The 143842-nt window shown below is 41.3% G+C and overlaps 8 protein-coding genes across 18 annotated transcripts; 7 read left to right on the top strand and 1 right to left on the bottom strand.

The window, feature by feature from the left end:
* Positions 1 to 47475: 47475 nt before the first annotated feature.
* LOC117473023 (protein shortage in chiasmata 1 ortholog) lies at positions 47476 to 66549 on the top strand. 3 transcript variants are annotated; one of them, XM_034118494.1, is made up of 28 exons: positions 47476 to 47511; positions 48812 to 48887; positions 48976 to 49105; positions 49424 to 49514; positions 49600 to 49784; positions 49870 to 50032; positions 50207 to 50312; positions 50390 to 50531; positions 50636 to 50728; positions 53236 to 53365; positions 54539 to 54633; positions 55777 to 55995; positions 56921 to 57364; positions 58136 to 58351; positions 58461 to 58655; positions 58788 to 58880; positions 59280 to 59461; positions 59542 to 59614; positions 59820 to 59889; positions 60211 to 60386; positions 61018 to 61126; positions 61800 to 61911; positions 62082 to 62203; positions 62309 to 62396; positions 63078 to 63209; positions 64087 to 64236; positions 64841 to 65603; positions 65961 to 66549. In XM_034118494.1, the coding sequence occupies exons 1-28, from the start codon at positions 47507 to 47509 to the stop codon at positions 66044 to 66046; spliced, it is 4446 nt and encodes a 1481-aa protein (XP_033974385.1). In that variant the 5' UTR covers positions 47476 to 47506; the 3' UTR covers positions 66047 to 66549. The 3 variants fall into 3 exon arrangements, with proteins under 3 accessions (XP_033974385.1, XP_033974383.1, XP_033974384.1); XM_034118492.1 differs by having other exon boundaries at positions 50624 to 50728; XM_034118493.1 differs by lacking the exon at positions 47476 to 47511 and adding an exon at positions 48154 to 48467 and having other exon boundaries at positions 50624 to 50728.
* Positions 66550 to 69825: 3276 nt separating this feature from the next.
* On the top strand, positions 69826 to 71289 carry tal2 (T-cell acute lymphocytic leukemia 2). Its single transcript, XM_034118608.1, has 2 exons — positions 69826 to 69852; positions 70860 to 71289. Exon 2 carries the CDS (start codon positions 70874 to 70876, stop codon positions 71210 to 71212), a length of 339 nt encoding a protein of 112 aa, XP_033974499.1. The 5' UTR covers positions 69826 to 69852; positions 70860 to 70873; the 3' UTR covers positions 71213 to 71289.
* Positions 71290 to 77970: 6681 nt separating this feature from the next.
* Positions 77971 to 96950, top strand: LOC117472436 (UDP-glucuronosyltransferase 2A1-like). The gene is made up of 6 exons (XM_034117610.1): positions 77971 to 78919; positions 79107 to 79255; positions 87896 to 88027; positions 94595 to 94682; positions 95508 to 95727; positions 96497 to 96950. Exons 1-6 carry the CDS (start codon positions 78196 to 78198, stop codon positions 96780 to 96782), a joined length of 1599 nt encoding a protein of 532 aa, XP_033973501.1. The 5' UTR covers positions 77971 to 78195; the 3' UTR covers positions 96783 to 96950.
* Positions 96951 to 97761: 811 nt separating this feature from the next.
* LOC117472438 (UDP-glucuronosyltransferase 2A2-like) lies at positions 97762 to 105740 on the top strand. The gene is given in 6 exon segments (XM_034117612.1): positions 97762 to 98524; positions 98697 to 98845; positions 98945 to 99076; positions 103820 to 103907; positions 104561 to 104780; positions 105113 to 105740. Coding segments are annotated over 6 exon segments (1638 nt in total). The 3' UTR covers positions 105399 to 105740.
* On the bottom strand, positions 100609 to 123702 carry zgc:152968 (uncharacterized protein LOC564848 homolog). Of its 8 annotated transcripts, none has more exons than XM_034117604.1 (17): positions 122926 to 123702; positions 121601 to 122572; positions 121113 to 121513; positions 120930 to 121025; positions 120314 to 120572; positions 119261 to 119595; positions 119006 to 119143; positions 118817 to 118931; positions 118652 to 118720; positions 118434 to 118574; positions 118180 to 118293; positions 118010 to 118083; positions 117798 to 117902; positions 117489 to 117604; positions 116989 to 117127; positions 116169 to 116289; positions 115505 to 115907 (listed from the first exon to the last, which is right to left on the bottom strand). In XM_034117604.1, the coding sequence occupies exons 1-17, from the start codon at positions 123083 to 123085 to the stop codon at positions 115819 to 115821; spliced, it is 3444 nt and encodes a 1147-aa protein (XP_033973495.1). In that variant the 5' UTR covers positions 123086 to 123702; the 3' UTR covers positions 115505 to 115818. The 8 variants fall into 8 exon arrangements, 6 of the variants coding, with proteins under 6 accessions (XP_033973495.1, XP_033973498.1, XP_033973493.1 ...); XM_034117607.1 differs by having other exon boundaries at positions 121113 to 121759; positions 122372 to 122572; positions 122926 to 123698; XR_004554930.1 differs by lacking the exons at positions 115505 to 115907; positions 116169 to 116289; positions 116989 to 117127 and adding exons at positions 100609 to 101144; positions 105254 to 105358; positions 114972 to 115076 and having other exon boundaries at positions 121113 to 122572; positions 122926 to 123085.
* On the top strand, positions 109660 to 115122 carry LOC117472437 (UDP-glucuronosyltransferase 2A2-like). The gene is made up of 6 exons (XM_034117611.1): positions 109660 to 110414; positions 110676 to 110824; positions 110924 to 111055; positions 111887 to 111974; positions 114292 to 114511; positions 114831 to 115122. Exons 1-6 carry the CDS (start codon positions 109691 to 109693, stop codon positions 115114 to 115116), a joined length of 1599 nt encoding a protein of 532 aa, XP_033973502.1. The 5' UTR covers positions 109660 to 109690; the 3' UTR covers positions 115117 to 115122.
* A 19-nt stretch (positions 123703 to 123721) lies between the features above and the next one.
* On the top strand, positions 123722 to 135036 carry poli (polymerase (DNA directed) iota). 2 transcript variants are annotated; one of them, XM_034117609.1, is made up of 11 exons: positions 123722 to 123815; positions 123958 to 124083; positions 124174 to 124338; positions 124639 to 124785; positions 125091 to 125327; positions 131908 to 132086; positions 132223 to 132314; positions 132392 to 132525; positions 133330 to 133553; positions 133704 to 133753; positions 133911 to 133999. In XM_034117609.1, exons 1-10 carry the CDS (start codon positions 123722 to 123724, stop codon positions 133740 to 133742), a joined length of 1437 nt encoding a protein of 478 aa, XP_033973500.1. In that variant the 3' UTR covers positions 133743 to 133753; positions 133911 to 133999. The 2 variants fall into 2 exon arrangements, with proteins under 2 accessions (XP_033973500.1, XP_033973499.1); XM_034117608.1 differs by lacking the exon at positions 133704 to 133753 and having other exon boundaries at positions 133911 to 135036.
* A 99-nt stretch (positions 135037 to 135135) lies between these two features.
* Positions 135136 to 143069, top strand: LOC117472439 (ras-related protein Rab-27B-like). The gene is made up of 6 exons (XM_034117613.1): positions 135136 to 135617; positions 136372 to 136544; positions 136640 to 136725; positions 137858 to 137961; positions 138140 to 138263; positions 139545 to 143069. The coding sequence occupies exons 2-6, from the start codon at positions 136392 to 136394 to the stop codon at positions 139732 to 139734; spliced, it is 657 nt and encodes a 218-aa protein (XP_033973504.1). The 5' UTR covers positions 135136 to 135617; positions 136372 to 136391; the 3' UTR covers positions 139735 to 143069.
* The last annotated feature ends 773 nt before the right edge of the window (positions 143070 to 143842 follow it).

Raw genomic sequence — 143842 nt, 5'->3', positions numbered from 1 at the left:
CTGAGAAGGCTGAAACTAAAATACCTACAAACAGTAGTTTCAAGTGACAGGCTTTGTGTGTTTGTGTGTGTGTGTGTGTGTGTGTGTGTGTGTGTGTGTGTGTGTGTGTGTGTGTGTGTGTGTGTGTGTGTGTGTGTGTGTGTGTGTTGCCTCTCACTGTGTACACCTGTACATACAACTTACAGGAGTTAAAGTTATATTGAAGCAAAAAGTCACTCATTTCTGAAAATGTATTTCAGATGTCAATAAAGTAGAACTACTAGACAACCAAACCAAATGCCTACAGTGCTGCAAGTGAAAACTACTGATGTATCCATCTTCCAATGAGGTGATTAAGTGTTACTGTGTGATTTGATCATTTTACCCCATGTTGAAGTTTTAGTTGACATGAGCAGATTGTCCTGCACATGTTGATCCTCTGAATCAACATTACAATGTCTATTGATAGTTTGATGAGCAGCGCCTCCCTGTGGAGAAAAGAAGTAAATGCCCTTTAAGAAATCCTTATAATTTACTTTTCAAGTTATCTTGTTATCTTGGCTTTTCAATATAGGCCTACATGGGGAAATGTGTGACATTACCTTTTATACAAACAAATCTGTCTTCTTGTCATGTATTCTCTTCTCTGAGGGTAAAATATTGACATCTGTTGACTGAAATTGAAATAACAAATAATGTCCTTGCAAAGCAATGTCAATCCAAAAACAGGTGCATACATGGGGTCTGTACAATAAATACGTGTTTTAAACGAGCAGAAAATGCTTTTTTTTTTTATAAATAAGTGGAAATATCAATAAAATATCAATACTTAAAGGTCCCATGTCATGGCCATTTCTACTGATCATAATTCCATTGTTGAGGTATACTACAGTAAAATAGATTTATACTGTGCAATTTTCCAAACCCACATTGGTTTCTCATACAGCATCTCTGTAAAGTATGTGTATTCACCGGTATTCACTCTCTGTCCTAAACGGCTTGTTGGAGCTCCTGCCCCCCCTCCCTGTGAGCCCAGTGTGCTCTGATTGGTCGGGACGTTGAGAGGCTCGTTGCTGCGATCTGCTGCGAGGAGCAGACAGGCTTCCGCGTCGGCGATACAGCGAGAACAAGCTAAACTCATCCTGAGCACACACAAACACTAACAGCCGAAGTAAAAACAATAAGTGTGGCTTGATATTGAGTAAGAAAAAGGTTTATAACGCTGTGAGAATGGGTCTGCGGAGAGCATTTCTCCACGATCCCAACTTAGTAGCCCGAAAAACGTTTACCCATTTAAACAGTCGTGGTAGATACCTTGTTTGTTTTAAACATCATAAATACACAAACAACAATGAATACTTACAGGTTGTGTACCCGAATATCCCGCTGGTCCAAACAAAGTATGAACAGCATCGTTCTTCAGTGCCCTACGCCAGTGGTTCTCAAATGGGGGTACACGGACCCCTAGGGGTACGTTGGAGTACTGCAGGGGGTACGTGAGATTTATTTTATGTTAATGAAAAAAACAAACATAATTAATGCATTTAAACAAACTACTAATAGTAGATTAACTACTTTATTCAAAAGTTTACAGTAATTCTGGATAATAAAATGGGAAAAATAAACGGGGTGCTCTCTTTTCCTCTCTCTCGTCTCCGGACAGCCGGTCAGTCTCGTGCAGCTCGCTGAACCTGTAATAAGTGGCCCAACAGTAAAGAATACACATATTTATAACTAGTTTAGCTAGTTCCAGAGTAGATAAACTAGCTAAGTGTGTTAGGTCGAACTCTTAGTGTATTTTGCTCCGCTAAACGGTCCGTCACATCGGGTGGTGCTGTGATCCGGAAGAGCTGCGTGTTCTCTGTCAGCAGCAGCTGATCTGATCTCTGATCTCTCTCTCGCGTCCGGTTATACTCATAGACTGTATATATAAATGGACCAGTGACGTGCGGTGAGGTTCATGGCTGGTGAGGCACTGACTCTTTCAGTCAGATTTACAAATATTATAGCCTATTTTGACCTTAATCGAAATATTCTGTTATTTTCAAAAGCTTTTTTAGTCTGATGCTATGATTAATTTTAAACAGACCGATCAACAAAAGGATACCCAAAATCTAAATATTGGATTGTTCTTTCTAAGTAAGATCCCATTTTAATTACAGTTGTGGTCTTACCTTGACTTGAAGATGAATATAAGTCCATGCTATCCTTCTGGACAACAATCTCTATTACTGTTTTGTAAAAGTCCTCCGTATCTTCCTGTAGTTTCAAAAGTTTTGTTTGTTGTTTGCGGTAGAATGGTAGCAACAAGAACCTGTGGGCTCATGTGCGCCCCCTTCAGTGCGGCAGAGGTTATGGCTGCCTCCCCATGTAATTGTTTCATTGCCGTTGTATGATAAGACCAGCGAGCCTAAATATGATATATACGTGAAATAAGTTATTTAGAGACTATGGATGGCGAGGATAAATGTAATAAAGGGATCTACAAACATCACATTGGTGACCTACAGTGAGATGGTAACAGGCATGCGCTTAGGGCCCGCTTTCCAGCCAGTTTCTGTGGGGTGACACATTCTGAATTGAGGCAGAGCTCATCTGTGCCTCCCATGGATGTATAATAAGAACTGGATACAGCGTGGGAGGCGGGGCCTCATTCATTCCTATGAGAGTTGCTCATTCGCGCATGATGATAAAATGGCCCAACTTTTGAGAGAGCGAAACGTCACAGATTACCCGGCATGCCTGAGAAGTACCCGTATGTGCGCTCATAGCGCATGCGCAACTTTAACCATGCCCCCCAAAATGCTCGTTCACATCAAGCACGTCAATTTGCGTACACGTAACAGCACCGCACGTTCATGACAGCATGGTAATGTTTGTTATGATAGATTTGATATTAACGAGGCTGCAGTTAGCAGCTAGCGGTTAGCTAGTAATTATGCTAATTTACACATCAATCGTTATGTACTTTTATATTACGCTGTAACAGGATCTAGTGATATCCAAGCAACAGAGCTTCATTTAGCATGAAATAATTATTGCACTGTATATATATATATATATATATATATATATATATATATATATATATATATACACACATACACACACAGTGCAATAAGCTTCTTAGTGCAATAAGAAGCTACAGGGACGTTAATCTACGTCGGTAATATTAACTTTATTTAATACAACATTTACGGTACAAGATTTAATCATACAGCCCATGTAGTATAATATTTTACAAATGATGAATTACAGCAAACATGTGCAATATATCCATTATTACAGCTCCGTGGGCTGGCAGTAAGGCGATATGGGTCCGTTCTTATTGTGCATCCATGGGTAAAGATAAACTCATGTAGTGCTGAACACGTAACATGAACGTGCCGGGCGGCGCGGTCCCGTGGGTTAGATGCGCGTTCATAATGCAGAGGGAAATAACTCTCAGAATAACGTTATTAGCACATTTTACAACTTGAGGAACGAATGTTTTTAATAAGGGCTATACAAGTGTTCATACTGGGTAGTTTATTTAGTTTAAAAAAAATTATCCAACGATTTACAGACCACTCTTTCCCCATGTAAGTCAATGGGAAAAAGTGTTTCCGGGCCTGGCAACCAAAAGGAAGTGTAGTACCGCCGTTTGGCCAGCACGAATATTTTCATCAGAGTCCGGCGCACTTCCTGGGGGCTTGGTGCCTCCCCTCAGAATGCGTCACCCCACAGTAAATGGCTTGAGCGCGCTCACAAAATAAGTGGCCCCGCTAAATTAGTGCCCGCGCTCCAGCAAGTTACTGTGGGCTTACGTGAGGCAGTGCTCGTGCTTGCCTCACTTCTCATCGCTCCCGTAGCGGAGCTCGGCAAATTTGCTGATTTTGACTATAAAATGCGATTGGAATCATACAGAAATCACATTTACACAAGATCAGTGGAGACATTTTATTATTATTATTATTTAGTTTTTCTTTAATTGTTTTTCCGTTACATTGGAGTATGACAAGTGAGGCTCTGCCTCCCCTGCCTCCCCTGCCTCCACTGACTGCACGTCGCTGAAATGGACGTAGGGTCCGTGACGTCACCCATAGGATTCTGCAGAGTTGCCGAGAAGCCCTTAGTACAATATGGTCTAGCTGCGGCCACGGACAGTACACGACACTACACGACACGCCCACTACACGACACGCCCACCTGACACGACACTACGGTGGCTGAGAGACATTACCGTACATGGCAGATTAAAAGCGAATTGACGACACTTATTATTGAGATCGTACATGGCAGATTAAAAACGAATTGCAAATGTTATTGTAGCATTTTAAGCAACTATTAGGCAAATAAATTAATAACCTAGTCTATCCGTTTGAGACACAACAGTATAACTTTCAACCCAAATCATTTTGTCAACAAACGGTGGTTTAGTCAACTTTTTTTTAATATATAAAATAGGTATTAATGAGATGATCTATTGATTATGTTTGTCTAACTGCTACACATGTATTTTATACATAAATGTAGATATTTGTGAACATCTAAATATAGTTGTTAAAGGTTTTAAGATATACATTATCACATCATGGGGTCATTAAGGAACAAATTAGGAGGGCCAGTCAGGCCACTAATGAGCTCAATCATTCACATGTATTATTATTACTTTATAAATTAAAAGTACTAGGGGTCTATTACAAAACCTTTGAAGGAATCGCATAAATTAAAATAAATGTATAACAAGTATGATCAAATTAACATAATGTCAAGATATAGCCAATAGACAATCAACATGCTTTGAATATAAAGGAAGAAGAACAATAAACAGATGAACATTTAGGTTTTATGTGTAAATTGTGAACAAACCATCTTAATACAACTGGCAGTCTAAGACAGCAAACTAAGCTTCTTTAACTGCTGCTAGAACACTGTTTTACCATGGGGTATTTCTAACAAGACCAAAAAGATATACAAGGCTTCCAAAACAGAAGAAACCAACTCAATACAGTATTTTAATTTCCTTCAAAACGACAAAAGCACTAATAAAAACCAAATAACAATAACATAAAGGAAAAGTAATTGAAGTGGTTGCCTGTTGTAAATACCTTGGTATCTGGCTTGATGATTGTCTCTTCTCTAATAAGTCAAAGATATGTTTACTGTATATTATAAAAATGCTTGTCATGTAGGCATACTGGAGATGGGAAGGCTTTAGTCAGTGTTGTAGCTGAGATTCTTACCGTTCCAATGATGTATTAATAATAACTTGGATTTATATAGCGCCTTTCATGAGACCCAAGGTCGCTTTAAAAAGAACAGGAGTAGAAACAAACATAACAAAAGGCAGTTAGACGAACAGTTAGACAGACAACACAAATAGATTTGGGGCCAAAGACCTTGGCAGACTTGAGGGCCCTTTTGAAGGCGTCAAGCGTGGGGATGTTGCAGATCTCCGCACGGAGAGCGTTCCAGAGAGTGGGGGCTGCCATACTGAAGGCTCTGTCCCCGAAGGATCGCAGGTTGGTGCGGGGGGCCAGAGTCTGAAGACCGCAGGTTCCGGGGTAGGGCATGTGGGAATTGTATTGATTTGATACAAGCAAGCCAGTGTTTCATTGTGTCCGAGTCCAATTTGTTGAGCTCTGGGCGTGCTCCATCACGGAGTGTTGTGTTGTTTGTCTATAGGTGAATAAAATAGAATACAATTTCAGTGACTTTAATATTGGAAATAGTTAACTCCTTAAACAAGCAGCAATGGACTGGCCTGTATAATCCTATGGGACAAAGCTGGTCATACTTCCTCACTTTCAGAAGGTAACCCTTTAACTGCCAGCGCCACCATTTGGTAGAGCACATTTTGTGTCTTGATATCTTGTTGAAAAAAAAAAAGTTTAACTCCATCTGATTCAGCCAGCTCTACCTTTTTGGTTGACATGTTATGCACAAAACAACCTCTAGATGTCACTGTGGTTCGAACAGAAAGCCCTTCAGCTAGTTTAAATCTTTATATATACGGTCTATGGTTTAAATGTCAGGCCTACAGCATGGCCACAAACCCCATCTAAAAACAGAGGCCTGATTGCATCCACCTGGGTTACTTGGCTCTACCCAATAACTATATATCATTTAACTTTAAACCACACTTAAAATAATAATATAATTATACATATGTGCATGTCAGTATAGCAGCTAATACATGTTTTTTTTTTAAAACATTCAAATGTGAAAGACACCTTCAATGAATATTTAAAATCAGATTCTTGTAAAAATGCGAGTACATGCATTGTTCCATCTGTCAAGCTAAAATATATACATATATCTTAGCTCTTAGCTTGACATGCTAACTGAACGAGCATGTTCAGTTAGCATATATGCTAACTGAACGTCGAGCATGTCAAGCTAAGAGCTAAGATATATATATATATTTATATGTATTCCATTCCTTTACATTTAATATTTAAAATACAAATTAGCTAAATAAACACAATTACACTGCGCTAAACAGCCACATCGACAAACAAACGAGAACCTAAATAGTATGTAATTATATCTAAAACCACAATACGTTAATTACCTGTACTCGGTGCGCCATATTGTTTGTCTGTTCTCTGAACCTCATGTCTCTTTAAATATCCTTGCATCAGCGTCAGTGTCGTCAATTCGCTTTTAATCTGCCATGTATGGTAATGTCTCTCAGCCACCGTAGTGTTGTGTCAGGTGGGCGTGTCGTGTAGTGGGCGTGTCGTGTAGTGTCGTGTACTGGCCGCGGCCGCAGCTAGACCCTTCTCCCTAAGTAGGCGGAGTCGGCCACTAACGGCTCGACAGTGACGTCTGAGTCTAAGGCCCCGGCTCCACGAGGACAAATACGGCAAAACGCATCGGAGTAACGCAAATGCAACCGCAAAAAACCTTCCGTCCCCACGCAATATACACCGGATTGTGTCAAGCTCCACGAGACGGCTCCGTTTACATCCAAACGCTGGAAAAGCTGCAGTACATATGCCGAACCTGTATGTGGCGCTGTAACTTCCTCCACAAAAGCAGCAACTTCCTCCACAAAAGCAGCGAAGAAGAATGGTTGTCATGGCTGCACTTCTGTGTATTCTCCGCGGTGGGGGCCGACAGAACCGGGCAGAGTTTTTCGCCGGTCAGCGTGTGTTAAAGTTTAAATCTTCCGGACAAAATTATAAAAGTGCCGGTGAAAGGTCTTCATTGTTATTTATTGAGCTTTAAAACAAATGAATAACGACGATATACTGATATATAATCATCAAATACACGGAGCCTGTCTCTTTTTCCTCTCTTCTGACAGCGTCAGTGTCTGTCTCATGCAGCAGCTGATCCTGTAATGAGTGACCCGACAGTAAAAATGAACATATTTATAACTAGTTTAGTTTGAGAGGTAATTAAAATAGCTAAGGGTGATGATCTGACTTGAAGTGTGTGTTTTGCTCCCGCTGCATCACAGCGGCAGGAGCTGCGTGTCTCCGTCCTGTCAGATTAGACTTCACTCGCGTTTATGTCCATATCGAGATAAAGATAAATAATCTGAATTCAAGGAGGAGCTCCTGTAGATGTTGCACAAAGAACTGTAGCATGGTCAGTAGCGACTGGAGCACGATAGCAACCCTGCGGGGGAGAGGCGGGGAGAGGCGGGGCTATGAAAACGAATGACCGTATAGGCGACTCCACGGCCCCGTTGGACCCCCCAGAGCGCTCCGTTCCCAGATCTATCCACCTTTGGACCCGTTGTCGTTTGCGGGGTCTGTTTCTACGTTTCCCTTACGGCGTCGTCGAGCTTAGAGGGCTATACGCATGAGAAATATGCGGATTCAACCCGTTTTCGTCCTCGTGGAGCCGGGGCCTAACTCCCGCCTGCTCCAAATAAGGGCAAAGAGGCGGAGCCGAGGCGGGACCTTCTGCCTCCAGCTAGGAAGTAACAGAGCTAGCTCAAGCTAAGAAGCTAAGCTAACATGCTTCCCCATCTGCACACTGCCGTCACATTTTACGTTTCTAAGGTAAGCGGACATGAAACTATTGAGCAAAACTATAAATAATAATCTAAGTTATTGAGTTTTTAGCATAATACTTCAGAATCTTAAAATCCCTTAACGTTTGTAAATGCAATGTGCTAAATGCAACACTGGAATCAAGCAAATATTAATATGTTTGCATGACATTAGTTATTTATATTTTGCTATCACTTAATTATACGTTTAATACATTTAAGTCAAACTAAGGTACAGTACATGTGATGGTAGCTAGTTAGTGCTCTTACCTGTGAGGCCTCCTCCAAACAGCATTATAACCAGACTGTATCATTAAAACTATAAGTACCAGTTCTAGATCCTTGACTTTAGACAAACAATTCAAAAGACAAAATGTATTTAAAGAACAATCTTTTTTTGAAGGTGCCTCTTAACCTGAGATATTAGTTATACAGTAATAGTATTGACAATCTAAAAAAACTGAGCAACTCAACAGTCAACTTTATATTTCTTATTGTCTAAAGCATTTATTATTTTCATTTTCCCCCACTCATATTCAGTGTGGACGGATTGAGACAGCGTGGTGTCCAGAGAGCTGCAGAGACTTCAGGGAGAAACCTCCGTGTGATGGACGTCCAGTCTGTTGGTTTGGAGAGGACTGAGGGTCTTTCCTCTGCGAGGAGGACCAGGCCTGATGGAAGAGCCCATGCTGGGCATAGCTGATACCAACTGCACAGGCCTTGTCTGTCACTTTATTTGACTAAATGTGTTTACTTATACATTTAATAGGTTTACACCTTCTGTCCATATGTGCTTTTTTATTTAAAACATGTTTGATTAACTTTTGGTTCAGATTTCAATGCATTGAATTTGTATTTGCACTCCTTTTGTCCATTATTCTTACTGAAAATGTTAGATTACACATTCACATCTGACTGAAGATTGGCCCCATTTATTTGTGACGTTGCAAACTCTGCGGTACAAGGTACAGGTTGTGAAGCTCATAAAGTGAGGCAAATAGAATTAATCAGCTGATGGAGTGTAGATGTGGAAATAGGTGCATTCGATCAGCTGACTTCACAATAAAAGTAGTTTCTTAGTGAATGTCCTGTACTGGTCTTAAAATCTCATAACATCAGCTTTTAATTTTCCTCTTGGATGTTCTTCTTGACCCTCAGAGAAGGAGAAAATGTTGAGTCGTGTCTTTCAGGCATGTCCTTTCCTAACAAAAATTACAGGAAACATAAAACATATTATTGCAGAACAAGTGTGTTATTTATGAAAGAGGTGTGCTTGTGTTTAGGGGCTGTAGATATAATTATTTTGTAATTGTAATGTTTTATTTTATTTCAACAGTGAGCTACAAAGACAATCAGATTATGAATGAACAGTATGACATTCATCAACATTGAAATATATTTTATTATCAAAATAATATTTAACTGTTATCAAAACTTAGTGCAACTGTAGAAGCTTGCTCTGTTCTCTCACTGAAATCATAACTTTTACCACGTTTTTTACAGACAATATTGAGAGATAAATAGCAGTTGTCACTAATAGCTTTGCCTTCAATACCTTAAATTAGAAAGCTGACAAAGTAATATTGCTTGTTAACATGAAACCCTTTGCATGGAAAAAACCCTCAACTTCACTGATGTGTAGGTGATCTAGTATTTAGTATTGTTTAATGGAATGTATAGCAGTGTATTAAAGTCAATACTTCATTTATTTAAACCAATATCTTTCTTGATTCTTTGTACAGTATGAAAAAAGAGTATTTGTACCTGTGCTGAAGTTCACTGCTGTGAGGAGTCCAGTTCTGTCTCTCACTCTCTGGTCCATCCTGTCTGCATCACCTGGAAACTTTAAACAAACAGATATATATGTAAAGAACCATGTGTACAAACAATATAACTTATTCTCTTCTGTTGAACATGTTGGATTGTGTATTGTCCGAGTCAGGGTCCTTTTTATTTTACTGTAACTTTGGAAGTTGTGTTACCAATGCTGTTGTGTTACTGTTTATTTGATACCAATTTGGTAATGCAATTAATAAAAACAACAACGTTTGGGTTCGTTCTTCAGATGACTGTGACGTTAACGTGTAAGCTCAATAATGAACTCCAGCTCAACCAACCATATTGTAATATCTAAGTAATCATCTTGAAATATGACATTAATAATTGTAATATACACACATCTTATTGTGAGGTTGATTTCACATACACTACTTCGACGTTAGCTTGTCTACATACTTGAGCATAGCCAATTTAAATTAACCTTAGCGATGCATACAGTTCCTACCTACATAATAAAATATCTCTCTAAGTTACAAGGATGACCTTATTTTATCAACCTCAAACAGAAGCCTTTTGTTCTACAGTACTATCTCGCTTAACACTTGTCTATTTCATTTGAACCTTTATATATACAGTCAGTGGCGGCTGGTGGAAAATATTTTAGGTGGGGCTGTGGAAATGGTGATCAAACAATACTAGAGGGGTCCGGGGGGATGCTCCCCCGGTAATTTTTTTTGAGAAAAGACCCCTTAAATCATGACTTCTGGTGATGTTAGAGGGGGGGAGAAGGACAATTTGAGGCTTAAAAATATGAGAAGACTGATCAATACCTCCATAACTTCAGTGTGGTTAGCTATGAATCTTCCAAAACTTCCAAACACCTTGTCCTGGACATAGTTTCTACAGCATAAACTGTGCAACAGTACAGTAGGCCCACACAAACTGCAGAACACCGGGGCTTTGGGAACACTGATTTAATTCCCATTTAACCTGTTAAGGGGCTTTTTTCCCCCGTTTTTTTTCTCACGAAACTGTGTCTCAGGGCTTCTTAAAATGTAATAAACTATTCATGTGTCCTACTCAGAGGAAACGCATCTAACTGATGATATGAACCATGTTTACCGAAACAAAACACAAGTCTCACAAGAAGCGTCTAAATGAGCCCTGAGCGAAAAAATGCTAACGCACTCTAGGTATAAATCAATCGATATACTTATCGGATATGCACAAACAAGCTTACAAACTGAGATTCCACATATTCTAGAAATATAAGTATCATCACTGAGCGATCAGAACTCGCGACAGCGGAAGCAAATACAGACATCACACACGTAGCTTTAGGTAGCAAAACATGGAGATATGCTCACCTTTTGCAGAATAACAATTCTGATCAAAAACGAGAAAAACGCAGCTGAAGGTTAATCCATAAATTAATCCAATGTGTCTGTCACTTTGAAAAATGATTGATGATCCATAATTCCATTTTTATGTCAAAAACGGAGTTTTCATTAGCTGCTAAATGGTAGCTTCCAGAGTGTATGACAGCTTCCTGTTTTGTCTCCTTGGATACGAGTCCAAACAACTCACAGACTGCACCGGGCGCTCATGTAGGAGCCCTGTGACCATCATATTTGACGACGCTGATTGGCTGAAATTATGTTTTCGCGGCATAGTTTACGTTACAGATAGCAACAGTCAGCTGCTAGTGGCTGCTGCTGCACTGGTTGAGGGCTCCGCCCAGACGAGAGAAGGTACACGGGCAAGGCCAGGCAGGAAACATGTGACTTATCAGTAACTTTAGACATCGTAACACAATTTTAAACGATATTTTATTGTAGATTATACATTTTACTGATACCAATTATATAATATTTACCTTGTTCATTAAAAATAAAAATAAAAATATATATGTTTTTTTAAATATATTTTTTATTTTTATTTTTATTTTTATTTTTATTTTTATTTTTTAATATGGGAAGAGGTGGGGCGGCGCCCCTAGCGCCCCTATGGACCGGCCGCCACTGTATACAGTCTATGGTTTTAAGTTAACTTGGAGGATACGATTAGCATCGTTAGCACCGATGTAGCTACCACTCGCTTACACGCTAACCCAAGCCTTAACATTCATTACGTAGCTGATTAAAATCATAAACACATAAATAAAGTACTCGAATTTCACTTACCGCAAAACGGCATTCATGCACCGTCTGTTTTAACCGCAGAGCGAGTCACAATAGTCCCATATATAAGCATGAAGAACAAACAAACACGGCCAGGGTCAAGTTGTGTTCCCTGGATGAACTGACCAGGCAGAGTCGCTGTAGCTTCACGGAGACGGAGCAGCTAGCAGAGAGACAAAAAGCTAACAGCAGCAGTCACTTGACAGAGCTGTCACTCAATGTGACCACGCCCTAATTTATGCAAAAACTTTAAGACCTAATATAAATAAAAGGGTCGTGTTAGAAAACAATTCACTCACAGATTCATAATCATGAAGGTGGAATCTAACTATATTCATAATAATATTTATTGGATCCATAGGTAGAAACATGTTTTTTTAGGCTGTGAAATTGGGCATTTTAACATTGGGGTCTATGGAAATTGCTCCTTTCTGCAGTCAGCGCCTATCGGCCAATATATGAACTGCAGTTTGTGGCACTTCCGCATTGGCGTCCCGGCTCTTCCCCAGAGTTTGCCGCTTGGTTATACTTCACTCGCGTTTATGTCCAAATCTATCAGATCTAGCTAGTTCTAGTTAATTATATGACTGCCTGCGTGTCAAAGGACCTAAACAATAAGCGTTGCTTGGCAACGGCTTGTGGCTGCAAAGTATAGTGCAGCATTATGCATTTGTTTATATGAGGGGTCAAAATCCCATGCTCATAAAATGCTCATATTTTTTTTTCTCTTCATTCCCCACGCCCCAAAATAAATAAATATACCAATTTTAGGAAAAGTTATGAAGTTTGAGCAGTGTAGGTTTTATATTAACAGAGTTACACATATTTCAAAACGTGAAGTGTAATAACTGCAGTTTGCCTCCCTGTCAGAATGACAAAGATCCTCAGTGAAGCACAAGCCCATGTTTCTCACTAAATTGTAAGTACAACTTATTAAAAAGATCAGTTCAATGCAACTAATGTCGTCTTAGTGTTATTGCATGATGTTAAAATTGGTTTGCCATGAATTTAATGATGGATTGTAAACATTTGAAATGTAGAATTTAAGTGTTTCTCAGTTACAATGTTGTTTTAATAAATCAGACACTGATGGTGCAAGGCTCAGGCTGTACTGTACCTCTTTATATAGGCATTTTTTCCCTAACAAATAGTTTTTGCGCTGATCAGGGGGTACTTGGCTGAATTTTTTTTTCAAAGGGGGTACATTATTGAAAAAAGTTTGAGAACCACTGCCCTACGCTGTATATCCGGCAAGAATCGCTGAAAGGTTTGTGAAGCTTTGTTTCGTGAAATGCTGGCAGAGGGTGTGGCCTCTGGGTATTCCCATGTCAGAGTACCCAGGAAGAAAATGAGAAATCTCCAACGAGGCGTGTAGCGGCGATCGCTCATCAAAAAAGGCCACTCATGGAGGTTAGCAGTCAGAGTTCCGAACGCGTGTTGTGGTGAAGGATGAGGTCCACCATGACGTCATTTGTAATGCTTTATTTAATTGTCCAAGGTTAAAATGTTCTTTTACGACTCACATATCTAAAATCTTGCTTCCTCTCTAACTTCTCATCCCAGCTGATCACCCGTGTCCACATATATAGGTTAATTACCTCCTGTGCTCCCAGGTGCGCAGATTGGATGATGACGCGTTCACACACACATAGACAAACCCCGTGCACAACCCAAAGCAAATTGGCTCCAACAAGGCGTTTTGGGGCAGCATAGACTGTGTTAGAGTTTTACTCGCTACAGGGTGTACTTTGAGGGTTTTTGACTGTGCAGACCGTTTACATGCATAAAAACCTTCATAACACACAAGGGGATGGGTAATAACCGGAAAAGCATGACATGGGACCTTTAAAATGTCGTTACTGTACGTTGAGGCTTGACGCAGGTTGCTAGGTGTTAAGGTCCTTACACACCGAGCCGATTTTTCGGCGTCAATAGATGTCGGGCCGTCGATGAGCGCCGCGTCGCCCTACTCAGATTGGTGTGTACTGCACGTGTCTTTTCGGCCGTGACGACACCTTCCGCCGCCGATTCGACATGTTGAATCGGTAGGCTGTCGCCAAAGAAATCACTCTGATTGGCTGTTCAGCTTAGCGAATCAGTGCATGAGAAGCGAAACGGAAGTGAGGGACCCAAACAAACTATTAAGAAGGCAAATCTGAGATTTCATTTAACTCCAGCTTTCGACACAGGTTCGGGAAAGCCCCATGAGCTTCTCGTTGTAGAGTGAAAATGGAACGCACACGCTATTTGTTGTTTGTTTATATCACGCAGTCTGTTCTTCTTCTCTCGGTGTATCACGCAGTCTGTCTTCCGGTTGTTGCCTCTTTTGAATGACGAATACACACTACCGACGCCTGCTGGTAAGGCTCCTTCAGCTTCATAAACGGACGCAAATAGCTTTCAACTGATTGCAATGTATTCCCATCGGCGGCGGTATTTGACGCTCATGGAAGCACGGCATTCGTTTGTGTCGGCGGCTGTTAAAGGCAATGTGAGCGTCCATTCCCATTGGATAACGGAGGATTTTACACCCGGAAGTAAGTATTCTCCTTACTGTCGATTGATTTGACAGTGATATCTCCACTACTCATCAACTCAAAAACACCATATTATATTTGTTAATTAAACGACATTGATAGGTTTAAATTGTGTGCAATGCTTTTGTGTTTTTCCCCTTCAATTCTGAGAAACAATTTTTTTTCTCTGAAATGTGGAGCGCCAAAGAGACTACACTACCCACAATCCCCAGCTATTGTTGTGACGAAGCCTGTCTGCTTTGCGACAAACCTCGTGATAAGTCAACAAGCTCTGTGATTGGATGAAACATAAATAGGTGATATCTGCACTACTCATTAACTAAAAAACACCAGATTATCCTTGTTAATTAAACGACATTTTAGTCAAGCGGCAAACTCTGGGAAGAGCCGGGACGCCAATACGGAAGTGCCACAAACTGCAGTTCATATATTGGCCGATAGGCGATGACTGCAGAAAGGAGCAATTTCCATAGACCCCCATGTTAAAATGCCCAATTTTACAGCAGGAATGTGTTTTTGCGGTAAGTGAAATTTGAGTACTTTATTTATGTGTTTATGATGTTAATCAGCTACGTAATGAATGTTAAGGCTTGGGTTAGCGTGTAAGCGAGTGGTAGCTACATCTGTCCTAACGATGCTAATCGTAGCCTGCAAGATTAAACCATAGAGGAATACACAATCCAACATGTTCAACAGAAGAGAATAAGTTATATTGTTTGTACACATGGTACTTTACATATATATCTGTTTGTTTAAAGTGTCCAGGTGATGCAGACAGGCTGGACCAGAGAGTGAGAGACAGAACTGGACTCCTCACAGCAGTAGTGATGTGTCGGTCGCGAACGAGCCGATTCTTTTGAACGGCTCTTTGGTGCGAACGAGGGGAACCGAGTCGTGAGAGCCGTTCTTGTTATCGTTCAATCAAAGTTGGTCCGCACTCACTGCCTGCCAAAATTCACTCGCCTTTTAAAAAGCTTGATTTTGTTCCCCAAACGTATTCTGTGAAGACCCGCCCCTACTCTGATTGGTAGGTTTCAGCCATAGACTGTATATATAAAGGTTTCAGCACGAGGAGTTAGGTGGGGTGGGTCTTAACGGAATACGCGCGAGAGAGAAGTCATAACAAGTGGTACGGGACAGATAGACGACGTGTTTTTCGGATGGAAAATGAGCCAAATGCGAAAACGCAGCAGCATTTGGATGCACTTCAACCAAAACCCAGGCAGTGATAAAGCGCACCATTTGTAAAGGCAAAATATCCTTTAAAGCAGGGTCAACAAATAATCTCCATCGCCACTTAAAAACACACTACTAATATTAAGAGTTGCGTGAATTTCATTCAAGGCAAGGCAACTTTATTTACTTAACACATGCAGAGGGTAAATTCAAAGTACATTCACTGACATGAATGACATGGATATGGCGCCACCTTGTGTCATGTTTACAATGCAGATTATTGACATTAGGTCTGGCAATACAGTCAATCATTATCCTGGTGATTATTTCGCAGATAAACCTAATAACCCCGCCCCCTTTTTAAAAAAACGGCTCTTTTGAACGGCTCTTTTGAACGGCTCTTTGAAAGGAACGGAGCCATAAGATCCGGCTCCCTTCAAATAGCCATAATTCCCATCACTACACAGCAGTGAACTTCAGCACAGGTATAAAGACTCTTTTTTCATACTGTACAAAGAATCAAGAAAGATATTGGTTTAAATAAATGAAGTATTGACTTTAATACACTGATATACATTCCATTAAACAATACTAAATACTAGATCACCTACACATCAGTGAAGTTGAGGGTTTTTTCCATGTAAAAAGGTTACATTTAGATGTTAACAAGTAATATGACTTTGTCAGCTTTCTAATTTAATGTATTGAAGGCAAAGCTATACACATAGTGAGAACTGCTACTATTTATCTCTCAATATTGTCTGTAAAAAACGTGGTAAAAGTTATTCTTTCAGTAAGACAACAGAGCAAGCTTCTACAGTTGCACTAAGTTTTGATAACAGTTCAATATTATTTTGATAATAAAATATATTTCAATGTTGATGAATTTCATACTGTTCATTCATAAATCTGAATCTGATTGTCTTTGTAGCTCACTGTTGAAAAAAAACAAAAACATTACAATTACAAAATAATTATATCAACAGCCCCTACACACAAACACACCTCTTTCATAAATAACACACTTGTTCTGCAATAATATGTTTTATGTTTCCTGTCATTTTTGTTTGGAAAGGCCATGCCTGAAAGACACGACTCATCTTTCTCTGAGTATATATATGAATATATTTTAAACAGGTGAAATGGAGTGGGGCATATCAAGAGGGGGCTGGACTAACCCTAGGGGAGGAGGTGGAATAGGTCACACCAAGTACTTTTCCCACAATAGTTCATGAGAACTTTAGTTCATGAGCTCTTTTAGTTCTGATGAACTAAAGCAGATCGCGTTCACACCAAAATGAGTTCCTGGGGGTGGATTAGGCAAATGAGCCGCTGACGTCACTTCTTCTTCTTCTGCTTTGGGTTTACTGGCAGGCCGCAAACAACTTCACGGCGAGTACAGTAGGTGGCGGTATGCACCTTAAAGTTGCAATTCGCCAAAAAACCGAGAGAAGAAGAAGAAAAAAAACTTCCGCTTCCGCTGTATGCTTCTGTTTACCTTCCGACCTCAGACACGGTATGGAGTTGACGTTTTGGTGCTCGTGTTATACAGCTTCGTAACTGAGTTATTTAAGCCAATAACTCAGCCACAAATACAAATACAGATCGACCATTCAAATGCAATAGAAATGCTGAGTCGGAGGCGAAGGCGAAGGCGGTTAAGAAGCCTTAACAAAAGGAGTGGACGACGAAAAGCACACGCTATGGACATGTTTCGCCGTAGGACAGCTGAGGATGATGACCGTTATCACGCCCAAAGAACAGCAATGGTACGTTCATTAAATCACATTAATACTATCTAATGTAGGATTTATGGAGTTATGTAGGGCTCATTTGTGTCTTTGTATGTGTTCCAGATATGCGAATACTACGGAACGCGTCGTGTCCCGCGCTCTCTCTGGGTGAACAATAGAACATCGGCCTGGTGGGAGAAGGTGGTGCCAACGTACACCAATGTGCAGTGGATCAAAGATTTCCGAATGTCCAAGGGCTCTTTTCAACTCCTCTGTATTCGCGGGGCAAGACACGCGCACAGCCCTTGAGGCATCTGAACAGCATGGAAATTGTAAATTGACAATAAAGCTGATCTTTTGTACAGTGCATTTGGTTCTCTTTTATTTACCACAGTCAACAGACAAAATTACAATAGTGCAGACACACCTTAGTGCAAAGATAAAATGTCAGTATCAAAACAGTACTCATACTGTATATTTGTATATTAATATGAGTATATTATTATGTTAAATGTGTGTTAAAGACAATGGGATGAGGTTGAAAGCTCTTTAAAAAGCTTTTGTATACCATCTTTACTGTGATAAATACATACATGTTAAGCATACACACCTGAAGAACTACGTTACACACACACAGGTTAGTCTGTGTACCGCTGCTGGTTTAAACAAAGACAGTCATGATGCTAGTGCTGTGCATGTAGGTTCTCTTTTATTTATCAGCAGCAGATCAATAAGTGTCAGTAGTATCAAAACAATATAATAACAGTGGCAATATATATATATATATATATATAATAACAATAGGTAGGCTCAGCAGCAGACACACCTTAGTGCAAAGTTAGGTGTCAGTATTATATATATAATCACAATAATACAAAATTAACCCAGGTGTAGGCAATTTGGGGTGAAGTGTCTTGCCCAGGAACACAATGACATCCTGACTGCAGTGGGGTTTGAACCTGTGCTCCCCTGATCCGAACCCCAACGCACCAGACCACTGCACCACACGCCTCCCAACAAGTCATTGTACAGTTTATCAACGACGACAAGTTTTTCTTCATTTTTGTATTGAAGGCCTGTTGGATGTAATCAGCTCGCTTAGCACTGCCAGAAGCCCAGCCTGAAAGGTATTTTGTTGCTCCACCTGGCACCATGAGCAGCTGGTCGTCCGATTCCTGGGCCTTGTGTGAATGCAGCAGCCGTTCGTCGTGTCAAGGAAGCTGTCATCCCATGCCTGCTTTCCTAAGGTGAAATAAGCAAGATACAAGATCAGTTTAATCGCAACAACGAGACAACATTGGACATGGTGCAGGCAGGGACAGTGTACAAAATGCAGGTGTAAAGTAGAAGATAAGCAGTGGCGGCTCCAGAGTATTTTTGTTGGGTAATCTATGGTAGGGCTAACCCATACAGTGGTGGGGCTCAAGTCAGTATTTGCAATGTAATTACATACACGCTATATCGCCTCCTTGACAGTGAAACGCCACGCGTGAGGTTTAGATTATTTCCCTGTCTCAATCCAAATTGAACTGTATGAAATAAAAAGGCACATTTGTCTTGTAGTAAATAAAAAGGGCGACCTGGAGCCAATCCTGCAATTTCCCCACAGGTGAAAGAGTTGACATGCTGAAAACCCGACCCCCAGGAGATTTTTTGAAATACTAACATCAAATACACATTCTGGTACTCTCTTGAGAAGAAAAAAAAAAAATCTATTACTACACATTTAAAAAAATGAATGCCATTTTTGTTTTTTGTTACTTTGTTCTGAAAGCTGAACCTGCTGCTGAGAAGAGGGAAGAGGCTGTGTGAATTACTTTACATTGTGGATAAGGGTGGATAGCCCCCATTGTTCTGTGTGTCAAAATGAAAGACAGCCCACACACCTATCAATCATCAAACCGTGGGGTCTTATTTCATTACGTGTTGATTTCTATCAACACGTAATGTTGTATCGATGTATACAGAGATGTACTACAGCAAAAGTATTCTCCGTCGGGACTTCCTGCAACAACACCACGCCGTTATCGTGATTCTGATTGGCCAGAAGACATTATCAAAGATGTTTTATTGGGAAGACGATCACTACGTGACAAAAGTTTTCAAAACCGTTTCTAGTCTTCGGTATTTCCAGACAAGTGGCTACTGAAATCAATCTTGCTAACTGCTGTCTGTGCAATTTACTCCGCGCGAGTTGGCGGACTTTATTTTGCTTACTTTAACATCATTTTTCATGGTGGGGCTAAGGTGGGGCTAAGCCATTTCTTGGTATGGCTGTAGCCTACCCCATGACACGAAGGGCTCTTTAAGAACTCAGATGCTCGATTCCGTTGCTTTGTATTATTCTTTATTATAAAGATCACAAAGCTTTTCAAAGTCTTCTAGGATCTACTAGGACATTCCAAAGAATCCTTAGGTTCGACTAGGTATTTACAACAGGTCTCTGGTAACAGGCATGGATCTCATGAAGAGACAAGACGAACCAACACAAGACAAAGGGAGAGAAGGACTATATATACACACACACACATTAGGTAATGAGGCACAGGTGGACACAATCAGGGGCGGGAACAACAATCAGTCTGACCGGTGACACACAAAGACAGGAAGTGCAGACACCTGGAAAGATAGAGCAGAGTCATGTCAAAATAAGACAGATAGACAAACACTAAAACCTTACAGTACCCCCCCTTTTACGGACGACTCCAGACGTCCCTGAAACCTGAGACCGTAGTCTGTCAAAATCCGTGATCAGAGTTTTGTCGACAATGAAGCTGCCCGGGATCCAGCATCTTTCCTCTAGTCCATACCCTACCCAGTCGACCAGGAACTGTCTCCCTCTACCCCGCTTTCTTTCTGACAGTATCTTTTCCACTGTATAGACGATACCTCCGTCGATGACCCGAGGAGGTGGAGGTGGTGTGGAGGAGGGAACCAGTCTACTCTCTAAAACTGGTTTCAGCTTGCTGACATGGAACGTGGGGTGGACCTTGAGAGACTTTGGGAGACATAGGCGAACAGCAACAGGATTAATAACCTTTGAAATGGGAAATGGACCAACGAACCGGGGGGCCAGTTTCCTGGAGGCGACATGAAGAGGAAGGTCCTTGGTGGACAACCACACTCGTTGTCCGACCTTGTATCTAGGAGATGGACGTCGTTTTCGGTCGGCCAAACTCTTCATGCGGGTCGCACTTCTCTGCAGCATCTGGCGAACACCCTTCCATACCCGGCGACAGCGGCGAACCAGAGCATGTGCTGATGGTACGGTAACTTCTTGCTCGAGCTCCGGGAACAATGGAGGCTGGTATCCATGGACACATTGGAAAGGAGAGATTCCGGTGGCTGATGTGGGTAAGGTATTGTGTGCATACTCAACCCAGATCAGATGTTTGCTCCAGGTGGTAGGCTTCTGGGACACCAGGCATCTCAGACATGTCTCCATTTCCTGATTCATCCTCTCCACTTGGCCGTTTGACTGGGGATGGTATCCGGATGTCAAGCTCACAGTGGCTTGGATCAGGCGACAAAACTCCTTCCAGAAACGTGAAACGAATTGTGGGCCTCGGTCTGAAACGACATCACTTGGGAAACCATGTATACGAAAAACATGGGACAACATGGCCTGTGCAGTTTCTTTGGCAGTAGGTAATTTGGACATGGGGATGAGATGTACCATCTTGGAAAAACGATCAATGACTGTGAGTACTGTGGTATTACCTGCCGAAGGTGGAAATCCTGTCACAAAGTCCAACGCAATGTGCGACCATGGTCTGTGGGGAATGGGCAGAGGTTGAAGAAGACCTGCCGCAGCTTGACGAGATGTCTTGTTTCTAGCACACACAGGACAAGCTGCCACATATTCTGCAACATCCTTCCACATAGCAGGCCACCAGAATCTGTGTTTCACCATAAAAAGGGTCCTCTTGGTTCCAGGATGACAGGAAAGGACAGATGTATGGGCCCAATGAATCACCTGAGAACGAAGTGTCCTAGGAACAAACAGGCGATTCTGAGGACAACCTCTATGGACAGGATTCTCTCCATTAGCCTGTTTTACTTTAGCTTCAATGGGCCAGGTCACACTCCCGATCACCCGGTCTGACCGCAGAATGGGTTCTGGAGTCTTGGGAACTGGCTCAGGATCAAAAACTCTGGAGAGAGCGTCCGGTTTCCCGTTCTTAGAACCAGGTCGATAAGACAGAGTGAAGCTAAATCTGTTAAAGAATAAAGCCCACCTGGCTTGTCTGGAGTTCAAGCGCTTTACCCTCCTGATGTACTGCAAGTTTTTATGATCTGTCCATACCAGGAAATCCTGCTCCGCTCCCTCCAACCAGTGCCGCCACTCCTCCAAAGCAATCTTCACAGCCAAGAGTTCCCGATTTCCCACGTCGTAATTCCTCTCAGCAGAAGATAGCTTACGGGAGAGATAGGCACACGGATGAAGTTTATTGTCCCCCGCTGACATCTGAGACAGTATAGCTCCAACGCCATCGTTAGAGGCGTCTACTTCCACCACAAACTGTCGGTTGCGATCAGGTACAGTCAGGATAGGAGCTGTGGTGAACCTCCTCTTCAGATCCATGAAGGATTTCTCTGCCTGTGGATTCCACACAAACTGAACATGGGGAGAGGTAAGGGAATGGAGAGGAGAGGCAATAGCACTGAAATTGCGTATGAAACGTCTGTAAAAGTTAGCAAACCCCAAGAATTGCTGAACTTTCTTTCTGGAGTTTGGCGTAGGCCAATTTGCCACATCACTGACCTTTGCTGGGTCCATTTCCATCTTGTTAGGGGAAATCACAAAGCCCAAAAATGATACTGAGTTGACATGAAACTCACATTTTTCGGCTTTCACAAACAAATGATTAGCCAGGAGTCTTTGAAGAACAAGATGAACATGGTTAACATGAGTATTCTCATCTGGAGAAAAGATGAGAATATCATCGAGATACACAAAACAGAAAACATTCAGGAAATCTCTTAACACATCGTTAATGAGAGCTTGGAAAACAGCAGGTGCATTACAAAGTCCAAAAGGCATCACCAAATATTCGTAATGTCCCGTAGGTGTATTGAAACCTGTTTTCCACTCATCCCCCTCCCGGATGCGCACAAGGTGATAAGCATTCCTTAGGTCAAGCTTGGTAAATATCTTAGCTCCTTGTAACAGTTCAAATGCCGTAGAGATGAGTGGAAGGGGATATCTGTTCTTGACCGTGATCTGATTTAGCGGACTATAATCAATACAGGGCCTCAATGTCCCGTCCTTTTTTCCCACAAAAAAGAAACCTGCCGCTGCTGGGGATGAAGATGTCCGAATCAACCCAGTCTTGAGTGAAGAATCGATATATGCCTTCATGGCCTCCCTTTCTGGCCCAGAAAGAGAGTACAGCCGTCCCTTGGGAATAGTAGAGCCCGACAGAAGTTCTATGGGACAATCGTACGGTCTATGGGGAGGCAATGAAGTAGCTCGTGTTTTGTTAAACACCTCCTTAATGTCTGAATAGCAACCAGGAACTTTAGACAAGTCAGGAAAGTCAGAAGGTTTAGAAAAAGTGTCACTGTTATTACCTGACCCCTGCTTAAAGTTACTAGATCTGTTACTCAACCCTGTTTCACTGGTTAAACATGAACGAGAGCACTCAACCCCCCACCCTTTCACCTTTCCTGTCTGCCAGTCAACGTGAGGGTTGTGTTTAACAAGCCAAGGGTACCCCAAAATGAGAGGATGTTGAGCAGAGTTAAATAAATGAAAACTAATTTGCTCTCGATGTTCCTGATCTACGACTAATACCATGGGCTCAGTGCGATGAGTAACTGTACATAAAAGGCGGCCGTCCAAAGTACTAGCCTCTAAGGGCTGATCTAAAAGTACAACCTTTAAATTCAAACTTTTTGCCAGCTCCCAGTCTAACAAACTCTCATCAGCCCCAGAATCGACTAATGCATCCTGAGTCATAGTCTTATCCCCAAGCTTGATTCGTACCTGCATTAATTTTCTGACTGGAGAGTCGAAGGAAGTCACTCGGCTCACCAGCGTCTTCCTTCCTGCTGATGAGCCTGATCTTTTGCCGAACAGGCTGCCGAAACATGACCCTGCTGGCCGCAGTAGAAGCACCGCAGCTCCCGTAGACGGCGCTGACGCTCCTCCGGTGTGAGTCTGGCTCTTCCGAGCTGCATCTGTTCCTCCGCGGCGATAGGAGGCGCTGGTCGCTCTGGAGATGAAGTCTGGGAATTCCTCTGCCAAGTGTAGTATTCCCTCGGTAACTCCCGTCTGAAAGGTGGAGTGGATACTGCATTCCTTCCCTTTTCCCGCTGTCTATCAGCTAGACGTTGATCAACCCGGATAGCCATGGCGATGAGCGAGTCCAAATCTTCAGGCAGCTGTAATGGAGCTAACTGATCCTTTATGGGATCCGCTAACCCATGCAGGAAAGCATCAAAGAGAGCCGCCGAGTTCCACCCACTCTCCGCTGCCAGAGTACGGAAATCAATTGCGTAATCCGCCACTCTCCTCTGCCGCTGCTTAATGTTCACCAGGGCTCTCGCTGACTCTCTCCCGGGTGATATCTGATCAAAGATCTTGCTCATGGTATCCAAGAACAGTCTTAATGACTGACAAACAGGCGAGTACCGGGACCACTCCGCTGTTGCCCAGGCTTCCGCTCTACCCGTCAGATGAGAGACAATAAAAGCTACTTTAGCTTGATCGGTGGGAAATGCTGCGGGCTGGTGTTTGAAGTGGAGATCGCACTGTACCAGGAAGGGACGACAGTTTCCAGAGTCTCCGGAGAATTTCTCCGGTGAAGCGAGACGGATCGTAGGCGACTGCATGGGTACTTGAACGGGGATATCAGCAGACCCGACCCCCGCTGAACCGGAAAACTCTGCCGCAGGAACACCAGGGTTTGCCACGAGGTGAGTCAGTATGTCCCGCATCTTTTCAGCCAGTAGATTTATTTCTGTCGTCACCGTAGCTTGAAAGTTGTCTTGACGAGCATGTAAATCCTGGACCCCTTGGTTGATTGCTGACAGCTGTCCCTCATGTTGATGAAGGCGTGTACCCTGCGCCTGCAGGGCCGTTCTTACTGTAGTAGAATCGGCTGAGTCCATCTTGTTTGGTTGGTTCGTTCTGACACGAAGGGCTCTTTAAGAACTCAGATGCTCGATTCCGTTGCTTTGTATTATTCTTTATTATAAAGATCACAAAGCTTTTCAAAGTCTTCTAGGATCTACTAGGACATTCCAAAGAATCCTTAGGTTCGACTAGGTATTTACAACAGGTCTCTGGTAACAGGCATGGATCTCATGAAGAGACAAGACGAACCAACACAAGACAAAGGGAGAGAAGGACTATATATACACACACACACACATTAGGTAATGAGGCACAGGTGGACACAATCAGGGGCGGGAACAACAATCAGTCTGACCGGTGACACACAAAGACAGGAAGTGCAGACACCTGGAAAGATAGAGCAGAGTCATGTCAAAATAAGACAGATAGACAAACACTAAAACCTTACACCCCAGCCATACCCTGGCGCCGCCACTGAAGATAAGATAGGATCAAATAATATCAAATAAAAAATAAATATCAAAGTGCCCTTATTTATTGTTTTGTGCTTAATGTATGCTTGAACTTTGTTTTATAGGGATTAGTGGACATCAGTTAGATGTGTACCCTTCTTTCAAGGCCAGAGTAGTTACAGTGTAAGTGGATTGACATCTAACATAACATGGCTGAGTACAATTATAACAATCAATAAAAAAAGGAAAAATAAATAGAATTTCAATTACATTTCTACTTAAATGTGCAAAAATGTTAGAACATCAGTCTTTGTGGCATGCAGGTAATCAACTGTTTAAGCTTTTACCATTAACATGTAGAATGAATGTTGCAAATGACTTGAAATTATAGCAACTACAATGTATTGTTAGAGGTAGCATTATGTCCAGCTAGCATGCTAATTGCTAACGTTATATTATCGTTTTATCTCGGAGGGGAAAACTAGTTTCTAATCCTGAGAGAAACACCTCGCCTGAAACACACGATTAGTGCCATGAGTTAGTGAAGCAAATTACAGAACATTGCACACTTATTCACAAGTCAAAACGTGTTCATAGCGGGCACGGCTGAGAATAGCTAGCTAGCTAGCTGTTGTTAGCCAGCTTGGACCTATGATAGCAAGTTCTAGCATGGCTAGCTCGATCTACTGAGCAAATAAAAGTACATCTAAGACCAGTATTGTGCAGATTAAAACAGTGCAGTGCATGTATTTTATTTTATCTTCGTAGTCGTCCCGACATGACTTTGCCAGGTCTGCTAACTTTGCTGAGCCACGGAAACTGCATTCAGTAGAAGCTTCTGAATGCGGCGCTTCGCGTCCTCCGAGTAAATCGCCAGAAGCGCCGACACATCCTCATCACTCCACCGCTCCGATGATTTATTTTGTGTTGCTATAATAACTGCTTTCACAAAAGTAATCTCTTCGGGTGCGCTGCCTGAAGCGAGCAAATACAATGGCCGCTTACAAAAAAAAACGTATGAACTATTTTCTCCCACAACAGTCCCTGGGACTGAAAAGCGGGTCAGATGAACTAATTTGAACTACTTTAGTTCCTGGGGCTTTTTGGTGTGAACGCAAATATATCGTAGTTCTGATGAACTATTGTGGGAAAAGTACTCCAAAGTACTCCGGTGTGAACGCGCCTTCCTCTCTCGGATAGCAGTGACCACAAAACACATGTCAAAAGCAGGTGAGTTACGATAGAACCTTTACTGTCAGTTTTCAAAAAAATGTCAGAAAGGCACAGATTACACTAACAAATTACACCAACAACACAAACTCATAAAAGCTCATTGACGGTTATGACCATAGAACACAATTTAGGATGGCAATATAGTATAAACCCCAGTTACAGTATAAGAAGTAAGAGGAATAGTAATAACGTGATATTCTCTTTTGCAGGACGTACAGACATGGTGACACTGATGGCCATGCACTGGAATCAGCAAAAAGTCAGCAACTTGGCCACCTCACTGTCCCGCAGATATCTGAAGGTAATAACATAGTTTTAGAACAGGGGTCTCAAACTCAAGGCCCGGGGGCCAAATCCGGCCCGCGACTTCATTTTATGTGGCCCAGCAAGAGCTTGCAAAGAATATAATACGTTTATTATACGGTTACATGCCACTTTACAGAAGCAGGTTGCCCATAAACTACATGTCCCACAATGCATCTCGTTTTGTGACATGCGCACTGAAGAGACTTGCAATTATTTGCCCTGGACTTCTGCTTTCAGACGTAGTTAATTACTAAGTTATTGTCCCATCCGATAATAATCCAATTCAGAGGCAATAATGTAATATAATTAGGGCTGTCAGTCGATTAAAATATTTAATCGCGATTAATCGCATGATTGTCCATAGTTAATCGCGATTAATCGCAAATTAATCGCACATTTTTTATCTGTTCTAAATGTACCTTAGAGGGATATTTTTCAAGTTTGTAATACTCTTATCAACATATGAGTGGACAACTATGCTTTATATGTTTGTTTATTATCATTTGAACAATGACAAATATTCTCATGAATATTAAACACAACAACCTCTGAACATTACAAATATTCGCCTCAATTCAACCTAGAACCTCTCTCATACAATAGTGTGTGTGTGTGTGTGTGTGTGTGTGTGTGTGTGTGTGTGTGTGTGTGGTGTGTGTGTGTGTGTGTGTGTGTGTGTGTGTGTGTGTGTGTGTGTGTGTGTGTGTGTGTGTGTGTGAGAGAGAGAGAATGTGGAGACACTGTGATGGATCGTTGGAGCTATGTGCAGCTCAAGGCATATATGCCTGTGTGTATGAGCTGTGTTGCGCGCACTATCCGTGCTGAGTGTGCTGTCTGGCTACCTGCATAAAGTCAAGTGCTCGGCGCAGTTGTCGGCGAAATGTCGCTCCTCTGTTTTCATTGAAACAGCTCCTTATATCCGTTAGCTCAGCTAGCTAGCACCAGATGCTAACAACAACACGTAAGGTGTGCTTCGCTCGCGCCACACATACACATACCCTCCCGGTCCTCCCGATGGCCAGTCCGGGCCTGCCGGTGAGCGTGGAAGTGTGGTCTGCCACAAGCGGGCAGCAGGAGCGGGGCTGTCAGCATCAGCTTGTAGATGGTGTTTTACACTCGATGCGCTCTGAAACTACGGCGGCCGAGGACAAAAAATACACATGCGTTAATCGCGTTAAAATAATTAGTGGCGTTAATTTTTTTTTGCGTTAACGCGTTATTAACGCGTTAACTTGACAGCCCTAAATATAATACATTATTTTATATATATATATTATATATTTATATAGTTACAACCGGCCCTTTGAGTGCAACCTTTATGCGAATGTGGCCCGCGATGAAATTGAGTTTGACACCCCTGTTTTAGAAGAATGACATATTCTTTGTTAGAATTATTTGTGGCTGCAGCCTAAATGTAGATTTCTGTATTTACTTGTATTTAATTGTTTGACGTTTGTAGACCACAAAAGCTCTGTGAAAGCAATTGCAGAACCTGGAGTCCATGAAGGCTGAGTTGGCAGTGACTGAAAAGCAGCTGGAAGACTGGATCAGGGATGTGAATGAGTGGGCAGAAAGTGAGGACAATCTTAATGACGTTTTTCAACTTTTTTTGTAGTCATGATTTATCAATTTATTTTAAATTTTCAGAATTAGTGATAACCCTCTATTGACATTTGCATTACTTATTTTTCATGAAGCATTAATGATGATCCAGATACTTATTATGAAATATGTAATAAAATAATATTAAAACATTTAATCAAATGTCACTGTTATTGTGAATTACTGTGCTTAATACACCTATTTCCTCTAAAAAGCAACAACAAACAACCCAAGGGATGCTGCTGCCTTGGCCAGCAAGATGAAAATGCTGACAGTAAGTGTCAAGAGACTTTTGCAGCGTCTCTACAAAGACACAGACAGCAACAAAGGTCGTGCCCGGATCCACCGCAAGATCAGGGATGAGAAAGGGGTCCTGACAGCCACAGTTGAGAAATACAACTCAATGGTTCCAAGCACAGAAGCGCTGTGCCTCGAAGCCATTCTGTCTGTGGAGAAAGCTTGGCCATGGCAGCTACCAAACAGTGGTAAGTACACCAGTCTGCTGAATGCTCACAGCAAATGTGGGTATGTAAGACTTCATAGATTCTTTGAATGTTGATTTTTCATACTCATGTTTTGTCATAAATGCTTTCCAGACTCTTTCGACCTCAGTACAAAGAGAAGAGCATTCGACCTTGTCATGGCAGTGAAGAGACTACAGGAGGAGAAGAAGATTCTCATCACAGAAATTAACCACCACTGGAAGGTCCTTTCAACCCGCAGTGATTCCCTGAAAGAGATGTCCTGCCTGCAAAGTGCAGTATATATTACATTTTTACTTCGCATTACTTTACACATCAGTGATAGGTGATGAAGTAACTAATATTGTCTTTATCTTATACATTTAAGATTCACCATTGGGCCTGAGCGAAGACGGGACGAAAGGTCTCCACAGTCTGGGAGCTGCAACACTGAAAGCCCTGTCACCTCTGTTTTTTTTCCTGCACCGAGGAACCACCAACATATTTTGCTGAGCTGAGCGCAATGCTCTAGCTGGAGCATGGCGGTGCAACAACTCAGACAGGTAATGTGGTGCCAGTCCATGCAATGATTTTAAAACAACAAGTAAGTACTTGAACTGGATCCTGTAACTGGCAGGAAGCCAATGAAGGTCTGCCAAAACGGGTGTGATGTGGTCATAACGTCTCTTCCCAGTAAGAAGGCGTGCAGCCGCATTTTGGACCAGCTGCAGGCGACGGATCAAACACTTATCAACACCAATATACAGGGAGTTACAATAGTCTAAACGAAACGTTATAAATAGGTGGATTAGCTGTTCAAATTCCTTACTAGGAAGATAGGCCTTTACCTTCCCCAGAAGCTGCAGCTGGAAGAAGCTTGTCTTGACAACTGAGCTTATTTGTTTGTCGAATTTAAAACAGTTGTCAAAGATGACTCCAAGATTTCTGACAGAGGGACGGCTGTAGGAGGCTAAGGGGCCGAGTACACTATTAAAGCCATCCAGGAGTTCAGACTGTCCAAATATTATAATCTCTGTCTTGTTTTCGTTGAGAGTCAAGAAGTTGATTTCCATCCATGATTTTATGTCTTTCAGACAGCTAAGCAAGGCAATCCTAGATTCCTTATTTGCTTTTATAGGCAGGTATACCTGCAAATCATCTGCAAAGCAATGGTACGAAATGTTATGCTTTTTAAAAATGTACCCCAGAGGTAGTAAATACAGACTGAACAAAATGGGGCCTAGGATAGAACCTTGAGGGACCCCATATGCTAGTGGGGCTGCAGCTGAAGAATACTGGCCAAGATGCACAGAAAAGGTCCTTTCTGACAGATAGGATTGAAACCATTTTAGGACATTACCTTTAATTCCAACACACAGTTCAAGGCGTGATAAAAGAATTTGGTGGTCAATGGTGTCAAAAGCAGCAGACAAATCTAAAAGCACAAGCACAGCAGAATTCCCAGAATCAGCAGTTAAAAGAAGATCATTCAAAACTCTTAGGAGAGCAGTTTCTGTACTGTGGCGTGATTTAAAACCAGACTGAAACTTTTGTGATATGCAGTTTAAAACAAGGTGCGACTGCAGTTGCGCTAACACCACTTTCTCTAGGACTTTAGACAGGAAGGGCAGCTTAGAAATAGGTCTAAAGTTGGAGAGAACAGAATGATCAAGATTCTGTTTTTTGATAAGAGGCTGCACTACAGCGTGTTTAAAAAAGGTTGGAACGCAGCCTGAGGTGAGAGAGATATTTATCAAAGTTAAAATATATGACCCAATTGTCATCCAGTACAGACTCCTCCTGCTAACCTACACATCTCTCCACTCCCTAGCCCCTGCATACATCTCTGACCTCCTTCAGCCCTACACCCCCTCTCGTCAGCTGCGGTCCTCCGACAAAAGAAAAAGTCACATTTCTTAATGTCTTAATATATATGTCCAGTAAGTTATTCTTCAGGTTGTTGATACAGTATGTTGTTGAAGGCATTTTCTATCATTTCATTTTATTCAGATGTTATTACATGTCTACTCTGAAACACTATGTAAACAAGGTCCCATAACAATAAAGTTGATTAAAATTGTTTTGACTGTTCACTCATGTTCTGTTTGTATCTCTGTTTAGCAAACACACATACTGATTAGCACCATGAGGGGGCGGATAAACATTTTTGTCTGATGTTTTACAAATCAGATATTCATGTGTAGAACTCAAATATGTGCAATAATATAGCTATATCCTGTACAATTATGTGATAACATGAATAAAACATCTTCAGGTGTTATACATACATATCTGTCCTACACTAATAATAAAACAGATAAAATGGCATTGTATTCTGTGTACCTCATTTGTTTCATCCTCATAAATTACCTTTCAAACACCATCAGTTGCCTGTTTTTGACTTAGGCTACACCTGGTACAATGCATAAGCCTCATATAGTCCATATTTACTGTAGCTTGGTAATGATAGTTAGATATGTAAATTAACAATGTATTTTTGATAGCATTGTATACCATGTGTACTTTATACGTCTGTATTATTCACCTAGTGGTTAAAGCACGTTATTACACGTTTAGAGTCATTGCAATGCAGGTAAGGTTGTGTTGCTAATCTCTGCTGCATGTTTTGTTGAATGGGTTACATTTGATGAAAACATTTACATATTAAGAGTACATACAAAATAGGGGGAAAGTAGAAGGTCAATGATAGAAATATAGAATAGAAAATATCAAGAAGATAGGCTACTGTAAGTGATCTCTACAATAAAAGTTTAGTGCCGGATGTACAAAGATATTAATAGGAGGATGTGCAAATCAGACAAACTAATTAGGCTTTATTAAAAGATTAAATAATACTTTAAGTTAAGGTCTTCTTTTAAATACATGTAAGCAAAAAGCTTTGTTAAATCTACAGATAAATATTAAGCCTGACAAAGTACTTAAAGTCTAATATATTGCATAATTTGTTGACAAAGACTTGACAATCAACTCTCCTGCAATGTTAACTACGTTTAAGCACTTATTTTAACTGATATTACATATTAATTATACTCTTATAAGATGTATGTAGATAGTATAAGAAATGTGCAGAATATGACTGTTTAATGGTGGAGGCACACAGATATTGATACATGTCTTGTAATGCACTGTTGACGAACCTGCAAAGTTTTTCATTCATTGTATAACTACACCGTAGTTGTGTATATGATATGTCAATAAACCTTAGAACATCTTGAAAGGGATGTGCCAAATAGCCATTTCATACAGTCTTTAGATAGATAGATAGATAGATAGATAGATAGATCGTACTTTATTGATCCCAAATTGGGAAATTGTTGTTGTTACAGCAGCATAAAAGGCATTTTACAATAAAACAAAACTACAAAATATACAAGAATAGAAAGAAAAATAAAATAAAATATAAAATATAAAATATACATGTCGAAATAGAAAATATACATGCAGATATTATATATATATATATACAAATATATATATATATTCAAAATATATGGAATATGGAGTATTAAATATGAAACAGATTATGTATGAGTAAAATGTACAACGTGGTTTTATTTCAAGAGAAACTATGGAGCAGAGAGTTCTCTTCCAGCCAGAGGTGATTTATTGTACAGTATTATTGCAGTGGGCAGGAATGTTTTCCTGTATCTGTCCTTGTGACAACGATTAGAGAATAACGAGTAATGAATATATTTATAAGGATCTGGAGATAAATGTTTAGTCTTTTCAAACACCAACTATCAAATATCTCTCCTGATTGTTTGCACTTGACAATCACCTTTCCCTGAATTTTACTCAGGTGTAACTAAAATCTGATTTAAGGGTTGTTTATATTTCACATCATTAATCAGAATCTGCAAAGTAACCAAAATAAATGTGGTGGAGTAAAAATACCAGGTTAACCTCTGAATTGTGGTGGAGTAGAATTACAAAGTAACAATAAATTGCATGTTTTACATGTTGCTGTGTATTATAGCTGAGGGTTATGGGTAGTGTAGTTTCTTCGGCCATCCTAAACTCAGAAAAAACTATCTCTGAATCTAAGGGGAAAAAACACAAAATCATTGTACACAATTTAAACCAATCAATGTTGTGTAATCTTGTGTTTTTGAGTTGATGAGTAATGCAAATATCACTGTAAAATCAATCGACATTAGAGAGAATACTTATTCACTTTTTTTCCTATCTTCTAAATATGACAGAAATGTACTTGCTGACAGTTAATGTATCAACGTCCCCATTACTAGTTTCAAAAACTAAACCTTTCTTATTTACACTATTGTCTTTGATTTATTTCCGAAATTATGTTTGTGGATTTAATGATTGTCAAATACAGTTCAACTGGGGAGTAGAACTGTTATAGCGAACCAGATAAGTCACATGTTGACTTGACAAATCTACATTTTCAAATAGTGCTTTTAAGAGGAGCCAAATTGTGCTACATTTCAGGTGAATACTTTGATAGTAGGTTTAGATTAAGTTGCTAGGTTTTAATGCTACAAAACATAATGTTTCTTATGGTCCGTTGCTGCAGGACTGTCACATATCGTCTTTTCGAGATGCTCCTGATATTCCGGTCGCTGGCATTTAGAAAATCTGGTCTGCTCTCATTTCCGTATTTTTGGGCAAATTCAAACTGTACCAGTATTATTCATATGACATATACAGAAGACCATAACAAAAATTGATATCTATCTTGTGTTTTAAGACTGAGGCAGCCCACAAATAATGATTGTCACATTTGCATTAACATACCAAACATTTTAAAAGGCTTTACCCTATTGACAAATAATTGGACAAAAAAAATACACAACAGAAACAACAATTGAATGAAACAATTTATTTAAACAACTTATTGTGTGTGTGTATGTGTATGTGTGTGTGTGTGTGTGTGTGTGTGTGTGTGTGTGTGTGTGTGTGTGTGTGTGTGTGTGTGTGTGTGTGTGTGTGTGTGTGTGTGTGTGTGATCATTGTTTGTAGCCTTTATTTAACCAGGTGAATCATTTTGAGCTGCTATAGTGTTGGGCAGGCTCCCACGTGTCCTTCCAGTCCTTGCCACTGCAAAACACACATAAAGAACAGTTGAATAATTATGAATATGTCATGCTATATATATATTTCTGATGCTTAATCAGGCATGCAAGTCAATTTAAAATAGGATTTGAAACACTAGGTTCATCTCTATGTCCCTCCTCGACTCCTCTCTCCCCCTCCTCCGGGACTTGACCCGGAAATCAATCAAGACACGCCATGTTGAAGGACGTCACAATCGCTTAAATGCACACGGAGGAGTCGAGGAGGGGTGAGGGAGGAGGCTGCCAGAGGAGACGAAAGGTAGGATACACGAGAGCACACTACTCGCGCATCAGAGCTCCGCCCCCAGCTGCACAGCCTCTGCTCACTGCAGCTGTTCTTACCGTTAAAGGAGGATCAGAGTCATTACATTTTTAAAGTGCTTCATTAAGAGTAAAATATATTAAATCTCTTAAACGAATGAGGAGATCGAACTCTATAAAAACATTAAAGTGTGTGAAATATACTTACAAATTCAATAATAATGTTTTGATTATAAAATAATAACGTACAGTTCTTACTTGTGGTTTGTGATGCATGTGTGGTAGACCCACAGCACGTCAAACATTTAGGATATATACAAATACGGGTAGCATAACTAATACATATGTTAGTGATTTGTGTCTCTCTTCTGTAGGACAAATTACATAACAACCCAATACAAAAGTTGATCTGAAACAAGCTCAAATACCATAATGAAATTAATCCATCAATTATTATTATGATTATATTTATAACTGAAATGAAATGTTATAGCTGGAAAAACCAATACAGGACCGAAAATAATGCATAGAAAACGATAATAAAAGAAATGAATGGAAGAGATGGACAAAATCATTTCAATGTGAAACTAAATCCTAGGTTTGAAGGGATTGATGTGAAGTCCAGTGACAGGTGATAGAACTGCACGCACCAGAAGTAAAGGGCATTGTTTATGGTGACGCTGGAGTGAACGAGGACATCCCAACTCATACCTGAGGACTCCTCTCTCCTCGCGTCTCTCACTCGCGTCTTACGAAGGCGGCGCTAAGACGCGAGGAAGGGACGCAAGTGAGGGAAAGGAGGAGGTGAAATATTCAATTGAGATGAGCCTACTGTATCAGTGTATAAACCCTTTGCTTCCAGAACAACACATACATGTATGGTCATTAAGGAAAAACGTACCACTCGGAGCATGGTGTCCAGCAAATTTTTACTTCTTAATTCTGCTGCTGCTGCTGCTGCTGCTGCTTCCACTTTCTGTAACTTACAAAGCAAATCATCAGCACTCCGTAGGACATCCCTGAACTCTTTCTGCTCAATCAGCTCATCTGCGCTTCTCAGGAGATCCTCGAGATCAGAATCACTCATTATAGTGAAGAGACACAGACAGAGACACAGAAGAAAGACTGACAACAGAGTTAGACAGAGAAAGAAAAAGAGAGATAGGAAGAGACTATCAAGTACAACACAGCAAGGACAGTTTAACAAGACAGACTTGGCTCTTAAAAGTGCCTTTGGGTTGTTTGGAAAAACCAAGGTTTGTTTTTTGGAGAACAAATTGCAGGATCTGTTGAGAGAAAACAACATAATTTAGAAACTCAAAACTAAACAAACAATGCCAGTGTAATTGTTGTTGTTTACAACTTTTCTACTTGGCTAATAACCAATTAAGGCTTACTACTGTTGTCATTAAAGGTATTTTCACACCATCGCACAGCAAAATCACTGCCACCAGTCATTTAAATAAGTAATTTGTACAAAAATTATAAAAGCATTATTACTATTAATAATAAAAACACATGTATACAAAGTGTTATTAATAATTATTAATAATGTATAACCACCAGTATTTGTTAATATAAGTAATTGTTAATACAAATATATATACTTGAACTTTAAATTGTGCAAGCAATAGAGTGGCGAAGTCACGCCCATCTACTTCCGCTCCATGGGACCTTATTTCGGAAAAATAATGTATTGAAGTCAATGGAGAGAGAAAACTTATCTTTCGATCCTGTTTGAATTGTGCCATGAATTACACATTATGATGTTTGTCAATCTTAAAAAATCATTTCCATGTCAAAAAAGTCACAGTTTGTCGTAAAACTGTTGAAATATAAGACTATGAAAAATACGCAACTAGAAAGACTACAAATCCCAGAGTCGCCTAAGTGATGTCACAATTGTTTTCCTCCACTAAGAGATAGCTAAGATCAGCGCCATATAGATAGAATCTATCTATATGGCGCTGGCTAAGATAAGATAACTTTAACAAGATGCCTGTGTGCTTAGTACCAGGTTGTTATCATACCAGCAATGGGTCTTGTTCGTTCTTTCGCTTCCCGTCTGATGAAAGGACTAGGAGTGTCTGGATCAAGCTAGCTAGTAGCTAGCATGTTAGTTAGCATTACAGCCTTGTCATTTGTATTAGCCTTAACATGAAGTAACATTAAGTAACCCAAAATGTTAAACAGTAAGAGTAGTAGTCATATTTCGTGAACCCTTTGAAGAGTACTGTCACACCGGTGTGATCATTCTATAATACACAATTTAAGCCCGGGGGAGAAATGCTAACGCTAACGCTAGCGATCTTCTCTACTTCATGCTATCTGCACAAATGGTTGACATTAAACATTAAAAAGACCAGGCAGTTCAGAGAGAATCAAAGGAAGGCAGGCAGGCAGCTTTGCATGACATTCTTCTGGACGTGTTTCATTGTGGTGATAGTGAGGGTAGTCAATTGTTTTGTTGACAAGACAGTAGTGACGGCCATCTTGGTGACGTGTGTTGTTCTGTGAGACCAGAGATGTAGTTCATTGAGCGTTTCACACAAACAAATGTGTTACTTCACAGTTTTATGACACATTTTTTTTTTTTGACTTGCAAAATTATCTTTTAAATTGACAAACATCATATGTGTAATTCGTGGCACAATTCAAACGGGATCGAAAGATAATCTTTCTCTCTCCATTGACTTCAATACATACTTTTTCCTAAATAAGGTCCCATGGAGGTCCACCTGAAGGGGAGGGACTTCGCCACTCTATAGAGAACCGCAGTGACGCGTCCTAAAACCCGGAAGTAAGTTAGCATTTTTACCACGTCCGGTTCCTTCGACAAAAAGCAATGCAATTTCTCCATAGGATTTTGGAAAATAGCTCCAAATAAGGTCTGTGTTTGACACAAATTGAAGAGACAGATCACGTTTTGTTCTACGACATTAAATACATCAGCAGTGACCCCGCTGGTGATTTTTGAAGAGTTTACGTGTCTGAAAAACGATGGTTGTTAACAAGTGGCTGAATAGGACTACAGAAGTTGTGGAGGACGTTGTATGTCATTACACCGCACACGTAAACACTCCTCTAAGTTTGTTTGCCCTGTTCCGCTTGAAAGCAAGTACCTGCCTCCTGCAAACTGTTCAAACAAACGCTTCAACTTGTACCATTTAGAATCTGTATGTTTGAATATGGATCTTAAAGGGCCCATGTCATGGCCATTTCCACTGATCATAATTACATTGTTGAGGTATACTAAAATAGATTTATACTGTGCAATTTTCCAAACTCACATTGGTTTCGCATACAGCATCTCTGTCAAGCATGTGTATTCAGCAGTATTCACTTTCTCCACTAAACGACTCGTTGGAGCTCTTGCCCCCCCCCTCCCTGTGAGCCTAGTGTGCTCCGATTGGTCAGCTCGGCCACTCTGTTCTGATTAGTCAACCACCAGAGAGGCTGCGCCCATGTCTAAACGGCTGCTCTCAGCCGAACATCAGTCTTATCATGGCGTATATTTTATATACATATATATATTTTTAACTGTTGTTATAGAAGAGTGTGACGGCCCCAGGGCCTTTGTCTTACGATGGGGTGGAGCTGAAGAGGCTAATCAGCGCGATCACGGACACCTGGCCGGAGCCGAGGTGCTAGCCAGCTGCCGGGAGTCACACAGCAGCCTCTCTCCCTCCAAGCAGCACAGCAATCCTCTTCCCTGACCACGTATCTCTGCATTTACCACAATAAATGTGCCGTGGTTTTGTAAACTCGTGTATGTCTCCTTGTCTTTCCGTTGTGGCCTTCCGAGTGTGGATCTATCTAATCAATCTAATGAACAGCTTGTCAGCTAATATGCTAACCTAGCTTTGTTTACCTTGGTAGCTAACGTTAGCTCGGAGGAACGGCAACTATAATGTAGAGTAATAAAACTACTATGAACAAAAGCTAGTGGTTCATATTAGGCTAGCAATAACGTGTTTATAATTGCAATGTTATACGGGTAGTCTGCTACGTTCGGTCATACATTGTAACGGTCATGAATACATTGATTTGCGCTAGCATACAGCTAGCCTCGTAGCTATACATGCAGTATATGTCCTGTCACAATGTACGTAAATCACCCGGAGTATACTGTATGAGTATTCCGTGTGTGTGACTGCAGACATTCTCCTGCCATGACAAACATGTAAGGCCATCTGCTGACATTGTAGTTGATATATTTAAACGCTAGCAACGTAGCATCACAAAAATGTTTTTCCGACCAAAGCTAGCTCTAGCTCTAGCTCTAGCTCCGTGTTAGATCGGTTGCATACACGCTACGCCAGCTATAATGTAATTACGTTTCGCGACTGACCGCACGGCAAATCACCCGGAGTATACTGTCAATAGGTATTTTGTATGTGAATGCAGACATTCTCCTGCTATGAGATACATGTATGCAAGGCCATCTGCTGATATTAGAGTTGATATATGGAAACTCTAGCAACTTAGTTAGCACAGTTAGCACTGTGTCAATGGCTTAGCAGTCCAACACAGTTTACACCAGGGTTGCCAACTTTGGGTACCTGGCTGGAGTGAGATTTTGATATCATGGGTTTAATTCGGTTTAATTACACATATGCGCACGAACTGACTGCTATCGTGTCAGCAGCGGGACCTGAGCATATATATAGGATATATATACAATATATACAAATACACAATAATGGACACAGACTATAAAGGGCACACAGTTTCATTCACTAATGAAAGTCAAACATGTTTGTTTCCACTGTTTTATTGTATGCCTGTCGCGATAAGCAATTTAATTGACTTATCGTACGATAAATAAAAATGAACTCGATAACTTTTCTGACCTCGATAAATTGCCATTTACATGAGGATGTGACTAGCAGTTTGAAAGGATGTACTTTAATTATTATTATATATTATCATTATGTCAGTGGTCTAAAATGGTCATACAACAGTGCCGACAATATTATCGTTCATCGCAATAATTTCCGGGAAAATGTATCCAACAAAATTAATTATCGTGAGAGGCCTATACATGAAACACACACACACAAACAAATCTACAGACTTACTCCAAACTGCCAAATATATTAATTAACACACTCTCACTCTCATATACTCTTTGACTCTATTTTGGCCTAGTAGAACAATAAGCAGCAGACTTTTACTTTTTTATCATTTCTACTGGATCTTAGATCTGCGCATGCGCTCTAGAGTATTTTTGTTGGGTAATCTATGGTAGGGCTAACCCATACAGTGGTGGGGCTCAAGTCAGTATTTGCAATGTAATTACATACACGCTCCCCCCGACAGTGAAACGCCACGCGTGAGGTTTAGATTATTTCCCTGTCTCAATCCAAATTGAACTGTATGAAATAAAAAGGCACATTTGTCTTGTAGTAAATAAAAAGGGCGACCTGGAGCCAATCCTGCAATTTCCCCACAGGTGAAAGAGTTGACCTGCTGAAAACCCAACCCCTGCAGGGGGGTCTGGGGGATTTTTCCCCAGGAGATTTTTTGAAATACTAACATGAAATACACATTCTGGTACTCTCTTGAGAAGAAAAATAAATAAATCTATTACTACACATTTAAAAAAATGAATGCCATATTAGTTTTTTGTTACTTTGTTCTGAAAGCTGAACCTGCTGCAGCAGTGCTGCTCCTTTCACACCAACGCAACTCCGGTTCAAGCTCCGTGCTAGAGCTTTTCAGGTTCGGAACCGGTACTTCGGTTTAACTCCGGCTCTTTTCACACCGCTCAGACCGACTGGTGCTGCCGCTGCTGCATCATGACGTCACAGTTTACGTCGCTGATTTTCTCCCCAACGGAGCTCACCTCACAACAACAACGGGCCGGGGACTGCGTTGCTTTTAATCATACGAAGCCAGATTAAATTAAATAACGACTTCTCCAACCTTATACTTTTCTCCAGAGTGCCGTGGTTCATTGTTTATTAATGTGTTTCAGCGGCATTTACCGACCGCTGCAGTGCTGGCCGGCTGCTCTTCCACGAGTGTATTCTCCCGTTAGCTCCGGGTTAGCTCACACGGCTCTAAAGTATTCACTGTCTGACTGTCACACAAGCAGCTGATACATATCCCCAGTTCCCCTTAAGTGAATGTTTGTCAGTCTGAATTGACGCTGTTTGGTGTCAGTCTGAATTGACGCTGTTTGGCATCACAACGCTGTTATGAAAGTTTCTCTGGTATAACATGGGTGATGTTAGCATAGCAACCGAAGCTAAACTGACTACTTGCTAAGCCGTTTAAACAGGCACTTTTTACCGGCGTATTTTTCATTATGATTCTACTTGTGATAGTCGGACATGACAACCTGTGCAGCCCATGTATTGATTCCATCCGATAGCTGCTATAATAACAAACAAAACGTCTGCCTGCTCTCCACAATGATCAATAACAGCGAACGGATGGTCAAAGTAAGGTACAAATAAACAGAATCACACGAAGCCTGGTTAGTGTTGCCTGACTTTATAAAGCGTGTTTTTTTTTTACAAGTGTGTGGTTGCGTTCTAGTCACTTTGCTCAGCACTACTGCTGGTTACAACTTTTATTTGCCGTACTCGCCTTAACTGTTATCTCAGGTTAATCTCGCCCCCCTCCGACGTAAGCGGTTCTTGCTTCTACACGGACAACTTTTTGGTGCTCGAAACGAACCGGATTCCGGAGCTTAGAGGCTGCTCCGCTGCGGTGTGAACAGGAAAACCCGGTGCTTTTCAAGCACCAGCACCGAACCGGCCCCGAAACACCGTTGGTGTGAATGGGGTAGAAGAGGGAAGAGGCTGTGTGAATTACTTTACATTGTGGATAAGGGTGGATAGCCCCCATTGTTCTGTGTGTCAAAATGAAAGACAGCCCACACACCTATCAATCATCAAACCGTGGGGTCTTATTTCATTACGTGTTGATTTCTATCAACACGTAATGTTGTATCGATGTATAGAGATGTACTACCGCAAAAGTATTCTCCGTCGGGACTTCCTGCAACAACACCACGCCGTTATCGTGATTCTGATTGGCCAGAAGACATTATCAAAGATGTTCTATTGAGAAGACGATCACTACGTGACAAAAGTTTTCAAAACTGTTTCTAGTCTTCGTATTCTTGTTTTTGGCGTGAGAATAGTTTGGGCAGTGTGAGAGTGTGAGATTGAGAGTGAAAGCGTGTGTCACACGCCAGATGCGTGAGAGTTGGCAACCCTGGTTTACACATTTAAACAGTCTTGTTTGATAAATACACAAATAACAATGCAAACTTACAGGTTGTGTACCCGGATCTTCCCCTGCTCCAAACGGTCCAAACAAGCTGTGCATATCCGGCCTCAAACTGGGCAATGTTTTGGAAGCTTTTGTCTGTGAAATGCCGGTTCTTCGAACCTCTGGAGGAACACGCCGCTGCTGGTGTGGCCATAGCTCTTCGGGATTGGTCCATTTCGTTCCGGGTACCGCATGACATCAGGCGGTACCCGGAAGAATCAAATGGGCAGTGACGTATCTCCAACGAGGCGTTTTGGGGAGGTATTTTCTGTGTTAGAGTTTTACTCGCTACAGGGTGTACTTTCAGGGTTTTGACTCTGCACACCGTTTACATGCATAAAAACCTTCATAACACACAAGGGGACGGGTAATAACCGGAAAAGCATGACATGGGAGCTTTAAGTTGGCGTGACGTTGAAGCAGCGACCCTGGTGTGGTTCGTTTATAGCATAACGTTAGCATTTAGCTTCTGGCGACTAGATTTATGATTCGAAAATGATAAAAGTAGGGTAGATATGTGGATATTATCCGGCTGAACAAAATGTGATCTGTAGATAGAAGTGTGTCAACCACAGACCTTATTTCGAGCTATTTTCCAAAATCCTATGGAGAAATTGCAGTGCCTAGCTGGCTAGCTAGCAAGCTAGCTCACGGCGAGTTCATTTGTTATATTTGGGTAATACCCTATATTATTTAGTTACTATACCCCTCAGAAAGGTGCCAGAAACAACATTGGCGTCGATTAGATTATTATTATTATTATTCGTGGCTAAGTGTTACCCATGCTCTTACCTTGATTCTGAAGAACTGCGACTCTCTCATCCAGGTTTGGTCACGTAAAGTGCAAAGGTATGCCGTCGTCACAACAATAGCTGAGGATTGTGGGTAGTGTAGTGTCTTCGGCCATCCAAAACTCATAGAAAACTACTTGTTTCTCAGAATTGAAGGGGAAAACGTGACAAAAGCATTGTACACTAAAACCTATCAATGTCGTTTAATGAACAAGGATAATCTGGTGTTTTTGAGTTGATGAGTAGTGCAGATATCACTGTAAAATCCATAAACAATAAGGAGAATACTCACTTCCGGGTGGAACATTATCCCTTATCCAATGGGAATGGACGCTCACATTGCCTTTAACAGCCGCCGACACAAACGAATGCCGTGCTTCCATGAGCGTCAAATACCGCCGCCGATGGGAATACATTGCAATAGGGCTGTGCGATTATGGCAAAAATCATAATCACGATTATTTTGGTCAATAATTGATATCACGATTATTAAATACGATTATTCATTGACTTTGAAAACATCCATTTATTGAACTTTAAAACAAATACAAATAATAATTTGAACAGTATCTTTTTAACTCTTGATTACCCTGAACGTATAATTCAACTGAAAAACCAATACAAAAATAAATTAAATAAATGATACATTTATATTTACATTTAAATAAATAATATCAAAAATAATAAATACCAATAAACAAGATCAACAAATATTTTGGAGCGCACTTCAACAAGCTACTAAACATATGTAAATATGATAAATACAAATAAATTAGACTAAAATAAATTAGATCAAATATGTTGCAGTGCACTGTCACAACCAAGCAAAGCAAAATAATCGTTTTTTTCAATTATGTTGTTTTCGTAATTGTGGCAGGCCAAAATCGTAATTGCGATTCAAATACGATTAATTGCACAGCCCTACATTGCAATCAGTTGAAAGCTATTTGCGTCCGTTTATGAAGCTGAAGGAGCCTAGGCGCGTCCCAACTGCACGCCACGGGACCCTGACCAAGCGTCGCTCCTGGACGTTTATGGAGTGAGAGTGTGTTGACCTCTCAACACCCATATGAAACAGAACTGTAAACCGATTTTCTATTTCTTTATGGATATTTTACAAATCACTCCCCTTTTAAACTGTATTCTTGTTTTACTGTCATATAGTATTTCATACCTGTTTTTCATTAATGCTCTTATTTTTTTATACCTATAATGATCATATAAACGTGTGGCTCAGAAATACTTATTAACATTAATCGTGACCAAACCGTTAAGTTAAATATCTAAACACTGTCCTTCACCTGAGCTGAGGTTATCTGAGCCTCTCAGTCTGAGAGGAGAGAGTTCTCCCTCCACCTTGTTGTTTAAAAAGCTCCTTATATCCGTTAGCGTAGCTAGCTAGCACCAGATGCTAACCACAACGATCTCCGGTAGCGGTGCGCGCTCGCTCTCTCTCTCTCGCTCGCGCACGCACACAAAATGGCTCGTGCCACACACACACAGATCAGAGCTTGAATGAAACACAGAGACCCAGAAGTAGGCTACTTGTACTGTACTGTAGCATATTATTTTCGAATCAATCCTTTTTCAAATTATGAATTTCACACATAAAAATAAAAAAAGACATACATTTCTTGGGGGTGCTTAGGGGGTAAGCACCCCCTAGCGCCCCCCTGGCGCCGCCACTGAGGGTAGATTCTTTTAATTACATTTCCTTTTTTTTTGTGAGTATTTTTTACATTTTGGATTTGCTTGGCGAGCTACTTATTGAGGGCTTGCGAGCAACCGGTAGCTTGCGAGCTACCGGTAGCTCGCGATCGACGTGTTGGAGACCCCTGACATATAGCAATGCCTCGAACTCCCATCCTACTAAATGAGCCTCAGCTGATCTGAAAGTATGAAGCCCCCCCTCCCTGCTGGGGACATGGGGGGAGGCAGATTATGTCCCATCCTGGGAGAACCCCAAGGCCTACAGCTCCTGACAGGATGTACAAAAATCCTGTGAAATCTCTGTGGAAGTGTGGACACCTCGGTCAGCACAGATATCAACCTGTTTAACCTCCTCCTCTCATGCCTGAAACTCCTCCTATTGGCCTGTGTCCCCCACCCCCCCTGGAAGGAGCCCTGTTTCTCTGGCTGTTTGTTCTACAGGAAGCTGACCCACTGATGTTTGTGCTCCAGCAGGTCTTCACACGCCGCCTGGATGAAGACGTAGCGTTCGGTGCGTTTTGGTTCCACCTCGGTACGTGATAAGTGAACAGTAAATGTGTGTGGCTGCGAGCTGAGAGAGCGGTGCGATTGGTTGTGTGAAGAGAAGTGTGGAGTCCATGTTTGAGTTAATACAATTATATTGTATTTTAAACAGTGTGTACAATAATTACATCTAAAGTGCATGCATCAGCAGAGCATTTCTTACACTAAAAGAGAAACTTGCACTTTCTGCCATTTTGGATGAAATGGAACTATTCATTCAGTTCCTCTGGAGACAGAGAGAAGGCACTCAGTGGTGGAAAAAGTACTAATTTCTTAAAAGTAGAAATATCCAATTGTAAATGTCCTGCTTTCAAAATATTACTTAAGTAAAAGTAAATGACTGGATTGTGATGCAGTAGTGTGTCTATCACAGCTAGTTAAGTTGAAGCTGCTTATTTCCTTTGTATGCTGCAGTTGGATATTTTAACCTATAGTTATATGTCAATGTTTATAATCAGTTCATTTATATTTCGTATCAGCTAATAATTGGAATCTGTAAAGTATTTAAAGATAAATGAAGTGGAATAAATAGTTCAATACTGGCTTCTAAAATGTACTGGAGTAGAAGTATAAAGTAGCATAACATGAAAATACAAAGTACAAGAACTTCAAAATTATACTTAAGTATACAGTACTTGAGTAAATGTACTTTCCTACATTCCACCACTGAGGGCAGTGATATTTAGTCTGAGAGGACGATGAGTGACCTTGTCTGACCTTCTCCTTCACTTCTCCCTCTGTTCCTCTCTAACAGGCTGCCAGGGGGAGGAAGAGGAAGGGGAGGCAGAGCAGAGGCCCTGAGGAGCCCCCACACAGATGATTCCGTCAGAGTAGCCCCAGCCCATAGCCCCCCACCTCCACCTCCACCCCCCCACAGGCCATGCTGGAGGAGGTCCGGCTGGATGTGAGTCCTCCTGATGTTTAGTTTAAAACCTGCTTCATGTTTTTGTGTCGGTGCAGCTGTCGGACCCTAAGCCTCTCTCTGTGTCCTAAAGGTTCATCCACGACCCCTCCAGGAGCCTGTGGAGGGCCCCCAGCCTGACGGTGCCACGGCCCTGCCCCTCCTGCCCGAGCCCCCTGGTCTCTCCCCCGCTGCTTTTGATGTAGTGTCGGAGATGATCATGGCCTGGATGTCTCACACTCCCTACAGCAGGGAGAGGTGAGCGTCCTGCAGGAGACAGGGCCACTGCTGAGAGTGAGACAGTACCTCACACACACATTTTTAATTCCTTAGTAGTTTAAGTAGTTTTTAAATAAGTTTAAAGCACTTTTGATAGTTTGTAGTTAAGTTTTATTTATTTCATTTCTTCTTAGTTAAGAGATACGTTTTAAGTTTAAGTTTCACTTTTTACTATGTGATACATTTTCCATTTTAATTCCTTATTAATCTATGGATAAGTTCTAACTCTTTTATTCCTTCTTAGTTTTTTAGATAAGCGTTAAGTATTTCACTTTTTAGTATGTTGATAAGTTTTAAATGTTTTATTTTTCAGTAGTTTGTGAATAAGTTGGAAATGTAAAATGTTTGTGTATGTTGATAAGTTTTGACATGTTTTATTCCTTTTAGTTTTAACTGTTGCAGTTGGTGCAGTGTGAGAGATGATCACGACCTGGATGTCTGACCCTCCCTTCAACCGGGAGATGTGAGCGCACGCATGCACATGCATCTGGAATTATATTTAGGTATTTAAAAAATCTAGTGAGGTCACCATATAATGTCTTCCTGACAGGGTAAAGGGCGTTGGGAGCGACAAATTTAGTATAATAGTACAATATCAGAATATTAACGAGCATTATAAAATTCTACACAACTTCCGCCACTAGAGGTCAGGAGTGCACAACACGATAACATACAGTAGTATGTCATAAAAAAGGAATGGTATACTATTCCTTAAAAAAATTCAAAACAGTATGTAATTAAAAAGCCATAAAAAAGTGTGTCATAAAAGTTATTATTAATTCCACTATGGCATAACAATGTCAAGTACAGTTTGTCATAACATAATTGATAAAATAGTTTTTCTTTAAATAGTCTGTAATTCAAAGATCATAGTATAGCATCTCAGAAAATAATTGATAATATAGTTTGTCATAAACAAATAATAGTATGTCACACAAAAGTAATAACATGGTAACTCGTAGAAAATCAATGTTATAGTTTGGCATAAAAACGTATTAAATAACAAAGTAGGTCATTCAAAAGTCAAAGTGTATTATAACCTATATATGCATAACCTCTGATTTAAAGTAGGCTTTTGCCTGTTACTATTTTCCGTGTTTCCTTGAAGGTATCACAGGCGCAGCCAGATTCAGAGCAGCTGGTCTGGAGTCTCAAAGCTCCACTGCAGAGTGAACCTATACTTTCTTTCTCTTTCTTTCTTTCTTTCTTTCTTTCTTTCTTTCTCTCTCTCTCTCTCTCTCTCTCTCTCTCTCTCCTCTCTCTCTCTCTCTCTCTCTCACCTCTCTCTCTCTCTCTCTCTCATCTCTCTCCTCTCTCTCTCTCTCTCTCTCTCTCGCTCTCTCTCTCTCTCTCTCTCTCTCTCTCTCTCCTGGATCATCCCTGCAGCCTCTGCACATTCTGGCCTTTGTTGTTACTGATGGACATACTGATAATGTGGCCTTTTCTTTAAAATAAATACAACTGAATTTAACAGCATCCATTGTGTGTCATTCTTGTTTTTGTCATGGCTGATAAGCCGGTTTTTGGCACAATACAAAAGTCTTCATATTTGATTTTATAAGGGGCATAAGTTAAAAAAGATAAAAGTGACCACAAGTTATGAAAACATGTGAAATGACATTGTCTTAAAGTCTAATTGCTGCTATAATCATCATACTGAAGATATTACTGTAGATTTGGTTAAATTTGCTCATGCTTAAAGTCATACGTCTGTGAGATGTCTGCCTCCACCTCAGCAGTAAGCTGTGCAGACAACATTACAAAATACTAAAATAATTCAACAGCAGCTTAGCAGAAACATTGGTTGCGGTCGAATAGTCCATTTAGCTTAGGAACCTTCCTAACGGAGTGAAATGACCCGGAAGTCCCTCAGTGGCAGCCATGATAAGTGCCGTTCGAATTCTCTAAATTAAAAGGAAAGGAGGTTTCAAACTTCCTTTATAACCTCCTTTAGCTTAGGAACCACTGGACCTCCCTAACCGAAAGGAGAGGAGAAAATGCTGCCCCACAATGCCTTGCGGCCGCGGCATTTGCCGTCACACAACATTCGGCCGTTCACGGAAACAACCGATTATGAACGAGAAATGATATCATGAAAGTTATGGTGCTTATTAAGCATTTGAAAACGTATGTGGTAAGTTGCCAAAGTGCTTTGTTTTGAACGTTCATCAGTATTATAATCAAAAAGAGAAATATGAACGTTAGTTTTTACTGAAATGATCAAATAAAGTCAACATTACAGTCTTTACTGAACTGTGTGGGGTTTGTTCAACTTTTAAAAGATGTTTGAATGGTGATATACACAGTGATAGATGTTAAGGACTAACGTTTATAATAAATACATTTGTATTGATTTTAAGATCTTTTCATACAATCATACGTATTGGGATCATTTGTATGTGGACCGGAGGGAGAGGGTGACGAGCATAAGTTTCACTTTCCTTTTTTATTTCAATTCCAGCTTTGGTCATGAAGAATATGTTTCTCTGTTGTCCCCGTTCATAACGCATAAAACAACAGCATCAGAGCACGGTGCAGAGTCTCTAGATGAGTTTACAGTAGTCCCTCGTTCTTAACATCCATGTTGTAGTCCGCTGTATAGAAAACTGTAGTTTCCATAGTTTCCCCACAGCAGCAGACGCACATTTATGACCTCCGCTGGCGCATCATAAACACGTCGGATAGTGAAAGTGCAGTCGGATTCTCTAAAGTACCGCAGTCTCTTCTCCTAAATCCTTTTGAATTCTCCTATCCACTATCCCTTAACCCCGTGACGTTTCACTCCGAAGTTAAGGAATAGACGATAGGGTTAGAATTTAGGAGCTGATTTTTGGACTATTCGACCGCAACCATTATCTCTGCTAGAAGGGATGGACTAGAAATGAAAAACGCCCTGGACTTTGACCCCTCCCAGCCTACATTTATTGAAGTCCAAGAAGCTGAAATACTTTACCCTAAAAAGCTCCTAAGCGCATGCGTGGCATTTACACACCACCCGTGAAGACGAGATGGGAATCATCTTCAATAGACGATCTTTGACTGATTAACACCTCGCCTGTCAAAAAACACCAAAATAAGCTAAGTTATTATGTAAGTTCTATAATAACAGAAACTGATTAACTCTGGTTATTTTTATTTTATTTGGGATGATTAGGTTTTAGGCTCACCATACTGCTTTATTAGTTAAAGGACATAGACAATAAGTTAGCTAAATAACGTGAAACTCTGCTAGCTCATCAAGAAGAGATCGCTAAGCTAACTTTAGCTAACCAAAGCTAAAGTAAATGGATTGTTAGCTTTTGTGAATGACAAATAATTTAGGAATTTGGTTAAAATAACCTGTTTAGAGTTATCTAATTTAGGTTTTGTTAAAACATAGATGATTATTAAAGGATTGTTTTCCTGAACATTACCTGGTTTTTGGATTTTTACAGGTCTGAGAAGGACAGTGTTTTTCCGACGCAAACCTTCTCTGCAAACAGATTTAAAGCTCTCGACTATGTATTTGAGGTTCGTTTTTTGTCATTGACTGGAAATAGACTTATTTGTTTGTTACCTCAGAATATTATCATTAAACGTTAAAGATATGTCCTCTCAGAGCACCACCAGTCTGAAGGTAATGATGAACCTGCTGGCCCTGCCGCCGCCCTACGTCCCCGGCAGCGGTGATCTGTACCCGGACAGAGGAGAGCTGCCCGAGGCCTCCTACCGGACCCCGTGGATCAGAGGTATACATGGCTAACTAAGGTCATAAGCACTGCGTTCACTGGTGTATTACATTTTCTTTCAAACAATGTAATAAATATGTTCCTAGAGATTTCAAATTATAAGGAAAATATCCAGTAAAAATATATAGGATTATACACATTATTGAACGAACAAAAATAATAAAAAAATGAATAATCATTAAAAAAAAATAGCTAAATAAACTCCCATTACATAAATGGCGAAACAAAAATATTAATAATACATTTAATACAAAATTGCTACAGGTGTCAAACTGCCCTAAATGAGATCAAAATAAACACATTTCTCCCCTCTCACAGGAAAGGTGATCTCCACATGCAAACTGTTTGTCAGTGGTTCTGTGCTTGATGACCTGGGAGGAAAAAAGCGTCCAGTCAATTCACCTGAAAGGTTCATAACTGTCTCATGGTGCAAATAATTTTCACCCTCATCATGTTTTATTGTTAGAGTCATCATTTTGATATTTATATTCCAGATTTAATGTGACTCTGAGTGAACTGAAAGGGGATTTGGAGATGATACCAAGCTCTAATCCTGACTCAATTAACGATCTAAACCAGGATGAGATTGTAAGCCTTAAGTCACAGATTGAAAATCCACTTCAGGAATCATTTTACAAGTTGACAACTGACCAGATGAAACCTGAAAAGGAGAACAGAGGTAACTCAAGGTTCCCATCAGCTGTTAAATAATATCTGTGACTTTGATCTTCTTTCTCACCAAGAATTCTTTTTATCTGTCAAAGATCTCCTCCTGCCAGAAGAGCTCATGGTTGTTGATCACCTGCTGCACTTTAAGAGACATTTACCCACGATGAAAGCCAAGATGTCCAGGCTGCGGACGCTCCCTGTGGCCGACCCTCTGCTCTGTTCGACAGGAAAAAAACTCTCAGAGGACGCCGTATTCCAGTGTGTGAGCTGTATTAATATATGTAGTGGAGTAAAAGCAATATTATTTTCCTTCTGAAACGTAGTGGAGTAGAAGCTTAAAGTAACAGAAAATTGATATTCTCAACTAAAATACTGTCACCTCAAATTGTACTTAAGTAATATGCTTAGTTACTTTACACCACTGCTTTTCAGACACTGTGCGTCTTATGAAAAACCTCCCGGTGCAAACACCAGTGACTTTCCGATATGTGCAAACATTCAAGAGGAGTTTGGTAAAGAGTCGCTAATGGAAGAAGAGGTAACTAAAATAAAAAAATGCCAAATGATTTTCTTATTAAGTGTGAAATGACAACATTTCAATGTATTTCTGTGTAGTCTCTGCTGCTGCCGGTTGTTGTGGACACACTGAATCTGAGTTGGGAGAAGTGCACCGCCTTTTCAAGCATTTGTGGTCAGATGGACGTTGCTCCTGAACAGCTACATGAGCAACCTCCTGTTCTGGATATGCTTCATAAAGGTAACTAACATTATACAAGTCCAAAAAGATCAACACAAATGCACATTAGCAGAGAAAAGTAAACTGACATACAGGAGTCACATTTCTCCCAGCTATCCCTTCAGATGCATCAGTATCGGTGGACATTTCCAAGTATGAAGTACCAGAGGAGTCCGGCAACAAGTGCTGCATGGATGGAGGCCTGATGGAGTTGGCAGGTAAAAGTTACAGAGAGAAAACACAAAGGGAAACTTGTTAGTTGATCGTTATGCACAGAAATCTTTACTACAGTTGCTGGTTTACTCAAATCTAACACCTTACATACCCTCCACCAGTGATTTGAGTCAAATAATTTACTTACGTGAAAGTGAAATACCACACTATTAAAAATACATGCTCTTGCTATCTGTATTGTTATTATTATGTTATTATGTTGCATTGTTGGAGAAGCCTGTGACATAAGATTTTCAACTACATAATTACTCTGTAGCTATGTCAGATTGACAATAAAGAACCTTGAACCTTGAACCTTGAAGTAAAAGATTTGCATTCAACATTTGACCAATTTACAAGTTTTAGCAACAAAAAGTACTTTAAGTATTGAAGGCAAAAGTACTCTTTATACAGAATGCTCGGTCAATTATATATTTTTGGATCAATATCGATAATGAATACATATTTAAACAGTACTTCAAGCAGGTAGTCGTTAAGGTTGGAGCTACCTTTATCTGCTTATAATAATGCATTATTTTATAAACTGGTACAAAATTCAATTTGTTCTGTAGGTTAAATTTAAATCTGAAAAATCACGTTGGCTGTTAAATTAATGGCGTTTAGAATAACAAGTACAGTATTTGCCCCTGAAATGTGATGGAGAAAAGTGTAAAGTAGCCTAAAAAAGAAATACTTAAAGGGGACCTATCATGCAAAATGCACTTTTGTACGTCTTTTATACAGTACATGAATATGTGTCCCCGGTGTTCCAGGGAACTCACCAAGTGTCAGAAAACACAACCCTCTCTATTTTCCTCCATACCCAAATCTCTAAAAAAGGGGCTGCAACGGATCTGATAAAAACTGATCCAGATTTGAACACTGTCCTGACGTCAGGACGGTGGCGCTACGGCTATTGGGCCAACTCCACCAATCAGGAGGAGACCGCCATGGCCATTGCCGTTCGAAAGCGCTGGAGACGCTGTAGTACATATGCCAGGCCTGTAGATGGTGCTGTTCTCACTGAATCTGCCCCTGCACAAACATAGCTATGAATAGAGTGGCGAAGTCCCTCCCCTTCCGGTGGACCTCCATGGGACCTTATTTCGGAAAAATTATGTATTGAAGTCAATGGAGAGAGAAAGATTATCTTTCGATCCCGTTTGAATTGTGCCACGAATTACACATATGTGTGTCAATTTAAAAGATAATTTTGCAAGTCAAAAAAAAAAAAAGTGTCGTAAAACTGTGAAGTAACACATTTGTTTGTGTGAAACCACTCAATGAACTACATCTCTGGTCTCACAGAACAACACACGTCACCAAGATGGCCGTCACTACTGTCAACAAAACGATTGGCTACCCTCACTATCACCACAATGAAACACGTCCTGAAGAATGTCATGCAAAGCTGCCTGCCTGCCTTCCTTTGATTCTCTCTGAACTGCCCGGTCGTTTTAATGTTTAATGTCAACCATTTGTGCAGATAGCATGAAGTAGAGAAGATCGCTAGCGTTAGCGTTAGCATTTCTCCCCCGGGCTTAAATGGTGTATTATAGAATGATCACACCGGTGACAGTACTATTCAAAGGGTTCACGAAATATGACTACTACTCTTACTGTTTAACATGTTGGGTTACTTCATGTTACTTCATGTTAAGGCTAATAAAAATGACACGGCTGTAATGCTAACTAACGTGCTAGCTACTAGCTAGCTTGATCCAGACACTCCTAGTCCTTTCATCAGACGGGAACATAGACTGTATATATAAAGTCGGGAAGACGGGAAGCGAAAGAACGAGCAAGACCCATTGCTGGTATAATAACAACCTGGTACTAAGCACACAGGCATCTTGTTAAAGTTATCTTATCTTAGCCAGCGCCATATAGATAGATTATATCTATATGGCGCTGATCTTAGTGGAGGAAAACAATTGTGACATCACTTACGCGACTCTGGGATTTGTAGTCTTTCTAGTTACGTATTTTTCATAGTCTTATATTTCAACAGTTTTATGACAAACTGTGACTTTTTTGACATGGAAATGATTTTTTAAGATTGACAAACATCATATGTGTAATTCATGGCACAATTCAAACGGGATCGAAAGATAAGTTTTCTCTCCCCATTGACTTCAATGCATAATTTTTCCGAAATAAGGTCCCATTACCCGGAAGTAAGCGGGCGTGACTTCGCCACTCTATTGTCAAATTGAGCAAAATGAGGCATGGCTAAAATGCATGATCTGTTTGGTATTTTGAAAAAAAAAAGTATAAATATGCCTTATATAGGTATGGTCCTACACTATATTATTATAATATAGCATGATAGGTCCACTTTAAGTAAAGTAGGGGTATTTCAAATTCTACTTGAGTAAATTATTACTACTGCCCCCACCAAAATGACTATCTACTGTAATGATACATTGTTTTTTGGACACAGCAACAACTCACTTTTAATGTATATTTATAGCTTCCCTACACCTGTGATTAAACTTCATATTCCTCTAAGGACGAGCGTTGCTTCCGACTGAAATGGAGCTGGATGTGACTTTGACGCTGACTCCCGAGACGAATCAAATCAAAATCTGTCCGTCCACATGTGACCTGCAGCAGGAAGAGCTGTCAGCGCTCGGCAGACTGTGAGTGACCGTAACATGTGGTCCAACTGCAGTGGCGAGCCGTGACTTTTGTACCTAGGTACTCTGACCCCCCCCTTCCCTCGAAAAAAAAGAAGAGTTATTACGTCACAGCGTATACTTCAGCCGAATATCAAAACAGCGGCCCGGGGTGCAAAACGCATCAATGACAGCGGCCCTCTACCACACAAAACAACACCATTTATATAAACACCTATCATGACAGGGCACCCACAGCCAAGTAACAATTACAAATGAATTAAGTCGGCACGGCGGCCCACATTGAAAATGACTTAGTCCTACCTTTGATGATCAAATCACTGAAACACAAAGTCCATCCTCCTGTCCTTTTGGATGAAGCACTTGATGGCGGGGTCATGCAGCTGATCCTTTGCTTTTTTGTAACTCAATCTTGAAAATGACTTGGTTAATAATTTCGCAACGATGTCATCACTATTACTGAAGTGAGCCATCATGAACGAACTTATGCTAATTAGCTACTTCCGCCTAGCTTGACCCGTTGTTATTATAACACATGCATAAACTTCACAGCGGGCGGAACGGTCATAAAGTCCGCGATAATAAAGCCCACCCATTTAGAGGGAAGATATGATTGGTCAATTGTACTGTCATTTGACATTACTCTCTCGTTGAGTTACTGTAGCGGGCCCTCTGTGAATTCATAGCTGGACCACCAATCAACTCCTATCGTCACAGTAACTCGCAGAGAGGCCTAAAGGAGCTTCTTTCATTTAACCCTTCACATTCAAACAGAAACTGAACAGGCCGATTCGAAGGATTTATTTCTTTGGAAATGTTATTTTAAATACAATTAAATCAAGTTATTTTGGTAAAACTAATGAAAAATATAACAAAACAAAAAGAAAATATATATAATTTTTTTTATGTTTTAAAATATTATATTTTAGAATATCTTAGGCCCTCAGAGACGGCTCGCCACTGTCCAACTGCTTATACAACCTGATGAGGTTTTATTGAAATTTCAGTGAACATACATACGAAGGAAATTCACAGCCTTAGTTTAAATATCAAATTCTCTTTCAACACATCCAGGGGTTCAAACATTATCTTTGAAATCATTTGGAGAGATTATAGCAGATATAATCACTCTGTTAATCATGTGCAAAAGCTCTAACATCTATGATTGTCCTGTAGATCTTTGGTGTCAGCGAGGGCTCAGACAGAGATGGAGGCGGCTCTTTGGACGGCGGAGAAGCATCCGACCTGGGTGATGGGCTTTCTGTTGGCAGGTGAAGGTTTGATAGCTAAAGAGGTGCTCAGCATTTTCTATACACGAGTTGTTAAATACTGAAAATAAATAAGAAATATGGCGACGTAGACAAGAAATAAGGTGATAAAAGTAATATTAGTCTGAACATTAGTTTGAAAACACTACATTGAACAAATATTAAATGACATAAATATCAAACACTTCATGTGTTTGTGCAGCAGCACCAGGATGGAAAAACATACAGACAAAGTATAACAAATAAAGAAATATATAAAATAAAGAAAAAATAATATCAGTCTCTGAATATGCCTGCATAAATATATAGAATCTAAATATACTATAGTACATACTGTAGTTGAATGGGATAACGTTAAAATAATATCGTTTTAGGTATAGAAACATATTGCATGTTTTTTTTAGTCGATGCAGTTATTCATTTTGTACTTCATCATTGCACAGTAACGTGTTTGATACTGCAGCACTTCTAAACAAGAATATAGAAGACTTAACAAAAACACCCAGGCATCCGGATAAGAATGAAACTCTGAATCAGCAACATTTCGTGGTGCTTTGGCCTTTGTGTTGATCGGCTGCTTTACGTTTATCAAACAACAAAATGTCTTTGAGTTTCCTCACTTTAAAAAAACCCTGAAGCTTAACATTTTTATTTGTATTCACAAAAAGAAAGCCCCAAAGCTTCATAAGGCTTAATCCGCTCATCACAACTTGCCATTGAAAAAGGTTTTATTATGTCCTCTGTGAGTGTGTGTGTCAAATTGGAGACAAACTAGTGGCAGGAGTTTTGAAGACAGAGCGGTCAAATTATGCTTGTATGAATTATCTGGGAATCAGAGAATATATCTTTTTTATTCCAACTGGATTATATTCAGGATGTCACTGCTGCTACCCTGATTTTGACTGGTTTACTTTCACGAGTCTTCCAAAGTTATGGCAGGCCTTTTAAAGAAGTCATTAACCACAGTATCAACTTTTTAAAGCATTTCGCTGTGGTTCAATCACGAATTGTAGACATGTAAAAAATGCTCTTTGGGAGCCCAAGTTTGATCTAAATCTGTCTCCTGGGCCGTTTATAGAGACACGCGCTACACTTAAATCCACAAAGTAGGTTTTTCAACATCGAATCTGCTGTATTTTCTTACAGAGCCTCAAATAAATGAACCAGTCGTAGAGTTTCAGCCGCTGTCTGAAGCCCGGAGAGTCATAAAGTCAGAGGATCTGCAGTCCCACAGGGAGACAGGACCCCCGCAGGTGGATCTGTGCAGCAGCCGCCAGTTCACAGAGAGCATGACCTCCGAGTTACCCCCCACCACAGAGGAGAAGATGGAGGACTTCCAAAAACTGTCACCTGAACATATGGAGAGTGAGTAGTCTGTACTTTTGATTGAATCTTCTGTTTTAGTTTATTAGAGGGGGAATTCTATGTATGATAACTTTTAATATGAACCTGAGTTAAAACAGTTTGTGGATTCATTATTAAGTCTTTAGATATAACATTCATTGATTTTTTTTGATTATTGATTTATTTGTTGATTAATTATTTTCTTTTTTCAAGTAAACTTGCTAAACCATGCAGATTACAGCTTAATACATGGGCAGGGTTCTTACGGTCATTAAAAACCTAGAAAAGTCATTGAAATTCAAAATGCAAATTCCAAGCCCTGGAAAAGTTATGGAAAACAATATTTTTCCCAAAGTTTTGGAAAAGTCATGGAAATGTAACTAAAGTTGCATCAAATATAATTTATATTTTATCTAATTGCCGAAATAGTAATACTATAATGATAATAAATACTGTATCGTATAGTAATGAAATGGCATTTAACTGTCGAGGTATTTTGCTGGTGAGAGATTTTAGTTGCTTTAGCGTGTAGAAGCTAGTAAGCCTACTATTGGATTTGTTTTAGATAGGCACAACATGTTTCATATGCAGACCTTATTTTCCTGTTCCATGTTAAAATAAACCATTTTCAGTGGTACCGCTGAGAAAGAGTAATTTATTTGGTCATGGAAAATTAGGTAAAGGTCATGGAGAAGTCATGGAGAAGCATTGGTGAAAAAGTGTATGAACCCTGCATGGGGATGTTTGACTGTTTCTAGGAAAGTAAAATGGATTTATTTGCTTTTCTTTGGTGATGGATAAAAAATATAGGGTTGGTCATGAACATGTTTCACTATTTCCTTACTGTTTTGTACACTGAATCAACAGTGTTATTTAGAGGATGAGAGTTTAACACAGTTGCAGCAGATTTCTGACATCACTTCACCTGCTCTGGTCTCATTCACAGTTGGATCCGTAACGATGAATCCAACGGACAAACCTCAGTTCCCTCAGCCGAAGAAATGTGAACCTGCTGCTTTTCTTGCTGAAGCTCCTGCGGAGGACTCTCATCTCCATAGAGAAACTGTTGCCGACACGTCTCAGAACGCCTTCCTGATGCACAAAACAAACAATAAGGAAGTCAAACCTGCAGCGGTAATATTTTCAGAACCTGCTGCCAACACCAACACTAAAGATGACGTTTCAGAAAAGAGGTTTTTAGACGTTGCAGCCATGTTTCCCCCTCGTGAGACGGACATCAACACCAGTAGAGGATACAGTAAGACGGAGCAGAGTGCTGTGTCCCTTGGACGTCCAGGGGAGAAGAAGATGGACTGTCTGTCCACCTTCATGATCCTGAGGTCTCAGCAGAGAGCTTCGGTTACTGTAACGCGTCAGAGCTCATCTCCAGGTACACCGTGGTATCGTTTGGTTGAAATGACAAAAGATAATGTTTTTATTAGCGTCTCCTCTCAAAAAGCTTCAAGACCATTTTCATTGACCTCCTTTTTGTTTTTGCAGCTGTACTTATTCATATATTTTCATAATTTTGTATACATGCCTCAAAAACGTGTGCATTTTGTGCAAGTTGAAGGTAGTCTTAGTTTAATATAAAATAAAACATTACTTGGACATATTGACTTTGGAGTAGCACATGACATTGATTGAGCCTTCACTTCACTTCCATCAATATTTGCTATTTGTAGATACATTATTATTATTAAATTACTTTATGTAGGATCTATTTCAGTTTAAAAACTGTCTCCATCTAGTGCTCACCTTAAGAATGTGGCCACTCTGAGTTGCCCTTATACGTTTATAAAACTCTCCATGTAGTAACTTTGTGTACATTGTTCTATGGTTATTTCTGAACACTATTATGTTACTACAATATGAACAGCATACAGAGCTTGAACGATTCAATAATAAATCAAGTAACTGATCCATAGAGTTTAAATAATGCAACCATTTTGATAGTTAATGAATCAGTGATTTTTTTACCCTTCACTGTCGGTTATGGGAATTATTTGGTTCTCTCCATCTCTTGACATTTTATAAAACGATAGATTAATCGGGAAAAAAATGTGTACAAAAAAATGAGTACGTTGGTACTAACCTTATGTACTCATGGTCTAATGACTCATTCATATAACACACTGACATCTCATCCTCTTTCTATCAGCACTAATGGTGGATGAACAAAAAGCACCATCTGAGCATCATCAGCCTCCTCCACATCCTCCGAGGCAAACACCAGATCAGAGGTATTTGAGTGGAGCGGTGTCAGGAAACGCTACCAGAGAGCAGAAAGCAGCGGTTCAGACGACGGGTCAAAGCATCCCTCAGTCCAGCCCTGAAGGCAGACAGGAATACAGAGTCATCCTGGTCCAAGCCGACGGTATGACACCAAAATATACACCAAAACATGTCTCTTAAGAACAGCATGGAAAAGACGTTTCAGAAGGTGTTTGAAGTTCGTTTTTTTAACCCCTTATCCTCCCACACAGACAGTCAGCAGCACGCCCACTGTGAGCTGCTGGCCTTCGCTGAGCCGTGTTTGATCTCTGCCAGGCAGCTGGGGCTCAACTTCCCGGGGCCGGGGGACTTCAGCTGCCTGGCCCCGGACCAAACACACTTCATCCTCAAACAGCAGGAGAAGGCGCTCTGCGGGAAACATGCACAGAGCACAGAGAGGGTCAGAGGTACAAAATGTAATTTCATTATCCAGAAACACTATTGTACAAAGCTATTTGTGTGTGTTTTCTAGTACTGATAGATTCATTCAGTGTAAGAAAAGGTGTAAAAGCCCTCTGCTGGCCTTGTGTTGCACACAGATCAGGAAGCACTGTTCAACCAGGCGGCTGTGATTCACGTGCTGGTGACATTCAAGGAGCTGCTGCTGAAGTGTGACCTTAAGACTGCATTAGGTCAGTTTAACTCACTTCAAAACTTGGTCCTAGGGGAGTTATATTTTATAGTTAAGATTTAAATATATACTATACTACATACTGAACACACATTCTTTTGTATTGTTTATTTCATTTTTAAACTTAGCAAAATGTGTATCCAGATGAGGTTTTATTAGATTTGTTTGACAGTGCTGATATCAAAAGCAAACAGCTAAACACCCGTCATATTTTTGGTTTAAATGTTGGGTAAAAACCGCAATATGTCACGTAAATAACCCCAAACTGTTTTCACTTCTGTAACTTCAAAATGTTTGTTCATGTTTGTGATCCATCAGTGTGTGTTCAAACAATTCCCTGATTGTAACATGGTATTTATGATGTTGTGACGTTTGACGGCCTTCTCTTAATCCACTAAAGATTACCTGATGAAGGCAGCGGAAGCGTGTGCGGATCAGAGTCTGCAGCAGCTGGTGAAGAGGCTGCAGATCATCCTCTTCCTCAGTCTCAAGAACCAGGAGTCCAACCTCAAACTGCTGAAGCTGCAGCAGCTGCTGGCCGCTCAGCTGCAGGGCAGACAAGGACAGAACACCGTGGAGAAAGTATTAACTGTTTAACCAGCAGCCAACGCGTCTTAATGTTTAGTTGTGAAACACTTATGCTCCCGTTTGTCCTCCTTTAGATTCTCATCTTACTATCAGTCGACTCTGACGACATCAGATCTCTAATCATCAGCAGTTTGAGCCACGTGACTGGTGAGCAACCCTTGATCTCTTTCACATATCGGCTACAACACTAATACAATAAATAGCACTGTGGTAATAAGTGTTGTGGTTAAATACAAACACTTGTGGGGAACAAACTCGCAAATCAAAAGCCAAAAGTAATACTCAGGAGTTTGCTGCATTTTTAGTAAAGAACATACCGTCACATAATCATGTTTGTTTTTGTTTTGCCCAGGTGCTGCTGTAACTGCAGTTTGTCCTGAGGGGGACAAGAAGAAACTGAATGGAGCCAGTGTGGTCAGCAGGTAAAAATGGAAAGTTGTTCATTAGTATTTTTGTATAAATATCATTATTTATACAAATATATTTCAACATTCCTCATCAACCACATCCGGAATGTGTGTTATCTAAGGAATTATGAAATAAAAGAAAAGCTTGTTTTAATATATTTTTCATTCCGAGTTTTATTTACATTATATTATAACAACCAAGTCATCCCTTGCATCACTGCATACTGTACGGGCAGCTAGAGAGTTTTGGTGTAATGGAGTTAGTGGTAAATGTTTTGCAGTGTTAAAGACATTATTCCATGCTGTTGTGTTCCCACTGTCACCCTGTGGTACCAGAATGCATCACAGTGTGTGTGTGGTGGTGCATGAGCAGCACGTCGGGGCGGACTTCCCCTGGAGCTGCTTCTCTCTGGTTGTGGAGTACGACCATCCGGGACAGTCGCCGTGGGCAACAGTCTGCAGAGAGAGGGGCATCAGTCACCTCAGCTTCAACACCATCATCTCTGACTCTGGTCAGCTGCCACACACACACACACACACACACACACACACACACACACACACACACACACACACACACACACACACACACACACACACACACACACACACACACACACACACACACACACACACACACACACACACACACACACACACACACACACACACACACACACACACCACACACACACACACACACACACACACCACAAGAAGATTCGGAGACAGTTTCTTCCCGCGGGCAGTGAGACTGTTAAAAAATTGAACTGTTGAAACAACTTCAAACATTCAACTGCTACTCAGTAGTATGTATCTAATACCTAATATATATATATCATTCCAATAACTTGTATATAGACTCATACTGCACTATTCCACATCATAACTTTATTTCATTTTTATAACTATTATTATTTTTGTATTGCTCTTGCTCTTATTGTTATTATGTTATGTTATTATGTTGCATTGTTGGAGAAGCCTGTGACATAAGATTTTCAACTGCATAATTACTCTGTAGCTATGTCAGATTGACAATAAAGAACCTTGAACCTTGAACCTTGAACACACCACACACACACACACACACACACACACACACACACACACACACACACGTGTTATATGTTGTTTTTTCCCCAGAAGAGAACAGTAAAGGCTGGTGGTGCCTGGAGGACAATGTGCCCAATGTGCTGTTTGTCACAGAGGGGCTTCTCAACTGTCCACTGCTGCTGCAGACCCTAGAGTCAGGGTAAATGTCTAAATACAAAATATTAATAATATCCAGCCGCATTTGCATTCCATATCGAGAGAAAACATCAGGACTCAATAGCAAACCATCAACCTGCATCATCAATTGATTTGATTCTCAGAACGTAGTGATGAAATACCTGTGTGGTGTGTTCAAATATTAGGTTTTGTCCAACTTTGGAATTGGTTTCAGAGTTGAATATGACGTACGATAGAAAAGCAACAAATCCTCACATTTGAGAGCTGGAAATTGAGAATGAAAACATTACCAAGCAAAGAAAAAATCAATAATCAAAATGGTTTCTAAGTAATTGTCTATCAAGAATCAGTTTCAGCTTTAGTGGTTATACTAGTGTACCTCTCTTTATGGAAGTCCTATCTCGGTAGAATATTTATTCAGAGAACATTTAAAGAAAACATACCTCAAACAATTTACAGTCAGGCTTCTACCACACTTGCCAATGATGATAAGCTATCATTAGAACACCATATGGTGAAAGGTGTGTGTGTGTGTGTGTGTGTGTGTGTGTGTGTGTGGTGTGTGTGTGTGTGTGTGTGTGTGTGTGTGTTGTGTGGTGTGGTGTGTGTGTGTGTGTGTGTGTGTGTGTGTGTGTGTGTGTGTGTGTGTGTGTGTGTGTGTGTGTGTGTGTGTGTGTGTGTGTGTCACTGAACAGATGTAATATAACGGTGCTGGAGAGGAGCCACTGTCGATCCCTCCAGTTCCTCGGAGGGACCCAACACTACTGTGTGATCACGGTGGATGAAAGCACCGCTATCGTCATTCAGGTACCAGGGACACAGATTCCTGCTGCATCCTCCAACACACACACACAGGCGCACACACACAGGCGCACACACACAATATAATACTACCTTTCTGGAAATGTTTTTACTTCCCTCTACTGAGGTTTTTGGGCATTGCATGTAACTGGAAAAATAAATATGTGTGTGTGCAGGAGGAGGATGAGCTGTGTCAGGAGCGGGCGAGTGAGAGCGTAGTGATGAGGCTGACTGCTCTCTCTCTGCAGTACAACTGCTGTTGGCTTATCCTGCACTGCAGAGAAAGCCAGGGAGGAGGGTGAGAGTCCACACACAACACACAACACACACACACACACACATACATCTTGTACACAAAGGCTCACCATCACTGCTGCCTGTCTTTCTGTTTGTGTCATGGCAGATTTTCTGGCCAAGCCTTCAGCAACTTGGTGTTGGTTTATTCCTCTCTGGTTCTGTTTGGCATGAAGTCTGAGGATCTAGACGTCAAGGTATAACACAAACATAATTTAGTTTCTTTCCTTTAACGGTTTTCCATGCTGTCAAAAAATCTCAGTCAGAAAAATACTGCTAATAAAAAGTCACCATATACTTTAGTTATTTAATTGAGTCATTAAATGTAGTTACTGGTATAAATACTGTGGTCAAAAACATTTGAACACCTGACTTTTTCTTTATTAAAAAAATGGAAGGGGACTGTTTTTTCGAAAAAAAGAAAATTATTAGAATTAGATAATAGGTATAAGGAGATAATGAAGTCATAAATCTGCAAGTAAACACCCCCTAATTCTCAAATATTTAAGTCATTATTTGCACAAAAGACACGTGAATGATTTCTTCTGAATAGGCTCAATTGTTGACGTCTCTTAGAAGTCTAAATAATAAATAAATACAAAAAGCTAATAATATAGTGTGATGAGGTTGATCAAAACCTTGCAAAGTGAAGCTATGCGTTTCCTTGACGACATTCTTTTTTGGTACAATTTTGACTTGAGAATATTCAAGAGTTTTCTAAGAATATCAGTTTGAAAGGTCAAAAACCTCAAGTAGCCCTAATCTGGTGTATTATGTGATCACTACATCTCTCAAGTTATTTAATTGGTTGTGAATTTCAATAAGTGGTTGAGCTAAAACACAATATAAAGCACTAAGTCTTTCGCTGTGTTTGTCAGGTGCTGATGTTGTCTGACGTGATGGAAATATCCAAATGGATCAGCCGGATCTGCCTCCACAGCCTGATGGCCAGTGAGAGGGATCCTCACCACTTCCTGGACAGAGACTGGCTGGCTGTGATCCCCTCAGAGGTGATGCTTCCACAGGAAGTTACACAGACTGGTTGAGAGGGTTTTCTTTGGTTTTCAATAACTACATCCACCCACCGCATGCATATTTTGTCTTTTGAGTTCAACAACATCTACAAATAATCTCACATTGTACACTTCTTTGTTTGAAAACTAACAAAACCATTAATCAAATAAGGAAAAACTGGTCTTTAAATATGAGCAAACCAGGGGGCTTACAAACACCCATCAATTCAAACACTTATCAATTATGATCATGAGTCTCAAAGCAAATGTTAAATCCTCCACTACAAGCATGTCATGCATCACAATGAACCAGTCTGGAAATGCAGGCCTCTTTTTTTTTTTACTGGCGACCATCATTATTCTAAACTTTTAGGCTTTACAAAAGCCAAGCTGCTGTCGTGGTAACCTACCCAGGATCTTAAGTTTCTCTTATGCCATCTCGGATTGTCTGCCAGTATTGGCAAATCCCAGAGCATTCCCAGAACACATGCTAGTGATTTACTCTCAGACCCACAGCATGCTGGGAAACATCAAGTATCTGGCCATATTGTTCCAGTTAAACTCTCCCTGACAGCGAGTTGGTTGAGTTCCATTTCTTATACTTAACGTTTTCCTACTCTTCCATTGATAATGTTTTCTTTGTTTTTCCACTTTTCTTTATAAGGATGTGTTCACAACGCTCAGCTGCTGAAGGCCCCAGTATAGTACAGAAACAGTTCTGAGACCTGTAGGCCTTTATGCTGAATAAAACATTTTTATATTCATATAAATCTCTTGCAACTCAACAGCAGATGGCTTTCATGTTTACCCCCTGACCCCAGAGAAGTATTTCCAACATGAGTTTGTGTTGTTCTGTGGTTTTCTCTCCCTGTAGGAGGAGAAGTGCCTGCTGCAGTTCCCCTGTATTAACCCTCTGGTGGGTCAGCTGATGCTGAGGAGAGCCCCGTCAGTCCAGTGGCTCCTGGGGGCCCCTCTGTCTCAGCTGAAGGAGCTGCTCCCTGAGGTTCCACAAAAAGTCCTCAAGGTGATCAGAAATATGAAACTACACTTTTTAAATCACCCGTATACTGTATGATGTTTTTTCCCTTAAAGCTCCCCAGAGGTTTATAGGATCAATACATTCCTTAATGATAACACGTCGTTTTCCAGATTATACTGTCAGTCTGATTATCAGACCAGTCGCGTCATACAATGCACGGTTTGGTTTTCTGGATGGCGAAAACAGCCATGAAACATTCACTCTACTCACATGACACGTTAATACATTTAACATGAAACATTCACTCACATAACACGTTAATACATTTAACATGAAACACTCACTCACATGACACGTTAATACATTTAACATGAAACACTCATTTATGGTATTTTGAAAAAGAAGCAGGGCTGTAACATTGTCTGGATTAATCAATTGATCATTTGAAAATAGTGAAAAACATCCTAATAATAATAATCATAGTCTTTCAAAGTCCAGTGGGATTTCTTGAAATGTATTGTTGTCACTCCTCCACCTAAAGATTGATAGCAGCAGAATTGAAGTACTTTAAAATATCTCATAGTAAGGAACATTTTAAACACCTTTTAGTGACATCTCTCATTTTGCCCTCTTCTCTTCCTGGTTTCAGCTGTTCAGTGACACCACCTCCCTGTACACGGAGTCTCAGGCGGTCCTGACTGAGACAACACATCACCCCAGACCCCTAAACAGCCTGTGGACCACCACTGATGACCCCGAGCACAACGACTCTGAACCTCAGCCAGAACTGTTCTGTAGTGACGGCAACAGCAGCTTCCTGTTCGGAGCCGATCGCAGCTTCTGTGAACCAAACACAGACTCCATGCAGGAGGGCCACACAGACTTTAGACTTGACGTGAGTACTTCCTTCAGCAGCCCAGAGGACCTCCACCCCCCCCAGAGGAGCTGGACCAGCAGTGGTCAGTGGAGAGAGGAGGACAGGGAGGAGGGGAAGTCTTCCGGCTGGAGAAGCAGAACTGGAGCCGTGGGGAGAGTTGTTGGAAGAGTAAACAGTGAGTGGACACCAAAGGTTCCAACAATCCTCAACACCCATACAGGACCTCCAGGACGCAAAAGTCCTTTCGAGCTGGACTCCACCCTCAGCTTCAGCCCCAACGCCATGCAGCAGCCAGCCCACAGTCACATGTCCAGGCACTCGCCGGTCTACAGTGTCCATCACCCTGACAACCCCCACGTCACCTACAGCCTGAGCCCCCCAGCAGAGGTCACGCTGTGGGGTCAAGGCCAAAGTAGCAACGACTTTCTCACCAACAGCAGAGACACCGCGATGATTCCCACTAACTACGGCTCCAAATGCTGGATCGGACAAGAGAGGAAGAGGAGGGGCGAGGCTGCAGGGTTAATTGAAACAGGTGAGTGTTAATTGTTATAGTTTAGGTGTGTCATTAAAGCAAATTGGGGATGATGGAAACCGATGAATAAATCACAACGTCGATAAAGCATGTGACTTAAAGGTCCACTGATGCTTCTTCTCCAGCTAAGAGACTAAAAAGGACTCCTTGAATAAATACATTAAAAAAACATAAATGCCATATTGGCAAGTTTCATCCAAACATTGTAGAGAAAGAGAGGGCAAAAACAGGATGACATCATCAAAAAGCGCGCTAGGAACACTGGAGATTTTTGTGTGTATCTTGATAAATCATTTTGTTTTCTTTGCATAATCGGTTAATACACAGATTGATATATTTCCTTTTTTTTTGTTGCAGTGATGACACCGCTGAAGAGGGGGAGGTTAAGCTATGAGAAGGTGCCCGGCAGAAGTGATGGACAGACGAGGCTTAAATTATTCTAAATGATTTGAATGCCTTGTTCCTGTGGCCTGTTTGTAAAGACATCGTTTTGCCAGATTCAAGTTATTAATGACATCATTCAAGTGTTTGTTCAGGTAGAATTACGTTTGACTTGGTCTGTTTGTTCTGCCAAGAAGTTTCTACGTCAAGCGTTGTTTGGAAATACATACATTTTATTTTTACCAAGCAGCAGTTTTTGTCTTTAAAAAATATGTGTGTAAAGGAAAAACATGAAATACCAACATTTTATTATTGTTCTAATAATATATTTTTGTAAAGTTATATATGTTAAGTATTTATAATGGCTTGTTTTAAAATGTTATGCTTCTATTTCCAATTAAAAACATATTTATTAGTGATTTTTAAATAAAACCCACAGGTTGTATTGTTATTATCCTCAATATCTGCACTTGTTATTATCCGGTACTGTTACACATTCCCAACCGGATGCTGGTGTGTAAACTCATAATGAATGACAATATAAACGTTTGAATGTTTTTTTAAATGTGTTCAAAGATGAAATTGTATATGTTGAAAATACTGTACATTATTATATAGTAAAAAAGCCTTTTTTCTGTTTATAGATTATTAGGTGTTATAAACAATCTATTCTATGTTTATATACTGCTTCTAAGTAATAAATAAGCGAGGTGCTACCAATTCCTTTTTACAAAATAGGACTTAACTGTGGGCACATTTAGCTTTTGTTTTCCTCCACACAGAGCATGCCTACTGGTGAAAAACAAATAGTGATTTATGGCTGGAGGAGTGGGATCGAGAGGGTCTTTCCCCAGCTAAACTGATAAAGCGTCTCATTTTAGCAGCTCCAATGGTGGGGATATTTCTTTTTTTTTTCATTTAGTGAAGCAATCCCCTTATCATCGCCTCTCAGCATGTGGAGAGAGTGCTTATCTTCACGAGCCAGCAGAGTGAAGCCAGCTCCCCGAGGAACCATCCCCAGACAAAGACAACCCCGAGGGACATGGACTCGGAGCCTCCCTCCTCTGGACAGACACATCCAGGCCTGGCTAGCCACCATCAATGACCCACCAGCTTCTTTTTTTTGTCTTTTAAACGTCTCTGTCTCTCCGGCCTCTGCCTTCTCGCAAACAGTGGACAAACAAAGAGACAGAGTAAATGGTTTGTTTTTGTTAATGGCACAGGGACAAAAGCAGGATGGTCAAAGGAGCCCCCGTAAGAAGGCTCGGTAAACAGCAGCCGTAATGGTGCAGTAATTGCCCCCGACTATCCTTAAAGAAGAGACTGAATGGGACAGGGGAGATATTGTGGGAATTAACAGGCTGTTTAAACCAAAGCTATCCTTTAGGTTGGGATGCTACAGCTGTAAAGGTCACATAGCTGTTATCTGTAATCACAGGCAGCAGTTAACTGTGTCACCTGTGTGTTTCCTCACACACATAAAACACACAGCCCCAGCAGAGGCGGGATTTCCTGTGTCTTAGGTGCACATTTGTTTGCCTAACTGATTTAAGATAGGCCCAATGACATATCCCTGAAGGAAATCAATATCAGCAGAAGCAACACAACCTTTTTTACACAATAACCAACACTGTAGAGCTGCAACAAAAACAAGCTATTTTTTTTTTATAAATAATGAATCTTAAGATTAGTTTTCCATGTAGCTGTATTCAGTCTGTGAAATACGGAGAATTCTTGCATTTCTCTTTTTACATATTAAACTCAATATATTTGGGTTTTGGATTTACAAATCAAGACATGGAAATACATCATCGTGGACTTTGATAAACTGGGAGGATTTATCCATTTATCTTGAATGAATAAGATCTTTATTTGCAACTCTCAACATTGCATCATGATAAAGAATATGGCACTGCATCATCTTCGTGGACAAACAGCATTTGATCAATATTGCCCTATAATAAAAGTCTGGCTCAAATCAACATTATGGTTATTATTTGGACTGCTTAGAATGGCTTCACTGTATTTTGTAAACAATATCAATTCAAGGTCTGTTCATCTACTGTGTTTACAATAAATCTGCAGGTGCTGTAGTTTTCTGTTAATTGATGGGAATTAGTCCATTTGCAAGAAATCTCCCTGCATTTTGAAAGTGGCAATAGCAACTTTTGAGTGATTATTATTTGGAGAATAAAAACATATTTATTTTAAAAGTTGGCTTTTTAAAGAACCATGAAAACCAGACCTGATTTACATTTTGGATACACAAAGCTAGTTTACGATAGTCACGCTTGGTCAGAAGTGAATCAGATAAAGGTTGTCAGTGATGATTTTCTAACTGTCGTAGCTCTTCTCTAAATACTAATTCTGTATCCCAGAATTGTCTGCACATGTTAGTCTTATAAACACAGTGTGCAATAATAAATACAGCAGTAACCTCTGTTATTCAACAGACCTGACCTCATGAGACTGGCTTCATGAGCCATCTCATTTTGTCTCTCACAGTGTGCAAATCAAAACGCTTCACTTGCAACGTTTAAATACCACATGGGGCTTCTTAGCTCGTCATTCTGCTGTTGCCCAAACATGCATAATAGATGAATCACAACCAATCAGGTATAATCTTAACCTGGCCTTGTAGGTGTGATAAAAAGTGAACAGATTTGACACCAGCGACTGTGTCTGCAGACTCTGCAGTGGAGGCTGGATGGAGGCTGGATGGAGGCAGAGAGTGCAGGCCTGCAGGTGCAGCCTCTTGGACGTGCAGCGGGGCCCATGAATGGCCGATTCAGAAAACGGCCCCCATCGGGCCTGTTCTCCAGGCTCGGGGCTAATCCCAGCCCCTAATCGGATTATGTAAATTCCTACTCCACACAGAGACTTTTATGGAAGGCTGCGTCTTTGAAACAACACTTGAAGGGTGTAAAAGGAACAGTGACAATTGGTTAAACTAGACTTGTTTTTTTATCTGAACGGAGGTTGAAAGTGGGAGGCAGAGAAGGGGGGAGAAAGAGGAGTGAGAAGTGGTAAGAGAGAGGTGAGTTAGGACGCTGTAATTTATGTGTGGCCCCTTGGAATGGCTCAACAAGATTACCATAGTCATAACAAAACACATATTGTTCAACTGTCAATCTGGATATGGTATTTTTACCTTTTGTGGCCCAATCAGGCAGAATTCAATAGCAGAGCAGGCAGTGATATCAAGGTCTTTTCCACGGTGCAGGAACGGTGGGTTGTCCATGCCTAATGTCAGAGAAATAGAAAGGAACAAGTGTCCACAGCAGTGAGCGAAGGATCAGAGAGATGAACGTCTCAGTTTCACTTCAATGGGAATGTATTTGTCACCTTTAGTGCAAACCTTCAAGGATTAAATGAGCAATGAATCATAAAAGCTGCACAAATAGTCACTTAAAAGGCTGTTTAGTGGGGGGGAGGGGGGGGTGACCCAGAATCCCTTCAATTATTGCACAGAAATACCTATAAAAATAATGTAAAGTGATATATGGACAATATCATCATAAACCTCCATTGGATCTAAATAATGAAAAGGGAGGGGGGGGGTGTTTTAACAATCACTCCTCAGTTAACACCAACCTCACACACAATGCCAGAGGCTCCACGACGGCATACGTCACACAAAAGGGTTCACCCTGCTATAAAATGTGGGATGCGAGCATGCGGCAGTCTTACCCCATCCCTCCCTCCCTCACACCCTCTCTCTTTAGCTCTTTCCCTCCCTCCTGCTCACAAGGATCTGTCATCGAGCATGAGAAGACACAACTGAGTGGACATTCACAGCGGACCACTGGACACTGATGACCTGCGGAGGACCACTCTGACATTTCTGCACATTTCTACACACATACAGGTGAGGCGTTTGATGTGGATTCAAGTATTTCGTTTCTCATTCAGGCCACGTGTTTCCAATTTGGTCAAGTAAATAATTAATCAGCCAGAGTGTTATGATGAGGATTTTCTATACAAGGCTTTGCACTGACCGGAATATCAAATGATCTATTTATAATGATTATTTTCCTCTAAGAGCTGTTTGTTATTAAGCTTTTTAGAAAAAACTATTTAGTTAAACTCTATTTCAACCCATCTATTTCACAGTTCATATATTGCAGAGTAATTGACAACAACTGCATCTCTTTTGAATTGTTTTCCATTTACTATATTGTCGTTTATCATCTATTCATACACCAGCCATAAATGTGGGGGCCTACAGGAATTGTTGTGGACAAATATCTGTCGCGTACGCTATGTGAAAAGCCATCTTTTAAAGCCATCAGTAATGTATATACTGCTTATAAATACTTAATAATGCAGTATGGTTAAAGCATTTCCAAAACAAGCCTTTAGAATATGAAGGAATGTCCGTTTGTGAGAAAAAGATAATACATTAGAGTTGTATTTTGCAGTAAGGAGCAGAAAACAGCGACATAGATTCTGGTAAATATTCTTGAAGGATTTTGTAAATTGGTGCAATCAAAATGTATCGTTTTGTGAAAAGTACTACAGTACCTGTACTACAGTATCCTTTTCCTTTCCGTCAGTCACTTAAGAACTGAGATTGTTTACATTTACCGTGATTCTGCTCATTACTCTTGTTATTATTCTTTATGTAATACAAATTGAAAAGTGCCCTTTATAATTTCCCAAAGGTGACATCTTTAAATGTCTGATCAAATTAGTTTACTATCATTAATGACAAAGATAAGCCTAAAATATTCACATTAAAGAAGCTGGAATTTGGGCATGTTTGGGAATTTTTTTGCTTTAAAAGAAATAGACTAAAACAATTTCTAAATTATGAAAATAGTCTGATTTATTTTCTATCAATCGACTAATCAATAATTCGATTAATCGTTGCAGCTCAACTCAGCACCATGACCAGGAAGGTGTTCACCAACACGAGGGAGCGCTGGCGGCAGCACAACGTCAACACCGCCTTCACGGAGCTCCGCAAGCTCATCCCCACCCATCCTCCGGAGAAGAAGCTGAGCAAGAACGAGATCCTGCGCCTGGCCATGCGCTACATCACCTTCCTGGTGCAGCTGCTGGAGAGCCAGACCGGTCAGCCGGCCGGCCACTCCCCCACCGCTCTGCTCACCTTCCTCAGAGGAAGCATGGAGCAGCTGAACTCCCCTCCTCACCCCTGGGCCATGACCAGCGACACCGAGGTGCCGTCACCTGACTCCAGCTGCGACAGCTCCGAGGCCTGGTAGAAAACACAAAAAAAGGAAACTCTCGAGTGGACCTTCTGACCCTTTACCTGGGGTTTTGACAAACTGCTCTTGTTTTTTCTCAAGACTCTTTTTGTCTCTGCATTTGTCACCCGTGCGTGTTTCAATGCAGAAGAGCCAATATTGTGTGATATATGTGGGCTCCAAACATGGCTGAAAATGTTGGTACAGCCTCCACGCTGATCAGTGTTAAAATATGATTTGCGGGTGAAAATGAATTTGTATTCTGCATGGATGTGTAAAAGCCTGGATGTACAATATTCCCTTCATGTCTTCATGTTAATGCCCGCCTGGAACTAAATTAGTTTTGCAATGACAGGGTGTTTTGCCGATGAGGAAAATGGAGGGGATTAAGGAATTTCTCATTTCAAGCAATAGATTCAGCACTTGAATAGATAATGGCTCAGCCAATTCTCCAGACTGCAATCGTCTCAAAATAGCCAAGGGCACTTTTGTTCTCCTTTTTTCTACGACATGCTGTTTTTTGAAGACTAAATCTGACCTTTATTTTTGTTTGTAAAGGTTATGTGACTTCAGAAGAATCAGTTATTTGAAAGACTTTTGCTGTTTCTCACACATACAGTATTACACAACAGTTATCAGTGTTTCTTGAAGACCAATTTGTTTTCTTAGGATTGGGTTGAGAAATTTCAAAAATGACAATCCGCTTTCGATGAATTACATCCTTTACAACGCATATGTCTTCTAATTTAAATGTGTTTATTTGAGCTTTTGTAAAATACGCATGTCATATAGCCAAAGATTATGAATTGATTGTCTACTGTGAAGAGTGCTATTTATCTTCTTATACCTCCTTTTTAAGTTATTTTGGTGTGCTTGTTAATATATACAGTATCGTATTTATTTGAACTATTTATTTAATAAATGATTTGTTAAAAAAACCACTTTCTGTCTAATTAAAGAGGTCACTAATTGTTTGTAAATCTTACAGCTGGAAACTTCAAGATTTACGAAAGATTACATTTTTGGGTAGAGTTTAAACTACTTACTGAATCCGACACTTTTTAACTGTGGTGTTATAAACAATTTGAAATGCAATTATATGTATATGTTATTTCCCAAAACTCCCATTATACATACTAAAACAGCTTATTCTTGAGTGTTGAAGGACACAATTGTCCCACAATTTTGGGTAAAAAGCGTTTACCCAAAACAAGTGACAGGTGAAATAGCGTAGTGACTGGAAAGAAAAATTGTGGTAAAACAAGACCAGAAACACCTAAAATAAATAAAATAAAGTACCAATTAAATCCTTGGATAAACAACCTCAGTAACAGTTTGATTGATGTGCATCAACAGCAATATTGTGTCATTTCCTGTTTGCAATCTACATTTTATCCAAGTCTATACATAGTAACAGCAAAGATATAATGTACTGAGACAATGCATTTACAATGAGTACGCAGTGTGGAATTGGTACATCATGTTGGTCTCCAATGAAATAATTTCCCTGTGTAAAACACAGCTGATGTGAAGTTAAGAGCGGAGCTACCGCCTCTTTGTTCATGCTCAATATCCCAGAAACATTTGTCCACAGGTCGTGTAATGACCGTGTGGACACAGAGCTGACCTTTGCTCTCTGTCCACTGACCAGAGGTCTGTGAGAGGAGCGCTGAAAGTGACAGCTTAACTTGTGACCCCGGGAGTCGGAGGTCACTCTGGAGTCAAACACTGTCCAGTTGACCAATGTGCAGATGTAGTTCGCTTCAGGAAAACGTAGAAGAAGCACTGTAGGCAGAACTTTGAGTGTAACTTGTTTTAGAAAAAGATAACTGACGGAAGCCACCAGTTCATTTATGTTATATGGGAATCATCCACAAAAGGTTACAAATCCAATGCATCAATATACAAAATGTTACTGTGCATTTTGATAAATGTTCCTATAGAAAAAAACATCAAACTATAAAAATAAATAAAAGCTAAAAATCAACCAAAGTTCAAATTGCGCAACCAAGTGCTGATTGTTTTTCATTTTTGATTTAACCATTTTTTTCAATTAATTGTTGAATTGGTAAGTCTGTAGAATGTCAGGAAAAAGTGAGAAAAACACATCATAATTTGCCAAAGTTAAAATGTCAAATTATTTGTTTTCTCGATGTATATTAATTTAAAAAAGGGAGAAAAACACACATGGGTAAAGCCCTATGGTAAAACCGCTACCAGCAAACATTTGGCATGTTTTTTTAATTGATAATTAATGATCAAAACAGTTGTTGATTAATGTTTTGTCAGTCCAGAACGCACTGTAATGTAAAGTATTTTAGCTTTAGTTGGAATATCAGCAGGTTTGTTTGCACCCGTCTTCTTGTTTGTTTTCTAGACCTGAGGTCAAACATAGACATGCCTAATGGTCTATTGTGCCTGTGGAAAATGTGCCACATTTTAAGCCAAAAGGGTGCAACTTTCTGAGCTGAAGAGTAAACACCGAGTTGGTTTGGAGCCCTTTCACTGCCGCTGTTAAACTCTGGCTAATGGTGTGTAAACGGAGCAGAGGGCAGCTGGATACACTGACTGGAGGCCTGTGGGAACTGACAGGTGACTCTTTGTAATGCTGCAAACACACTAAATAAATCATATTGGGAGAGTGAAAACAACTGTACAGCATCGGTGTGCCTCTCCCCCAGCATCAATTTGGGAGGTATTTACCTCTTGTGCAATTTCACAGTAAATCGAGCAATTTCATGGTGAACTGAAATAAAACTACTCTGGTTATTAATAACTGAACTACCAGGCAATATGAGATACTATATTTTTAAAACCTGAATCCTTTGTTTGTTGAAGGTTTTGTTGTATTTTAGACTTATGTTTAAATATTCAGTCATGTTTAGAAACAGGATAGCATGTGACAGATTTTCCACACATCCATGCTGTCAGGCAGTGTAATGCATTTTGCTGATACACCTTATTTACAGAAATCACCCAATCACAATATGAGAATTACCCTGACCTCAACTTTTGCAGGATTATGAAACCCTGCATTGAAAATAATAACAAATCTGTACGCGTTTCTTTCCCTCTACCAAGTATATTTGCCTGATTGACTATTCTCTCCCAAGTATGTGGGTAATCGTCTATTGAGAGCACATTTCCTTATCAGCGTCTAGCACACTGTCTGAATCTGTTATCACAATGGACCAGATCAGTGCAGGCAGCCCCTCGCTCTCCCGGCTGAGGCGCCCATGAAAAAGAATTTCTGGAGTTGGGTGCCAACCGATAGGCCCTGAGCTCTTTATCCCCTTAAAGCCAATTCACACTCTGCATGTTTAAATATCTCAGCTCAACCCCTGCCCTCCCACTCCCGTCATGCACTCAAACCCCCTCCTTCTTCCCTTTTCCTCCCACTCTATCTCTCCCCCTCCATGGCTGCAAGACCAAGCGTGCACTGCCGCCACGGCCGACCAGCAACCCGGGTGGCTGGGTGGGATGCAGGTGCAGGCGGGTTGGAGGGTGAGAGAGGAGGGGAGTTATCCATTGTTGGGCTGGACAGCACCCTCTCTCCTCTGGAGCACCCTCTGATGGGGGAGCCCACTGACAATCACGCATCCTAATCTGATTATGCAAATATCTACTTCAAAAAGCAATGCGCTGTAACCCTTACCCTGTGGTGGAAAGACAGAGCAGGGAAGGAAGGAAGCAGCAGGAATGTAGAGAGGGAATCGTAGCATTTTACGCTTGTATTTCATTTTTCTCTGGAATTTTACATTTAGACTCAATGATACCCTGAACAAGCTGTTATACCGACCATGACTTTCTCTCACACATCCTCTATGCCACCAGGGGAGGTCTGAGGACGATTCACTTACACACTCTGAATGGCACTGACTCCCTCAACAGGGCATTGAATTCAATATTCAAATGCTTATTGTTTTTCCAGACGCTCCTGAATCCAGCGTCAAAAGGAATCTACAATGTTAATGAGGGGGCCTGAGTACCCAGAGTTTAGATTTAAACACCCAAAGAGTCGCTGGTGACATTTCCCAAGAACAGCATAGACTCAACGCCACTGATTCCTAAAGGCATGGTCGACCACCCCCGCCTCCCGAATATTAACACCGACCTGACCCCTGAGCTGAAATCAGCTGCCTCTTCCTACAGCTAAATACATTTCGAAAACACGCCACGCTGTCAATTGTGTGAGGCTGTACTTATGCACAGCAATTAATAGAACTAAATGCTACACCACCATGTTAAAGGTCCCATGTCATGCTTTTCTGGTTATTACCTGTTCCCTTGTGTGTTATGAAGGTTTTTCTGCATGTAAACGGTCTGCAAAGTCACAAACCCTCAAAGTACACCCTGTAGCGAGTAAAACTCTAACACAGAAAAGACCTGTCTATGCTGCCCCAGAACGCCTCGTTGGAGATTTCGCTGAGTATAGTGACGTAACGGCTCCTCACACACACACACAGCCTTATCTTTTACACACACACACACACACACACACACACACACACACACACACACACACACACACACACACACACACACACACACACACACACACACACACACACACACACACACACACACACACACACACACACACACACACACACACACACACACACACACACACACACACACACACACACACACACACACACACACACACACACACACACACACACACACACACACACACACACACACACCACTTTTCTCAGCCGCGGCTCCGCAGATTTCCGCACACACTCACAGCCTGGCTGACCTCAGGTCTAGAAAACAACCAGCCTGGCAGCCTGGCTGTGAGTGTGTGTGTGTTCAGCCTGGGTCTCGCAGACCCCACGCAGCAACCAGTAAACGACACCAGTAATCCAGCTCACACTGTCCGCTCCTCGAGCCTCAAAGAGCGGAGCAGTGAGCCCCGCAACGTCCCGCCAACACGGCACCCAGACCCCACGCAGCATTCTCATCTGTTTGCCATTACTGGTGTCATTTTCTGGTTGCTAACAAACGCCATTGTAAAACATAATCACTGATGTTCCGCTGTAACGGTGGTGGACTCATCAAAACAGAGTGGGCGGGCTGACCAATCAGAGCACAGTGGGCTCATAGGGAGGGGGGGGGGGGGTAGGAGCTCCAACAAGCCGTTTAGAACAGAGTGAATACACATACTATACAGAGATGCTGTATGAGAAACCAATGTGAGTTTAGAAAATTACACAATGTAAATATATTCTAGTAGACCTCAACAATGGAATTATGATCAGTAGAAATGGCCATGTCATGGGACCTTTAACACTCTTACAACGACACTGTTAACAAGCTGATATTAAAATGATAGTATGCTAACCTTTTTTCAAATGAGCAAAAAACACAACTGTAGACCAGAGTTCCCGTTAGCCGGTAATTACCGGACAATGACCGGTAAAATATGCTGAAGTCCGGCAAATCTAAATCTCTCCGGTCAAAATGTCCGGTCAAAATAATTTTCCCTTAGCGCAATACCGCATCAGTTGCGCCACTTATGTGACAGACAAGAATAGTATGTGACAGACAAAAGAGTATGTGACAGACAAAAATTGTCAATTCTAATGTCTAACACTTAATGTGGAGAAAGAGATGTCCTGTATGGGTTGATTGTGCGTTGATCTGTTGGTAATGCCTCGGGGTTCCGGTGGGCATGTAAACAAATGCATAATGCTGCGCTATACTTTGTGGCCTCATCCGGTTGCATAGCGACGCTTATTGTTTAGGTGTCTTTTAACAAGCAGGTAGTCATATCATTAGCTAGAACTAGCTAGATCTGATCGATATGGACATAAATGCGAGTAAAGTCTAATCTGACAGGAGAGAGAGATCGGCTGCTGCTGACGAGTCGACACGCAGCTCTGCATGATCCCCTGCAGCGGCGAGCAGAGCAAAACACACTTCAGGTTAGAAAATCACACGTAGCTATTTTAATTACCTCTCAAACTACCTAAACTAGTTATAGATATGTTTAGTTTTACTGTCGGGTCACTCATTACTGGATCCGCGAGCTGCATGATACTGACGGGCTGTCAGGAGAAGGAGAGAGCGCTCCGTTTATTATTCCCGCGTTTTTGTAAATTACTGTACACTTTTGAATAATGTAGTTAATCTACTATAATTAGTTTGTTTAATGTCGAATCATATCAATTTGTTTTAAAGCTCAATAAATAACAAAGAAGACCTTTAACCGGCACTTATCTAATTTTGTCCGGAAGATTTCAACTTTAACGGACATGTTGACCGGCAAAAAAATATTCTAACGGGAACTCTGCTGTAGACTTGTGACACTGGGTTTTCTGGGAGCAGAACGGAAATATTTTATCATTTAGGTGATCAGAACTCCAATCTGCATTGTCTTGAGCGGTCGGAGAAGAGTTATAACAAAAAAGGTATTTGGTCATGCCCCTAACTATTAGACAAAAGAGAACATTTGAACTGATGATGTGTTCACCAAACTTTAAAACGTATTTACGTAAATCCAAGAAATTATCCAATAGTGGACAAGACATTTCAGAACAAACTGCTATACATAGATACAAAGTTAGTGTTGCTATAAATATCACAACTAAGAAAAAAACTTTGAGGAAGCTGCTTTTGAAATGTTTCCCCTCCCACAAAAAACTCCCACAATACAGTGGTATGCGGGGAAATTCTTACGCAAGAAAATACAAGCTCACACACACACACACACACACACACACACACACACACACACACACACACACACACACACACACACACACACACACACACACACACATATTACTTGTGTCGAAGTGCACTTGGCTGGAATCCTTATCTGTCTGTTATTTCATTCAGTCTCTCTGCAGTAACAACTAGGTTATGTTTTACTTACCGATTTAGGATTAGTAGTACAGGTTAGAAACCACTTTTGTTTTTGTTTTCAACTCTGAAACAGCCACTGCTTTTTTTACCTCTAACCACTTGCTTGGTTTTCACAAACAGGCACCATGAAGCCGGAGCAGCTTGTCTCCGTTTGTGTCCTGCTGATAATTTCTGTGACATGGAGCGCAAATGGAGGGAACATTTTGGTGTGGTACACTGAAGGCAGCCACTGGATTAACATGAAGCCTGTGCTGGAGACGTTGGTCGACAGGGGACACCAGGTGAAGGTGCTGGTGCCGAGCACGTCCATGTTCATGAACTCTAGTGAACCTTCTCGCTTTAGCTATGAACCCTTTAACGTCTCTGTCTCAAAGGAAACCATTGAAGAGTTTTTTGAGGAGTTCCTTCACTTCACTGTCTACGAGACGCATAATATCAGCTATGTTCAGCTTTACATCAGATTCATAGAAGTGATGAAGCTTAACATGCATTACACTTTCAAGGTCTTGGATGGCGTGCTGAAATCAGAAACCATCATGAACAAGTTGAAGGAGGGAAATTATGACCTTCTCCTAGCTGACCCAATTTACCCCGGCAGTGACTTAGTAGCAGAGATTTTGGGCATCCCCCTGGTGTTCTCTCTGCGTTTTTCCATTGCCAATATCTGTGAAAGACATTGTGGTCAGCTCCCTGCTCCTCCCTCCTTTGTCCCTGGAGCTATGAGCAAACTGACCGACAAGATGGACTTCTCGGAGAGAGTGTGGAACTTCCTCTTCTACGCTATGCAAGACATTGTGATGAGTCAAATTTTTTTTAAAGATATTGATAAATACTACTCCAAAGTCAAAGGTAAGGAAAAACGTTGTAACAGCAGATTTTCTTAATGGCCTTATGATGTCTAATGATGATTTGATCAAATGCAATGCTTTTATATGCAATCAAAGTTACTTATATATTATTTTTCATATGAAATATAAGAATTAGCTTCATAAAATGTGTTTTATAAATATTACTCATAACTTTTGCATTGTGACAGGAACACCCACCAGTGCCTGTGAGACGATGGGTAGAGCAGATATCTGGTTGATGCGATCCTACTGGGATTTTGATTTCCCTCGTCCTTTCCTCCCTAACTTCAAATTTGTTGGTGGAATCCACTGCAGACCGGCTAAACCTTTACCAGAGGTAGGGCTATCTCCAATATCACAGGCATTTATATATATATATATGCAGGGTTCGAGTTATAAACTGAGCTCTATGGGGGTCTTTGAAACTAACGCACACACACACACACACACACACACACACACACACACACACACACACACACACACACACACACACACACACACACACACACACACACACACACACACACACACACACACACACACACACACACACACACACACACACACACACACACACACACACACACACACACACACACACACACACACACACACACACACCAATAATAAACATATGGACAGGGGTTACTATTTAAAAAAAATTGCAAATGTATTTGGGAACCTATCCATGTGAACATATTTTGGGGGTGGACCTCAAATCATCTAGGGGGGTCCGGGGGCATGCCCCCCCTGGTAAGATATTTTTTTAATTTTGGAGTTAAATGCATCAATCTGGTGCATTTTGAGGGGAAAATAAAGAGACTAGATCTATGGAAACACCCATATGAAACAGATGCCACATCATGTAGACAGACAGTCACCCTGTGTGAGGCAAACCCACATTTGCGCAGCGTTGCGTTCACAATAGCCTACATTAAGGCCATCGGGAAACCTCCAGATGGCCAGTCTGGGCCTGCCAGCAGCCCTCTACTCGCTACAAACTTAAATATGAAAACATAGCCGTGGGAACATGTTTCAAATGGGGGGTGCTGTGGGGATGACACCAGGGCCGGTTCTGACCAATTTGCTGCCCTAGGCAAGATTTTTGCTGGTTCATTTATATCTTATTTTATCAGTTAACATTTATTTATTCATCCATATTTTTTAATCTCTCCAGTTTTAAAGGATATTGTTGGTTTACTGTCCTATAGTATACATGTGCCAAGAGCAAGGACTGTCTTAGGTAAGACAGCTTTTATGTGCGCAGCTCCACTTGCTTGGAACAATCTTCAGCAAGAATTGAAACTGAGCAATCTCATTCCTCTGCATGTTTTTAAAGCTAGGCTAAATGAAATGCTCGTTGATACTATGGGTACTTGTAAATGTCTATAACTATGTAAATGTATCCTGTAAATATAATGTATGATGTCCTTTATTGTTTTATGTTTCATGTGGAACCTATATGCTGCAGGTCTCCCTTGAAAAAGAGATCTATGATCTCAGTGGGACCAATCTGGTTAAATAAAGGTTTGAAATGAAATGAAATGACATTGGAATGATTTCAAACCTGTTTTTATTGATCCTAATAATTATAAAGGTGTGCCTTGGAAATATTTGTTTACATAAATTGTGATAAAACCGTTTGAGACACACTGAGATAACTTAGACTAAAGTGAACTATCTAAACAGTCCTTTACCTCACTGAGCCTCTCAGGGCAAATGGAAAATGTAACCGGGGTGAAAAGGGTGTTATCTTTACTTAATTATGAATGTGAACAGTTGTATCAACAGCTTTTACAATGTGCTGCTGACTGCTGGAAAGTGGTTTTACTTTAATGTATTTGTTTCGTCCATTGTGCTAATGCAGGTGGGGCCGACCAGTTATACAAGAGGTAGATAATAGCTGTACTTTTTTTTAATGAGCCACATGCCATGATGCACCAACATAATTGTATTATTTAGACTGACATTAAGAAGTTGAATCAGTGAGGTAAAGGACTCTGAGTGTTTAGATAGTTCACTTTAGTCTAAGTTATCACAGTGTGTCTCAAACGGTTTTATCACAATTTATGTAAACAAATATTTCCAAGGCACACCTTTATAATTATTAGGATAAATAAAAACAGGTTTGAAATCATTCCAATGTATACTATAGGACAGTAAACCAACAATATCCTTTAAAACTGGAGAGATTAAAAAATATGGATAAATAAATAAATAAATGTTAACTGGTAAAATAAGATATAAATGAACCAGCAAAGATCTTGCCTAGAGCAGCAAATTGGTCAGAACCGGCCCTGGTGTCATCCCCACAGCACCCCCCATTCGAAACATGTTCCCGCGGCTATGTACAACAATACGCCCAAACTGCCCCTCCTTAAAAAAAATGACAGCTAGTATCTACCTCATTGTTTTGTTTTTAGAAAAACAAAAACTAGGTGTGTCTTGTTCTTGTTCTATCAGATGTTTAATGATTCAACATGTTTTTACACTTTCCTGTTTAGATTCTGCCTCGTGTTTGTTCTCATTGGGCCGTATGGAACAACATGTTCTATTCCAATGCTCAATTGCTCTAGGTCGGATTTCCTACTAACGTAATAGACACTTTGGACATTTATTAATCCTAGTAGATTGTGAGTCATCACTAGGCAAGACGAGGCAAGTTTATTTATATAGCACCTTTCAACACAAAGCAATTCAAAGTGCTGTACACAAATATAAGACAATAAGATCCAACAACACTAACATGTGTAGTCAAATTTGTCTGAAAATGATTTAGAAATGTTGCTTCATTTGGATGGAACATTTGCGAGGCGAAAATGTACCTCACTCTTAGTTTATGAAATCATCAACTCACTATATAAAAAAATGAAAATTGGCATCAACAGCACGAAAACAAAACCGGTTGCAACCATGTTGTCAAAGTAGCAGCAAAAAGAGCCAATGTGATGTACTGCCCGCTTGTTTGTTTGAGAGCTTGAACAACTACTGACAAGTGAAGAAATGCATGGATGAAATGTTGATGTGTGGTTCAGTTGCCTCTATATGCATTGAATACAAACTGATGATTATTTGCGATGCATTTATGTGAAGCAGTATTTTATTGGTGTTGCTGGTTAAGATAAGTATGATGTAACTATTTTATAGACTAATATGTAGCTTTATCAATAATGCCGTGCCCCTTTTTTTAAGCTATTTGTTTTGAATGTATAGTAGTGAAGTGGGAGTTTAAACTAACAGAGATTTATGCCCGGGCAGCCGAAAATATGTTTTGTGTGCACACTTTTGGGCCTTTGGGGACTCCGTAGAATCACGCATGACAATTACATTTCAGGAAGTTTACTTTTAAACTTGCATGTAAGTTTCAACGCTATGTTTTTGGCCTAAATGAAGTTAAAAAACGTTCACTATCCACTCATATCACTTTGACTGATTCTCTCTCTCTCTCTCTCTCTCTCTCTCTCCCTCTCTCTCTCCCTCCTCCTCTCTCTCTGCCCGCTCGTCGTCTCTCTCTCTCTCTCTCTCTCTCTCTCTCGTCCTCGCTCTCTCTCCTCTCTCATCATCTCTCCTCCTCATCGGTCTCTCTCTACTCCTCGTCGTCGTCTCTCTCTAGTCTCTTCTCGTCTCTCTCTCTCTCGGATGCGCGTCTCTCTCTCTCTCTCGCTCGCCCTGTAAATGAAGTTGATTCAACTTCTTAATGTCAGTCTAAATAATACAATTATGTTGGTTGCATCATGGCATGTGGCTCATTCAAAAAAAGTACAGCTATTATCTACCTCTTGTATACTGGTCGGCCCCCACCTGCATTAGCACAATGGACGAAACAAATACATTAAAGTAAAACCACTTTCCAGCAGTCAGCAGCACATTGTAAAGCTGTTGATACAACTGTTTCACATTCATAATTAAGTAAAGATAACACCCTTTTCACCCCGGTTACATTTTCCATTTGCCCTGAGAGGCTCAGTGAGGTAAAGGACTCTGAGTGTTTAGATAGTTCACTTTAGTCTAAGTTATCTCAGTGTGTCTCAAACGGTTTTATCACAATTTATGTAAACAAATATTTCCAAGGCACACCTTTATAATTATTACGATAAATAAAAACAGGTTTGAAATCATTCCAATGTCATTTCATTTCATTTCAAACCTTTATTTAACCAGATTGGTCCCATTGAGATCATAGATCTCTTTTTCAAGGGAGACCTGCAGCATATAGGTTCCACATGAAACATAAAACAATAAAGGACATCATACATTATATTTACAGGATACATTTACATAGTTATAGACATTTACAAGTACCCATAGTATCAACGAGCATTTCATTTAGCCTAGCTTTAAAAACATGCAGAGGAATGAGATTGCTCAGTTTCAATTCTTGCTGAAGATTGTTCCAAGCAAGTGGAGCTGCGCACATAAAAGCTGTCTTACCTAAGACAGTCCTTGCTCTTGGCACATGTATACTATGGGACAGTAAACCAACAATATCCTTTAAAACTGGAGAGATTAAAAAATATGGATGAATAAATAAATGTTAACTTATAAAATAAGATATAAATGAACCAGCAAAAATCTTGCCTAGGGCAGCAAATTGGTCAGAACCGGCCCTGGTGTCATCCCCACAGCACCCCCCATTTGAAACATGTTCCCACGGCTATGTTTTCATATTTAAGTTTGTAGCGAGTAGAGGGCTGCTGGCAGGCCCAGACTGGCCATCGGGAGGGCCGGGAGGTTTCCCGATGGCCTTAATGTAGGCTATTGTGAACGCAATGCTGCGCAAATGTGGGTTTGCCTCACACAGGGTGACTGTCTGTCTACATGATGTGGCATCTGTTTCATATGGGTGTTTCCATAGATCTAGTCTCTTTATTTTCCCCTCAAAATGCACCAGATTGATGCATTTAACTCCAAAATTAAAAAAATATCTTACCAGGGGGGGCATGCCCCCGGACCCCCCTAGAGGATTTGAGGTCCACCCCCAAAATATGTTCACATGGATAGGTTCCCAAATACATTTTTTTTAAATAGTAACCCCTGTCCATATGTTTATTATTGGTGTGTGTGTGTGTGTGTGTGTGTGTGTGTGTGTGTGTGTGTGTGTGTGTGTGTGTGTGTGTGTGTGTGTGTGTGTGTGTGTGTGTGTGTGTGTGTGTGTGTGTGTGTGTGTGTGTGTGTGTGCGTTAGTTTCAAAGACCCCCATAGAGCTCAGTTTATAACTCGGGTGGCAGTGGAGTACAGCGCTTCGCGATTGTCAACGGGGGGGTGGGGGGGGTGGTAGTGGAGTACAGAGCTTCATGACCGCGGAGCGTGTGAACGTTGTGATCAGCTGTTTTAGCGCAGGGCTGCTGTACAGACCGACGTTAACAGCAGCCCTGTCTGTGCACACGGAGACCGACTCTGTCGTCCGGTGATCTAACCGCCTTCTGGAAAAGCTTCACAAGTACGTCGGTACGCAAATGCGCTTTGTGACACAAGTGACGGTACGCATTCCAGATTGTTGCCGCGCATGCGTACCTGCGTACCAGTTATGTGCACCCCTGGTTATTATGATAGATTTGATATTAACGAGGCGGCAGTTAGCAGCTAGCGGTTAGCTAGTAATTATGCTAATTTACACATCAATCGTTATGCACTTTTATATTACGCTGTAACAGGATCTAGTGATATCCAAGCAACAGAGCTTCATTTAGCATGAAATAATTATTGCACTGTATATATATATATATCAGTGACGTGCGGTGAGGTTCATGGCTGGTAAGGCACTGACTTTCAGAGTCAGATTTACAAATATTATAGCCTATTTTGACCTTAATCGAAATATTCTGTTATTTTCAAAAGCTTTTTTAGTCTGATGCTATGATTAATTTTAAACAGACCGATCAACAAAAGGATACCCAAAATCTAAATATTGGATTGTTCTTTCTAAGTAAGATCCCATTTTCATTACAGTTGTGGTCTTACCTTGACTTGAAGATGAATATAAGTCCATGCTATCCTTCTGGACAACAATCTCTATTACTGTTTTGTAAAAGTCCTCCTTATCTTCCTGTAGTTTCAAAAGTCTAGTTTGTTGTTTGCGGTAGAATAACAGTAGCAACAAGAACCTGTGGGCTCACGTGCGCCCCCTTCAGTGCGGCAGAGGTTATGGCTGCCTCTCCTGGTGCTTTTTTCATTGCCGTTGTACGATGAGACCAGCGAGCCTAAATATCATATATACGTGAAATAAGTTATTTAGAGACTATGGATGGCGAGGATAAATGTAATAAAGGGATCTACAAACATTACATTGGTGACCTACAGTGAGATGGGAACAGGCATGCGCTTAGGGCCCACTTTCCAGCCAGTTTCTGTGGGGTGACGCATTCTGAAGTGAGGCAGAGCTCATCTGTGCCTCACCTCACCCCACAGTAAATGGCTTGAGCGCGCTCACAAAATAAGTGGCCGCGCTAAATTAGTGCCCGCGCTCCAGCAAGTTACTGTGGGCTTACGTGAGGCAGTGCTCGTCCCTGCCTCACTTCTCATCGCTCCCGTAGCGGAGCTCGGCAAATTTGCTGATTTTGACTATAAAATGCGATTGGAATCATACAGAAATCACATTTACACAAGATCAGTGGAGACATTTTATTATTATTATTATTTAGTATTTCTTTAATTGTTTTTCCGTTACATTGGAGTATGACAGGTGAGGCTCTGCCTCCCCTGCCTCCACTGACTGCACGTCGCTGATATATATATATGTATATATATACAGTGCAATAAGCTTCTTAGTGCAATAAGAAGCTACAGGGACGTTAATCTACGTCGGTAATATTAACTTTATTTAATACAACATTTACGGTACAAGATTTAATCATACAGCCCATGTAGTATAATATTTTACAAATGATGAATTACAGCAAACATGTGCAATATATCCATTATTACAGCTCCGTGGGCTGGCAGTAAGGCGATATGGGTCCGTACTTATTGTGCATCCATGGGTAAAGATAAACGCATGTAGTGCTGAACACGTAACATGAACGTGCCGGGCGGCGCGGTCCCGTGGGTTAGATGTGCGTTCATAATGCAGAGGGAAATAACTCACAGAATAACGTTATTAGCACATTTTTACAACTTGAGGAACGAATGTTTTTAATAAGGGCTATACAAGTGTTCATACTGGGTAGTTTATTTAGTTTAAAAAAAATTATCCAACGATTTACAGACCACTCTTTCCCCATGTAAGTCAATGGGAAAAAGTGTTTCCGGGCCTGGCAACCAAAAGGAAGTGTAGTACCGCCGTTTGGCCAGCACGAATATTTTCATCTGAGTCCGGCGCACTTCCTGGGGGCTTGCGGTCGACACCCGGCCGTTTCAACATGTTGAATCGGCCATTTGTCGGACACAAGCTATCGGCCAAGAAACCACTCTGATCAGCTGTTCAGCTAGCAAATGAGAAGCGAAACGGAAGTGAGGGACGTAAACAAACGATTTAAGGCACAGGACAGCAGCTAAACCCCAGCAGGTGATACTTAAAAGACATCAAACATAGCCCTTAAATGTCCTCTCTTACCTCCCACACATAGCAGGGACATCTCTGATATCGGCGGGAGCGTCCCCGGCTGAGAGCTCCGTGATTTGTTTGGTCAAGTCCGGTTTTTCATCTCATCGTAAATTTAGCAAGAAGTGGCCATTATTACATTGCTGACTCAATAAACGACACACCCGCCAGAACACTGCGATCATCAGATGCAGGTCTATTAACTGTGATTTTATAGTATGTCTGCACTTTATGTGCTCATTTCATCATTCATGTATTTTTATATTCTAAAACATGTTTTCGATGGACGAGAGTGAAAATGGAACGCACACGCTATTTGTTTGTTTATATCAGTCTGTTCTTCTTCTCTGTCTTCCGGTTGTTGCCTATTTTGAATGACGAATACACACTACCGCCGCCTGCTGGTAAGGAGAGTTATTGCCACTCACGCATGCGCAGTTCGTACGTGCTCGGCTGAAGTCTTTGCGGTGATTTCCAGTGCGACACACGGCCAAGACGCAGGAGAACTCGTCGATGGAACTGTCGGTGTCGGGTGTCGGCGAGTTCTCTGGTGACTGCCTGGTGTGTCAGGGCCTTTAGGCTACGTTGGTTTTTGGAGTTTTCAATCAATTAGAAATCATCAGTCAAGTGTACGACCATCTTTCGGAGGGATATGCTACAGTTTATATAATAATAAAATGTAAAAAGTTTATATAATAAAATATCAATACTTGGCATCCGTGTATCGATACAATATCGCCACGCAAAGTGTCGCGATACTATGCTGTGTCGATTATTTCCCCCACCCCTAATATATATATATAAGAAGAAGAAGAAGAAGATGATTCAACTTAACTTGTCATTACGTAGTACAGGTACTATGTAACGAAACGGTTTCTCTGCATTTGACCCATCCTAGTGTTAGGAGCAGTGGGCTGCCATTATGTACGGCGCCCGGGGAGCAGTGTAGGGAACGGTGCCTTGCTCAGGGACACCTCGGTAGCACTTGGTCTTTCCGGGACTTGAACTGGTGACCTTCCAGTTGCCAAGCCAAGTCCCTATGGACTTCGCCACCACCGCCCTCTATAGATATACATATTATGTAGTATTTCCTAAAAAACATGTAGGCCTATAGACTTATACAACAATAATTCCCCTTAATCATCACTATCAGAAGTGTGTCACATGCATTTTCTTCTTATTTTACTTTATTTGAAGAAAAGTAGAAAACGTAACCACTGTGTATTGTTTTATTTCATCTGATTCACTGCTTTGTTCCTGACATGCCTCCTTATTGTTCACTTGTGGAGCTGGGCAGAAGAGGGCAACTTTGAGTGCTGTGTGTTTACAAACAATAACAACAACATTTGATTCCTTATAAACGATAAAGACCACAAAAGAAAGAAATGAAAAAGCTGGATGGTTTACATCAAGATGATCTTTCTCTTTTTGCAGGATATGGAAGCGTTTGTGCAGAGTTCTGGAGATGCTGGCATTGTGGTCTTCACTTTGGGATCATTCATCAAGAACATTACGACAGAGAAGGGAAACATGATCGCCTCAGCACTCGCTCAGATCCCACAAAAGGTAAGAGGACAATCTCTTTGTGCCAACTGGAATTCACTTGAATGACTTCTAGCTACTTGTAATCCTTCACTTTGGGTCAGGACTTACTCCAAAGTAGTAGTAGACAGTCCTGCTGAGAACCATAGTCTCAGATTTAGAGGAGCTGATCCTTATCCCCACACTCAAATGCTAACCGATGTAATGACTGCTGAAGGTTGCAAACCAGTGATGCATTCAGAACAACATCATCTGAGCAGAACTGCAATAACTAAGTACACCAAACTGCAACTCCCCTCCCCATGAATTGCGTTGACTTCCTGTCCATGAAAGTCACAAACATGATGGTTGACAAAGCGCAGCCCTGATGGAAGCCAATGCTCACCGGAAACTAGACCTACTCACTGCAGAGGACACAGCTCTTGCTTTGGGCGTTCAGATATGGGACGGCCCTGAGCATTGACACTCACCCCATACTCCCACAGCACTTCCTACAGTATTTCCCAACCTACCCGATCATAAGCCTTAACCATCCGGTATATGGGATAGGAAAACTCTAAGGTCCCTAGAGTACACTTTCCAGGGGAGGTTGAGTAATGTGATGCCTCTGTAGTCAGCATCCACCCTCTGGGCCTCATTTTGGAATAAGGAAACCACCATCTGGGTCTGACACTTCTTAGGTACTGCCCGGGACTTCCACACAACGTTTGAGAGCCGTTACATCTATGAGTCTCATAAAACCTAGAGGTTCAGCATTTCTGGACAATCTCATCAACACCCGGGACCACTGAGGAGTTGTTTACCACAGTGACCTCCTCCAGGGAGAACACATTTTGTTAATTTCATTGCCCTATCACACTATCATTTGAGGTCCATTTGTTATGGCCAATCTATGACTAGGACAGAATAATAATCCACTGCTTGGGTTCTGATCAGGGAGGCTGTTCCTCCCAATCACACCCCTTTAAAAGTCTATATCATTGCCCACATGATCATTGAAGTCTCCTAACAAGACTTATGGCGCATTTCCACCACACGGTCGGCCTCGGCCTCGCTCGGTACTGCTAGGCCGCGTTGGGTCTTGTTAGGGCCGGCTCACTTCATGCTGCGCTTCCATTACAGTTTAGGAACTGGGGTAGTTACTATAGTAACGCAGTGTAGGCGGAGCCGTGACGTCATCTTCAATGAGAACCCCAGAAAAACAACAGAGCCGTTAGCTGTTAGCACTCAGAGCTCACAGCTCCTTATATATGTTCAGAAACTAGACAAAAGTTAAACAAGTACACACCACAGACTGCCTGTGTCATGGCGAGTACAGTCGCTGCTTTATTTATGTCTGTATAGGCCGTTGTTGTGAGTGTGGACGGTCGGAGCATATATTGAGTTAGCTTAGCCAATCTCCATCTAGAAAACACGCATTTTAAAAGGTTTTTCACCTGCCGTCTGTCTGCAAACTTGCCAAAGCATTAATTCATGGTTTTTACTAACCGGTATCAGTATGTTGTTACTTCGGCATCATTTTGAAACGTGTATTACAATTAAATCACGGTCAAATATGTTCATCTTGTTGTAGTTGTAGCCTCCTTGCCAGCGATTCTCTCTCTAGTTTAGCATACTCAGCCCTGTTTGTTGGCCCCGATAGAACCACGACTCACGATTTTGTCGGGCCAGAAAAGAGGTGAAAAAGTACCCCCGGGCCGGAACTAGGCCTAGTGGAAGCGCAACCAAAAACGGGCCCGGCACGACACGGCACGCTTAAACCGCGCTCCGCGCCATGGTGGAAATGCCCCATAAGTAGTCCCCTTCAGGTGCCCCATACAGGACTCTGTTCAAGGTCTCCAAGAAGGCCGAATACACAAAACTGCTGTTCGGTGTATAGGCAAGGACAACAGTCAAAAGTTTGCCTGGGAAAGGCAGGTTTGGGGCCATCTGCTGGAACTGCTACCTTTGCGACCAGACTTTGTTTAATGGATGTTGACAATGGATGGATGGATGGATGGATGGATGGATGGATGGATGGATGGATCCCAAACCAGAACTATGGTTTAATGCATACCTATAGGTCCTGCCGATGTGTAGGGCATAAGGTAAGGAGGAACAATAAAGTCTTAACAATAATGTAACATTTAGGAAGATGTTGGGAGAGGTTAAGATGGGAAGTTAAAAAACTAATTATGGTACCCGTCCCACTAACTAGATCCCTAAAACCGCCAAGTTAAGAATCAAAGATCATTGTTTGTAATCTATTGTGGGAAGATGGCACCTGTGTCGGCTCGCCGCTCCCTCAGCTCTCTGCCTTTAGCGATCCTGCTTTTGTTTTATGTTTGTCAGAATGTCTCTGCTCTGCTCGTCTACGATCGCCAAGCTCTCCTCCACCTCAGACCCTCATTGGAGTTTATACTGCTGCCCAAACCTACATCTGGCAACCATAAATCGCCCCCCCCCCCCCTCTACTGTCGGATATTCCCACCTACCTGCGCCGGTTGCCCTGCATCCTGCCTCGCCGAAAACGCTTTAGACGACGGGGGAAAGCGTGGTGGTGCACTGGTCCATCAAAAAGCATACCTGACGGCTTCTTCTGGGACTTATCCACGCATCAGATGTCATGGCCCTCCCGCTGCACGCCATGTGAGGGATCGATGGATTCGCCCTGTCTTTCCGGAGCTGCGGCCTCTGCTGGGCCCGCTGACAGCTCCTCCTGCCCGACTGACTGCTCCCGGCCCGCGCGGCGTTCAACACGCACATCTTCGTCAGCTGAGACGCACTACACCTTCGGCAAGCCCGGAGCGAAAACTTTGCATGGCTTTGCTAAATGCTAGGTCAATAGCAAACAAAACGTTCCTGCTAAATGACTTCTTCACCTCTCGTGAACTGGATTTATGTTTCTGACGAAGACCTGGGTCCACGCTGGCGAGTATACACCGTTCTCTGAACTTCTTCCTCCTGACTGTACATTCTTCAGCTCCCCCCGTACCACCGGCCATGGTGGGGGCATAGCATCAGTGGTTAGAGCTAGCCTCCAATGCCGATTGCTTCACCCTAGCTTTGAGTTGCAGCTTTTTGAACTGAACCCGGCCTCGCCTATACTCTGCGCAGTCGTGTATCATCCGCCAAAGTGCAATAAGGATTTCATAAATGACTTTTCTGACTTTCTGTCCGGGATCATGGTGAAATATGATCGTGTTTTGATCTCCGGAGACTTCAATGTCCATGTGTGTTGCGAGTCCAAACCTCTGGTTAGGGACTTTTTAAATCTCCTTGATTCTTTTGGTCTCGTTCAGTCCGTGGCTGGCCCAACACACGAAAAAGGACACACTTTAGATTTAGTATTATCGTTTGGATTGTCTGTCTCTGTGGATGAAATCTGTGCAGCAACGCGTATCTCAGACCATTTACCGGTTCTGTTTACAACCTCGATCCCTTCCGCAGGAGTCGAATCACGTGCCCCTGCGCGTCGTCTGCGTTTGATTAACCCCTTGACTGCCTCACAGTTTTCTGATGTATTTAATGCTTCTCTGATCTGTAAATTAGAGGTGAACTGTTCTCTTAGTGCGGATGAGCTGATCTCCATGTTTGACTCAACATGTACACTAATATTGGATTCTGTTGCTCCTTTTACGCTTAGACGCACCAAAGTTCTCTCAGAGCCGTGGCTCAATGACTGTACTCGTGCTCTCAGACGCGCTTGCAAGCGTGCAGAGAGAATATGGAAAAAGGATAAACTCCATGTCTCCCTAGAAATCCTTCGTGCTTGCCTTTCCGACTACCAGACGGCAGTCAAAGCAGCCAAAACAGAGCACATTTCTCTGTTAATCTCCAAAAACAGCCATAAACCTCAGGTTCTTTTTAATGTCCTCAACTCTATCATTAATCCCTGTGATGTTTCTTCAATTGTGCCATCGACTACTCTCTGTGATAAGTTTCTTACATTTGTTATCGAAAAAGTATCTGCACTTAGGCTAGCCCACACTAGTGCTACCCCAGATCCTGCTCCTTTTCTGTGCCCTGCTGTCCTCGACCACTTTGAGCCTGTATCCCTCTCTTCTCTCTTGGATGTAGTCAAGCACCTGCGGCCGACAAACTGCACCTCAGACAGCATTCCCTCTCGCCTTCTCAGAGATGTTTTCGATTCAGTTGGAGCAAGTATTTTATTACTTATAAACACCTCTCTTAGCTCAGGATGTGTCCCAGCTGCCTTCAAACATGCCGTGGTGCAGCCACTACTTAAAAAGAAAAATCTCGATCCCTCCATTCTAGCAAATTTTAGGCCCATCTCCCAGCTACCTTTTTTATCTAAAGTCCTGGAGCGAGTAGTCTATGCCCGCCTGCAGTCTTTTTTAACCACGCATGGCATTCATGAAAAGTTTCAATCTGGCTTCAAACCCATGCACAGCACTGAAACAGTCCTTTTAAGAGTTTTTAATGATCTGCTCCTAGCCGCCGACTCAGGTAGCCCAGCTGTCCTGGTGCTGTTAGACCTGACAGCTGCCTTCGACACTGTGGACCATAGCATCCTGTTGTCGCGGCTCGAACAGTCCGCAGGCATCACAGGCTCTGCCCTTGCATGGTTCAGGTCCTACCTGACAGACCGCAGCTTCTCAGTGCAGCTAGGAGCCTTCTCCTCTGCCAAAGCCCCTCTTACCTGTGGGGTTCCCCAAGGCTCTATTCTGGGCCCCATCCTTTTTCTACTGTACATACTAGGTTCAATTCTCACAAAACACAACATCCCCTTCCATTGTTACGCCGATGATGTACAGATCTATCTGCCTCTCAATTCTAATGTCAACTCATTACAGCTATTGATGGACTGCTTGACAGAGATCAAATCCTGGCTGAGCCAAAACTTCCTCACCCTCAACGAGAGCAAGACCGAGGTCATCTTTTTTGGACCCTAACCTCCAGCCTCTCCGGTTGATATTCTGGGCTCCCTCAATAAAAACATCCTCCCCTCTGTCATGAACCTTGGAGTGACCTTCAATAGTGCTTTTAAATTTGATAAGCAGGTCAGCAGCGTAGTCAAAACCTGCTTTTTTTAAATACGACTATTGGCCAAGACCAAGTCGTTTTTATCTTTTAAAGACCTAGAAAGGGTTATTAACGCCTTTGTAACCACAAGGTTGGATTATTGCAACGCTCTATACGTGGGTATGGACCAGGCGTCAATTATGGCACGTTTCCACTACAGCGCGGAGCACGGTTTAAGAGGGCTGTGACGTCAGCGGCCCGTCTTTGGTTGCGTTTCCACTTGGCCTAGTACCGGCCGGCGGGTCCTAATTCACAGTTTTTCTGGCCTCATAAAATCGTGGGTCTAGGGCCAGAGACAACGAGGCTGAGTCGGGCTGAGTATGCTAAACTAGAGAGAGCATCGCTGGCAAGGGGGCTACAACTACAACAAGATGGACATATTTGACCGTGATTTAATTGTAATACACGTTTCAAAATGATGCCGAAGTAACAACATACTGATACCGGTTAGTAAAAACCATGAATTAATGCTTTGTCAAGTCTGCAGACAGACGGCAGGCGAAAAACCTTTTAAAATGCGTGTTTTCTAAATGGAGATTGGCTAAGCTAACACAGTATATGCTCCGACCGTCCACACTCACAACAACGGCCTATACAGACATAAATAAAGCAGCGACTGTATTCGCCATGACACAGGCAGTCTGTGGTTTGTACTTGTTTAACTTTTGTCTAGTTTCTGAACATATATGAGGAGCTGTGAGCTCTGAGTGCTAACAGCTAACGGCTGTGTTGTTTTTCTGGGGTTCTCATTGAAGATGACGTCACGGCTCCGCCTACACTGCGTTACTATAGATACTACCCCAGTTCCTAAACTGTAATGGAAATGCGCCATAAAGTGAGCCAGTCCTAACGAGGCCTAGCCATACCGAGCGAGGCCGAGCGAGGCCGTGTAGTGGAAACGCGCCATTAGACGCCTGCAGCTAGTGCAGAACGCAGCTGCACGTTTTCTCACTGGCCACAAAAAGCGTTACCACATCACCCCAATTCTGGCCTCATTGCACTGGCTTCCAATCAGGTTCCGAATTGATTTTAAACTCCTTTTATTTGTTTTTAAAGCACTAAATGGGCTGGTTCCTGCCTATATAGCCGAACTCCTCCATCGCTACACCCCAGCCAGAGCATTAAGGTCGGCTGACCAGCTGCAGCTGGTAGTGCCCAAGACTAGGCTCAAAACCCGAGGGCACCGAGCCTTCGCAGCAGCTGGCCCTAGGCTCTGGAACACTCTGCCCCTCCATGTGAGGTCGGCCTAGACCCTAGGGGTTTTTAAATCAACACTAAAAACTCACTTCTTCTCCCTGGCCTTCTAGTCAGAGTGGAGCACGACTCATGACATTTCCCTGTTTGATTTTTATATTTGCTGTTGTAATTTATTGTCTTCTGTTTGCGATTGTAGTAATGTGTTATTTATTTTTGCATGTACAGCACTTTGGCTCAACCAAAAATCGTTTTAAAATGTGCTATATAAATAAAACCTGATTTGATTTGATTTGAAAGATCAACCATTGCTAATTCAATGTTTTACAATGTTGAGATAAATACAACTATTTTACATTAAATTGTTTTAAGGTGCTGTGGAAATACATTGGAGAAAAACCAGCGACTCTGGGTGCCAACACTAGAATATACGACTGGATCCCACAAAATGATCTACTGGGTAAGTAAAGCTTTAATAAAATCCTTTGACAAAGAGATTCATGACTTTCACATTTAAATGGGTATCCACCACATTTTGTCACAATTTCGTTTCACAGTACAAAATCCTAAAGAGACATACACTAGGACAGAAAACATAGTAATAATATTTCGGTAAAGGTTGTCCTTTTGAATAAGGGATATTTCAACCCTTACAAATGTATTAAATGCATAATTAATAACTTGTATGTTTCCAGTGAAAAGTTACCTATACACGTAGGTCCACACAATTTAAGCTGTGTCCCTTTCCCTATTTACCATACATCAAACATTTTTGAACTTCATATACTACAGAATTACTTACCAAACGCCAAATTCATTTTTAATGCTATTGGTATTTATTCCATTTATTTTATACATTTCTTTATGATAAAAAAAATGTACATCAACAGCACAAAAAAAAAATTAAAAGGTTGTTGAGTTAACATTCCAATGGTTTTGAGAATACCTACTCACTATCTCTTTGAATACCATTCAAACTCAACCGTTAGTTTTACTTAATTGGGACACAGCTTGTGCCTGGGTTGGACTAACAACCAGAGTGTCTAAAAGCTGTACTAAAAGCACAAACCATGAGGTCCGGTCCTGTGTGCATGATTGTCGTTTCTGCAGAGTTTGTAAAATCTCTTTGGGATCTAATCTAGCAGGTTTTCATTCCCAAGCTTTTTCAAATGTTCAGTTTGTATAGTATAGCAGTCACATCATAAAGAAGAGTAGAGATGTGCTCGAGAGAAAGTCCTGAGTAAAGAGAGTAACACATGTTTAATTATTTTTGGTAAAATATCAGGTCACCCCAAGACCAGAGCTTTCATCACCCATGGTGGCGCAAATGGGATTTATGAGGCCATCTACCACGGTGTTCCCATGGTGGGCATCCCCTTGTTTGGTGACCAGCCACACAACATGGTCCATATGAAGACGAAAGGAGCTGCACTTTCTGTAGAATTTAACTCAATGAAGACCGAGGACCTTAGAGATGCAGTCAACACTGTCATCAATGAGAAATCGTAAGTTATTTTATATATCTTGGTATGTTTTAGTCTAATAAAAAGGTATTGAAAGAAGATAGCTTTTTGAAGAGAATACATTTGACAACATACCTCGAAGGAGCTATAGTGCTAGGATATCAGTTCAATTTACACCAGTGTTTCAAGGTCATTAAGACAATACGAAATCATGGAGGACCTTTTCCTCTCATATATTGGCATTGTTGCTGGGATTAGGTTTTAAAATGATGACACCAAAAGTCGAGTTAACTGAAAATTCTGAAGGCTGTATGTGATTTTGAAGGGTAAGAACACAGACTGAGGCCGATCTCTGGTAACTCAAAGTAATTCACAGGGCACCCAATGCAGCAGGATTTACTCCCTTTGAATCAATTATTTTTCAGATATTCGTTTGTAGGACAAAAAGGCTGCTTTATTTGGCCTCTGCTGCCAGTGCAGGGAAACCCATTTGTTATCTGTTTCGTGTGTTCACGTGAAAACTGACCGCACAGTCTATGTTTATCTTTATTCTTCATGCACTTATATTTCATATTCTAACAGCTTGTTTTGTCAAATAAATATTACAAAAAAAGGTAAATTAATTAAAAGCAATGCAATGCTTTAAAATATAACCTATTGAATAACAAATTGACGGGTAATAAAAGATAATGAAGGATATTCTATAACCCTGTCCTTCAATATGTCAGTCAACAAGAGAGTTTAACACTCTTTGTAAGGTGAAGAAACGTAACAATCCAATAGTAATTTATCTGTATGTCCACACTCACAGGTACAAGGAGAATGCCATGAGGCTGTCCAGTATCTTCCACGACAGACCAATGAGTCCTCGGGATGAGGCGGTGTTCTGGATCGAGTTCACCATGAGAAACAAAGGAGCAAAGCACCTGAGGGTCCAGGCCCATGAACTCACCTGGTACCAGTATCACAGCCTGGATGTCTTGGCCTTCCTCCTCGCCATTGTTCTGTTCGTCATACTCCTCTTCATCAAGACCTGCAGTTTCTGCTTCCGTAGGTGCTGTGGCAGAAAGGGAAAGACAAAGACGAAGGCTGAGTAAACGACTGAATTGAAATGTAGCTGGTAAAAAACAGATGGATAAAGAAATCTGCCTGGTTGTTCATTCTTTTTAGTCTAAAACACAAAATGTCATTGCTATGCCCTGGGTTATAAATAATGGCCTATTCTTAAAGATGTTGAAACAACTAATAAAAGGTTACAAAAAAGTTGTATTCTATATTCTCATGTTTACACTGCTTGTGAAGACAAAATGAAAACATATGATTTAAGAAACAAAATACTTGACAAAATAATCAGACATTCACCCTTTGGTCAATGTGAGGAGATTTTAGGAGAGAAACAAAGTTTGCAATAATCTCTCACTCTGTCTTTACCTACCTTAAAATACTGGGTGCTCTCATGACTTTCACACAGCATCTATCCTCTCACTACTGGACTCTGTTTAGAGTATAAAGAAAAGCTATACACACTCGAAATATTTAGGATGTTTTTAAAGCATAAATCTATGGTATACTAACCTTACGTGGTAACTGCTTCCTAGAGTGGTAATTACACTTCTCCTTACTGATGTGTTTTTCAAGTTTGGCTCACATCCTCTAGAGGGCTTCAACCAACAAAAACAGAAAAGCCTCATTGCAACTACAGCACAGGTGAAGTGTGCCCTGTATTGATAAAATGTTAGAATAGCTTTAAATGTTAGATAAAACACATATCTTTTTTTTTCCTATGTCCTGGGTTACCTTTTCAATTGTCAACAATAAGAGTAGCACAACAGCATTATCACTCTGTGACATTTAAGATGAATCTGGGGATCTGAAGTCTGTATTTAACAAGAAATCCAATAAGGACATTTCTGGTTTTATTGGTACTAATACTACTTAGTTTTGTTAAGCCCCATAACCTTTTACCTCTGACCACTGCCTTCAGTAGGGTATGTTATCTAATGTGCCATATAGGACAAAGAGATGATAAGAGCCAGAGTTCAGCTTTGTTTGGTTAATGATTACTTTTCTAGTAGCATGTTTGAAAAGGGTCAAATGACCTGACAAACAGGCACCATGAAGCCGGAGCAGCATCTCTCCGTTTGTGTCCTGCTGATAATTTCTGTGACATGGAGCGCAAATGGAGGGAACATTTTGGTGTGGTACACTGAAGGCAGCCACTGGATTAACATGAAGCCTGTGCTGGAGACGTTGGTCGACAGGGGACACCAGGTGAAGGTGCTGATCCCAAGCACCTCCATGTTCATGAACTCTAGTGAACCTTCTCGCTTTGGCTATGAACCCTTTAACGTCTCCGTCTCAAAGGAAACCATTGAGGCATTAATGGAAGAGTTCCTTCACTTCTCTATCTACGAGATGGATCATATGAGCTACTTGCAGATTTACATTAGATTCATAGATCTGATGAAGGTCAACATGCAGAATTCTTTGAAAATGTTGGATGGCGTCCTAAAATCAGAAACCATCATGAAGAAGTTGAAGGAGGGAAAATATGACCTTCTCCTGGCTGACCCCGTTTACCCCGGCAGTGACTTACTTGCAGAGATTTTGGGCATCCCCCTGGTCTACTCTCTGCGCTTTTCCATAGCCCACAACTGGGAGAGATATTGTGGTCAGCTCCCTGCTCCTCCCTCCTTTGTCCCTGGAGCTATGAGCAAACTGACCGACAAGATGGACTTCTCAGAGAGAGTGTGGAACTTCCTTTACTACGCTTTGCAGGACACTGTACAGCACCACATTTTTTGGAAAGGACTCGATAAATATTACTCCGAAGTCAAAGGTGAGCTTTGAAACACCACTTATTTTAATGGACCTCATGGAGTCTAATGATGATTCGACCATACAGTATGCAATATTTCACTTCCAATCGTGGTTGTTCCCACTTTGGTAATTATCACAAAGATGATACTAAGCTGTATAAAAATCAATATCAATATCCTCCATTCCGACAGGAACACCCACCAGTGCCTGTGAGACGATGGGTAGAGCAGATATCTGGTTGATGCGATCCTACTGGGATTTTGATTTCCCTCGTCCTTTCCTTCCCAACTTCAAATTTGTTGGTGGAATCCACTGCAGACCGGCTAAACCTTTACCAGAGGTAATTGATGACTAAAGCAATGAAGATAATTGACCATTACAATGCTGAGAAAAGACGGAGCTGGTTGGTTTGCATCAAGAAATGTTTCTCTTTTTGCAGGATATGGAGGAATTTGTGCAGAGTTCTGGTGATGCTGGCATTGTGGTCTTCACTTTGGGATCATTCATCAAGAACATTACTACAGAGAAGGGAAACATGATCGCCTCAGCCCTCGCTCAGATCCCACAAAAGGTCAGGGGACAATCTCCACGGAACTGGAACTGACTTGAATGACCCCTAGATAGACATAGTTTTATTTTTTTGTGAAGCAGTAGCTCAGTCTGTTGGGACTTTACTTGGCAATCAGAACTTTGCCGATTCAATCTCTGCTTCACTACTACCCCAGCGGCCCATGAGGAAGGCATTGAAACCCAAACTGCTCAATGCAGACCCCTTTTCATACATTTATGTGTGTATATAAGTCCTGCTTGTAGTGATGCTCTGTACAGTAAGAAATTAAAACAAATAATTAGTCAGAAGAGCTTTCAAGTCTTACATTTGATTTAATAAAATGCTTGGCTTTATTTAATCTAACAAGTTATCACCTTTGATAAGGAAGGAGTTCAGGAGCAACATGTGATTTGGATTAAATGGGAGTAAAGTTCAGGCTACAGGAAACGTTTTATGGTTGAAAGTGGAGCAGAAATGAGTCCTAAATCCATAAAATGAGTTAGCATTTTAGCACCTTTTGGGTTTGTGTTCTCAAAGTCAAGTGGGTTTTTGGTTAGCTGCCTTAGATAATCTGTCTGGTTCACAGATGCTTAACAGATTAGCAGTTTTAAGGTTTTGCTTCTATGGCCGTGTCTCAATTCAGGGACTGCATCCTTCGGAGGACTACACGGTCCATGAAGAATGCAGCCCACGTAGACCGGGTAGGCTGGACCGAGCGGTCTACGAAATGAGATGGTCCAGCCTACGGAGCACTTCGTATTTACGTCACGTGATACGCGCTGTTCTGTTGCGCTACTCCACAAGCTAACTCAGCTGAAAAGGATCCAGAAACTTTACTTTCACTTTTTTACTTTAACCATTTTTTGGAGATCACCGACGGCGATGAAATAAAGAGGACCATGGCCAGGTAAATAAGATTAAGCTGTTCCTTTAGCCCCCAGTAATGTTACATTAGTAAGTTAACAAGTACATTATGTATAGCTGATGTAATTTAATCATATTATTTCATATTTAAAATAAGTCTTAATTTTTCTGTAGCCTACTAATAAAACAATGTTTTTTTAAATGAACAAAAGCATGTTGTATAGATTGATTTTTAACAATATTACTTTTCTAATCTTAATATCTAGCTGTGGTTTATAACGCTTTATTCTCCCTCTTCCCCTACACCAGGTCAGCAGCACCATGACCCCCTGCTCTGCTGAAATATACAATTAAACATGTTCTATGGCCTATGTTCAGTATTGATATAACTAAACAGAATTTAAGACAGTTTAATGACCTAGAGATATCCTATTATTTCACTGCTTATGTACACATGTTGGAAATAATGGATAAAATCTCAGTAAATGAAATAAACAATGTGTTTAACAATTACTATTTTCATTCAATTTTGTATTTTCATCTAATCACAATGTAGAGGTAAGAATATATCCATCCTCTCTCTGCAGCTTCATGTCTTCTATTATTATAACTTTCATCATTGAGACAGAGGAAATCAATCATGTTATTTAACATCACCAGCAGTAAAACAAATATCAGCAGCAAAAGTGTGTTTATGGAGTTGTTTATTTGTATTATATGTGCAGCAAGTATAGAAGCAGCTGTTTCGGGAATAAGACAGACTCAAGCTATAATCATTAAATATCTATTAAAAGAAAGGACACAAATCTAATTCTGAAACTAAGACACAGAAAAGTGCAAGATAAAATATAGATAAATATAAACAAACACAATTTAGATAAATTAATATAATCTTAATTGTAGATTAAATCTAGACAGTATTGCAAATAAATTAACTGTTAACAGCAATGTAATAAGTATATACAGTATGCAAAATGAGAAGTACTATATGGCACACAGATGAAATATGTTAATTTGAAGTAAAAGTATGTAAGGCTAAAGTGACAGCAGTGTTGAGCTAGTTCTGCACTCATACGTCTGTAGGAGTGCAGAAAGCAGAGGTCTGGGTGGAGGATGTTCCTGAACGCCGTTCTGCTTGCTCCAGCACCACGGGGGTCCAGGTGGATGGCAGCTCTGTCCTGATGATTTGCCGTGCACCTTTCAGATCTATTTCTTCAGAATTGTCCTAATCACAGAGAAAAACAAGAGAAAAAGAAAAATGAATTAATCATATTAAACACAGGGTTGCAAAATTATTATTGCAAAATGTAACTCTAAGCATTACAGACAACAATCCCTAAAGGATTATTTAAAAATGATGTACTGTTTTGGTTTTAAAAAAACTAAAGAGATTAAGTGACAGTCACACTTGCATCCCTTTGACAATACTGCAAAAACAAAAATCAAGCAAAAGGCTGCTGTCCATTTTTGATTGTCTTATTATTATGGGATTAGGATAAATTAAATAAACTTTAACCTAAATAAAAGATGATCAAATCTGGTGGAAATATTTCAAATAGGCTTTTTTTTGCCCTACCTCAAAGCAGCATGAGCTGAATACAAAGGTTGTAATGTTGTCCCCAAGTTTAATAAACAGTAAAACATTGCAACATGTCAGAGAAATAAATAAAGCAAACAGCAGCTACACGTCAGGGTACCATTTTATAAATCCCACCGTACTGTAGGCTATACAGGTCTAAATGTTTATAGATATTGTTAAGGAATAATTCTTCTAGATATCTAACCTTTTACTCTGACATGTGTTATCTCCTTTAAGGAAAGGCCTTGGTGCCATACGGTATGTGTTGTTGTCACCAGTGTGAGACCGGTCAACTTGTCTGGCACGAAGGGTAATTGTTGTGGGAACACTGAGGCACTTCTTTATCGGTGTTTGTGGGCTCTAGGATGTGAAATCCTTGAGGCCATGAGCGTCGGACGCAGGTGATTCAGTGTTTAGTCTACTCCTTCAGAGATGTTGATTTCTCTCTGTGAACCAGTTAAAAGGTCTAGCATAGAGAGAGGTTCTTCAGAATTGACGTGGCAACTCTACCGTGTAGTCAGAACCTCTGACTCTTTGATTTGTGATGTGAATCCTCCGGCCGAATACTCTGAATAAACCCATCAGTGTTTGACATCAAAGCTCCAACTCTCACCGTGTCTCCTTCCTGAGTCGGTGACTCCATGCATTACTACACAGAAGTTTCCTCCACAGATATAATATAAAGTATAACTTATCTATAACAGAGCCAAGATCTCTGTATGACTTTAGTAAACTTCTGAATTGAATAAAAAATAAGTGTAAAACAACAGTGAAGCACGTCCAGCTAGATAGTTAGCGTCACTAACGTCACGTATTTATCCGTATTATTTAACGAAAATGTACGTTTTAATGCCCCTGGGCTTGACGTGTGTTAGTTGAAACCCAATACTCACATTTATTAGTGATTCCTCGGCTTGCTGCTGCTTTTAAATCCACTCTACTGGGGAGACCGGACCGCCATTTAATTTGAAAAAAACTCACTCGCCCCCACCGCGCATTGCATCCTGGGATATGGTAGACCGCGGAGGATACATCAGATGTATCCTTCAAATCCCGGAAAAGAAGGCCGCATTCGTGGGCCGCATTCGGAGGAGATTTGTCTTTTTTTTAAATTGGGACAGCCTTCTTTTGGCGGCAGTGACGTATGTGGTCTACAAATGCAGCCTCCGAAGGATGCGGCCTCTGAATTGAGACACGGGGTGTTTCTCAATGTCGAGGAAGGCTCCTCCAGAGCCACTATTTCAAGGATGCTACGTCATCGAGTCCCGCCGAAGGACTGTTCCAATGTCCAGGATCCTTGGAATTCCACCGAGGCCGGCGTCCTTCGTTGCGGGAAATTTCGAGGTTGCACATGTGTATCCTCCGCGGTCTTAAAATCCCCACAATGCTTTGCACACGGACCAATTTCCAAAATCTTTGGCGGAAATCGCGCTCCATTTAAGGCGGGGCCTCGCATATGACGCACACCTGCACACCTGTTAGCCTGTTCCACCATTCTTTGTTTTCCGAGGCTAGGAAGGATTCTTGCCTCACTTCTGAAGGACCTGACTCGGAAGACATGTCCTACCAAGGAAGCGTCCTCGACATTGAGAAACACCCACGGCCTCCGTGTTTTTAAAACCACTGTTGCTAATTAGTGGGTTAACTACTAACCATGCTTTAGACCAGGGGTGCCCAATACGTCGATCGCAAAGGTAGTGTGGGTAGATCACATGGCATTGAAAAAAAAGTTAGCCTATCATCCATCCTTACTATGGCATTTGCCACTTGATTGACGTACAGGTAAGCCAGTCTGAGTTGTATTGTGCCATACGGGTTCATGCAGTTATGAGGGGGCCTCACCTCCTCATCTGAAGCGCAAATGCGGCGCACTATTATGCGCTTATGCGCTAACACCCCCGCGCGCGCGCGCTCGCGACACAGATTGGGCAGGGGCGGCCCTGTAGGTCGATCATTTGGGCTTGGTCATTTTAAAAGTAGCTCCCAAGCTGAAAAAGTGTGGGCACCCCTGCTTTAGACTAATCTGCTTAAGCTTACAGGTGTTGACGTAAATGCATGCGACTGTGATTTGGTTCGTTTATAGCATTAGCTATATTATTATTATTATAATTTAAGAAGTTTTAAATACGGGGGTTTCAGATGGGTTTTTTTAAATATATGAAAATCACTTTGGATAGATTGCCTCACAATTTTCCAATCGACTAGTACTAACATTTTGAAAACACAACTACTTTTCCCTAAATGTATTATCAAATGTTTTGCCATGTGGAAATGTGTGACATAGAGTTGGGATCTAAAATAGTTGTTACTGTTGGTTTCAGGTGCTGTGGAGATACAGTGGAGAAAAACCAGCAACTTTGGGTTCCAACACCAGAATATACAACTGGATCCCTCAGAATGACCTGCTGGGTAAGTAAAGCTTTAATAAAGCCTTTGTCCATAAACGTCATGACTTTTACTTTAAAATAAAATAGGGTATTAACCACCCTTTTTGGTTTGATTTTACAAAACTCTAAGGAGACATACAGTAAGGGAAGAAAACAGTCATATTTTTTCGGTATGGTTTGTTCTGTGGCTTGTCAATTTAGAGATGAAGGATAATTCTACCCTTAAACATTCATATTATACACAATTATAAACTATCCAGTGATATACCTAATTATGTAAGTAGGTTCACATAATAACGCATGCAGTTGCCAAATTATATACTACTCAATATTCCTATAAATTCTCTTTTTATCTTTGAATTGCACCTTTTTGAAGTAAATATATAAAGATACAAAAACAAATCAACTTACCAAACGAACATGAGATGATAAAATACTTGGCAAAAATAAAATATGTGGCATTAGATGCCATTTAGACTGCAGCTTTGAGATGCCTCTCCCAACTCGCTATTGCTCTGTTCCTCATACTCCTCTTTATCAGTTTCACCAACATCCACAGTTACATTTTGCATTAAGTGTGTGTGTCACATTATACAAGAGTGAAGAGATGTGCTTTAAAGCCAGTCCTGCTGGGAGAAAGTAATGTATGTTTCATGAATTTTGGTTCCCTATCAGGTCACCCCAAGACAAGAGCTTTCATCACCCATGGCGGCACAAATGGGATTTATGAGGCCATCTACCACGGTGTTCCCATGGTGGGCATCCCCTTGTTTGGTGACCAGCCAGAAAACATGGTCCATATGAAGACGAAAGGAGCTGCACTTTCTGTAGACTTGAACTTCATGAAGACCGAGGACTTAAGAGATGCTCTCAGAGATGTCATCAATGAGAAATCGTAAGCTCTTTAATCTTAACTGTTATAGTCTATTAAAAAGGTATTCAAATAAGATTCATTTTTTTTTAATAGCTCACATTATTAATGCAGAAAAAGATTGACAGCATGCCATAAAAGAGGCATGGTTAATGCAGTATGTCAGTTAATTAACACCAGGGTCACAAGGCCCCTCAGACATTTAGGAATTCCTGTTGGATACGTTTTAAATACATGAAACATAAAAAATGTAACCATATCCCCATTTTGTTGAAGCAAAGAAACTTAAAAATAAAAATATAAATTGACTGAGTTAATTGTTTGAGATTGTTGCCCCTTTATGTCCACACTCACAGGTACAAGGAGAAGGCCATGTGGCTGTCCAGTATCTTCCACGACAGACCAATGAGTCCTCGGGATGAGGCGGTGTTCTGGATCGAGTTCACCATGAGAAACAAAGGAGCAAAGCACCTGAGGGTCCAGGCCCATGAACTCACCTGGTACCAGTATCACAGCCTGGATGTCTTGGCCTTCCTCCTCGCCATTGTTCTGTTCGTCATACTCCTCTTCATCAAGACCTGCAGTTACTGCTTCCGGAGGTGCTGTGGCAGAAAGGGAAAAACAAAGAGAAAGGCGGAGTAAACGACTAGATTGAAATATAGCTGGTAAAAAAACAGATGGATACAAATATTTTTAGTCTAAACATGTCATCACTATGCCCTGGATTATAATGTATGGTCTAGCACCAATAATACCCACAATGCTGAAACAACTAATTATGGTTAAAAAAAGCTATAGAGTTATTATTTTGTACAAAATGTATAAGAATATCTGATAATAAACCAAAGTTATGTTGTGTTCATTAAAACCATATCATGTTTGTGTTACTTAAGATTTCTCTGATCAGCACCGTGCCCGAGGTTAAAGATGAGATAAGATGGAACTTTATTTATCCGCGTGGGGCAATCAGGCATTTATAGCAGCAACAGGGTCAGAGTGAAAAACAGGATTCACACAAGGTAATAAATAAATATAAAATAAGATTAAAAATAAATAAATAATAGAAACATTTAAAATAAAGTGATAAAGTGATATAGTGATAAAGTGATACAGTAACTGTTGAACAAAGATATCACAGTAAAACGTTGGTCAATTGAATAGACATATTTACATATTTGGATTGTTAAATATATTTACATAAGTGTGCAGATGTGAGTGCAGGTTAAAGTCTTGTAAAAGCAGTGCAGCAAAATAGGTGCCGGGGCCCCGAGCGCTTGAAATGTCCCGCAATGGTCTTGACACTGAGCGGGGCGGCCCTATGTGCTCACTATAAATAACAACCATAAAGGATTCAATCAAGCCATAGCATTTTTTATTAAAGGATCAGTGGGAGCCAGTTAAATGGGCCTAATGCAGCAGATTAAATATAAGTACAGTTTTGTTAAAATGTACAGGTGCTTTGCTGAAGTTTGTTAGTACAGGTGTTGCTGGATCATCAGCCAGTAGGAGCACAATCTTGATGATCCACATTCTGAAAAGTAAATTGGTTACATTACATAATGTTCTACAATCTCTTATTGATGTGGTTGAAATGTATATACCTAATTGTCTAACATTTCTAAATAAATTATTTCATTAAATAAATGTTTATTTGGTTATCATTATGTTCTTTAAAAAGTCTCAATCCTTGACCTGAAGATGGAGCACACTGTTTTAAAGCCGTCCAAGTTCTAGTGGAACACTGATGTCAGGTGTGACCGGTTTATAAAGCTCAGGGGTCTGGTAGGCCCACATCTTATTGAGGGCATTAACCAACAAAAACTGAAAAAGCCTCATTGCAACAGCACAAGTTAAATGTGCCATGTATTGATACATATTAAAATATCATCAAACGTTTCTAATTAGATCATATTTAGATGTTTTACTTAGGTCCTGTGTAGCATTTCCATCTATTTTATTAAAATAAAAAAAAGAGCAAAATGTGATGAGAAACAAAATCCTCATTAGTAGACATAGAGAGGTGAAGTCCCTCCCTTTCCGGGGGAGCTCCATGGGACCTTATTTCGGAAAAGTTATGCATTGAAGTCAATGGAGAGAGAAAGATTATCTTTCGATCCCGTTTGAATTGTGCCACGAATTACACATATGATGTTTGTCAATTTAAAAGATAATTTTACAAGTCAAAAAAATTAAAATGTGTCGTAAAACTGTGAAGTAACACTTTTTTTTGTGTGAAACCGCTCAATGAACTACATCTCCTGTCTCGCACCACACACTAAGACGGCCGTCACGTTGGCACATTTCACTTCTTTCTTTCAGAATGAGGCGAAAAGTATTAAAAGAGGTGAAAATCATTACAAGTCTGGGCATGTTGAGAGCTGTACATACACACAAGGGGAGTTAGTCGGTTCGTAAGAGCCAGCATGCGGGACCGGGATTCTGGGATTTGTAGTCTTTCTAGTTGCGTATTTTTCATAGTCTTATATTTCAACAGTTTTACGACAAACTGTGACTTTTTTGACATGGAAATTATTTTTTAAGATTGACAAACATTATGTGTAATTCGAGGCACAATTCAAACGGGATCGAAAGATAATCTTTCTCTCTCCATTGACTTCAATACATCATTTTTCCGAAATAAGGTCCCATGGGTCGGAAGTAGAAGGGCGGGACTTCGCCTCTCTATTAGGTTGAGTGAGTCCTCTAGCCCTTTAACTGCCAGTGCCACCATTTGGTAGAGCACATTTTGAAGGCTTCTCATTTCTCTAATTCCCCTCCTCGACTCCCCTCCTCGACTCCTATCCTCGACTCCTATCCTCGTGTCTTAGTCCCGCCCACAGGAGATGCGAGCGGAGGACTGAGGAGGGGAACCGAGGAGAGAGGAGTGGAAGTAGCAGGCGTTTAGAGAAATGAGAAATCCTCTCCACTGAGCGGTCATTTTAAAGAGACGTCCATTAATGATGACAGGAGGCACAGCAGCACTCTGTCTGATGGACAGATGTGTTCATGACCTCTTATATATTTATAATTCATTCACAGTGCGGTATAATGAGACAATAACAGGCTACAGATGCGGACATATACACACACATATTTATATAAATATATACAATTTCAGAATCAAACAAGTATGAGAGCACTCTCATAATAACGTAACAAAATCAGAGACTGCATATATCCCCCCCCCCCCTCTCTGGTCGCTACAATGGGGAATTGAAATTACGGGCCAAAAGTTTTATTTACAAGTATTAAAAGTAAGCATAGGACACCAAACCAACTGAGACCTGTCTGTCCGCCGCATCTACGCACTGTACAACACCCACCTACAGCTCCTAAAGCATATAATATATCAGGATACAGCTGTTGTGTATTTTATTATGTGAAGCACTAAATGGTTTTAGAAAAATATCGACTCTTTGTTTGTAGATATATACTAAACTAAAGCATACAAATAAAGAGAGTAATGTAGGCCTGTTATACTGAGTGATATATATTATACACACTGCTCTGCTTTCTGCACGGACCTCACAGCTGTTCTCACTGTAAACATCACGTCGCGAAGAAAGCAGTTAATAAAATAATATCCAGGGGATGCATGCAGAGCTGTCATTGGCTGAGATAAGTCCGGCCGTGCGTCACGACTCTTTGAAACATCACTGTTGCCGGAAATACATCCGCGGAGGAGCCGTGGAGGAACCATCAGTGTATCCTCGGTTATAGCTCCTCCAGAGAGTCTCCCCGATGCTCGGTGTGCATTTAGAGAAATTAGATGTCCTTCAACATGGCGCGCTGAAATCCATTTCCGGGTCACTACCGGAGGAGTCGAGGAGTCGAGGAGGGGAAATTAGAGAATTGAGAAACCTTCTTTGTGTCTTGATATCTTGTTGAAAAAAAAATAAAAAAGTTTAACTCCATCTGATTCAGCCAGCTCTACCATTTTGGCTGACATGTTATGCACAAAACAACCTCTAGATTTGTCACTGTGGTTCGAACAGAATGCCCTTCAGCTAGCTTCCACTGAGAAAGTTGGCATGCTAAAAATCACTGCTGACGAAAACACTCTTTTTGGTCAACTTCTGTAAAGTAACCATATCCTTTTTGACATATTTTAGTGTCAGAGCACTAACTGAACATAATTAGATAACTTGATGCACAAAAAAAGTTTTAACAAGGGTGTAATTATTTTTTGGAAAATATGCTCAACCAAACGGTCAAATTGGCTTTTTATGGTAAACTAGCAATATGACTTTCAGAGATGTTTTCCAATAAAATATGGTAAATAAATAGCGAGATTCATGGTAATATTACTAAATCTAGTACTGCCTTATGCAAGTTAGCAAGTTAGGCCAACACAGGATATAGACATTTGCTGTTAGGCCAGTGGTTTCCTGTTAGGCCAATTCAGCATATACAGTAAGATGAGCAAGTCTTTTTTTATTATGAAAAACACTTTACATTACTTCTTTACATTTTTTTACAATTATAATTTATTATCTTTTATGAATATATCTGGTTGTATATATTGCTCATTTTCCATAAAAGAAACAAATGTATTTGAGTTTGTGTTTTATTTGAGTTTGATGCATACAAATACTGTACTGTATATGATGATTGTTGAAAATGCACTTTTACCATAAAAAGCCAGCTCGACCAGTTGGTAGAGGCTCATAAAAACAAAACTGTGTGGTCAGTCAAAGAAATACAAATTGTTTGTGGTTATTTGTGTCCCATTTGATAAAAAAAATGCAAACAAATAATTTTTCCATAGCTTTTTTCTTCGTCTGGCCATTAAAGTGCTTGGCATAGGTCTGTTATCCATAGTGCCGAGCAGCAGACAAATGGAGCCAGAGTTCAGCTCTGTCTGTTAATGATTGTTTTTCTAGGAGCGAGTTTAAAACAAGAATCAGGCCACAGCGTCTTGACAAACCGGCACCATGAAGCCGGAGCAGCATGTCTCCGTTTGTGTCCTGCTGCTACTTTCTGTGACATGGAGCGCAAATGGAGGGAACATTTTGGTGTGGTTCACTGAAGGCAGCCACTGGATTAACATGAAGCCTGTGCTGGAGACGTTGGTCGACAGGGGACACCAGGTGAAGGTGCTGATCCCAAGCACCTCCATGTTCATGAACTCTAATGAACCTTCACGCTTTGGCTATGAACCCTTTAACGTCTCCGTCTCAATAGAGACCATGGAAGAGTTTTTTGAAGAATATCTTCGCTTCTCAATGTATGAGATGGACCATTTGAGCTACGTTCAGCTTTACATAAAATACATGGATCTAATGAGGGTCGACCTGCAGTATACTTTGAAGTTCGTGGACGGCGTGCTGAAATCAGAAACCATTATGAAAAAGTTGAAGGACGGAAAATATGACCTTCTCTTGGTTGATCCCATTTACCCCGGTGGTGACTTATTAGCAGAGATTTTGGGCATCCCCCTGGTCTACTCTCTGCGCTTTTCCCTAGCCCACAACTGGGAGAGATATTGTGGTCAGCTCCCTGCTCCTCCCTCCTTTGTCCCTGGAGCTATGAGCAAACTGACCGACAAGATGGACTTCTCAGAGAGAGTGTGGAACTTCCTCTTCTACGCTTTGCAAGACATTGTGATAGGTAACGTTTTTTGGAAAGAACTCGATAAATACTACTCCGAAGTCAAAGGTGAGTATCTCAGAAACAAAAACCTCTGCGTAACACCACATTTTAAAGTCAAGTCTATTTGCTTGATATAACACCAAATCTCTACAGAAGTTAAGACATGACACGTTTTATACAGATCAGGTCTGGACTGTTCACCTTACTTTAGTTAGAACCAATATTCCCCAATGAGCAAGAAAAAATGCCATGTTTAGCTTTTGCATCTTATTTATTGGGGATACTTTTCAATGGGCAGCTGTATCCATAACATTTCCATTGTGACAGGAACACCCACCAGTGCCTGTGAGACGATGGGTAGAGCAGATATCTGGTTGATGCGATCCTACTGGGATTTTGATTTCCCTCGTCCTTTCCTTCCCAACTTCAAATTTGTTGGTGGAATCCACTGCAGACCGGCTAAACCTTTACCAGAGGTAATTGATGACTAAAGCAATGAAGATAATTGACCATTACAATGCTGAGAAAAGACGGAGCTGGTTGGTTTGCATCAATAAATGTTTCTCTTTTTGCAGGATATGGAGGAATTTGTGCAGAGTTCTGGTGATGCTGGCATTGTGGTCTTCACTTTGGGATCATTCATCAAGAACATTACTACAGAGAAGGGAAACATGGTCGCCTCAGCCCTCGCTCAGATCCCACAAAAGGTAAGAGGACAATCTCCACGGTACTGGAGCTGACTTGAATGAACCCTAGCACAATGTTGAACTTTTATCACAACAATGTATATTCTAAAAGTTATTCTTGTAATATGCTCAACAAAATGTTTAAGATTTTATTTTGGAACAATACATTTGGTAAATTTAATAGTTTTTAACTGATCCTTACCTCCAAAAAAAATGTTGAACTTACTATTGGAAACTGCATTAATAGGTGATGATCAAATACAAAAATGCAAAAGTATTCCTACAGGGACAGTCAGTGTTAGTCTAATATACATTCCTAGAATATAAATGTTAATCTGCAATTTCCAAGTATATCATGATTGAAATAGCAACATTAATCTGGATAAGTGAGCACTGCTTAGTTTCATAAAGGCAACAATATAATCATGCAATTATCAACAATTTATTTTCCAGGTTAGTAATCTAAAGTGTTTCTCTCTTTCTCTTAACCAGACACACTGTACACATTTGTACTAATTTGCATCAAAACTCTACAAATGAAGTATTCCGAGACATATACAAGAGAATGTAAAATAATTTATAAGAAAACAACCAAGGCACTATATTTTGAGATATTTTAGAAAATAAATTATTGTACAAAATCTGATTGTAAAGAGCATTTAAAAAAGTTAATCATCCAGGACTACCTATTTTCCCCAAAAATACTACTGAGCTTTGGATAATAATAAAAAAAAAATTATATATATATATGAAAAGTTATTATTTTAGTATACATTATTAGATTGACTAATATGCCATATAATAGGACATTGAATTAGCACAGGGTTTAAGTGTTTTTACTATGGTTTTAAGGTGCTGTGGAGATACAGTGGAGAAAAACCAGCAACTCTGGGTGCCAACACCAGAATATACAACTGGATCCCTCAGAATGACCTGCTGGGTAAGTAACATTTTTATAAAAACCTTCGTAATCAGTGATCCATATGACTTTTCCTTTACTATTAGAACAGGGTATTTGCCACATTGTGTTGCTTTTTTGTTATTTAGTTTGAAAGTAAACAATCATAAAAGGGACATACAGTAGAGAGACACATGCATAGAAACACGAGTGCTCTTTGCACATCAATTTAAAGACGAGGGATAGCACATTATCATGAGCTCGATTTCAAATCCATCTGACAGCTTATTCTAATGATTTGTGTCATCCTTCTGACTTTTCTCTAACACCACAATGAGTTTGACATTTATGGCACTTTTTGTCACAGTACTGTTTTCTGCAGTTTAACAAAAAAAGATATGCGTTTTATATCTCTTGCACCTCATCAGACTCACTAATGTCAATTGTTGATACCAAGATACACAAGATTCATCAGCAACTGACTCATAACACCTCCTGCAGTGTATCTCTTCCTGTTCTCTCGTTCACTTTCCCGTTTCATACTTCCCTCTGTTGTTGTAAATCGGACCTCATACGGAAATCCAAGCCATCTACCTGTCAGTTAGACCCTCTTCCTACTCCCCTGGTAAAAGCCTGTCTACCCTCTCTGTCCTCCCTAATAACTGTCATCATACACTCCTCCCTCACCTCTGGTCTTGTTCCCTCACCTTTCAAATCAGCCGCCATCATGCCCATACTTAAGAAACCTGGTGCAGACCCCAACAATTTCTATAACTTCCGTCAAATCTCTAACCTACCATTTCTTTCAAAAATCCTGGAAAAAGCAGTTGCGTCCCAGATCCATGCCCACTTGTCTGACAATAACCTCTACGAACAATTCCAATCTGGTTTCCGCCCCCATCTCAGCACAGAAACAGCACTGGTGAAAATCACTAACAACTTCCTCATGGCTGCTGACTCAGGACTGTTAACCATTCTCATCCTCTTCGATCTGAGTGTGGCTTTTGACACCATTTCTCACAGCATCTTTCTAGACAGACCTGCCTCCATTGTAATCACTGACACACCCCTGCACTGGTTTAAATCGCATCTCTCTGGCCGCACTCAGTTAATCCAACTCAAAACGTTCAAATCACAGCCACTTCCAGTAAATACCGGTGTTCCCCAGGGCTCTGTCCTGGGGCCTCTTCTTTTCATCATCCATCTACTTGCTCTTGGCCATATCTTCCGTAAATTAAACATTTACTTTCATTGCTACGCAGATGACACCCAGCTCTATTTGTCCTCCAAACCAACCTCCATCCTCCCTCCCACCTCTCTCTCTGATTGCTTACAGGAAATCAAATCCTGGTTCTCCAACAACTCCCTCAAACTTAACAGTGATAAAATCGAGGTTCTCCTCATTGGCACCAGATCCAGCCTAACCAAACCTGACAGTTTCTCCATTTCCATCAACTCCCCAGTCACACCCGCCTCTCAGGTTAAGAGTCTGGGTGTCATCTTCGACAGCACACTTTCCTTCAAAACTCACATCAGTAATGTCATTTGGTCTGCTTATTTCCATATACGTAACATCAACCGCCTCTGCCGGTCCCTTACACCTGACAGCACCGCCATTCTTGTTCACGCCCTGGTCACTTCACGCGCATCGACTACTGCAACTCTCTTCTCTTTGGTCTCCCTCTCAAGTCCATCCACAAACTTCAACTGGTCCAAAACTCTGCCACCCACATCATCACTAGAACCCCCTCCATTAACCACATCACTCCTGTTCTTCAGCAATTTAACTGGCTGCCTGTCAAATACCATATAGAATAGATTATAACATTCTGCTACTCACCTTTAAGGCTATCCACAACCTCACTCCTCCATACCTTTCCGACCTCCTGCACATCAACAAACCCACTCGCAATCTCAGATCTTCTGCGTTCATCCACCTCACTGCACCACCTTTCCGCTTAACCACCATGGGGTCCAGAGCCTTCAGCCGCTTTGCACCCCGCCTCTGGAACTCCCTCCCACCTGACATCCGGAATACTGACTCTCTCTCCATTTTCAAATCACGTCTCAAAACATATATTTTCACACTGGCATATCCACCCTGATCACATCACACGTCCTCCGTTTTTCAGTTTTTATTGTTTGATTATATTGTCTTGTTTTTGTTTTGTTTTTGTTTTGTGTATGGCGTCCTTGAGAGCTTTGAAAGGCGCCTTTATAAATAAAATGGATTATTATTATTAGAGCCAGCTTCACTTACAAGCCCAATGTTCATATGTGCGTAGTAGTCAACATAGAGAAGTAAAAATATGTGCATAAACACCAATTCTTTATTCATGATTTTTTGGTACCCTATCAGGTCACCCCAAGACCAGAGCTTTCATCACCCATGGTGGCACAAATGGGATTTATGAGGCCATCTACCACGGTGTTCCCATGGTGGGCCTCCCTCAGTTTGCTGACCAGCCAGACAACATGGTCCATATGAAAGCTAAAGGAGCTGCCATAATCGCGGACTTAAACTTCATGAAGACTGAGGAACTTAGAGATGCATTCAATACTGTAATCAATGATAAATTGTAAGTTACTTTTCTTATCTGCACTTGGTCTATTTCAGTGAGTTATTAGAGCTATCACAATGTCCCCACAAAGAATTGGCCTCTTAACCTGGTGGACGGTTTACTGTGTCCCTGTGACCATGGGAGCAGTGTAAGAAATAGTTCCTGCTAGGGTCTTTCAAGGGATAATGTTACCAAGGGAGCGGCCAGACTGAGCAAATTAGAGACTCCTGACTTAAAATACATATAACTAAAATCATTATCCCTTTTATCCTTATACTTGGTATGCCATAGAAATTAAGAATGAAGATTTAACCTATGTATGACCACACACTCACAGGTACAAGGAGAAGGCCATGTGGCTGTCCAGTATCTTCCACGACAGACCAATGAGTCCTCGGGATGAGGCGGTGTTCTGGATCGAGTTCACCATGAGAAACAAAGGAGCAAAGCACCTGAGGGTCCAGGCCCATGAACTCACCTGGTACCAGTATCACAGCCTGGATGTCTTGGCCTTCCTCCTCGCCATTGTTCTGTTCGTCATACTCCTCTTCATCAAGACCTGCAGTTACTGCTTCCGGAGATGCTGTGGCAGAAAGGGAAAAACAAAGAGAAAGGCGGAGTAAACGACTAAATTGAAATGTAGCTGGTAAAAAAGGAAATGGTCATGGCATAAACATGGGTTCACTAGTATATTTGTATGTTCCACAATGGATTTATTTGTGGGTTAAGACGAATAATTAAGACATCAGAAATTAAAGCAATACATTGAAAAGAGTAAAGCAATTAAAATTAGTTTTAAGCATAGTAATGAAACTGTGCCATGTGCCATGTGTTGATCTATACATTTCAATGAATTCAAGTCAGCATAGTCTGTAAAAAAAATCAATACAATCTTAGCCTTCACATAGACAAATACCATGTATTTAAATCACTAGTAATTACTTTAATTGCATACAGGAGTGCTCTTATTTGTAATACCACACCTGAGGCTAATTAGATATCAAATGGCGAATGCCCATTGGCTATTGCGAGCTTCTTTAAAATAAAATAAATATCACACAAACTGATTTCATTATGTGCCTTTACTTGGAAAATATTGATGACTCCCCATCCTACAGGATATCACAATTATGTATACAGGCACGGATACATGGGCTGCAAATCAAAATGTAACATACAGAAAATACTGTAACCAACATAAATCAAGTGATAAAACAAACAAAAACAGCCCTCCAATATTTTTAGAACAAAATAGATGTGACATGACAGCATGCGTTTTATTATTCATGTATGAAAAGTGTGGCGATTATCATGGTTTATGTCCATCATTTTTTGAATTTTCCATCTTCTTTGACCCTCCATAACATAAGCTCCATGCAGGCAGCAGCATCATCTGCAGTGTCATGGCCACAAACTGGGAGAAACATGAACACAACGTATTTTAATACACAAACATATTACCAACACACGCATTAGCCATTTAAAAACATGAAACTGTTGCAATTACACACATTTTGATATTCTTTACGCTCAAATGTTCTATTCCCCATCATCATTTGCCGATCTTTATTTATATTACCTTTTTTTCCCATATTTAAAAAAAGGTCAAATTTAAAATCGAGTAGACATAAAACAGTGATTTGTGTGGTGGCTGTGGTTATCCATGATGACCCACCACTCTCTTGGATGATTCTCCTGAGGTAATCAGCGGTGAGTTTGTTGAGGGTCAGCTTGTGAGGGGGGCCCAGACGATGTGGGAAGACCACTGATGTGTCTACCACCGTCCCATGGAGCAACTACAGCAAAAAGGAAAATATCTGAGGCTTTTATTACTGGGTCTAGCCTCTTTGTTCCACTGGTGGTGATTCAAAGTCAAACCAGTTGTATAATAGTTGAAACATAGTATACCTGATGAAAAATTAACAGACTTTCAGACCTTTGACCTAAGAGTAATATAATGTTGAATGCTAACAATAAGTTATTGAATATACAGTATAAACCTGTACCAACTTGTGGCCACACTTCCTCTGGTTTGTCTGGTGCAGCTGGTCAGACATGATTAATGAGACTTTCCCTTAACAGGTAACAGTATATTCAAAGTTTGAATATTTCTCATAAGGTAACACTTTATAAAAAGAAAAAACACCCTCTACATTCAGGTTATCAATAATCCAAACACTAATTTGCCATTAAAAATGCACTATTGGCCTTTGAAGATCATGCTTTGAAAATGTGGCATGGCAGTGAAATGAATATATCACAGCATGAAATAAGCAAAGGGATACTATGAAGTGACATTAAAAAGGGCTCTTTGAAGGGAAATTGCTTGGAGCATAGCATGTAATCTTAATGAATATTACTGGCTTTGCTTAGTTTCAGCTTTGTTTTAAAAATCATGGACTTCACTGGTTAGTCAGGATTACAAATACGACATGTTGTGGAAGATTACATGCCAAAGAAGACCAATAATGTTGGAACAAAGTTATAGAAGTCACCTTCAAGGCATAGTGGTCTGTTTCCAGGCCGTGTCCAATAAGAATGGTGTCTGTGCTGATGAAGCTCAATAAGGTCTCCTGCACCTCTCTGAGGGAGGTGTGGTTCCCTTTAAGATCTTCTTCACTGATGCCTGAAAACCTTTACAAGTAAAGTGTCACACAGGCTTCTAATAGAGGTTGCCAATTAAATATAAAACACAATACAGTTTTACTATTATTTTCCAATTACAATACATTGAACAGTAGTTGAACCTTATTGTTTCAATGATGATTAGACATTGCCTCTTTTTAAAATGTATAATGATAATGTCCAGTCTCCATGGTAAGACCATTTGCTTTAACTGCATATGTATACGTTTGCTCATTTAAGAACCAGTTGGGTTGGTTCTTGCCAGTTTCCATATTAGTTTTACAACAGATTTTAAATTGGTTAACCAGAATGTGTTTGAGCATATAGAAAAAAAGGGAAGAAAACAAAGCCAAGTATCTTTTAACATTACCTGGTGTTATAGTCAATGACTTCATAATCAGGTCTGACGAAGGCATCATAGACAACTTGCAGATTACAGTTGACTACAGTCACTCTGGACAGCTCCAGGCCATGAATGGTATAACACTGAGGAGAAAAATGAACACAACATACATTGTTTTTCCCAATACTGACTCAACGCCAGCTACACATTCAAACAGCAAAACAAGAAACATGTTCATTTACATTTTTTGTAAGAATTTCTGTGGTCATATTGCTATTGTAAAAAGTCCACAAATGTCTTTGGTAATCAAATGGAGATTTAAAAAAAGCCGATTACCATTTCACAATCCAAGGAGTAGACCCCAGGACAGCTCGTATCTGAGGGACATCTGGGTACGGTCGACACAAACCCATCCATGCTGATAAAGTCATGGACATGCAGCTGGTGAAGACAAAATAAAAATGTCAGACATTTACCTGCCAATTCATTTTGGGATGTTTTAGGGGGTATCAAGTTATGGAATAATCTCCCAATCCACCTTTTCTTACCTTAAACACCTGACATCCAGGTGCTCCCATGACTCCCTCACAACAGCTGTAGCGTGTCTCAACTCCACCTGGCACTAGAGACATCAAAGTGTGTACAATCATCTGTTGGTGTAACCTGTAAAGTAAACATTTACAATGTTTTTCAGAGAATTAAACTACAGTAAACTCACCTTTCTTTGTAACTCCTTTCCCATAGTGGTAGTTACACTCCTCCTTACGAATGTGCTTGCCTGTTTGGCTCACAGAGTACGTAGCACCACATCGGCAGCAGATCCTCTTGAGGGCTTTAACAAACACAACCGAAAAAGCACATCAGTAGAGTAAAGTGTGCAGAGAAAATAACCCCTCATACCGCACAGGTATCTTGTGCCCTCTAGTGATACAATATGAGAATAGCATCAAGTTGTGCTTTGATTTCACTTACGGTCTGCGTGGCCTTTCTTGTTGTCAGCAAAAAGAACAGCACAGCCAGGTTTCTCTGGGTGCTGGACAGGAAAGTTGCTCTCAACCAGCTTTTCCTCAGACAAAACATATTCCTTCAAGCTCTCATACAATGCCGTATCATCTGCATGAAAAATAAATTCTCTGAGAACCTGTCGAAATATTTGAAAAATGCAATTAAATAATAAAAAACATTCTTACCGTTTCCTTTAAACTTCAGATTAAGGGGAATATTGCCTTTGGATTTTTGGCTGTTAACTTCATTTTCATCTGCACCAGAAAAAAAGGGTTTAAATATAACTAAAATATAGCTTTGACATTTTATGACGGTTTCACGGTTATAAATGGGTTCGCAAAAATGCTCACCTTTATCAGCAACGGCAACTTGGTTCTTCAGCTTCTTCAGTGCATTTACAGCAACACTCATATATTTGAGTTTGTTCATACTGCGATTATACACAGCCTTCTCTTCAGCAAGTGCCTATAACCCACAAAAGGGATAGAAATTAAAATGTAAACTGTAAGTGAATTTGACATATGGTGGCACAAGCTCACCTTTTCAAAGGCATCATTAACATTGGCTGTTGTCTTGAGGAACTCCTCTGTGAACAAGTTGACATAACGTTGTCGGGTGTCATGGGGAACTTTGACCGTCTCGCACTGCTGCTTCATCTTACGTTTAGTAGGCACCAGCTTAAAAGGATAAATTCATTATAGTATATTTAAAAGATGAAACATGGCCAACTGACAAGACAAGTTTAGTTCAATTCTTCAGTTCAGACCCAACAAATGCTGCTTTGCATACATCACCTTAAGGCCAGCATGGACAGCAGTTTGAGAGGTAGTGGAAGCGGCTGGACTTGAAAGTGTTGCTGCAAAGGCAGAGGTCAGTGAAGGTTTACGTGCCGGCGCGGGGATGAGCACAGGTGCTGTTGTGCGGTATCTTTGCATGGGGGTTACTGCAGGTAGATGGTACATTTGTCTTACAGCGCCATAGCTTGTAGGCAAATGACTGATTGGGGTTAGCACTGAAGTAACTTGGCTGGAAGTGACAGGCAGAGGAAAGGTGCCTTCTGGGAGGATCAAGTGCAAGTTGTTGCCCACTCCGATTACAGCCGTTCCCAAAGATATGTAGTTCATGTAAGCTGTGGAATAACACAAAAAGAAAAAACACATGCAGATGTTATGCACTGGGCAAAGCTGCTTTAACAGGATAACAATCTCAAGATTTTGCATAAAAAAAAAACAGAAATTAAATACTGCCTGATCTTCATACAGTAGTGAAATAGCATGTCTCAAGATTTGTTACTGGTAAAATGTCTATTGCAAGGTTTTCATTAAAAATCAGTCACTGTTGCTGCTATAAACGCCTGAATTTCACTACGGGGATAAATGTAGTTCCATCTTATCTAAACCCAATGTAGGTGAAATCAGTAAAAGCAAATGAATGAATGCTTGTTTCCATCAGCTAACATTATGTGATCATTAGGAATTGCATCATTAAGATGAGCAGTAGGTGGAGCCAATTCTCTAGTCTGAAAACGATTGCCGAAGGGCACAACAAGACATCCTTTAAAGTGGACTAATGGGACTTCTAACAGTGAGAAACAATGAAGAAACCTGGAAAAACAGGTGGATGGAAAAGCATATATATTCTAACATGCCCACTGACAATAAAAGCACAAGAGTAATAACATTTAAAAAAGGCTTCAACTTTAGAAATTAAGTGAATAGTTTTCCCTACATTTTATTTAACTTTTTTTATATGGAAAACAACTGATGTTGACATTTAAATGGTAATCTTTCAACAGCAAAAAGAAAAAGACGTAATCAAACCCGTCCTCCACAGCTGATAATACTTACTATTCTGCACAGGAGCAGGCTGCAGGTTTTCAAGTGTTTGAATTGAATGCAAAGGTGCAACCTGGGTCTCTAGCCTCCTCTGAGAGTTGGAGTGAACCAGAGGCTGAACACCTTTAACTGAAGCCGTCAGCATGGAGGCTCTCTGCTGTACCTGCTGGATCTCAGAGGTGATGGAGGGCTGGGACGCAAATCCTGACACCGCAGGCCCACGCAGGGGAACGAGCACCTGGGGTTGAGGTCTGCTCTTACTCGCTGGCTGCTGAACAAATCAGGTGAATCAAAAAATGCTAAACATATGTTTTTTATGTCAAAAGGGGTAATGGCCATTCAAAAATATTTAGATTTGTGTACATGTGCGGATATCTTGATTTGTTTGATCAGTAATAGGGAATTTACATAAATGATATCTTAATTTTCATATGGTAAACGTTTATAATTTCCAGAATACTTGTTTGAGATAGAAATGAGCCTACGACAAAAATAATATATTATAATATAAAATGTTTGCTGAATCTTATACTATTTTGTTTGAGTTCATCTTTTTAGCTTTTGTTAAAGTATTCCCCTCCAGTTCAGGAGTGCCTCCCCCAACATCAGCCCTGGCATGCGCAAGTACCTCTATACGTTTGGCTTCATGAGCCAGCCTCTTCTTTCCTGGCAATGCTTGTGGTTTGACATCTAACTTAGTCTTCTCTTCTTCCATAGCGCCAACCTAAAAATGACAGGGTGACGGAAAATAGTTTGATACTCTGGGAGACATTTCTTTATCTTGGTTCTGGAGTGACCACAGCATACATACAGATACATCGGGCTGCTCCTCATTTCCATTATTCTCGTTGGCCTCCATGAAGATCCTGTAGCATTCCTCCATTGGGTCACTGTCCGACAGCTCCATATCCGAATAGTTCAGTTCATCGTCATCATCAGAGCTAATGAGTACTACCCCCACAGTCTTTTCTTTCACCAAAAGCTGTTCATTGGATGCCGATTCAGCTCCAGTGATCATATTTGATGCTGATGACTCATGCCAAGCTTGACCGTTGCCATTGTCTGAAGTGGGCTCTGCTGGCTCCAGGTAGTTTTCAGGTGCAGCAGCTTGACCCTGCATCTGTCCTGGCTGATAACTAACCCTGTTCTGAGCAGGCTGCTCTGCCTGGGCTTGCTTAGTATGTTGTGTACACAGAGAGCCTGAATTAGCATCTGGAGCGTTATAAAAAAGTGAATTATTTGGTAGAAAATTATGCGACTGCAGTAGATTCATTTTCTCAGCAAAATTGGGGAACTCACACTGAGGAAACGCGTTTTCTTCCTTTTCAAACAGCAGATTGTTCCAGTCGTTAACTTGCTGGTCTAAGTTGGCAGGACTTGCAGGTCCAGTAATTTTCTCAAATACTTCTTCTGCAGCCTGAAAGTGAGTCATTTCCTGAGTTTCACATCGCAGGTCTTCTGAAAAGTCAGTTAAGTCAATCACACTCCCATCAACTGGTATATTTTCACATTCTTTGTTCTCATAAACATTAATACGACTTTTCGTGTTTTCAGCTACGCAGTTACTAGAAAGTCTATTTCCTTTTATCTTTGATGCGGGTTGAGATGTTACTTTGCACGCCTCAGTGTTTAGAAGTAAAATATGTGTTTTTTTAACCTCTAATTTGTCTGCTTCTTCCTTGAGGTATTTGCCAGCAACAGAATCACCAGATTGTTGAGCTCTCACTCTTTTTTTGTCAGGCGAGGGAGGAATATCGATAATCAGGACGCTGTCTTCATTAGAGTCATCAAGGGGCTCTGGAGAAGGCGAGCAGGAAGGCTCAGGCTGACATAAAACTGGTTTATTTTGGTCACAAGGAACAGCATTTCTTGACCTTTTCAAACCTTGTCCATTTTTCCCTTTTTGCTCTTTACCTGCTGAGCTGTAGGACCGTATGCCAGCAGAAAAGTTGGACAGAGGGTCATACTCCAAATCAGTCCTTGGTTTTGAATTGTCAACTACGTACTTCCGTTCTCGGGAGTACGTTTTTGTAAAGGTTGTGTATGAAGATCGCCCACAGGTACCTTTACCTTTAAGTTTACCTGCAGTCTCAGGCGTGGAAAGAGTAGCAGTGTTTTTGCCGTCTGCCTGTATGGTCTGGTAGCGTGAGAGTCGCTTTTGCTCCTGCTCTACCTCATGCCTTACAGTTTCAATCTCCTTGTTGATCCTCTCCAGCTCTTGGAGGCAGTCATCTTTGGTCTCATCATTCACTGCATAGCCATTTTGAACTCCTGTACAAAAGGGAAATGAAATAGGACTTAGCATTAGCAAAGCTCTTTCAGAGTTAAAGATACGTGTGAAAATTGATAACATTTACAAATAAAAATACAGGGAACAAGAGTGGCCACTGCTCTTAAAGTGTTCAAGTACATTTCTAACCCTTATTTTAGGAACGTAATTAACATTACACAATTAAGTTGAGTCATCTTTAAAAGTTACTAGTTCAAACCTTTAAAAGAACATCATTATTCAACCCACTTTACAGTTCATTTACTTTGCAATTGTAAAAACGCAACAGGCAAAGACAACGGGCTAATGCACACCTGCACATGTTGCTAGGATAACATTAGCTTAAACCACTGACCTGCAAAATCAACTATCGATGATTTATAGTTGGCAGACTTGGCACCAAACTTATCCCGCAGTTCCGTGGCATGTTTGTACAAACAGTGAGGTCGCTCACAAAGCCCACGTTTTGAGAATGGACAGTTTATATCAGCAAAAAGACCAGACGAGGGAAACATCAGCAAACACAACACTTCTTCTCGATACGCAACAAACAGTCTGTGACTAATGAGCCGTCAACACAACAGGTGCAGGCTCCTACTGAAACTGAGTGACACCAGCCTCCGTAATATAGGCACCGGTCAGGGCGCGAAAATCCCCTAAAATGTATATTTCCAGATGCGAAATAAAATGTGTTCTGTCCATAGACTGTATATAAAGGTTCTGTCCCTGAATATGTATACTTTTGTGGAGTAAAATGTCATAAATATTTGGCCGGGCCGGCTGTATTCTATGTATAATCCTCATACAGGGTCACGTGTGCTCGATACTGCACTGTTAGGGTACAGTTGTATTATTATTCCTGTTAATATTATTTTTATTAGAGTACAATTAATTGAGTAGGCCTACTCGAATAAATATAATAAATGTCAAGCAATAAGCGTTATGATGTGTTGGGCTGTTTTGTAGTTCCTTGTTTCGCCGCAAACCCGCCAATGGCGCTACTGAACAGAACTGATCTGGGACTAACATGAAAAAGTATTTTCATTGTTTTGGTGCACTTTCCAGGTCGCAACCATACAGTCTATGGTCGCTGTCACCAACCACAACCACCTATTTAATCCACAAGACGCACACCATTTGAGTTGTATAAAATGGCTAACAGCGAGGATGAAAAGGAAGAGGATGACACCGAGTGGAAATACAGTTTCGTAGATTCAATCCCACTCATTCCCGCTGCTGCTTCTGGTAAAGGGAGAATGTTTGGCTAACTGCAGTTTATTTCCGCTTTCATTTTGCTTTTTAACATGCATACAAAAAAACGTCTCTGTTTCTCACCTATCTATGTGTGTTAAATGGTGAATTGTGTATGACTAATGTCTTGTTTCAGATCCAAGCCTCAATAAGACATCAGGACCAACGCCTGCACACAGAGTCATTTTGCATTTTGACTTGGACTGCTTCTATGCTCAGGTGGAAATGATCAGAAACCCTGCACTGAGAGAGGTCCCTTTAGGTAAACAGATTCACTCCAAAAGATCCTCTGTGGTGGAAGAATACACTCTCGCATTGTGCTTCAATAACGTATAATATCTTAAATCATCAGGTATTCAGCAGAAATACATCATAGTCACCTGTAACTATGTAGCAAGAGATCTGGGGGTCTCCAAGCTGATGTCTGTGACTGACGCAAAGGAGAAATGTCCTCAGCTAGTGTTGGTTAAAGGAGAAGACCTGACACACTACAGAGAAATGTCCTATAAACTGACAGGTAGGCACGATTTCCCCCAAATAAAGCTGTAATCTAAATGTGAAATACTGTGTTTAGTATTAAGAGTAGGCTATAATCCAACACAGAACACACTTAAACTCATGCCCCATATTAATTTATCATGTTGGTCTATGGCTGTTAAGTGGTATAAAATAATAGTTGAGCGAGATTAAAACGAGTTGGATACATGCTTTTTGTGGTTCAAATTTTATTATCTGATGATTATTCTATGCTATTTTATATTTTAGCTCACATATTGTCTGTTCATATTTACCTTGTTTTTCTCTTGTCTTCGTTCAGAGCTGCTCATGTCCTACTGTCCACTGGTAGAGAGGCTTGGATTTGATGAAAACTTTGTAGACATTACAAAGATGGTAGAAAGAAGGCTAGCAGAGACACCAGAGTCTAACAACTTTTCATTTAAAGGACACGTCTACAACCATACTAGTAAGTCATTTTTTGTTTCTCTAGTGTGTCTTGTTCAAAATGTGTTTGTATTTACTGAACAAATACAACAATCGGTGCTTACCCCAAGAATCCCGAGTCCAGTATTGACTCAAGATTTTCCACCTCATTACATCTGGCTCTTTGAAACCAGCAAATGAGTAGTGAAAAAGCCAACAAATTAATTAAAATATTTGCATTGCACTCTCAGTTTCTTCACCTCATGAAACGTTTACTTTTGGATTCTCATGAAGAATTGTAGGTTTTTACACCCACAGATATAATTATGTGTTTCTTTTCCTGCCCAGGTGCAGAACTTGAAGCCCAGGATCACCCAAGGTTGGCTTTAGGTTCACACATTGCAGCAGAGATTAGAGAAGACATCAAAGGCAAACTGGGACTCACTGGCTGCGCTGGCATCGCCACCAGCAAACTACTGGCCAAACTGGTGTGTGGCACCTTCAAACCCAATCAGCAGACCACCCTGCTGACAGAGAACATTGATGACATTATGGGCTCCCTGAGCAGTGTCCGTAAAATACCAGGTATAGATTTTCCACTTAAGTGTAACTGAAAACGTCGGGTTACGTATTGTAACCCTTGTTATATTAACACAGGCGGAGCCCTCTACTGGACTTTATGGGTACTACCTTATCATGCAAGCATTCACCTACTGAGATTTCTATAGACGTAGCCGGCCCCGGGGCGGGCCTACCTGAATGCGTGCGCATCTCACTTCCGTATAAAAGGAGGCCTCGCCTTCTGACCACCATCCTACACCACTCTTCAGCGAGCGGTATAGGACAGACAGTGCCCCCAAGGTAGAGGGCTCCGCCTGTGTTAATATAACAAGGGTTACAATACGTAACCCGACGTTATATCTCTCACAGGCTCCGCCCTCTACTGGACTCTATGGGTACAGTGGGCGGAGCCCCGATGTATGCACGCACTGTCGTCCAGCACACCGTTCCACCTCACTGTCCCTGACCGGCTTTAGCAGCCACTGCGCCTCACTCACCTCTCCCTCGGTTGTAACCGTGGAGAAGTCCGGGCTGCGGCCGATAGAGCACACCCTGACGCGCTTGCCTCGCAAAAAAGTGTGCTCAAAAATAGTGCTGAGGACTCCCCTACGTCTGCCCATAGGCAGACAGGGAAAGTCCGCAGCCCTGTATGGGTTCACTATGCACTCTCCCTCCTGAGTCCCTAAAGAGCACGGGGAGAACGCAAGTGCCCCCTATGTCCCCCCACTCCGCCACTGACCCTGTGCAGAGTGTGTAGGGACTATAGTATGGAGGGCTCTCCCCCTCCTGCCCCCCAGGCAGGCGAGGGGAGCCCTTCAGCCCTGTAAGGGCCCGGAGCGCATTACATCACCCCGCGACCCTCCAGGGGTCCGGAGAAATGTAAGCGCATTTACGCCCGGGGAGGGGGTCAGATGCCCACTGACCCACAGCCCCCCCCTCCTCACCAGTCCTGTGTTGCCCCAGCAAGCACAGACGTTGAGAAAGAGCCAGACATATCCAAGAGATAAAACTTTATGAAGGGGCCTGGCGTTGACCAAGACACCGCCGTGCATATATCCTCCACACTCAGACCGCTGAATAAGGCTGTTGATGCAGCCACAGCTCGTGTGGAGTGCGCACGGACCCCCATGGGACAGGCTCTCCTTGCCTGCTTGTAGGCGTGTGCAATGGCTTCGCAAAGCCAGCCTGCCAGGCGTTTCTTGGACAGAGCTTTTCCAGTCACCCCGCCCCCGAAGCACACAAACAGCTGTTCAGTGCGTCTCAGGGTAGCTGTGCGCTCTACATAATATGCTAATGTGCGCACCGGGCAGAGGTGTAATTTAGCTTCTCTAGCCCCACCATGGGGTGGAAGACTAAAACCCCCCAACTGAATAGCCCTCGACCTGAACTCACTCCTTAGGCTCTTGGGCACAAAGGAGGGGTTCGGTCTGAGTGCCGCCCCACTCTGGTCACCCCGAATCAGTAAACAGCTCGGGTGCACCGACAGAGCGGTTAACTCGGACACTCTTTTGGCTGACGTTAAGGCAAGTAGCAACGCTGTCTTCCACAACAGTGCTTTCAGGGAGGAGAGCTCAAGAGGCTCAAAAGGCTCCGTGACCAAAGCCTCGAGCACCAGCGGCAGGTCCCACTGTGGGGCGGAGGCGTACACCACCGTGCGCAGCCTCCTGACCCCCTGTAAAAACCGCAACATCAGTGGATGAGAGAAGGCTGACCTGCCGTTGAATCCCTCATGACAGGACGAGATGGCTGCTGCATACACCTTCACTGTGGAATGAGCAAGCCCTCTGTCCACCAGTAACTGTAAGAAGGATAAAATAGAGCCCAACTCACAAGATAGGGGCTCTATTCCCCGCTCCTCACACCAATGCTGGAATCTCAGCCACTTTGGCCTGTAACAGGCTGTGGTGGATTCTGCTCTAGCTGCCTGGATAGACTGAATAACGCTGTCAGACAATCCACCCTGCCTCAGCCTGTCCCTCTCAGGAGTCAAGCCTGAAGAGGACGGCCCAGAGTGGGTAACGCCCCGATTGCACCTGCCTCTTGAGACATCGCCCCCCAGAACTGGGGGATCGCCCAGGGCTGGCCCACCTTCATCTGTGTCATTTCTGAGTACCACGGAGCCCCGACGCGATCCGGTGCCACCAGAATGACTGCCAGACGTTCTCGCCTCACTCTCCCCAGGAGTGGGAGAATGAGACGCAGCGGTGGAAAGGCGTATAGCAGCTTCCTTGGCCATGGCTCGTGTGCAAACGCGTCCACCCCCAAAGGCGGGTCGTCGCTCAGGGCCATGGAAAACCACAGGGCACAGTGGCTGTTGCGCCGGCTGGCGAACAGATCCACTTCCGCTCTCCCGAACTGGGCCCAGATCTGCTTCACCACCTCCGGGTGAAGCGTCCATTCGCCTGGCAGGGGGCCGCCTCTCGACATGAGGTCGGCCCTCCTGTTCTCCAGTCCCGAGATATGGAGGGCTCTCAGAGAAAATACCACCTCTGAAGCCCATAACCACAGCCTCTCCGCTGTGGCCAACAAGGCGGCGGAGCGGACTCCGCCCTGCCTGTTGATATAAGCCACTGTGGTGCTGTTGTCGCTCCTGACCAATACATGTCTCCCTTGAATTAGGGGCATGAAATGCTGGAGGACTAACACTACCGCCCGTAGTTCTAGGAGGTTGCTGTGTCGTGTTTCTGTTAGAGACCAGCGCCCACCTATAGCCCTCTTCAGGCAGGTCCCTCCCCATCCTGTTCTGGATGCGTCCGTGAACACTATGATGTAGGAGGTTACCCGCCCCAGTGGAGACCCCCTCCGGAGGCGCCCGGGAGACCCCCAGAACCGGAGGTTGCCCTCCACTGAGGGGGGGATGGTCACCAGCCGCCGTTTGTGCCTCTTGGGATCCAAACGCAGACTGGAAAACAACCTCTGCAGGCGGCGCATATGCAGTAACCCCAACGGGACCACAACGTGAGCAGCCGCCATGAGACCCAGAGTCTGCATGACAGTTAAAGCTGTCACTGTTGCCCCCTGTCGCAGCCTGTGCACCGCCCGGAGAAGGGACGCACGCCTGCTCTCTGACAGGGTGGCACGCAGCGCGTCTGCATCGAGCACCACTCCCAAATACAACGCCTGTTGGCGAGGTATGGGGGTGCTCTTTTCCCAATTGATCGCAAAGCCTAATTTGGTTAGGTGTGTTATCAATTGTGCTGTGCAAAACATTGCCTGTTCCCGGGACCCAGCCATGACTATGAGGTCGTCTATGTAAAAGAAAACTCTCATGCCCTGGGCGCGCAGCGGTTGAAGCGCTGTGGCCACACATTTGCTGAATGTGCGTGGGGATAGGGAGTAGCCGAACGGGAGTCTGTTGTACTCGTAGGCTATCCCTTGAAAGGCAAAACGCAGATACTTCCTGTGCTCTGGCACAATCTCCACATGAAAGTATGCGTCTTTCAGGTCGATGGTGGTGAACCAATCGCCCGGCTGCACTAGCCCCATTAACTGTTTGATAGTTAACATGCGAAATTTCCTGCGGCAAATGTGAAGATTCAGGCTGCGCAAATCTAGAATAGGTCTGAATTCTCCTGTCTTCTTGGAAACCAGGAAGTACATGGAATAAAAAACCCTTTCTTTTTGCTGAGGATGCACCACAGACACTGCCTGTTTCTGCACCAAAGCCTGAATCTCTGTTGAGAGGAAACCCATCTCCTCCTGGGATGACAGAATTACCTCTCGCATGCCTCTGAATGGAGGTGGGACGCTGCAAAACTGGAGTGAATAACCCCGTTTCAGCGTCCTGTCCATCCACTCTGACAGTACACAGCTGAGTTTCCATTCCCCATAATATTGAGTTAATGGACAAGCCCTTAGCTGTGGGGCCGCAGCTATAAGGCTGTGATACTCTCTGGTGACCCGTTCCGCCGCAAAATCCCCCGTGAAAGGAAGATTTGCCCATGGAGGGTCGACACAGAAAGGACCGATTATTTATTGAGGTCCCTGAACACACCGTTGCGCGCTCTTGTGTGAGCGTGCGCTCCACCCTAACGCTGTTCTCATTACCATGGTAACCAGCATTAACCAGAGTTTTTATTGACGTAATGTGTTCACCTGAGGTCCCTGAACACACCATGGGCTCCTGAGAGAGCGGGGGCTCCGCCATAATGCAGCTCTTACCACTACGGTAAACTGTATTAATTGGAGCCCTTATTCTAGGCGTAGTGTGTTCCCTAACCATAAAGCGCCGACTAACAAGCCCCTGCACCCGCATAGCGCTACTATAGCACTTCCTGCGGTTTATCTCTCTCATCTGCGCATGCCCACTAGCTATCTCCTTTACAGGAGCAACAACCGGGGTAGCGAGTGGGGAATATGTACAGTCAACAATGTGTGTGAGTGCAGGATTGTGAAAACAAATGACACTCAGACTTGGATACAGATCACCTCTTTCTTTATTAGTTTTTCTAATAACAGGGACCTGGGCATTGAACAGGAAGGAGGTGGGATTCACCCTAGCGTCCTGGGTGGAGAGACCCGTTGAGACGCTTCCTCCCTCCGCCAGTCAGCTGCGTGTTGGCGGAGCTCCCCACCCGGTGGTTCTCTGCTGCTGCTGAGACTGCCGTGGCCGGGCAGCCCGCCCCTGTGAGTGCCGGTACGCTGGCCCCACGGGGTTGGTTGAAGAAGCGGAGGGTGCTACCGACACGGGACCTTCGTACCGGCGCCTCTCCCTCCGTCTCACCGTTGCGCTGCGCTCCGCCGCCCGCGGAGGACGCTGTGACACCTGGGGAGAAGCCAGCGGCAACATGCGGCTAAACTGCAGCCTCTCCTCCTCCAGACGGCTGAAACGCTGGGTGACCGAGGCTATAGACCCAAAGAGCCCTTCCGTGGAAACGGGGGCTCCAAGGAGATCTGCTCGATCTTTTTTGGGCAGTGCGGTGAGTCCCAGCCACACATGACGAGACGCCACTGTGGCTAAGGACATCACCCGCCCGGCTGCGGTGGCCACTCCATGGATCAGATTATTCATCTGACCTATGCAGCGGTCCGGATAATCATCCCTGTCCTGAGACGGGAGAGCGGGGGCGTCTGCTCGAGGAGTAATCAAGGAGACGCCCAACACACCCAGATTATTGGCCGCAGCCGCCATCTGTGAACCGAGCCTGAACATTTTATCTAAATATTCCAAGGCTTCCCGGTCCCGCGGCAGCGGGGGCAGAGGTTTCTTCCCCTCCGCCCAACCAGCTGATCGTGGCAACAGATGGGCCGCCAGGCTCTCGTCGAGGGGGGGCACGCCAGAACACACCGTGTCTGATCGGCCCTGCACCCTGACAATGCCCGACATAGATGCTATGGCGGCCTTCGTCTTCAATGGACGCCGCCATGTCGCCTCCACACACTGCCAGATGTCTGGCAACGGGGTCGAGACGAAAGCCGGCTGCGCCGGAAGCACCGGAGCGTAAAACCCCTGCCTAAGGTGGCTTACAGGCCTCGGTGGCAGCGGTGGGGGGAGCGGTAAGCCTACATGCTCCGCTGCCTGGGTCATCACCGCTGGGAAGTCCAGTCGCGCAGACCTGAGTGCTGGGCCCTCCTGGCTGTCAGAACCGGGGGTGTCGGACAAGGAGATGTCGTCATCCTCCTCCGCGAAGTCGACCACTCGGTCCCTCGGAAGGACGAATTTGAACGGCACGTCCTCCATGTCGTCCATGTCGTCCATGTCCACCACCTCGAGGTCCACATCCTCTTCCTGTCCGCGCACCTGCGGGCCGAACTTCCTTAAGAAGTGCTCCGCACGATGCCGGCGGTTCAGCATCGGGATCGAACAGCAGGAAACACAGGCCGGTGTCTGGCCCGCTCCCTGCTCGGCATGACCCTGCCCCAGGCACTGGAAGCATTGACGATGCGGGTCTGCTCCCGCAATCAGTCCAGGGCACGACGGGCAACTACGATGCTCCAGGAGTGGCTCCATTTTCACAAAAATACTTTCTACTTCCTTTCTCCCAATTGTACGTCTCGGACTCAGTGCTAGGCTATCACCTCCGCTCGCTGAAGAGTAAAGGATGGTGGTCAGGAGGCGAGGCCTCCTTTTATACGGAAGTGAGATGCGCACGCATTCAGGTAGGCCCGCCCCGGGGCCGGCTACGTCTATAGAAATCTCAGTAGGTGAATGCTTGCATGATAAGGTAGTACCCATAGAGTCCAGTAGAGGGCGGAGCCTGTGAAAGATATAACGAATTACTCATCAATACATCTATATTTAACCTTTTATATATATTTAAGATATTATTCAGGGGCAACCATCATGTTCACTGACATCAAGTAAACTACAAAAAATCAAATAGAGAAAAACAACACAGAAATATACCAATAGAAAGAAAAGCAAGCCAATAATAAAAGCTATTAAAAGTTTCCATATAGTGAATATAATTTGATAGATAAAAAAAGGATAACTAAGATTTTTGCAATTCTTGTAGATCATTTAAGAGATGAAAATGTAAAATAGAACCGTTAGAGATGCTATTGTTTAAGATTACATTTCTGAAAGGCCCAAGATGTATGCGTGAATTTATTTTAGAGGATTTTAATTGGTTGCATTTGGACTAAAACTATACATATTTTTTAGGGGTGGGTTATCAAACTTCTAAGAGACTTCAAGCCCTGGGATTGGCCAGCGTGAAAGACCTTCAGCTCTTCCCATTGAATGATTTGGCGAGAGAGTTTGGAGCTCCCAGCGCTCAGCGCTTAAAGAATCTGGCCCTAGGAGTAGATGAGTCACCTGTCACCCCTACTGGGGCCCCTCAGGTAGGCCTGGAAATCCGAAAAAAAAAATATATATATATATATAACTAATTACTCATTAAGGTAAACTAAGGTGAAACATTTATATATAAATGTTTCACCTTAGTTTACCTTAATGAGTATCATTTTCCTGTTTCAGTCTCTTAGTGATGAGGACTCTTTCAAGAAGATATCATCAACTAAAGAAGTTTTGGAAAAGACTCAAGAACTCCTGAGCAATCTAGTGGAGAGGTGAGATACTTGTCATTTTTTTAATTATTTGCTCAAGGCCATTGAATCTAAACTTTTATCATCTTTTTCAAAACTAGGATGCGGAATGATGGCAGGCAGCCTCAAACCTTCAGGCTGACCATCCGTAAATACTCTGCCACTAATAAGTGGTTCAACCGGGAGAGTCGGCAGTGTCCGATCCCAAACCACGTTGGACAGAAGATCCCCTCCGGTAAGCTCCAGCTCCATGAAGGACTGCAAGAGCTCAGGATGGCACATGGAGAAACTTTATTAGGGCCTCCTCTCACTTTAAAAATACCTGAAAGCATATAAAGCAGTATGGCTATATGGAATAGTTTAAAGTCTCATTCATCACATTGACATTCAAAATCGAAATCAATATTTGATCAATATTTTTTGTATTTCTATTAATTCTGTTTAAAGCTGGTATTTTTGCACATTCCTATCAATTGGTTGGGGTAGAGCCTTTAAAAAAACAGATTTTAACTGCAGTCAAAACACTGCTCTCCCTCTTAATGTACACAAAGAGAAACACACATACCTGTATTTCAGGGGTAGTTTAGCAGCCTGGTAACAACACCATTTCATTATTCTTCATTTCATTTTTATTTTTTTTGTTCCGTTCATGGTATGCACAAACTCAATGTATAACAATTATTTACTTAGCATGTCTCTGTAAACACACCAAACTCGCAAAGAAGCAGGGAGAAGAAAATCAATTAATATTACCTGCCCCTTTCTCAAAATAAAAAAATATATAAATAGATGGTCTTCATATTTTCTTATTGACAGCCAATCATTATAGTGTCGTAAGAACATAAGAGAAACACAAAAACTTACAAAAAATGCTTTGTTCCCACTAGACAATTAAGGGACTACATTACACTTATATAACCACAAAAAACGATTTTCTTTTGTTATTTTAGGGAGATGACATCATTAAAATATGACAACAGACATGCAGACTTATTTCAAAAACCTGAATATAAGTATTTTGTCTGTAATGTTTCTACAGAGAGCAGTGAAGATGCTGTGGTCCTGCTGCTCCCTCTGGCCATGAAGCTCTTCCACAAGATGGTGGACAGCAGCGCCGCCTTCCACCTCACCCTACTTAACGTTTGCTTCAGCAACCTGCAGACCAAGGGGGCTGCCGTCAGCGGAAAGGGCTCGATAACATCCTTCTTCACACAAAGCACGTCACCCGGAAAAACACAACAAATCTGCTCATCACAAAGCCAGGTAGCACAGTGAATAATCCTGTATTATCTTTCTTGTAAATACTGATAAGATAATTTCCATTATGGTATCTGGAGGACTTAAAACCTTTTCTAGAAAGCATTGAATTCGGGATTTATTCCTTCCTTACCTTTTTTGATATAAACATTCCAGGCCCTCCCTACTGGTTTCCAACACACATTCATACTTTAAGCGGTATGCAGGTAATAAACTGCATTTATGTGGTACTAAAAAGATCTTCTTACATTTCACACTGTGCTGGTACATGATTCTTACAGGATTTCCTCTTCTCAGAAATTGTGTGTCAGTACTTTGAAATTCCTGAAATAAATCAGCTCTTCTTTTTTGATTCTCCATTAGGATTCCTCCTCTCAGAACGGGGGTAGTCACTGCTTGGATCATCCGGTTAGCACACACAGCGTGATTACTCAACCTATCTCAAAAAAGACAGTAACCACTAAAAGGTCTCGTAGCTCTGAGGCAGCATTACACGGGTCTAAAATAAAACAGAGCCCTGTTGTTGCTGTAGAAGACACTCAGAGAGTATCCTGCAGCACAGCGATGTCACACAGTGAAGAACTAGATGTACCAGGGACACATCAATTGCCCCCACATTTTGACCCTGAAGTGTTCAGGCTTCTCCCTGTGGAAATCCAGAAGGAGCTGTTATCCCCTGCCTACACAAACTCTCACCCAGGTACTTCAGTGAACTCATCAGCTCTTGTTGATCCCCCCTGCACAACACATGAGTCGTTTACTGACTCGCAAAAAGACATAAAAGAGGCTTTGAACAAATTAGGTTCATCTGATAGGCCAACCACCGTGAATCACCAGAGGCCTGCGGGCACAGTAGAGAACGTCATGGAAGAAGGGAGAGCGTCATTTGCCCGGTCTTCTGACTGCGATTTCCCAGGAAATGTGGACCCTAAGGTGTTTTCAGAGCTTCCGCCGGATGTTCAGAGCGAGTTGATGTCTGAATGGAAGCAAAAGAAGCCGGTGTTGAAGACGCCCTCATCCAAAAAACCAGGAAGAAGCCTGACGACCAAAGACAAAAAGGCTGCAGGCAAAGGCAGTCAGGCAAACAATCTGTTCAAGTATTTCAAACCCAGTTAGAGAGGGACTAGTTACTTCTGCGTAAGGTAACTTATGACAGTCATCTCTTGTGATCTATTTTGTCATGTTCTATTAAAAAATATATTTCCATTTGTTCAAAAGTAATACCACTGTAAATTAAAACTAAACACAAGTTTTCATGACAATAATTTCAGACGCATTAATGATAATATATCAAAATTACGTACAGTATTTCTTTAAGTCAAAATATCATAGCAAAAATAATACACAGTAAGACCCACAACAGCATATCATTACACAGTTAATTAATGCGTCATTGATTTTGTCTATTAATGGCATATAAGAAACTACAGACTTATGAAGTCAATACATAATGCTTCACTGTTGAATTTGATAAACATTTCTGACAGTTTATGATTAAGGGGTTTCTCTTTTTCTTTCCACTCCTGTATTTAAGTGTTAATATGCAGACATTTATTGTTTATAAAACGTTTAAAAACTGCTTGATTTGTTGCTGCCTTACACATAATGTTTGCAATCTAATTTTACCTAAAGTAATCTTATGTGACAATCTGCAAACATGGATAAAGGTCCTTTTCAAAATGATAAGGGCACCCAAATGAAGTCTTGTTTTTGTATTTTCCCATTGTATATAGAAGCAGGATTACTTAGGGATGGCTTAGCCTCTGGAAGTGGGGGGCCCTCGTTCCTTGGTTGGACGATTTCCGCTGAAATCCACAGAGGCTTATATCGTCCACATCAAGTTTTCAAAGAGCCCTTTTTTCCCCCTTTCATGAGAAATACCAGAAAACACAAGGTCTGTGAGTGCAGCCTCGCTGAGGTCCTGCTGGTCTGAGACTCCTCCCTGGATCACATGTAAGAAGGGGGAAAGGTTCAGGATGTGCCATAGCATCATGATAGTGGATATTGTATTCTGTCTGGACGAGTTGAGTGATTTCTGAATGGGCATTGGCACTACCTACAGATAGACTGGTAAGGTATATTACTTTTTTGTCATTTTAAGGTAGCTTTATTTGTCTCAATGGGTATTTGAGGAAAATCGTTTTGATAAGGTTCTGTCAGATAAAGACAGGGACTGTTGTTTCTGCAGTTTATGGTGTTGATTACTCAGCCTCTCCTCACTCATCTGATTCAAATAATACAATACATGGGAAATAACTCCAAATGTCATAGTATCCATTTTCACTACTGTGGTGTTGAAATCTGAGTTAACCCTATATATTTTCTGAATGCTCCTTCGCAAATTGAAATGTTGAATAAACTGAAGGAAATAAATGCTATTTTCCTCTGCCTCTGAGCTGAAAGTGTAACCAAAGCATTGCGGTGACTTCAGTGGTGTCACGCACCGTTTAGCAGTCTGACTGTGGCTCTTAAAGTCAATCAAAGGAGTTCTATCTGCTAAACAGGCCCCTGTTTTTTTACCAAGCAAAGTCTGAGAAAACTGGCAAAACATTTGACTGCTCATGTGGAAGCCAGCACTGGTCATGTGCTCACCCCTCTCTGATCAGAGCCTAATGAGTGTGGAGGTATGACGTCTTGCTTTAATCCTGTGTGATGTCCTGAACCCTCGGACTGAAAAATGCAGTTTAAGTGGAACTATTTCACCTTCCTGTTCTAGTTTACTCAACCTGGAAATATTGACTTATGCCAGTTTTCTCTCACCTCTTATGTTACATGATCCATCAAACCATTATAGCAGTGTACTGTGAGTTCACTTCTGTGGCAGGTTAGGCACTCAGCTGCACAATGGCTGACTGGGACTATGACTATCTGATCAAGCTGCTGGCACTCGGGGACTCAGGGGTGGGGAAGACCACCTTCCTCTACAGGTACACCGACCAGAAGTTCAACCGCAAGTTCACCACCACAGTGGGCATTGACTTCAGGGAAAAGAGAGTGGTGAGTGATGCCTATAAGTGATGCATACAAGCATGTTTCTTCATATAAAATAATATGTAACTGAGTCAAAAGATTTTCTCCCTGCTTTGGTTCAGATGTACACTGGGAAAGGTGCTGATGGGACATCTGAGAGGAACTTCAAAGTCCACATTCAGCTTTGGGACACGGCGGGACAAGAGAGGTAAACCTAACCTTGATGTGTACTATATATTTGACATTAGGACGTGTTCATTTAAATGGATTGAAAGCAAGGACCTTATACCTTCAGAATTATTTGAAAAATGCTATAATCACAAAAACAGTCTAATGCTATGCTATCAGCTCTGTGAGTGTGGACCTTGGACTACATACTAACATAGTTCAGTTTAGCATATTAGCATTCAAACATTATCCAACTTAACACAAACTGCAGTTGAGGCTGAGGGGCATGTCATTAGTTTAGCTGGTATTGGATAACAAAGTATTGGACATGATGGACATTTGCATGGTGACACTTACATTTTGGGTTTCTAGAACATGTTTGCATGCTGAAAATGTGTCTGCCTTTAGATTAGAGCCTAATTGACCCTCAAACTCTTTTGTTCATATTTAATAAAATAGCCAAATGTTATACAGTTTCTCCATCTGTAAAAGATACAACAGCCTCTTCCTTTTCAACCCTTGCTTTGAATAAAGAGAAACCCCCCCAAAACGTTTACTGGAACAGACAGATAGGCAATACATAATAAAACAACATCGTAAAAAAATGTTTCATTAATTGTAAAAAGGCACCAAGAAGACAGAGAGTTTGCCAGGGCTGCTGATGGTCAAGTTTCAATAAGCCTGAGTTAACAGAAAGAGAGAGGGAGACACACACAGCAGTGCTTCTAGGAACACAAACAACATATGTTATAGATATAGCAGAGTCTTATAGAAAGGACTGCTTGGCTTTACATTGAGACTGAGACTGAATCACTAGCCTGAAGTAAAAAAGCTGTTAAGACATTTGACTTAAAAACTAGAAATCTCAACCCCATTGGGCTGTCAAACTTCAAAGGAAAAGTTGTGGGGTCGCCAAAGTCAGTAGGATGTATCTAATTTGCTATATGATAGATGTGGTTTCAATTTCGGAATAAACTGAACGTGTCAACCTGCTGGTGGCGCTAGAGAAGCCAGGGTACCACCAAAATTAGTAGGATTCACCCTCCATGAATGTCTGTAGAAAAATGTCATGACAAACCCTCCAACAGATGGTGAGGTATTTCTATCTTGACCTAACGATGGATCAAATCTCCACATGGTAGCTTCATACTGAGAAACTGATCTTTTTCCAGGTTCCGCAGCCTCACCACAGCTTTCTTCAGGGACGCCATGGGCTTCCTGCTGATGTTCGACTTGACCAGTCAGCAAAGTTTCCTAAACGTCAGGAACTGGATGAGTATGTGTCATCTCAGCATCACTGCTTTGCTTCAGATAAATACTCTTTTGGATCAATGTTCTCTCTGTTGTTGCCACAGAGTTTAGAGAGTGGAGAAAGTCAACTAAGAGAGTTTGAAGCTCATGTGTGTCTATTTGCATTACATGGGTGTAAAAGGACTTCCTCTGTGTTGGTTCAGGTCAGCTACAGGCCAACGCGTACTGTGATAGTCCAGACATCGTGTTGGTGGGCACTAAGGCAGACCTCCGGGATGTGAGGGACGTTCACGGAAGACAGGCCAGAGACCTGGCAGACAGATACGGGTGAGGCTTTGCAAACAGCACTATAGTGTTTTAGTTACAGAACATTTTAAGGGCTGTGGTGGGGTTCTGTAAAGTATAAATATATAGTAATACTTTCTGTCTACATTTGCTTTGGTGATTATGTTTAAAAGCACAAAAGAATAAGATTCTGACTCCATTGGAGAAAAAACATATATTATTTCAAAGAAAAGATAGATTTTGAGCCACTTTATACTCATTATTTCCTTCACACTTACTCCCCTAAAAAAATATAGTTATGTCTTCATAAGGGATGAATTAAAGGTCCCATGTCATGCTTTTCCGGTTATTACCCGTCCCCTTGTGTGTTATGAAGGTTTTTATGCATGTAAATGGTCTGCAAAGTCACAAACCCTCAAAGTACACCCTGTAGCGAGTAAAACTCTAACACAGAAAATACCTGTCTATGCTGCCCCAGAACGCCTCATTGGAGATTTCTCTTTTTCCATTGCTTTCTTCCTGGGTACAGTGACGTGCCCATACCCAAATGGACCCATTGGTCCTAATGGACCAATCCGTGGAGCTCCTCACACTCACACACTCTCTCAGCGGCTAAACTGTGACGCGCTGGGGGGGGTGGGGTGCTAGTGGAGCCTCGCAGATGGGGGTGCTAGTGGAGCCTCGCAGATGGGGGTGCTGCAGCCCCCTCATGTTACTTCTCTCACCAGTAAACCACAGGATGGTGGCAGTGAGCTCTTTTTAACATGGATCTTCCTCCTAGGGTTTTGTAATTTTATTGAGCACAGTAGTTTCTCAGTGTTTGGGTCAGGGCCCCAGCAATGGGTCATAAGATACAAGTTTGAGGATCATGAGTTTATAGAAAACGGTAGATAGTAGGAAAAATCAATCTTAGAACATTGTATAGGAAAGGTTAAAAGCCAAAAATGGCTTGAGAAGATACCTCCCTATTTATTAAATATCAATAATCATACGTACAAAGAAAATGGATACTTAGAAAACAAGAAAAAGTAGTGATACAAAATGTATAGTAATGTAAAATCTACATTGAAAGATATTTTAACAAGTTGAGGTGCTTTTAAATGAAATCCATCAAGTTGTATAAATTAAAGGCCTTTTCAGAAGTTTGGGATACTATTTTCTTTGTTCCAGGCCAATTACTTATTTGCCCCATTAAGTACATTGAGAATACTTTTTAGTTTGAACTACTCAACTTGAACTACTCAACTCAGTCAGCAGCAGCAACACACTAAAATCCTCTCTGGGTAAAACTGGCACATTAATCTCTCTCTCCGTTCTCGTCAGCATCCCCTATTTTGAGACGAGTGCAATGACAGGTGATGATGTTGACCAGGCAGTGACCACGCTGCTGGATCTGGTGATGAAGAGGATGGAGCAGAGCACTCCCGGAGGCCCCAGCTCTGAACCCAACGGCAGCCCCATCAACAGCCATGAGGTGGAGGAGGCTCCTGTGAGGAGGACGTGTGCCTGCTGATGTTACCACCAGTAGACACTCTTCTCACGTTTGCCCCAAATAACAATATTTTCAAAATGCTGCTGTTTCCTAACTTGGGTGCCTGATAGGTGAGGCCGGGTCTTTTAAGATCTTAACATTTTAATTAAAGAAAATGTGGGCCCAATATTGTTGTGACAATGCGAATTCCCCTCTTAAAAATTGATGTGTGATGTTGTTTATTCACAGTCTGTAAGAAAGGGGAGTACAAGACCCTAGAAACTGTATATAGTAAGAATATACAGGTATTGTTATACAACTGGGATGTTTTAGAGACACCAGGGGAAAAACAGTCAATTATTGTATTAAAATGGGTCATATCAGAGAGAAAAAAAAAATGTATTTGACACATTGAGGCATTGATGGAAGAATATGCAGGCACATAACGTATATTTATCATGGAGTATAATCCAAAAACATTTAAGACATGGTTACATTTCTTATATGGATGATTGTTTTTGTTATAACAACCAAGATAGCTAAGTCATTTATATGATTTATGAATTGTATACGACATGTACATAAGCAGCCAAGCTTTTTTATGCATTATGGAACATAGTTGCCATGCAGATCAAACACAAGTACAAGAATGTTAAAGGGTTGTTGGAACGAAAACCTGTATAGTGCTGCGTTTGGAATAAAGACATTTTATGTTTATGTACATGTCACTGTCTTGTCGTTTAAATGTAATGCACACAAAGATAACTGCTAATCTGACTGGAAATACAATCCTCGCAGACTTTGTTAGCATTGTTATTGTTTACACACATTCTACACATTGATTTTAATTAAATAAAGAGAGAAACTTAAAAATGTCCCGCATTCATGTCAGTGGATTTTTCAAACAAATCTGTCTAGGACATTCATGGAGTCACAAATAAATTCCACCACATTACTTTGGCTGAAGCCAAGAAACAAAAAGTTTGAAATCATTGTTGTGCCACAAAAAATGATATTCAACATCAAATTCAACACCATAAAAAGGAAACTCTATTTCTGTTACAATAATACTTGTTGTTAATTGTCATTCGGCTTCCTTAATCCCAAATCAATCCTTATCCAGCCAAACATTTCCTCTTTGAACACTTCGTCTTTGGTGTAAACATTTCTTATGAAGGGTCTACAGAAAATATCCTTTAATGTAGACATAAATGACATCAATAAAATTCAGCTAAAGTTCAAACATTATCATCCGATATGTGGTTTCATGTTTGTTACTGCACTGTTATTCGGAGACGAGACACAAAGGTCATCTGAAATGTTTTACTTGCCAAAATGAGACAGCAAAAGGAACTCTATGTGTATGACAGGATGCCAAGCAAATGCCTCACATACTATATCTAAATGAGCACAAAAGCACACATCTGGAAGTATGAATGACTGCGTAGCTCGATGTTCTAAACCTCAGTCTCAGCCAGGGTTTGCAACCAGGACCACATTGTAGAGTCATGAGACGAGTCATGTGGCCAGCTTTAAACCCCACCCCACCCCCCATGTCTGCATCAGTGAAGCATGACTGGGAACACTGTTTTTGAGAACCCAAGAGTATCTAGAGTTACAAAAAATAAAGCTTGTTCATTTTTAAGTTTATCTATAGGTTTTGGTCCCATGTAAAATATATTAGGGTTCTTTCTTTAGCCTTCGGAAGTATCTTATACAAAGACACTGGTGTTATCCTTGAGGAATACACCGTCAGGAGTACAAACAATAGCAAATAACTACATTTTTACCCTCAAAACAATCTTCAAAAAGGTTGTATAAAAGTAGCCTAAAAGATTTGAAGGTGCCTCACATGCAATGTCATTTAAATGGATCATGCTCTTTATACGAGATGCACTTAAGTCATATAACATTCATTAAATTCCTTGTTTTATGTCACAAATATTGGAATGATATGGTACATGATGGATGATTAACCCCCCTCCAACTAAAGATATGTAACAAATAGTGTATTTTCCTCTTGATATATAGATATATTTGGAATAGTGGTAAACTTTAAGTTCCCTTGTTGTTATTTTTAAAAAACTGTCCAAAATGATTTATTTTTGTATTTATAATTGCCACGCTAGCGCCGCAATTTAGGTCACAAGATGGTCTGGTACCCTCTGGATTAACTTTAAATGTTCTGCCCATGTTCTGGCATTGGTAAGAATTGTAAAATTGTGTCTCCATTTTTCAATTATTCAACAGCTTTGTTTTCTGGAGCTGGTTGCAGCTGTTCGTAAATTCAAACTTAGCCTTTTTGATCATTTCAAACACATGAGCTTCAAACAAGTATGTATGTGTTGTCTTACGTATTAATATAAGATACTACTTCTATATACGCTGACACTTAACTGCAGGTGCAGGCTAACTTCAACTGAACCTTGCTAACAAACATCAGTTTGAATTAAGGAGTAAAAAATATAGTATTGAATTTGACACATCTAAACTGTGTTAAAATGTAAACTTTATCAAATACCTCAAATTACAAAACGATATGCCAGGAAAGTCAGACTTAAGGACCGAAAAACATGCTAGATTAGCATGATCGGACATTTGACAATCTGCAGTGCTAAACTGCATTAATATTACTAGCCTTACTTAAAAACATACTTATTTCTGCATTATGTTGTCTTGTATGTAGGCAATGCATATGACAATAGTCATACCAACGTTTACACAGGATTGTCAGTTTTTTGACCCCCTAAAACATTTAAAAGTATTTATTAGCAAAGATATTGGGTTTTAAAAGATACATAGACCTCGTTTGTTTAAATTGTACAAAAAAACGTGTAAAAAGCAAAACAAAATTAGTTTTATGGGGGGCTACTTTTTTTGGCCTTCTTCCTGAGTTTTTAAACTAGCTATTAGTTAATTAGGACAAACTGAGAAATGAATTAGAGCTGGAGCAACCTTAGCCCCACTTTGTGACTCTCATGCATTGACACATTCGCTTCATAGAACTACAATTGTAATTGACAGAAAAATAAATACCCTGTGATCTGTAACCCAACATACTGCCTTTAAGATATATTTTAAATATCATAAAATAACCTCTAGAATGGTCCTTGCTCAATTGGTGCCAAACTCAAATAAATGTATGAAAACGCTGTGTTGGTAAACACCATTTTGGGTATTTACTTTTTTGGAAGTTCAATGACTCAAATGTTGCCGCTAGTATGGCTGTGGACTTGCTAATGGTAGTCTTGTTGGAAGATATTTTTAAATGTCACATAACCTAATGTAGGTCAATACCACTTTCTAAAATTCTGTATTCAAATGACAACGCACTGTCCATGAATTTATGGCTTATTGTTGGAATGTCAAATAACTTTAAAACAAATTAGTAGAATCAAAACAAAAATTGAACAACAACATTTGAAGTGGTATATATATATGTGTGTGTGTGTGTGTGTGTGTGTGTGTGTGTGTGTGTGTGTGTGTGTGTGTGTGTGTGTGTGTGTGTGTGTGTGTGTGTGTGTGTGTGTGTGTGTATATATATGTATATGGAGTGTAGTCTTGTAAACAAATACCATCTTCTAGAGCAGTGCAGATTGTCTGACACCTCATGGGGAGAAAAAAGCCTGCAAACCGAAACTGCACCTCTCTTGAGGCATTTAATCTGATTACAAAAATACACTGATCTAACTCTTTCCCTGAGATTAGGCAGTGATTTCAGTGTAAAGAATCAGTATACTGCTGTAAAAGGCGATTAATAAATCAATACTGTGTTAAACTGAACTGTATGATTTGACTTTTTGTTGCAAACCTCATTAAAAATAGTTCAAGCTGTGTCACCACGGCCAGCAGCCATGCAAAGGAGAGTAATGGAAGCAACTGAGCGACGTAAAAAAGCCCTAACAGTGCAGTGCTGAAGGCTGGTGCCCCACGGGAACGCATACGGCAAAACGCATAGGATTAACGCAATCGCAAAAAAGCTTCCGTCCACACGCAATATAGAGTGGCGAAGTCACGCCCATCTACTTCCGGTCCATGGGACCTTATTTCGGAAAAATAATGTATTGAAGTCAATGGAGAGAGAAAACGTATCTTTCGATCCCGTTTGAATTGTGCCATGAATTACACATATGATGTTTGTCAATCTTAA

This window comes from Trematomus bernacchii, unplaced genomic scaffold (genome assembly GCF_902827165.1).
Source record: "Trematomus bernacchii unplaced genomic scaffold, fTreBer1.1, whole genome shotgun sequence".
NCBI lineage: Eukaryota > Metazoa > Chordata > Actinopteri > Perciformes > Nototheniidae > Trematomus > Trematomus bernacchii.
Note: the sequence above shows the minus strand (reverse complement) of the source record. Positions and strands in the feature narration are given on the sequence as shown.

What these genes read in the sequence shown, in the direction of transcription:
- tal2 (XM_034118608.1), top strand. Translation starts at nt 70,874, where the DNA reads ATGACCAGGAAGGTGTTCACCAACACGAGGGAGCGCTGGCGGCAGCAC.
- LOC117472436 (XM_034117610.1), top strand. Translation starts at nt 78,196, where the DNA reads ATGAAGCCGGAGCAGCTTGTCTCCGTTTGTGTCCTGCTGATAATTTCT. An exon ending in ATACTACTCCAAAGTCAAAG is followed by an intron (nt 78,920 to 79,106) that starts GTAAGGAAAAAC and finishes GCATTGTGACAG; the next exon opens with GAACACCCACCAGTGCCTGT. An exon ending in CCCACAAAATGATCTACTGG is followed by an intron (nt 94,683 to 95,507) that starts GTAAGTAAAGCT and finishes GTAAAATATCAG; the next exon opens with GTCACCCCAAGACCAGAGCT.
- LOC117472437 (XM_034117611.1), top strand. Translation starts at nt 109,691, where the DNA reads ATGAAGCCGGAGCAGCATGTCTCCGTTTGTGTCCTGCTGCTACTTTCT. An exon ending in TCGCTCAGATCCCACAAAAG is followed by an intron (nt 111,056 to 111,886) that starts GTAAGAGGACAA and finishes TATGGTTTTAAG; the next exon opens with GTGCTGTGGAGATACAGTGG. An exon ending in CCCTCAGAATGACCTGCTGG is followed by an intron (nt 111,975 to 114,291) that starts GTAAGTAACATT and finishes GTACCCTATCAG; the next exon opens with GTCACCCCAAGACCAGAGCT.
- LOC117473023 (XM_034118492.1), top strand. An exon ending in AGTCGCTAATGGAAGAAGAG is followed by an intron (nt 50,313 to 50,389) that starts GTAACTAAAATA and finishes ATTTCTGTGTAG; the next exon opens with TCTCTGCTGCTGCCGGTTGT. An exon ending in CTGTCAGCGCTCGGCAGACT is followed by an intron (nt 53,366 to 54,538) that starts GTGAGTGACCGT and finishes ATTGTCCTGTAG; the next exon opens with ATCTTTGGTGTCAGCGAGGG.
- zgc:152968 (XM_034117602.1), bottom strand. Translation starts at nt 123,085, where the DNA reads ATGTTTCCCTCGTCTGGTCTTTTTGCTGATATAAACTGTCCATTCTCA. An exon ending in ATGAAGCCAAACGTATAGAG is followed by an intron (nt 120,573 to 120,929) that starts GTACTTGCGCAT and finishes TGATTTGTTCAG; the next exon opens with CAGCCAGCGAGTAAGAGCAG. An exon ending in GTCATTGACTATAACACCAG is followed by an intron (nt 117,128 to 117,488) that starts GTAATGTTAAAA and finishes TTACTTGTAAAG; the next exon opens with GTTTTCAGGCATCAGTGAAG.
- LOC117472439 (XM_034117613.1), top strand. Translation starts at nt 136,392, where the DNA reads ATGGCTGACTGGGACTATGACTATCTGATCAAGCTGCTGGCACTCGGG. An exon ending in ACTTCAGGGAAAAGAGAGTG is followed by an intron (nt 136,545 to 136,639) that starts GTGAGTGATGCC and finishes GCTTTGGTTCAG; the next exon opens with ATGTACACTGGGAAAGGTGC. An exon ending in GACCTGGCAGACAGATACGG is followed by an intron (nt 138,264 to 139,544) that starts GTGAGGCTTTGC and finishes CGTTCTCGTCAG; the next exon opens with CATCCCCTATTTTGAGACGA.
- poli (XM_034117608.1), top strand. Translation starts at nt 123,722, where the DNA reads ATGGCTAACAGCGAGGATGAAAAGGAAGAGGATGACACCGAGTGGAAA. An exon ending in CATTCCCGCTGCTGCTTCTG is followed by an intron (nt 123,816 to 123,957) that starts GTAAAGGGAGAA and finishes GTCTTGTTTCAG; the next exon opens with ATCCAAGCCTCAATAAGACA. An exon ending in CTGAGCAATCTAGTGGAGAG is followed by an intron (nt 132,315 to 132,391) that starts GTGAGATACTTG and finishes TTTCAAAACTAG; the next exon opens with GATGCGGAATGATGGCAGGC.